Source organism: Dermochelys coriacea, chromosome 11, assembly GCF_009764565.3.
Source record: "Dermochelys coriacea isolate rDerCor1 chromosome 11, rDerCor1.pri.v4, whole genome shotgun sequence".
Taxonomy (NCBI): Eukaryota; Metazoa; Chordata; order Testudines; family Dermochelyidae; genus Dermochelys; species Dermochelys coriacea.
The window spans coordinates 48,511,774-48,641,961 of record NC_050078.2 but is presented as its reverse complement, the minus strand read 5'-3'; the positions used below and the strand labels follow the sequence as shown (position 1 = coordinate 48,641,961).

The following is a 130,188-nucleotide window of genomic DNA, read 5'->3' as shown; positions in this document are numbered from 1 at the left end:
AGAAAAAATTTACTTTAGGTTATAGCTGTAGCAATGCACTAAGATTTTAGGTACAATTAAATTTTGTGGTAAATTGCCAAAATCAGGAGACAGAGGCATTCCAAAATTCATAGAGTTGCAAATCATTTTTAGCTATTTCCTCAGCATTGTTAATTCTTTTCTTCAAACCAATTACTGCAAACTTTTTTTTATTTCTTTAGTGCACTTTGTGCTAATCTAGAGGTGTTATAAAAGAAAACCAAAGGCAAAGACAGTGCTCTATTTTGGTACCCACATTGTCTGGCAATGCAGCTTTCTTAGGGCCACTCATATAGCTAGTGATTTCTTTCCACTCCTGCAAAAAGCTGCAAGAGGATACCATCCTGGTAAATAGTAATATTGTATATCTTCAGGGTTGCCCATTAACTTTGGTCTCCCTGGAGATGGAGGAGAACAGATTAGAAAGACTTCCAGTGCACCATGTACTGAGAAGTCTCTTGACAAGCAGCCCTGTGTGGCACTTCATCACTACTGGAATTGGAGCCTCCTAAATGCAAGGACTTCCCAAAGATCAAGGACTCCTCAAGAAGTTGTCATAAACATACAGCTAAGGGTAGCATAAATCCCTCCTTTACCTGTAAAGGGTTAATCAGTTCCATTAATCTAGTTGGCACCTGATCAGAAGGACCAATGAGGAAACAAGATACTTTCAAATCTGGGGGGGGGGGGGGGGTTTGTGAGGGCTTTTGTTGTTCCCTCCAGAGACAAGAGAGAGACAAAGCAAGTAATCCAGCTCCTACTGAATGATACATCTAAAATTACAGAAATAGTAAGTAATAGCAAGGAAATGCGTTAGATTATCTTTTGTTTTAGTTTGTGAATTTTCCCTATGCTAAGAGGAAGGTTTATTCCTGGTAATTTGTAACTTTAAAGTTTTGCCTAGAGGGGAATCCTCTGTGTTTTGAATCTTATTACCATGTACAATTATCTTCCATCCTGATTTTACAGAGGTGTTTCTTTACTTTATAATAAAGTTCTGCTTTTAAGAATCTGATTGGGGTTTTTAGTTTCCTAAAAACCTACGGGTTTGGTCTGTGGTCACCTTGTTACTCTCAAGCCTCCCCAAGAAAGGGGGTGAAGGGGCTTGGGGGGATATTTTGGGGAAACAGGAACTCCAAGTGTCCTTTTCCTAGATCTTTGTCTAACTCACTTGGTGGAGGCGGCAATACCGTTCCAAGGGACAAGGAAGAATTCGTGCCTTGGGGAAGTTTTTAACCTAAGTTGGTAGAAATAAGCTTAGGGGGTCTTTCATGTAGGTCCCCATATCTGTACCCTAGAGTTCAGAGTGGGAGGGAACCCTGACAGAAATTATCTTTGGTACCATTTTCTTTACGATGGTAACCGTAGGCAACAATAATTCCATTAATAGATTCTGGAAACTGGTTCATCTCCCTCAGCTTCCAGGATGCATACTTTTCGTGTAACTATGCACCCTTTCCACAGACATTTCCTATGATTCTTATTGGCAAGAACCACTATCAGTACTATGGAAACTAACAGAAGAGGTTTCAGAGTAGCAGCCGTGTTAGTCTGTATTCGCAAAAGAAAAGGAGTACTTGTGGCACCTTAGAGACTAACAAATTTATTAGAGCATAAGCTTTCGTGAGCTACAGCTCACTTCATCGGATGCATTGGTGGAAAAAATTTTCCACCAAATGCATCCGATGAAGTGAGCTGTAGCTCACGAAAGCTTATGCTCTAATAAATTTGTTAGTCTCTAAGGTGTCACAAGTACTCCTTTTCTTTTAACAGGAAGAGGTAAACAGCAGTGGGGGGACCCCTATTTTGAGGTGAATGTCAAAGTTCTGTACTGGTGTACTTGGGAGTGCGGAGACACCCTGGCATCCTTCAGCCTTTCAGCATCCTGAGCATCTTTACAAAGGTCCTCTCAGCCATCTCAGCCCATCTTCATCAGATGGGAATAATTGTCTCCCCCTGACAATTGTCTCAAGGGTTGCTCCTTTGTTGAGATTCAATGCGAGCCAAGCATGTCTTGATGACATCTAGCAGAAGGCATAGAGGTATATAGAAGTACAGGAACACCATAGGGTCACCAAAAGAGGTCATATAAGATCCTTACTGAAAACCTATGTTACATTGGTCATCATAATTGTTGCAATAGATTAGGTTAGATAGCTTTCTGTCTTGATGACCAGTGTAAAATATATATAAACGCCTCGCATATTTCCCCATGTATTAGATATATAAAATGTTAACTGATTAACTGATAAACATCAGTCTTACCGGTAATGTATTCAGTTACCGTTTAAATGCCTAATGTGCACATTAAAAATGCCGCAGCAATACTATTTCATAGTGTATATGTGTCAAGGTTCCTTCCCCACTCTGAACTCTAGGGTACAGATGTGGGAACCTACATGAAAGACCCCCTAAACTTATTCTTACCAGCTTAGGTTAAAAACTTCCTCAAGGTACAAACTTTGCCTTGTCCTTGAACCCTATGCTGCCACCACCAAGCGTGTTAAACAAAGAACAGGGAAGGAGCCCACTTGGAGACATCTTCACCCTACACCCCCTTTCCTGGGGAAGGCTTGATAAAAATCCTCACCAATTTGCATAGGTGAAAACAGACCCAAACCCTTGGATCTTAAGAACAATGAAAAAGCAATCAGGTTCCTCAAAGAAGAATTTTAATTAAAGAAAAAGTAAAAGAATCACCTGTGTAAAATCAGGATGGTAAATACCTTACAGGGTAATCAGATTCAAAAACATAGAGAATCCCTCTAGGTAAAACCTTAAGTTACAAAAAGACACAAAAACAGGAATATACATTCCATTCAGAACAGCTATTTTATCAGCCATTAAACAAAAGGAAATCTAATGCATTTCTAGCTAGATTACTTACTAACTTAAGGAGTTATGAAGAGCATTCCTGATCTGTTTCTGGCAAAAGCATCAAGCAGACAGACAGACCCTTTGTTTCCCCCTCTCCCTCCAGCTTTGAAAGTATTTTGTCTCATCATTGGTCATTTTGATCAGGTGCCAGCAAGGTTATCTTAGCTTCCTAACCCTTTACAGGTGAAAGGGTTTTGCCTCTGGCCAGGAGGGATTTATAGTTCTGTATACAGAAGGTGGTTACCCTCCCCTTTATATTTATGACAATATGGAACTAGGTTCTACATTGTTAGGATTTGGGAAATGACATCACACTTTGGTAGCGATAAACAGCATCATGTAGGTGATCGTGATTTTTGGTAACTACTGTACCATAGTGCAGATGGAGCAATCGAAAAAGAGTAATGCCTGGAATCATTCACAAAAATAACAGAAGACACCATTAAATGTAAACTGTGTAATACAAAGCTGAGGTATACAAACAGCACTGGAGCAATGCCGAACCATTTGAAGCTGAAACATCCCTGTTTTATGTGAAAAAGAAGGCAAAAATCAAACAACGCTGACAGCGTTTTGTTTCTGGCAATTCAAGAAAATTCAACACATAACATGATGAAAAACTAATGGAGTTGTTGTACACCTTGATCACTACAGATATGCTGCCTGTAAGTATCATTGAGGGTACAGGTTTTCATGCATTGATGAGTTTTGTAGAATCTGAATACCGTGTGCCTGAGACAGACTATAACCTCGCGACTAGAGAAGCACTATGAAGACTGTGTGAAGTCTGTCCAGGAAAAATTGGAAAATGCCATTAAAGTAGCTTTCACCACTGACTGCTGGACTGCATTGTTACCCGGGGTTCTTTCAACCCAAAGCTCTTGGTAACTTTTACTCTGTGCGAGGTGGTGTCAGAAAATAAATCAAGGGAGACACGACTGTCCGACCGATAGATGGCTGGCACAAACAGGACAACACGAGTGCTTTCACTTAAAGCTAAGCTTTACTTAGTCTCAAGAACTTACACATGTCCACAACAGGTTAGTAAAACACCCCCAACCCTCGATAATTAACAAAGCTGAGTGTGGCTCTCAAGTGGCACAGCGACAGTCTTCCGTTGGCCAAACTTCCATCTGCCGGTGGGGACCACAAGATGTGTCCAGAGGGAGAGTCCAACTACCTCAAACTTTTTCCCCTTATTTATACATTAGTAATACAATACATATCACTTAAAGAAAACTTGTTGAACAAGCAATTTTAGAGGTCAAGCAAGAGGTTTCCTTCTGATCATCAATGAATCATATGTTTTTTTCAGTGTGCATGCTTTGAGGCCCTGACAGACACATTCCAGAGGGCACACATAGACAAGCTTCCTGTTTTTCTAAAATATATGTATCAGCAATTTCAACATTCTTATCAGGAAGGACTTGGAGTAAAGCTGCCCTTTCTGTGGCATCCAAAACCCCCTCCCCTCCTGCCTAGGTTAAGGTAAGGCCACTGCATGGCCAATTTACATCCTGCTGACTTGGCTACTTTTAGCAATAAGCAGTAGTGGTTTCAGGCATTTACGGGTTTGCCGAATTCTCCCCGTATAGCATTAACTACAGAAAGCTACATGACTGTCACTTGGCATTATATTGAAAATTGGGAGTGTCTATCCACAGTTCTACAAACCGAAAGTATAGTAGAATGACATAAAGTAGAAAACTTTGCTGAAAAATTAACGCTGCAGTGGAAAGATGGGGTCTGGCAGGCTGCGTCTTGGCGTGCATACAGGATAATGCAAACAACATTGTGCTCACCCAACACATCAAGGTATGTTACATAGGAAACTGTCAATTGTTTGCCCATACTTTGCAGCTAGGTATAAATGATGGGTTTTCTTCAAGTAGTGTGGATCGTACTGTTGCAGCTGCAAGTAGACTAGCTGCACGCTTCTACCTCAGCACTGTGGCTGCAAAAGCACTTGAAGAAAACAAACACAGTTTCAGGGTAAGCGACACCAGCTGATCCAGCCATGTAAACCATGCTGGAATTTGGTATATGATATCTTCGAATGACTCAAAGGGCTAACAGCTGCGCTTTCAGTTAGCTCTGTAACAAAACAATCTGATGCCTAAATGCTTCAGCTGCAAGATGAACACTGGCAATTAATAGAAGATATCTTACCACTACTTTCCACTTTAAAATGTGCCACAACTGCCATGTCCGCTGAACAATCAGTGTCAATTGCAAATATTTATACAATTTGCAACAGTCTTCTCCAAATTCACCTCAGAAGCAAAGCTCCTGTCGAAAATGGAAAAGTTGCTGATTTCAAGGCTGCTGTTCGTCACTCTCTAGAGCATTGCATGAAACTCAACGATCCTGCCCTAACTGCCAAAACTACACTTATTACCTCCTTGTCAGATCCACGCCATAAACACATGCAGTTTCTTTCACCTGCTGTCCAGATCTCTGCTAAATGAAAGCTTCTGCAACTTGCATCGATGTAAGAAATAGAAGAACCTCTGCGTGCTATGGCTGTACTGGGAAGCGCTGAATCGGATGAGCTGATAGAGCCAAAAAAAAATGTGTGAAAATGAGAGGAGTGCTGTAGTGATGCTTTTAGGTGAAGATTATACCAAACAGGAGAATGCAGTAAAAAATGAACTGGAAAAATCCTTAGGGAGCCTTGTCCTTCATTAACAAATTTATTAGAGCATAAGCTTTCGTGAGCTACAGCTCACTTCATCGGATGCATCGAAATGCATCCGATGAAGTGAGCTGTAGCTCACGAAAGCTTATGCTCTAATAAATGTGTTAGTCTCTAAGGTGCCACAAGTACTCCTTTCTTTTTGCGAATACAGATGAACACGGCTGCTACTCTGAAACTTGTCCTTCATTGGAATGCAGTCAGTTGGAATGGTGGAAGGTCCATGCACAGCGTTTTCCAAGGCTTGGAAAACTGGTAACGAGTTACTTGTGCATTCCAGGAACATCTGTGCCTGCAGAATGTGTGGGTTTTTTTTTTTCTTTTCAATGCTGGCCTTACTGTTAATTGGCTGCACACAAGACTGACACCAGAGCATGTAAATATGTTACTTTTCTTAACAAAAATCAGCAGTAGAACTGACATTCTAATCTGACTTTTTGTGTTTTTGGATGGCTCAGGGATATTATGTAAAAATAATAAACAAAAAAGTGAGTTTTACACATAAGACTGGCTGTTTTGTTGTTGTTAATAAGGGCACTTGACAAAGATAATATATGTGTGGTAGATTCATTGTGAACTCGTTAATGGTTAAACGTTTAACCGATACAATTTTAATAGTTTAAGTGGTTAACTTTTTAAACGCTATTTACATCTCTACTGTGTGTGACACACACACACACACACACACACACACACAAATATTTTCTCTAGATCTGTAGTTAAAAACAGGTCACCCAAAGATAGCATGTCTTGAGACAAACTCCTCCACGCACCTACTTCTATGGTGGATCATTGTGCATTTACTCCTGAAGGAATTCTGAACAAAAAAATTAAAAATTCTGCACACAATATTTAAAATTCTGCAGATACACCCTGGCATCCTTTACCTAGGAAGTAAACTGACAGTGGGTTTCCTTCATGAAAACAAAAAGAAAAGGAGTACTTGTGGCACCTTAGAGACTAACAAATTTATAAGTGAGCTGTAGCTCACGAAAGCTTATGCTCAAATAAATTTGTTAGTCTCTAAGGTGCCACAAGTACTCCTTTTCTTTTTTGCGAATACCTACTAACACGGCTGCTACTCTGAAACCTGTCTTCATGAAAACAGGATCTCAGCCAGACTTGGCTGAATGAACTTTGTGTGAGATAGAATTCTTTATATTGGAGGTTAGTTCAGTTCAAACTTGAGAATGTGTGTTTATGTTTTTGTTTTATATGTGACCATTTGTTCCCATCTCTCACACTGGTTTTTGTTTGAATCTTTATTCTTTCTTAAACACAGTTCCTTTTGTTTTGTAATTGATCTTAAGAGCTGAGCATAATACAGGAGTAGGGTTACAATGTTAAACTGGTAAACTGTTCCTTTGGGGGACATAGGATCTAGGATTTCTGTGGGTACCCAGTGATCAGGGACTAGATAGCAAAGGTGACACTTTATAGAGACTCAGGCTGGGGTGCATTTATTGTCAACATGCAAAGCAAAGACAAGACCAGAGGAGAGTGTTTGAATGGTTACAGGCTGGTTGTGTTAGGGAGTAACATTCAGCTCGCACAGGCAAGACTCCTTCACACTGGAGGTTGGTGATAATCAAGTGACTCACAGCCCTGAGAAGCATCACATACGGTCAGCAATCAGCAAGGCTCAATGCTTCCTCCACTTGCTGGGCCTCTGCCTCAGCGTGGAAAAGTCCACTCTGACACCTGTACAATAGGTAGACTTCATCGGAGCCACTCTAGACTCCACAGTCACCAGATCGTGTCTGTTTGTGGGGGGTCTTACTGCTGCCATGACCATCCTGGCTTTGGCAGATGGTATTGGCAAGGGCCCCTCTCTGTGTCACCAGCTCTCATGATTTGGTCACAAGCCCCATTGCATTTGATGTTTTTCTTAAAGCCCAAGCTCTTGGGTTCATGTGATTAGGTAAGAATCTCTGCTTTCATTTTCAAAAAAAGTTTCTAACCCTCATGTTGGTAGAATAAAGCATAAAACTGGTACCCAAGTACACTCTACAGGCTCAGAAACCAGAAGGCAAATAAAGTGAACCCCAAATTATGATTTTTAAGCCAATCTCATGATTTTTGAGCACTTGGAGTTGACAATACTGCAGCATCCTCTGCTAAAGTGGACAGAGGCTGAGTCCTTCCCCTGCCCAGATAGACTTTAGTCCACCTGAAGACAGGAAGTGGAGATCCAAGGAGAACAGGAGTTGTGTACCAAGGAAGAGCCGTGGTGGACATTCTGGCACCAGCCCAGCAGCTGGCTGTCAGGTGGGCCCCTTATGACCCATACGCCAAGACCCACATTCCTGTACCCATCTGAAATAGCTTGTAGCAGCCTGTACCATCAGTGGCAGCCACTATGTAAGGGTATTTTTCATGTTTCTGTTATGGTATGTTAATGCTGTTGTCAATGTCACCGTTATTATAATTAATGTGGTTACAGTTAATGTGTACTGTGATATACATTTATGGCTTGAACTCCATATTGGCCACCCTTCGCTATGGACTTTGACGCTCTTTTCCCTAAAAGGCGGCGGAAAAAGGGGAGAAGGCTCCGGAAGAATCCAGAGCCTTAGAATTTTTGCATAACCGCCGCTGTCCATCACAGAGGCAGCCAGTGAACAGTCACTTTGCGCAGGAGTCGAGGATCATCAACACCAGCACCACTTACCTGAAGAAGATTGAGGAGTGATCCTGAGCCATAGCACCTGCTCTATTCTTCCTGTCCAAGATACATTGGGACAGTAGTAGGTCAGAGCCCATTGATTGCCTGGTGATTGGTTCCAGAGGACATCAGCTGTTGTCCATCCTCTGCTTGCCTCTACCATCAGGATCTGCAAATATAAAAAGATTTAGAAAACCCATAATGTTGCCAACGATAGCTGGGAGCCAGGCTTCATCCCTGCATGGTTGAACCACTGAGGTGTTTATTTGTTTATTTTTCCCCCAGGTTTTCCCCACTTTCTATATACTTCCCTCAATAAATCGCGGTTTGTTTTGCACCTTATCCTGGGTTAAGTTTTTACTTACCTGAGGGAGTGGGGTGAGGATCTAACTTATCAGGTGATTAGATATTGGAAGCTGGGGCCGAACAGCAATCTTCTAGGTACCTGTTGCCATACCATTCTCAGTGCAACAGCTACCCCGCACTCCATGAATTATGTTGGGGGACTCTTCAAGTAGGGAATTCATGGTTCTGGCTTTCACTGACCCCAGGAGGCCAGCACCATGGGGCTGGACTAGGAAAGGGAAAGACTGCAGTGTTGCTAATTCTCATAGCTGTTTAGTGAAGCTTGCAATGGTTGGTGTGTTGGCTCTAGGTCCCAGCTCCTGGAGTCCTAGAATTATGTGAAAATCTCATCTTTTCTTCTTAAAAAAAGGGTCAGTTGCTAGCTTGGGGGAACATGGAGCCAACAGCTCTAACCTCCCCCCCTCCAACTCATGATTTTAACCCAGTCTCATACTGTAGGGGCGGAAAAGGGATGGTTTATACTTTGTGGCTACTGGGGACTTGGGCTGCTGCTGGAAGAGGAGATGAGGTGATCAGTACCGGGTTTATAATGGCGCCAGTAGCTCCATAGCACTGGACTCACACTTGGGAAGGGGTCCATCGTCTAGGGTTGCCAGGCATCCGGTTTTCAACTGGAATGCCCAATTGAAAAGGGACCCTGGCGGCTTTGGTCAGCAATCCCCTGCCCCAGCCTGGAGCCCTCTCCTGTACCCCAAACCCCTCATCTCACCTACCTCACCCCAGAGCCCTCACCCCCTCCCACACCCCACCCCCCAGCCCCAGCCTGGTGAAAATGAGCGAGTGAGTGAGGGTGGGAGAGAGCGCGCGACAGAGGGAGGGGGATGGAGTGAATGGGGGCAGGGCCTTGGAGAAGGGGTGGGGCAGGGGCGGGGTAACGGTGTTCAATTTTCAGCAAATAGAAAGTTGGCAACCCTACCATAATCCCAGGTCAGGTGTGTGTGGTGAGGGTAGCAGCTGTCTGCCCTGAGCAGAGCAGACAGAGGCAGCAAGCAGGAGGCAATGTGGTGTGTCTGGCCCTGTCTCCCACCCAGCAGCTCATATCACTTGGGGTGGCTGTGTGTGTGGGGGGACTTCGCAGGCCTTGGTCTGGCATTTCTGGCTGCTGTGCAGACAGCTGGGCTCCCCTGTGGCAACTGCACACAGATCTCGCAGCCCCCACCCCCTCCCTGTGCTCTTGGGCCCCTGCCAGGCCTGGGGCAGTGTTACTGGGAGGGGTCCCCCCACCCTGTGCACCTGTCCCGGCCCCCCATTATTTGGATGTGGAGGCTGGGGAGTGTGGGGGTCCTGGACTATGCTAGACAGGAGGCAGTCACCCCGATTAGTGGGTGCTCCTTGGTCCATGTAAGCCTCCTCAGCCCAGGCCCTGGGGAGCAGCTGGAGTCCCATCACCCCATCCCCCACCAGCACCCCTGGGGGAGACTTGAGCCTCCTGCCTCTCTGAGCTCCCCTGGCCCATCTGGGCTCCAGGCCCAGTGGGGAGCTGCACCTGGCCAAGCTGCAGCCAGGTGTGGCCCGGCCTGTTTCAGTTTGATTCGGAGGAGAACAGGGGCAAATCAGCAGGGGGATGGCTCTGGAGTTGGGGGCCTGAGAGTGGTCTGCCTGGAGATTTGGGGTCTGGGGGGTCTGGTTCAGGAACAGAGATTTTGGAGGAGCCCTGTTCTGGTAGGCAGTGGGAGATTCAGGTTGAGAGGGGTCAATTCATAGAAGAGTCTGATCCGGTTCTGGCTGGAAGGGGGTCCAGTTTGGTGGGTTCAGTCTGGGGAGGGATATGCGTCTGGTCCATTTTGGGGTGTTCAGTCTGGGGTGGGATGCGGGTCTGGTTCTATGTGGAGGTTGGCCCGGTCTTTTGGGGGCAGAGCTGGTCCTAGTTTCTGTGCCTCTCTACCTGGAGCAGGGATTTCCCTACACCGCTGAATTTCCCCAACACCACCCAAGTGATCAACTAGTTACATGCAGTGTTGCCAATTTAGTTATTGATTGGCAATCTGAATTGCAATTGAAACATTAGTACACACTTTAAAAACATATACAGTGTATGATAAAAACTTTTATCTGAAAAAATATAATAGGTTTGAAATGTATGAACAAAGGCTAGCTTCTTCACACAGCTGTTGCTTTTTCTGACAATGTTGACACATTCATTTTGTCAATGTTGGCCAACCTTATAATTTCAAATTATGATTTGTAAGCAAGGTCTGAATGAACTGTCCCCTGACAACTAGTGAGAAGCCGGGGCGGGGAGGGGAAAGGCTTCAGGACTAGACTGTATTTACATAAAGTCACCTACTTTATAACATTCAAAAACCAGTCGGAGAACACTTCAATCTCTCTGGTCACTCGATTACAGACCTAAGAGTGGCTATTTTTCAACAAAAAAACTTCAGAAACAGACTCCAATGAGAGACTGCTGAATTAGAATTAATTTGCAAACTGGATACAATTAACTTAGGCTTGAATAGAGACTGGGAGTGGATGGGTCATTACACAAAGTAAAACTATTTCCCCATGTTATTTCCTCCCCTCCCCCCGACTGTTCCTCAGATGTTCTTGTCAACTGCTGGAAATGGCCCACCTTGATTATCACCACAAAAGGTTTTCTTCCTTCCCCCAACCCTCCCTACCTGCTGGTAATAGCTTATCTTAAGTGATCACTCTCCTTACAGTGTGTATGATAAAACCCATTGTTTCATGTTCTCTGTGTGTGTATATAAATCTCACCACTGTATTTTCCACCGAATGCATCCGATGAAGTGAGCTGTAGCTCACGAAAGCTTATGCTCAAATAAATTTGTTAGTCTCTAAGGTGCCACAAGTACTCCTTTTCTTTTCACCTACTTTGCTTAGGGTATCCAGCAGACAGAGCTGTACTGCCTAAGTGATCAATTTGGCTGGTGATGGGTTACAGATCACTTTAGTATTGAATGTGAGGGTCATGAAATGTTGTTTTCCTTATTGTATGAGCAAAATGCAGAAGAACTATATTTAGCCTGTCCTAATTGAGGAGGTCACCCTCAATGCTTAATTTTTGCCAGCACTGAGTCTCGCATCTCTGTTCTTGGCAGTTCATAGCCCCAGTTCATCAGTTATGAAAGTAAAAAACTTGCTTGAGCCCTGGCACCTCTTTCATTACAAATTAAGCACTGGTCACCCTCAACTGAACTGCACTCGCTAAGCAAGGGGTTTGCATAGCAGATCCTGGCGGGTGGGTCGGGGGGGGAGATGGGGTTTTGCTTGGTGGTATGGGCTATGCCTAAGAGTCACAAGCACTATTTGACTTGCCCTCTCCTCTATTTAAAGATAGAGCTTATTAGACTCTATAGAGAGCTGAAGTCACTAATAAACAGGTCTAAGTGCTTAGACCTGTTGCAAGACAGCATTTCTGTGGAAAAGACAGCTCAGCCTGCATTTGCTGTGAGGTACCCGCACTGAGAGTTGAAATCACTGAGAGCTGAAATCACTCAGGAGACCAACTTGCAGAGGTCACAGTGGCAGGTGGCAGCAAAAGGTGACGGCGCAGGGCCATCAGCGATGGAGTGGTGGAGTGAATGGTGGCACGACAAACAACAGTGGCCAGAGTGAGCGGCTGCAGTGAGTGGCGAGCAGCTGGAGGAACGAGCAAGGTGCCTTCTTCCCCATAGCCCTCCCCAGTCCCCACCAGTGTGGGAGGTAAACTCCATGCAAAAGCAGCTCTGAACGTTGGGTCTTCACTTACCAAGAACAACAACTATGAGTGGGCTGCAATAGAGAGAGAAGGGAGCAACATTAAAGGAACATTTGTTTATTAGACTACGTTTTAGTGACTTTGCTCCAGAATGCTAGATTTGTGACTGAGAAACTTATATAAACATACATTTCCTAATAGGCCAAGATTTTTAAAACGCATTATATGCCAAGGTCATTATCTCAAATTGTTTCTATCTTGAGACGTTGTTATCATGGGGAATTTCTGTACTAAACATTTTTACTATATTATCATTAATTTTTACATAAGAACGGCCATATTGGGTCAGACCAATGCTCCATCTAGACCAGTACCCTGTCTTCTGACAGTGGCCAATGCCAGGTGGTTCAAAGGGAATTAACAGAACAGGGCAATTATCGAGTGATCCAGCCCCTGTCATTCATTCCCAGCTTCTGGCAAGCAGAGGCTCTCAGAGCATGGTGTTGCATCCCTGCCCATCCTGGCTAATAGCCACTGATGGACATATCCTCCATGAACTTATCTAGTTCTTTTTTTAACCCTGTTATAGTTTTGGCCTTCACAACATTCCCTGTCAAAAAGTTCCACAGGCTGTGTGATGAAGTACGTCCTTTTGTTTGTTTTAAACCGGCTGCCTATTAATTTTATTGGGTGACCCCTAGTTCTTGTGTTATGTGAAGAAGCTTATTCACTTTCTCCATACCAGTTAAGATTTTATAGACCTCTATCATATCCCATCTTCGTCCTCTCTTTTCCAAGCTGAAAAGTCCCAGTATTTTTAATCTCTCCTCATATGGAAGCTGTTCCATATCCCTAATCATTTTAGTTGCCCTTCTCTGTAACTTTTCCAACTCCAATATATCTTTTTTGAGATGGGGAGACCAGAACTGCATGCAGTATTCAAGATGTTAGCATGCCATGGATTTATATAGTAAAACTGGATGAGCTTGGTTTGCCACACTGATCAGCAAAGCCAATGCTGACGAACTATGTGAAACACCAGTCCTCTGGACTGCATTGACATGCAGAGAGCCATATAAGCCAGTCATCATCAAAGCCAATTTTAGAAGTACTTAACGAGGCTGTTAAAAATGCTGGAGACACAAGACAGTTTATTCAAACAAACATGGCTGTCACATTATACTTTCTCTTTAAGCAAGAGATACCACACACTACAAGCTACAAGCTGGAGGCCAATGTGAAGTGCATTGTCATTTGCAACAGTGAAAGACTCAGCAGTTGAAAAAGTGAAGAACTCTCTCACCGCATTCAGAAAATGTACACAGTTGATGAATGAATGATGCAAATGGATGTCTAGTATTAAGTCACTGCATACGTTATCTTGATGTCAGTGGTAGGCCAGTAGATGAATTTCTAGATGTTCAGTTTATAAAAGACACATTGGCTACATCTCTGACAACCTGCATTTTAGAAGAGTTTAATGCTTGTAAATTGAACTTGAAAGAGATGGCTGCTTGTGCATTTGAAGGAGCTGCAAACTTCTCTGGAAGACATAGTGGAGTATATGCTTTGCTTAGAGAAAAGTGTAACTCTGATCTCTTCTATACAACTGCAAAGGCTATCTATGCCAACTAGCACTAGTACGAGCTGCACAATCTTCAAAAGGCATTTAAAAAGCTATAAATGTATTGTCTTCATTATACTCTCTTTTCAGCAAGAGTCCAAAAGGACTGAACATCTTGTAAAATATAGAAGATACACTGGGACTGAAGTTCAAATTAGTCCAACCTGGGAAAACCCGCTAGCTTTCTCGTGAGTGATCCTTGGCTGTTGTCTTAAAATTACTGCAACCATTATTATTGGCGTTAGAAAGTATCTACTGAGATGGGATGGATCTAAGTAGTGAGGCTGTTGGACTACTTTTGCTACTAAGTTCAGAGAAGACAATCACCATTCTCTCATGTAAATCTACTGTTGAAACCACTTGGGTCACTAAACAATGCTCTCCAGGCATCTGCTACAACAGCAGTAGATCTTTGTCCAGCAATGGAATCTACACTTGGATCAATCAGAGAGATATCCACTGAAAACATACTGGAAGAAGCAAAGACTTCAGTTCAGAAGTTGATTAATTAAGGCAGTGGTTCTCAAACTAGGGCCGCTGCTTGTTCAAGGAAAGCTCCTGGTGGGCCTGGCCGGATTGTTTACCTGCCACCTTTGCAGGTTCGGCAGATTGCAGCTCCCACTGCGCGGTTCACCGCTCCAGGCCAATGGGGGCTGCAGGAAGGGCGGTCAGCACGTCCCTTGGCCCGTGCCGCTTCCCGCAGCCCCCACTGAGAATTGAGAAATTCATTAACAGCACAATTACAACAAGAGACCAAGAAAGGTGTAGATATAGTGCTTTATAGTAGGCTTCTGTAGCCAACTTTAATTTGTGTGATGATTTAAAAACATGAGTTAAATCTAATACAACGGTCGTGAAACATTTTTCAGTTTTTACTATGGTGCCATACAGCCCCCCTTCGCCCTAGTGGTCTCATCCCTCATTGGTCCTCCCTCCTCCCCCCAGTATTTTTGAACATCCTGGGGGCAACACTGGCGTGGAGGGAACGTTTAGCAATTTATTTCATGCGCACTTGAGAGTATTCTTTTCCCCTTAGGGCTACCATTGCGGGTACCCTAATGGCAGCCACCTCCGTCTGCAATTTAAACCTGTAAATCAGACCAGTGCAGCTGTGTGCTATGTAGATCCCTGTCTTTTACAGTCCTTCCCCCCGGGGCCCACAAAAAGTTAATCCGGCCCTGGAGGCGATTCAACAGATGCCCTGAAGCGGCGGGTCAGCGCCAGGCCCCTCGCCCGGAGCCCGTGGAGCGCTCGGCCGGACGGGGAGCGCGGGGCAGGACTCCGGCCAAGCGAGACCAGCCAATCCCGCCCTGCCCAGGCGGCCGCGTCTCCCAGCGGCGGCCACAGGGGGCGGCAGAGAGAGGCGCGTCATGTGATGCGGGGGCAGAGCCCGGCCTGGCTGTGGGCTGCGGGCAGAGCCGCCGCCGCCACGCCTAGCGGAGCCTGCGAGCGAGGCCGGGCGGAGGGGCGGCGCGGCGCGGCGCGGGGGCCGGCGGGCGATGGAGGCGCTGTGAGCGGGGCCGGGAGCGCGGGGCGGCGGCGCCAGCGCCAGCCGCAGCAGGAGGATGTCGCGCTCGGTGCTGCAGCCCAGTCAGCAGAAGCTGGCGGAGAAGCTGACCATCCTCAACGACCGGGGCATCGGCATGCTCACCCGGCTCTACAACATCAAGAAGGTGCGGGGGCCCCGCGGCGGGGGCGGGACGGCGCCGGGAGCCGGGCGGGACGGCGGGGGGAATCGCCGCCGCCGCCGCCGCCATCGCCGCGGCGATCGTTCCTGGGCCCTGGCGGCCTCCCTCCTGCGCCGGATCCGGCCGCCGCCGCCGCTCCTGCAGCGGGACCCTAGCGGCTCCGCCGCGGCCTAGCTGCGGGGCCCTGAGCGCAGCCGCTCCCCAGGGGAGCTCTCCGGTCCCCGCACAGGCTCGGCCCGCGGGGGCTGCGGGGTCGGGGCTTCCTGCGAGGGAAGCGGAGCCGCGATGGGAAAACTTCCCGTCTGGCGTCGGCCTCGGCGTTGGGGTGAGATCGCCGCGGGGAGGCGTCCCCGGGGCCGCCGCCCGGAGGGAGGCCGAGCAGACACAACTCTGGGGTCTAGGGGTGGGTGTTTCTCTCCCAGGAGGTGCAAAAGGGGGGGGGGGGGCAGGCTTGCGAGACCACCCACAATCCCCAGGGAAGCGGGCAGCGAGCCGCCCGCTCCATGAAACGAAATGACCGTCTCCCGTCTGACCACGGCGCTTCTTGGGAAGAGCCCGACAGGGTGTAAAGCAGGCATTTCCTCTCAGGGTTTTTTTTTTGCTTGTGAGTCATGACACCAGGGAGAGTAGGGGTCAGCTTCCCAGCCCCACCTTCCCGGCTACCTCAGAGAAAAGGTCTCATTAAAAGTAATCCACTTTAATCTCAACAAGTTTGAGGCAGATCAGGTAGTTGCTTAGAAAGATTGCGGCTGGTTTCAGTTGTAACGGATGTTTTGAGTTCTCCTTGCTGCTAAAAGGCTAGTAACAGCCTCCACTTCGGCTTTACTTTTATTAGAAAAAGAAAGAAAAGAAGGTAGTGCTTTTTTTATAAAGGAAAATGGTTCAGAGGTGCATGAAGTTTACATGCATTATGATTATTCATGTAGGGAAAAATGGCCACTCCCTTTTCAGAAAGGTTTCTCAAGTTTAGTGTACCTTGTTTAGTTTTGAAGCAAGATTTTTTGTTTATAGACTGTCTAGTGACCATTTTTAGTCAGCTATTGGACGCCTTGAGTTCTTATTGATTTATTCTCAACTATCTTAATTTCTTCAACAACGACATACTGACACTAGGTAGAACTTCAGGTTCTAATGAATCCAATTGAAAGGGTGAATTTTGGTTAATTAAGATTTTACTATGACTTCTATTTATTCTTCTTTATCTAATTAGTGTATTCTAGAAGGCATAGTTTGATTACATTTCATTTGATGATGGTTTTTTATATTAAGGGGATGTGCAGATGTGTGCAGGATTGAGGCCTTAAAGTCCCAAAGCTATTCTATGAGTTTGTAATTCTGCACACTCAGATTTTGCAGTCATTGTTTTAAAAATACGTCTGATTTGATACATGAAAAAAGAACCACAGATCACCCTGAAGGATGTAACTGGTATTGAATGACTGAACTGAGTGATTCCTGGTTAAACTATGAGCTGCAGCACACTTCTTGTCAGATAGCTTCTACATTGCAGGAAGCATTTTTACTTCAGAAGTTGTATTGAGTACATTAAAACTTAACAGTGGGCCACAGCGGCTTTCTAATAGTTTTGTAATGTGAAAATTTAAGGGCATATCTATGTGCAGACATATCAATTTTGCTGAAGCTGTTTTGTTGTTGTTGTTGTTTGTTGTTGTTTTTTAATTGATTTAGTTAGGCTGTGTTGGACATGTTTATTTAGGATTTATTTAGTTTGTCAATTTAGGAGTAGGTTTACACTGTATTAACTAAGTCAGTCTAAACAGGTGCGAAGTTCTTGTGCGGACAAGGCCTAAATATATATATTAGGTGCCCTTAGCTTGCAGTTTTGTATATTGGGAAGTGACAAGCATGTTTTCTGTTTCAATTTAATAGCAGTATAAATATAACAATATAAAGTTATCGTAAAACAGCGAAACCTTGTGTTCAGGGAAAATAACTTCAAGATACTTATTAAATCTATTTAATCTACTCTTCTATGAAGTCTAAAAGCTTGCAGGTATAGGTATACTGGCAAAAAAACCTCCTAGTGTAGACACAATTATACTGGCAATAATTTTTTGACGGTATATCTTATGCTGGTTTGGGAGTGAAATACATTAGACAGGTAACAGCACTTTTTGCTACTATAACTGCCTGTGTTATGTATATGGGCAAAAGCCTTGACTTATGTTGTCTTAAAAAAAAAAAAAATAACCTGAAACTGACACATCTATGCAGACAAAAGTGTTAGGGGTAGATCTAGCTTTAGTCACCAAAAGTGACTCACTGGAACAGGGTCTGCTTGGCCCTTTTGGGGTTATGGTGCTCGCCCTTCAGGCCTCTAAAGTTGTATCTGTTCCAGATGGCATGATGGTAAAAGTGCTTAACTTGTCCATTGTGTCCAAAATTCCCAGGGCTGATGCACTCTTAGGGAGGAGAGGACTCCAGTCATGCCTGCAGATAGCCCATGTCCAAATATTAGATGGTTTAGGAGGTGTATGTAGGTAGTTCATCTCTGTTGCATACTCCACTGCAAAGCTGGTAGAGTCCCAGATAGAAATCTGTGTGGGAGTTCATGTAGCTGCTTGTTTTGCTACTTTTTTTTTTTAAATTTGTATTTTAAACAGGATTCATCATTGTGATAACTGAATGGCAATGGCAACATGGTGTCTGAGTGAACTGTGGTGAGGAGGGGGGCTTCCGGCACAGAGCTGAAGAGTTGGGCTTCCATAGGGTTGGACCTAGAGTTTCCCATTAATCTTGGGCTTGAAGTGTGCATGCCCTGAGCTCTTTGTGACTGCAAACCTCTCCCCAAAGATGAGACTGTGTCTGAAAATTCAGCAAGTTTGAGCTTGGTTTCAGAGAACTCTGGAGGAGTAAAGAATCTTAGTGTTTTTAGTTTTGAAACTCCCTTTAAATATTCAAGAGGAGAATTGGGAACTCCAATAACTACAAGTTACTAGTCATTATGTGGTACTGCGGTTAAAGGAAATGGTTAAGATGGTTTTTATAAGAGGAAGTGATAGTAGATCAAGTGATAAGACTGAGAAATTGTTGTAATCATTGGTTAGAGAATAAGGATGTTCAAAAGATGGTTAAGAAGTTTCTTGCCTGTTTAAGTGCATGCATTAAACAAAATATTTGCTCCAAAGTAATTTTAGAAGTTTTCAGGAATGGTTAAAGATTGAGTTTGTACTTCATTTTTGCTTGTAAACATCTCAGTTTTTATGTCATTGAACTCCTTTTTTTTCCCCCTGCCTAAAATTGTTGATTGATCTTCAGTTCCTGTCTGCAGAAACTTCCTGCTGTTACATTGTTCTTTGAAATAGTAGTTTGGAATTCATTGAATTTAACTTTAGCTGATATTGTTTATCTTGAATAGCACAAACTTTAATAAATGAAGGAAGTCACAGGTTCTTCAGTGTTTTTAGAAGTAACACACAGTGTATGCTTTATGCAGAATTTGATTATCATTCATCTTTCATGCTAATGTTCTTATTTTTTTTTTAATACTGTGCATGAGTGAAAAGTTTAATGGATAACTTATCTTGAAATCTTAATGCTCTTAAATGCGTTTGCACAGAAGCACTGGTTGTGGGATCCACTACCCTATTTTTCTTCCCCTTCTCTGCTGCCAAGACACTGTGTCTGCTACTCTACTCCCTCCAATCTTGTGGCAGTGAAAGGATCCATCTTCCTCTGTTCATAGTTCTCTCCAGCAACAGAGTTAAACTAATGTGATTCTTGTTGGTTTTCCTACTGCCCACAGGATTCTGATTAGCAACAGTCATTTGGGGACAAAAATGAAATGAAGTAAGGAAGAGTACCCGGTGAATGGTTAACTTTCTCTATGGTGAGAGCACAGGGCATGGACAGTATGAAGAGTTGTTAGTAAAGTGGTGTATGTTGGAGTAAGACGCTGCTAGTGTGTTGCTAGTGGACCATCTGTTTTATGTCTAGTCTGTACCAGGAGTGGATTTCTGCAGTCGCAATTGTCTGCACAGTGGTCCCAACCCTTCTCGATATTGGAACCAATCTTAGTTCTGAATTGGATGTGCTGCCTCTACACTTTCTCTCTTCCCTTGTTCCTTCCCGTCATTTGAGCCTGGCTCTTTCCTCAGTTCCTCAAAGGATTATACTGGTGCTGCAGCTTTTCACACAGAACTTCCTTAGCTATTGTGCTTGTAGGTGAGTAACTTTTCTGTAGTACCATACACAGTTTAGTGCTCTCCCCCAAACTCTGTTCTACTGAAAAAGCACAAGTAAACACTTTCCTGCTTGTGACTTTGCTGCTCTTACCAGAGGCAAAGATAAACTGATTAGACCATAAATTTCTCTGTCAGTGCTCCTACATTTCTAGGTAGCAGTGACATGGGAACAATTCTTTTCGGTGGGGGTATTTCTTTTTAGAGACTTGAGTTGTCATTTTTTTAAGAGTGTGTGGTTGCCAAGTTGTATTTGCTACAAGATTTTATGGTGAATTTAAACACTTGGAATAGCTAACTGAACCAAGACCGGAATCTATGATGGAATCCAGTGTTGGTATTAAAGTTCTTGTGGTTTTAGAATAAATGATTTTAATGAGTGTCAGATCAACATACTATCAATAGAACAATTTAATATAAGTTAAGGTCACAGAATAATACTCCAAAAATAAGGACTCAGAAATCAGTGTTTTTAATATTTTAATTGCATTTGTTGTCATTGTGCTGTCAATATCCAATTCCAAAGTACAACGTTTGTCTGTGCACAGGATTTGCAAAATTCTTCTGAAGATGTTGTCAGAAGATGTATTTAATTAGAAGGAAAAATGGGCTCAGCATTAAAGGTCTTAACGTGACCTTGTAACTTTCCAAAATTAAACAGTTTTAAACAAGGCTTGGCATTTGGTATACAGAGACCTCATCCTGTTTGGTAACATGGCAAACCATTTAAAATCTCTTAAACCTTTTATTAAAGATACAGGAAAAGAAAAAAAAAACAGTTAAAGCATTTAAAATGTAAAGTATTAAACAGGGTTCTCATTTTAATGTCATCCTTTGTTCCCTTTACCTTAAGAGAGTTTTCAAGAAAGAAATCGCACTTGTTTGACAGCTAGATGGTATTGAAGAAGTAGTAGCTGTCCCTTTTGGGGAAAAGAGAAGTTAGTTGAGCTGAAATGGAGATGTGATTGCTGAAGTCTGATTCCACTTTCTAGGAGAAAAATGACAGAGCGACACAGAAGGGGAAAGAAAAAAGCAGCAAAGACATACAATGAAATTTCTGTCCCTGGTGTTACTTTCACTTGCAGCCTTGCTGCTGGAAAAACACAGGCACAGCACATGGTCTTCACCACCACTCTGAGACCTGGCAAAGTTTTACCAACATGGTGTGGTTAAGGCATTGCATTTAGCTGCCTTTCTGGTCACAGGCTTACATTAATGTTGCAAAATATACAGTCTTGGCTGGTATAAACACACACTCTATTAGATTGAAGAAAAAAGGAGAGAGATAGGAAAGAGATGAAATAAGGTAGGAAAGGAGAAGGACACATGGTGGGGTATACGTGACACAGACTCCCATTCCAGGTGGTGCTTGGGATTGAACTGATGGAAGTGGCAATGGGGAGACGTCATCAGGGTCCCTCTCTCTGGCCTCATCTGGTCAGGACATCTCTCAGGATCAGGGCAAAAAAGGTTTGGGGTTCCAGGAGATGGTGGAATGGCAGCCATGATGGTGAACCTTTCCTTCTTCCCCTTCTTTTGTCTTCAAGTCAGCCAGCGTTGCTGTAGCCAATTTTTCTCCAAAGTCTTTTATTTTAAGGACCCAAAAAGGGAGTGGTAGGTGAAATAGCCCAGTGGTTCTTTACCTTTACAGACTACTGTACCCCTTTCAGGAGTCTGATTTGTCTTGCGTACCCCAAGTGTCACCTCACTTAAAAACTTCTTGCATACAAAATCAGACACAAATATGCATAAGTGTCACAGCACACTATTACTGAAAGATTGTTCACGTTCTGATTGTTACCATATCATTCTAAAATAAATCAACTAGAATATAAATATTGTAATTACATTTCAATGTATAGTATATAGAGCTGTAAAAACAAGTAATTGTCTGACATTTCAGTTTGCACTGACTTTGCTAGTGCTTTTTATGTAGCCTGTTGTAAAACTAGGTAAATATCTAGATGAGTTTATGTACCCCCTGGAAGATGTATGCATACCCCTGATTGAGAAGCACTGGAATAGTCCATTCCCTCCTTGTTTTGGTCACCAATTAGACCCAATTTCCAGTACACCAATTTTGGCTCATTGAGTTCTGGTCCCACACTTCTCCTATGTACCAGGCATGATCTTAACTCAGTCCTCGAGTTAGATCAGTAGGCCTTCTTTTTTTAAGACTAATTTAGTCTTTGTCTTCGCTTTGCCCCTTTTCCCATCAACATTTGTTATAGGTTATTGTGACACTTTACAAACTTTAACCACTTTCCCAGTTAGACTCACAAGTGGAGTAAATTGTAGGCCTAATTATTACAACTGATAAATCATAGGAGTTGAAATTTTGTTATCAGCTTAACTTCTGTTAAATTTCCTTGTAGGCTGGTAGGGGCCATCTTGGAAGATAAAGTTAGATATGTAGTTTAGTGTACGAAACTAGCAGAACGGAATAGTATTAAAATTTGTTTACCTAATAGGAGTATTGAATGTGAAAAGCATAACCAAACTAAGCCTTAGGATCACCAAAGAACAAAGTGTTATACATATTAGTTCTGACTTAAGACTACTTTTAGCTTTCTAAACTGACAGCTTGGCTCCTGATCCCACAGTGAGCAGCATGCAGGTAAAGGGACATCCCATATAGAGCTTATTGTGAAATCAGAGCTTAAAGCCTTGTGTAGTAAATGACATCCTCCATTTTGAAATCTCAAAATCAGAGTTGTTAAAGCTTTGTTTTTTAATTATATGAGCAGATTTAGTACCACTTGTCAAATTTACAACACTTACTCATAAGTCAAGTGAGTGCTTTTTCACTTATTTAACTTTTGCCATAATTACAGGTACACATTCTTTCAGACGAGTAATATATGGCATATAAATGGTGCTGAAGGAAGAATAGTCTCTAAGAAGGAACACCATAGGGACAGTGGGTGAGGTTCTCATTTCTGCTCCAGCCCCTTTACACTTGATATAAGGCCAGAGTCCCTGAAATCCCCAGTTCTGGCTGGGGAAGGGTTTCAGTCGACACAGGTACTACAGAAGACAGCTGTAATACTGCCTTCAGATAATTCCTTCCCAACCCTTGGGCAGTGAGTGCCTTGTCTACAGTAAAGGGAAAAGTCTACCTAAGCTACATAGTTTGAGTTACGTGAATAGCCTAACTCAAATCGACGTAGCTTAGATCTACTTACCGCTTGGTCCACGCTACGCAACGTTGACTTCCCTTACTCTTTTTGATCAGGTGGAGTTCAGGAGTCAATGGAAGAGTGATGGGTGGCTGATTTAGTAGGTCTAAAGACCCGCTAAATCGACCACCGATGCATGATCGCCTCAGTGTTGATCCTCCGGTAAGTGTAGACAAACCCTCAGGCTGGGGGCATACCTGGGGTTGGGCCATAGCAAGCAGTGCTTTAGGATTCATTTGAGTATTCTGCATCAACTATGGGTTTTAGAAATATTGAGGAGAACTTTGAGATCCTGTTGTAACAAAACTGCAGATTGTTTGTTCATTTCCATACCCAGTTCATTATTCAGCCTGACATGTGATACTACAAAAGTGACTAATTTAAGTCACTATAAAGATAAGGTTATTTTAAAAGAATGTTCGGAGGACGATCAGGTGCAGCTGAAGAAGCTAGTGCGCCTTTTTTGATTTACACGTTAAATTGAAAATCATCCCAGAAGAGCTGGTCTGTGGTTTGCGAACGAAAGAGAAAGTTTTAACAGCCTTTTTGCTTCTCAGGCAGATCACAAGTCACTTAAATTAAGATGTTGAAATTTTGTGGCAATTTAAGCCCACTATTTTTTCTTCTCATTACCTGTCACACTGCCCTCTTACTTAATTAGTAGAATCAACCTTTTCTATTTGATCAGTTCTGATATTTACTAACATTACAACTTTTCAGAGCTAACCATATAAAATGTATTAGGTGTTGTGCTGTATTAGATTCAGAATTAAGTGTAAAGTGTCTGATTCTGTAGCCATTCTTGACACAAAAATGCCATTGATGTCAGTAGTTTTGCTTGGGAAACAAATGCTCTGTCTTGATCTAGTCCTAGAAGACATTAGGTTGGACTTCAGTTGCTGCATCAGAAATGACAGGTAGTAGATTTAATTTGTGTTCAGGAAATATTTTGACTAGTTGAACCTGTCTGCACTACAAATATGGCTGTCTGAGACTGTTAAACCATGAAAATTTGTCACATGAATGACACCTATCCTCGTTGCAAGGTCTTCAGTGACTTAAGGAAGTCCAAAGCTTTATCTTATGTACCTGATTCAGTTACAGAATGGAGGGGAGGGGTTTGGTCCATGCTAAAAATTTTAACTAGATGAAGGGGATAAAATGTATAACAGAGTCCCTTGGCATGGTTTCAGAGTAGCAGCCGTGTTAGTCTGTATTCGCAAAAAGAAAAGGAGGACTTGGGGCACCTTAGAGACTAACAAATTTAAATGCATCCGCTGAAGTGAGCTGTAGCTCACGAAAGCTTATGCTCAAATAAATTTGTTAGTCTCTAAGGTGCCACAAGTACTCCTTCCCTTGGCATGGTTGTATTTGTAGGTTAGGTGGTGGAACTTTTGATTGTACACAATTCAAATAACTCATGAAACTTCTGTGATACAGAATTAAGCATGTGCTATTGTAGGAGGAAGTTTGTCAAAACTCTTAAGAAGCATCAAAGCATTCAAAGCTTTACATGAGAAGTAATTTGTCCATATACTACAAGCTACTTTTCACAGCAACTTGTTTAGTTCTTGTATGAAAGCCCTCATTCACATCGACTTTTCAGTAAACAAGCCTGTTGATTAATAAACTGTAGACTTCCATACAGTATGGAAAATTTAACAGAATGAGTCAGCTGTGGCAGTCTTCACCAGAGATGTTAAGGCAATCACTTTTTAATCTTAAACTATTCCTTTATAGTGTAAAGAGTTTCTTTATATGTTGAACTTCCAGTATAGCTTTTCAATGGAATAGCTGTTTTTTCTCTCCTTCCTTAAGCTCTCCTGTTAAAGCCATTCCACTGTATAAATAAATTAAATATGCATTGGAGCAGGTGGACTGGATCTTGTCACCGACTTCCCAGCTGAATGCCCTACCCACTGGGCTTATAGGGTCATCACATTCTCTGATCCAGTGAATATTTATACAAAGTGGAAAAGCTTCAACAGGAGAGATTGAAACCGGCCCCAGAATACCTAGTAGTCCAGTGGGTAGAACGTCCTGAGAGGGGTGAGACACAAGTTTAAATACGTTCTTTCTATCAGGCCGAAGGGGGAATTGAACCTGGTTCTCTCATAATGGGTGAGTGCTCTAGTAGTTACCATGGGGATAAAAGTTACAGAGGGGATTCCACGACCATCTCCTCCTCTGGCATTTCTTACTAAAAATGTCTTTGGAGTCTAACTCCAGGAGAGAATTCGTGGCTGAGAATCCCAACCTGAGACAGGTGCTTCCCTCTGACCCAACCTTCAGCTCCTAACTCCCTTTGAGTAATGGGGTTTAGCCATACCCCTCTCCTTGGCATTTCCTATTGACTAGCTTAAGTGGCTTCCTGCTCAGCATGTTTGCTTTTGTGGATTTCTTTCTTAGGCACCTGTCTCTTCCCCCAGTGTTGTATTGGGAGCTTAGGAGTCTAGCTCAGGACTGCGGATTTCACTGGGTGACAGGATTCCTTTAAGTTAGGTATTGCAGCACTGAATGATGCAGCATCTAAATCTCTCTGTGGCTCTAGCCCTAAATTACTTAACTGATCAAAAGATAATTTTAGTTTTTTGGGGCTTCGTGTAATTAGGTTCAATAACAATATTTTCCTTTAAAATTGCATTCAGAAAGAAAAGCAAGAATGTTTTTTTGATGGCTTAATGTAGGAGTGAGAACATGCTATGCTTCTAAGCACGACCCTTTAGTTCAGGAACATTCACAGATGTGTAGGTTCTGTTGGAGAATAGAAGTATAACGAACATGAGTGTATACTGATGTAATTGCCAACTGTCTTCTGGCCAGCTGAAATTTGCACCTTCATTACTAATACAAAGGTTCTGTTTTGGGGATATTTCCCTTCTACATCATTTGGAGCAAGGGGAATGGGCTGGACTAACGTATCCGAAAGGAGGAGGGGGGGTAGTAGGGCAAAAAAGTGTTTCTAACGTGAAGAAACAACATAATAGTAATTTGCTATACCTTTCCTTTAATAAAAAGAAAAGGAGTACCCGTGGCACCTTAGAGACTAACAAATTTATTAGAGCATAAGCTTTCGTGAGCTACAGCTCACTTGATGAAGTGAGCTGTAGCTCACGAAAGCTTATGCTCTAATAAATTTGTTAGTCTCTAAGGTGCCACGGGTACTCCTTTTCTTTTTGCGAATACAGACTAACACGGCTGCTACTCTGAAACCTTTCCTTTAATTTATCCTCTATGCATTTATCTCCTTGTTCACTATTATGCATTTTCTCAAATTGCACTGGAATATTTCAAAACGCAGTATTTTTAATTGTAAAACGTTATTTGTTAGGGTGTCCCTAGAGCAGGAGTGGGGAAACTACGACCTGGGGGCCACATCCAGCCCTTCAGACGTTTTTCATCCGGCCTTCAAGCTCCTGCCAGGGAGCAGGGTCCGGGGCTTGCCCCGCTCTGGCGCTGTAGCCGGGCAATGGGGTTGGGAGTTGGCCCCACTCCGTGCATGCAGTGGCTCTGCCCAGCTCCCAGAAGTAGCAGCATGTCCCCCACTCTGTCTCCTACATGTAGGGGCAGCCGGGGTCTCTGCACGCTGCCCACGGCCCAAGCGCAGCCCCCACAACTCCTGTTGGCTGGGAACTGCAGGGGCAGCGCCTGTGGCCAGGGCAACGCGCAGAACAGCCTGGCCACACTTCCGCATAGGAGCTGGGGGGGACATGCTGCTGTTTCTAGGAGCTGCTTGAGGTAATCACTGGCCAGAGCCTGCCCCCCTCCTGGGCCCCAACCCCTTGCCCCAGCCATGATCATTCTCCCGCCCTCCAAACCCCTCGGTTCCAGGCTGGAGCACCATCCTACACCCCCAATCCCTCATCCCCAGCCTCACCCCCCTCCAACCCTCTGCCACAGCCCAGAGCCCTCTCCTGCACTCTGAACTCCTCATTTCTGGCCCCACTCCAGAGCCCGCACCCCTTCCCACACCTTAGCCCCCCAAATTTGTGATCATTCATGACCTGCCATACAATTTCCATACCCAGATGTGGCCCTTGGGCCAAAAAGTTTGCCCACCCCTGCCCTAAAGGCTCCAACCTAGATTGAGACTCTGTGCTAGAGACTGGACAAACATATATTAAGAATTGGGCTGTGCCCTAAGAAGCTTACATTTACAATCTAAATTAGCAAGGTGGGGAAGAGGGGGAGACAGATTCAGAGAGGGCAAGTGGCCTGCTCAGAGTAATGCAGCAGATCCAGAGATGCCAAGGATTGGCTGTCCTTAAGAGTGAGATTTACAGCCCCAAAGAGTGAGATTCAAGACCAAAGGGTGAGACTTTCCAGGTCGTGTGTTAGATGATTGCTTAAGACATGGACTCTCATCTTTGGTCACTGGTGACATCCAATAGTCCAGGTTTTCAGTCCAACCAGTATTTAATAGTTTGTTTAAAATGTACGCTGCTTAATATTGCATATGAAACACTTAAATGTACTAATTAGTATTAAATTAGGTTGGACTGTGTGGTGCGCCCACCTGCGGGGGGCTCTGGAGGAACACTGTGGGTGTGTGGCTGGGGCCTAGGTTAGCCCCATTGTGGGGTCGGGATGGAGCACCATGGAGCACGGCCCAGCTCCACTCCTGGCCCTGGCTGCCAGCCCAAGGTCCCAGCCTCAGCCCCCTTACCTTTGTCCACGTCCCCCTGCCTCCTGGAGCCGTGGCCCTGCTCCCAGCCTCGTCTCAGGAAGGGACGTGTGGACAGGGGCAAGGGGGGGCACGAGGTAAAAAGTTTGGGGACCACTTGTCTAGGGCATATGAAGATTCTATAAGTAGTGCAAACCAGTGGATTTTCATAAAAACAATTATTTGTTGAGTGGAATAAAAACCTGGATGGTTGGAGATTCCTGAGGACCAGAGTTTGGTTTAGACAGAGTCAGTGGACAGAACAAGAGAAATATTCAAAAATAAACTGTTTTTATCTAAACCTAACAAAGAAAACTTTTATCAATACAACAGTGTTTATTTTGCCTATCGCCTTGTCATCATCATCCATTTGAAAAACACTCTACAGTACAAATATTTGGTTTGTATATGATTGCTCATATTACATTTACAGCAAAACTTAAATAATCAGAATCCAAAATAAATGCAAAATAAACTAATTAAATTAAAATTAAATGACTGTCAAAATCAAATAATTAAATGGAAAAGAAATTAAAAAATCATTGCTTTTTATCCACCCTGGGACAAATTCATGGCCATTGTCCCAGCAGCAGGCAAAACTATTTTTTCCCTCAACTTCCATTTCTGTCCAGGGTTGTTTAGTATATGTATAGTGTAGTAATGTATAGCGTGTATCATCTAAAAATGAAATTTACATCTATCTCTGAGTTGTGACGAATATGTATTAAGGTTATAACAACCAACAAGAATGCGCTTTTATGTAGAAATCCATGATTAAATCGAGTTTTCTTGACTAGTGATTTAAATCAAATTGATTTAAATCAAATCCACCCTGATTTGTCCACTGTGATTTAAATTTTGAACTGTATTTTGCAGAACCTGCAAACTTTCAATCAAGTCCTGCTTGGTTTTTGGATGAACTCATATTTTTTTTTGACCATTGGGGGGGGTGTGCGCGAGTGCGCACACACACACACTTTGTAGCCTCCTGTCTCCTCTTGCAGCATATGGAACACAGGCTGGTAGTCTCCATGCTTACCACAGTACACAAGCTGCTTTCCAAGCTCCGAGGCCCCAGATGTATTCTCTCTTTCAGCACCTGGGTAAAAAATATTTTATATCTTTATATATTTACTCAAAATGAGTGAGATAATCTTAAGAGGGTGTGTGTGTGAGTTAACATGCTAATGAGCGAGTCTCCCACCCAGTGAGTGAGACTTGACATGGGTTCAGGTCAGCAGCATAAAACAGGAATAGACCATGTTTCCAATTCAGTACTCGATCCACTAGACTATGTTGCCATGTCTTAAAGACTGATGGTGTCTTGTATATGTGAGCTGCTTTGATTCTGTCTGATAATGACCTGATTGTGTGACCTGTATGGCCGCACACAGTAATTTGGTTGATCTTTTCAGTAGAGTAAAATAGGTTAGGTTTTGTTTTTTGCTGTAACTAAATTAACTCTTACTGTAATGGTGTAATTATACCAAACAAAAGAGCCTCTCTCTCTCTCTCTCTCTCTCTCTCTCTCTCTCTCTCTCCAAACATTGGAGTATTTTGCTTCACAATCAGTCGTGTTGGATTTTATTTCACCCTCTAGAAAGTACTTTTTAAAAATATAGCAGTTTCAACAACTTAAGAGTTCTAACAGACATTTCCTTGCAAATGTTGCTACCCAAATATTGCGGTATTGTCCTAGTGGATGTGAACCAGAAAGTGAAACTGCCTAGTTTGTTTTCCTTATCCAGACTGAGATATAATAATAAAAAGGAATCGAGTAGCATGGAGGTAAACTAAGTTCTTTGTTTAAAACTGTATAAGCTTTTCTTAACAAATAAGGAAACACATTTTAAAAATACTTGGCTTGCTGGTGTCTCTTTATTCACAAAATTAAACTCCATTTGACAATTTGTGCATATTTAGCACTTGTTCAGACTGTCTGACATCAAACTAAAATTATCTGCTTTTGCTTTTAAAGCACACATTAATTAGGAATGCAAATGTAACAACTGAAATCCTATGGTTCTTTGATATAATTTTTGACTATGTTCCAGAGTTGGTAGCGATGTTGTTTGATTATGGGGAAAAAACTTCATCTTAAGTGAGGACACAAACTGTGGCCAACTACCATCCTAGTATAGATTGCTGAGGAAACAAGTGCTGTAACGATGGATAAAAATCAATGATTTAAAGAAAAACTATTTTTTTATAAAATGCTTCTTGAGGAAAAAAACTGTCTAAAGATAGTTCTAATTAAGATACATTATAGCTCAAAGATACCTCAGCATGAAATAGGGATTATAAATACTAATTCTATAGTATGAGACAATATATTCATGTAATGTTTAAGAAAAGTTTTGTAAATGAGTTCCAATAGTTCATGGATTAAGGACCCAATCTTATGGGTTTCCAGGGGCTTCTGTATAGATTATTTAGGTTAATCTTTCTATCTACCCAATGGGACTTGGTGCTCAGTCTAGAAGATACCATCAGAGATGCTTAGTTTTGCAGTTCTCAAACTGGATTTGTGTCTCCAGAGATAGATAACATGCTTGTTAACAGCAAAAATGTTTTTTAATAAATAATATATTGAGGTGAGAAATAACAGACCTCAACCCTATTGTCCCTCTGCAAATTTGTGTACACAGAGTCAATCCCTTACCTCTCTAAAAGTGCAAAGTTTCAAAAAATTCTCCTCCTAATAAACCATGGCAAGTAAATCCTCCAAATATTAATGATTAGCCAGTGGAGTTGGAGATAGTTTACCTCCCAATGACTTCATAAATACCTGCTTCAATTACGTTTGGTAAATGAAATTACCAAACAATCAATCATTTTCTGATATAGCTGTAAAACTAATCTGAAAAGTTTTCAAAATAAATCACTTCAAAAATGTATAGTATGTACCTTCTAAAAATGAAATTTACATCTATCTCTGAGTTGCGAAGAATATGTATTAGGATTATAACAACCAACAAGAATGCACTTTTATGTAGAAATCCATTATTAAATCAAGTCTTCCTGGCTAGTGATTTAAATCATGATTTAAATCAAATCAACCCTTCTCTGAAACTTGATAGGAATCTAGTGTCTATATTATTTTAATGAGACTTTATTTCTAAAATAGGAATTCTATGTATTGGCCTTGATGCTTGTGTTGCATCATCTTTCCCAGTATAGTTATGTTACATCTGTCAAGTAGCATAGAAGAGAATTTGGAAATGACTTGCTTGAAGATTCCTTGAGCATAGTATTCCAGCTCTGAAGCAGCTGTAAGCCCATAGCTTCTGAATGATGTATTCAGTCGTATTATATTTTTTTCTTGATTTGATTTTTTGGAAGTGCTGAAAAGTCACCATTGCATTGCATTCTGTGGCCATAGATCAGAAATAAAAATACATAATTACATCAACCCACTTAGTTAAGAATGGGGCATCTGCATCTAGCCAGGTATCAAGCCTGAAGAGCAGTGGTTCTCAAACTTGTACTTTTGATCCCTTTCACATAGCAAGCCTCTGAGTGCAATCCCCCCCTTCATAAATTAAAAACACTTTTGAATATATTTAACACCATTATAAATGCTGGCTGCAAAGCAGGGTTTGGGGTGGAGGCTGACAGCTCGTGACTTCTCCATTGAATAACCTGATTGACCCCCTGAGGGGTCCTGACCCCCAATTTGAGAACCCTTGCTGAAGAGCATCTAAAGACACTGAATCTTTAAAAAGATCAAGTGCTTTTGATTTAATAGCAAAATGTTTAATTTTTATTGGACTCTACTCTCAGCACTATACAGTCAAATGGGTGATTGAAAAAATTTACATCCAACTTTTATTTGACTGGTATCTAAAAAATCTTCCTCTTCCTCTAAAATTGGTATTCACTTCCTCTTTACTTCAGTTGTTTTTCTCCCTCTCATAACCTTTCTTCTCTTGCTTTTGGTTTCCCTCTTTTGAGGGTTAAGGGGAGAATAGATGGCTGTGTGGTGTTTGTGGTTACCTTTAGGCAGACTAAACCTTACTCCTACTGAAATCTATTAATGTTGCTTCTTCAGTTCACCTAAGATGATTGCTAGAGCGCAAAGTGTCCTCAGACCGGGCATACGCTGTGCCATAGCGTCACTGGTTGCTGCAGTGGGGAAAAGAGGCGTTAAGTTTTTCTTAACACTGCACTTGTATTAGCCAACAAACAATACCCACCATTTACTTGGGCTTTTATTCTGAGTGCTGCTTTCATCATCCCTGTCTGTGCTCTTTTTACTACCCCATCCAGTTAATATTCCACTGTTACTTCTGCTATTGAGAGTAGCACTGGCCGGGGACATTAGCATAGGACTGCTCAGTTTCACTCTTTTTTTTTCCTGGGTAGTGGAGTGAATGTTCTGGGCACGAGCTGCATGGGTGCAGAACTTTGACAATTCTGGGAGTGTGACGAGGTCTAGTGTGGGAAGGGTACAGAAATGAAGTTGCATGTGGTGTCACACAAATGGATGGAAGATGTAGTTTGTGCAGTAGCGGCTGGCTTGGTAACCAAGCTTGGTTCCTTGCTCCATTTGCCAACAGGGGGTCTGGGAATTGTGCAGATACTTTGCTTTCACCCAGTGGAAGAGTGGTGGTCATTGTGTCGTCCTGTGAAAAACATTTCTGAATGAAAGAAGGAAGCGGCATTAGTAGATCAGTTACTGAACAATGACCATGATGCATGGGAGAAAGGAAGGAGAAGTATATAATAAAGGGAGAAAGATCCTGATGCTTTAAGCATTGACACACTCCTTTATTCTGGTGCACTGCATTTCCTTGAACGTGTGAACATTAGTCTTTGATTCGGTCTAAATAAAAGCTTCAGTTTTAGAAATATATGAATCCGAGATATTACAATATTGGTTACTTTTTATATCTTCTGGATGTATTGTTAAACAAAACTTGGCTTAATTGGTCATCTGTATCCGTATTCATCTTGCAGTTGATTCATCTCATTATCGATGAGAGTACTGGTCACCTAATCATATGGGTTAAAATAGGTAAATAAGTTCTGGAATGTTGAATTGGTGCTCTAATCTTGAAGACATTTCAGTTTTATGATAATTTGGGAAAAGTAGTCGGAAGTTTTGTGTTTTCAGGTCTCTTTCCCTGCAGGTTGAGGTCTCGCTGTAATGCTTCACATAGAACTCAGTTTTCAGTATGAAAGCTTAATGACTCAAACCTGTCTCGTATTAGAAGAAAATGGTACCTGTTCTCACTATAAGAGTAAGAAATAGTATATCTGAAAGTAGTGTTTAAATTAAAACTGACAGTAGTGAACTTGGTGCTAGTGGACGGTATTTGATGGAGCCCTATGTGTCACTTTAAGCTAATCTAGATGCATTGTGGAAGCCCACTTAAAGATTCCATATCTTTTGCCTGCTTTCATATGATCTTCTAAAATGTGGCTACTCTCCAAAAATCACTTGCTAAATCTGTGTAGTCCAATACTCTTCTAGTACAGTTTTTTTTTAATTGAAGCTTTGCATCTCTATTTTCTTTCAAGAAACTAAACTTGCTTCCTGTTCCTCCTGACTGAAACCAGGTCTTTGGGGATGCCTTAGTGGTGAGGACTTTGGAGCAAGAACCTGTGAAATGTAGAACAAGCCTTGAGTAACTTAAAGATAGCTTTACATCTTACATTACTGCTTGCTGGAACAGTGATGGGAGTAATAAGATATTCACCATGCTACCTCATCTAAGGACTCCAGCTCAGGGAGGCTGGTGAACCTGGGAATGCCCTGGTTAAGAACAATTTGTTCATGTGGACAGGAAAAGTCAGCGCTCCCTATAAGCTTCCTGAAAGCCCTAACTCTATGGGCTAGTGCATCTTCTGACTCAATACACAGTCCCCACAACTTGTGTGTGAGCTGCAGTATCAGTGGAGTTTACATACATGCTAACTTCAATGATATGTAGAGGCTGTCTAGGCTGAACTGTTGGCTGGTATCGATCCCTTCTTAGCCAATATTTCTGGCCAATGCATCTGCTGTTACTTTTCACCCAAAATAAGAGCTGCTTCCCCACCAGCCGGCCTAGAAATCTCTGATACCTCCCCTTTCCTTTCGGTGGGCTTCTGAGAAAGTGCTGCTGTTACAGCCACTAGATGGGCCCTCAGCCAGCTAAGTGTTGATGGACCTGCTGTTAGGCTGCTATGCAGCTGCCAAAGGAGTAGTCACATCAGCCAGTATCCTACCTCCAAATCAACTGCTGGGGCTCTTAGGTGGACATTCAGGTGGATCCCTGGAATATTGGAAAAGGTAGGTAAGGAATAAAAATCTTGTTACCCATAGAAGTGTTCAGCAAGCAAGTGGTTTAGTTGAAATGCTCTCAAAGCTGCTATGTTCTACCCTCTTCTGAACATCAGAGATTGTGTCTCATCCTCACCAAAGCACCCCATGTACCTCTCTTCACCCCATGAAAGTGAAGGCAAGCTTCTGGAAAGAAAATGTGGAAAACTTTTTGAAATTGAAGCCCTTTAAAAAAACTGTTGTTAGTCTTCAAAGGAATCACTCAGGTTTGAAAAGTTTTTTTTAGAGTATCTAACCACAGATTAAATATTGAAAATTCTAAACAAAATGTTTTCAAAAAATCTTACAATTCATATTTTGATGCTGAATCAACAAATAAATACTTGCTAGCAGGATTACAAAATGGTATTTACCCTCCTCTGCCTCAAGGTTCCAACAACAATTTTTTAAAGGCTAATGGTAAGATCCAAAGCCCATTGGTGTAAATGGGAGTTTTGACATTGACTTTAGGTGGGTTTTGGTTCAGGCACTAAATTATGTGATTAAGCTGCAGTGTATGCATAGGGAGAAATTTTGAGGTTACTTTCAGATTACAGCACTGAGTAAAAGGACTACATATTTTTTTCTACGGAATCTATTAAATTTAAAATTGATATTAGTATTGTGTATTTTATAACTTTGGATTGGAGATCTCAGTCGCTAGCTGAAGAAAAGGCTCTTAGCTCTGGACTGTGCTGGGGGGCGTGGGTTGACTTAAGATATGCAGCTTCAGCTATGCGAATAACGTAGCTGAAGTGGCGTATCTTAGGTCGACTTATCTGGCCGTGAGGACGGTTGCGAGTCGACCGCTGCCGCTCCCCCGTCGACTCCGCTTCCGCCTCTTGTGAGCTGGAGTTCCAGAGTCGACGGGGAGCGCGTTCGGGGATCGATCTGGTGGGTAGTGAAGACCTGCCCTTAGTCTCTGGCCCTCACTTCAGACAAAAAAAGAATATGAATGTGAAATGATTGAAAGTAGAACTCTATAAATTAAACTGAGATGGTTTTACATAGAGATGCATATGAACCCATGACAACCTCTCAGGTTTTGAATCCTAAATTTGAAAGCTTGAATTTTTTACTTTCTTGACTCTGTTGCCTACAGTAATACAATAGCTTTCATTTTTGAAAATGGAAAAATAACTTTAAAACTAAAGGATGTGTACAGTATGAACTGATTCTCTATATGCTTAAATAAATTTCAACTTGTAGTGCTTGCTTCTGAGACTATTGAAGCAAAAATTATTGTTCCTAATTAAAAATATGGGCATTCAATTTTTTAGTTTTATTGTAACTATTTTTTGAAGTATTGTAGAGAGTTAGAGGTGACAGTTTAAGAAAGGTTACTATTGTATTTGTTCTCCACAGGATAGCTAGCAGCTGTGGTGCTCAGGTGTAGATATATTGGCATAGTCTGTGGTTTTCCGGAAAGTCTGTTTGTAATATGAGCAGGAGTTTTAGAATTATACTATGACTTTTTTTTTTTTTACTCTTGGCTACCGTTTCTTTTTCAGGTATGTAAAATTCACTGACAGTCTTTCTCCTGTTTTTTATAGTTGCATGTGCGGTCTCTTGTTAATCCCACTCCCTTCCCAAACTTGGTTTGGAAAGAATATGTGGGAACTAAGGTGAAGCAACATGTATTGCACTCAGAACAATGTAATAGTTTGTGTGTATTTAGAATGGTAATCTAGTAGAAAGTATGTTAAATATAGCCATAACCTTAATTTGTTGAATATAGATAAGTGCATTAATTCATTTAAAAGTAATGATGCCAGAGTTTGAGAATATTTTGTTTATGTGTAATTTTTTCTCTCTTTGTTACAATGCTTTCCCAGCAAGGACAAGTTTGGAAGGTTTGCAAAGCTTTTCACCTTCCCTCTGCCCGCTTGCCTGCTTTCAGATCAGTCTCATACTTCATGACTTCTGCCTCTATAATCCACGACAACCATAGAAATCAATATAGAAACGTATTAAAATGAGCTATCATCCTAGGTCACTATCTTGTGTAGAAGCACATAGCATGTGATTTAGTTGCATGAGACACAGATGTTATATAAATCCCTATGGATTTATTAATATTAATATTAACTGTAAATATTTGAATGGAAGTACAGTTTGAGCACAATATTTTATCTTGTAGATAACACTCCTTTAATTACACTTCTCACACACTTAAACAGTACAGCATTACTCAGTGGTTTCTATCCAGTTTTTGTCACTGAAGTTTATAATAGTAAGTTTCTAAAGAAACATTCACTTAGGTTTGCAAGGATCACCATCATCTGATAAAGATCATTGATTAGTTGGTTGCCCAGAGAACTTTGTACTGCTGATGTGGCCAAATCAGTTACTTTAGAGTTAACATTTTTCACTTAAGAACCAGGTATTATATTTCTTACAATTGTTTGTTTGAAGTGCTGTTTTTAAAGTACAGCTGACAGCAGTACTGTAATTTTGCTTTGGGTCAAGGGAACAATTTAAAATTTAATTTACAATCAGAGTAGATTTAACATGCTCCTAACTATTAGAAATCGTCCTTTTCTTTAAATGAGGCAAATATTGGTAGATTAATTGCAGGAGGGAGAACTATCTTGCAGAATACAATGAAAGAGAAAAACTTAAATTCAGGTTTTTTCCTATTTTTCTTTACATAGGTTACACTAATCATTTAATATGCCCAGCACTCTCCTCTACAGATGATGATATGCTTGTATTTTCCAACAGTTTATTAGCTTCAGATGAATACAACCCTACCTCAAACCATGAATAGAAGTAAAATATCTTTTTCTTCTTTTAGGATTGAGCTTTTCCCCTCACTGCTGTTCTGCACTAACTGCTTTGAAACTTCCATGCATTTTTTTTCAGTAGAAGAGCATCTCTGTACTGTCTCCCATTGCATATTCCAGCTGTGACAATCCCTGTACTTTGCCTACTCATTTTATCACCTGCTCACTAAAACCCAATAAGTCTTTCTAGTTTCTGACTGCAGACTTGCTACAATTACTTAATTTTAGCAAGATGAATGAATGTATTTTTAGTTCATTTCCCCCCTTTTTTTTTGTAGGCATGTGGGGACCCCAAAGCAAAACCATCATATCTCATCGACAAAAACCTGGAATCTGCTGTCAAATTCATAGTCAGAAAGTTTCCAGCTGTAGAAACACGCAACAACAATGTAAGTAACCCAGATGACTATGTAAATATGCAATCTGCTTAAACCTTTTGCATTTGATGCATAACTCTGCTTTGTAGGGGTTTTACACATTCTTCTAAAGGACTTGTTGCTGACGACTATTGGAGACAGATTACCTCTCTAGATGGACTGTTGGTCCAGCTAGTGTGACAATGCCTTTGTTTGTCTAAGCAGGGAAAGACAAGAATATATTAACCTATATTTCTAGGTTTATTTTTTACTGCAATAGACTTGCCCTCCCTGCTTTAACTAGTGCGGCTGGCCCCAGGGACGGCCTGAGCAGTGGCCACCCCTTCCCCTCTTCCCCCCCCCCCAAAAAAAAAATTAGCCACTGATCCTTTTAGTAAAAATCATGGACAGGTCACTGGCCATGAATTTTTGTTTATTGCCTGTGAGCTGTCCGTGACTTTTACTAAAAGTACCCGGGACTAAATCAAGCCTTATTTATGAGAGAGGAGTGGCCAACAACTGAGACAACCAAGATAGAAGGGAGTTTTAACAATTTAGTTGCCCTGCACAGATACTCATGCTATATGTATATGGGGAGTCCCTGTGTGAATTAGAGATGCTTCAACAAACACAGTAGAAATCCCTATTGAGAGCAATCGCAGGAACCCCAGCTTTCTTCCAAAGGAAGTGTTCTTCCCCCTCCAAGCTTACATATAGTGAGCTTGCTGATACCAGGAAGTATATTTTAGATCCTGTACCAGCGTTGCTGAATTTAGCTTCTAATCTTTTAGAGAGACTTGTATATGATTGCTGTGATTTCTGTTAGGAGCGGAAAAATCTACACACATTGGTTGCTCTGTTATTGTTTAGAATTGTAAAGTCAAGGGGAAGATTTCTTTATATGCTTTTTTCTTTCCAAAAGTGGAAAGGAAGGTAGGTAATGGGTTTGCATGTTTCATGCATGCAACTATTTGCATGACTGCTTGAGAACTCCCATTTTCAAGACAATTATTTAGGCTCAGTTTGAGCATTCTCCTATTTCTGCAGTTTCCATTTCTTAAGCTGCATCTAGTTTTTATTTTTTATTGTTTGTACTAACAGTAGCTTCTAGTGGTCCCAAGTAATATCTCCAGCAAAGCCAATAAAAACCTATAAAAATGCATTTTCTTTTTAAATAAGGGAACTTTTATTTAAGCTCAACAATGCATTATTTTGTATTCTTGAATATGTTTGCATTATTTACAATTCTTAAGATTGCTTATCTTCATGTGTTGAATTTTTCTTTCAGTAACATAAAAACATCTTAGACTTGTGTAAAAAAAAAAAAATATACTTACGCTTTTTTAAACTAGGTTCAGTGAAACATCTATAATTGTCAACTTTTTATTACAGCTCATCTATTAAAAATAAAATGGCATATTGCTAGATATTGAGCACAAGAAATGAACTTCAGTTAAAACACTCTTGCAAATAGCCTCTGTGGATTGTCATACCTGGATATATTTGGATTAGATTTTAGATAGTGTTACATACTTAAGAAGTTGGTTCTCTGAAGATCAAATATGTAGATTAGAGCAGCTTGAAATATTTTAACAAGCACAGTTTTGTAAAAAATCTGAACTTGTTGACTTTCCATTTTGTGACAATCTCTAATGATTTTAGGGTGAGGTCATTATATCATCCTGGCTGTATATGGAGAAAATAAATTATGCATCCTTTTCTCAATATCCCTGAAAGAAAATTACATTATTTATAATATATGCTCCTCATGTCTTCTAAAGGTGAATCTGTGGTCTAGAGCTTAAGGACATTTAATTGTTGCTCTGGTAGTAGTTTGTACTTTTTCTCACCTTCAGAAGTTCTGCCTCAATGGTCAGAACACCAGGCAGTTACCGATCTACAATTAATTTTGGAGGATATGAAGTGAGTTTTTAATTGATATTTTCGCATCTGTGTGATACAGAAACTTCACAGGTGCAGAAAGGTGGTTTTTATCACAAAGACACGGACCTAAGGATGCCAAAATCAAGTCTCCATGATGGATGCAATGCATCCCTTATTTTGAAGGAGCTATTCCCCCCCCCCCACACACACACACACAAATGAAACCTCTTCAAAATTTAAGAATGTCTGACTCAGTGAGAAGCAGGAAGGGGCCAGATTTCCCTCCTTCCTCTTCCTCTCTCTCACTCCTCCCAACTCAAGGGCCAGTGGACATTACAGTCCCAGAGCACACTGACGAGGTTCTCTGCTAAGGAAGCAGATGTTCAAAGACCCGCGAGGGACAGGGAGTTCACTGGCACAGAAATATCATTAAGTAAAACGCTATTAAGCATTACTAGAAGGACAACAGTTAGGTGATCTTAATATATATAAAAGAGTTCCTACTAGTTTTTCATAGAGACTTGAAGTTTTCCAGTTTCAAGTGCAGCAATTACCACTGCTCAGAGCAATGCATCCAGACCTTTGAATTTGATACAGCTATTGTCTGTCAGCAGATGAAATTGCCAGCTAGGCAGGTTTATGTGTGGTCAGAAAATCATGAGCATTCAGTTCATGTTGGTGGTTTTGTTTTCACAATCCTGAGAAAAAGCCCACTTTTAGACTCCTAGACTTTAAGGCCAGACCGACCATCATGATCATCTAGTGTGACCTCTTACGCATTGCAGGGCACAGAACGTCACCCACCCATTCCTATAATTCAGATTAAAGACAAAATGAGAAATTGAAAAACCCACATATTTCATTAAACAAATACAATATGAATCTTGAATCATATAATTTGATTTACTGTGCAATATGTTTATTCACACTTAATTCAAAATAAATAGTATATATTTCTCAGTAAAACTTAAGAATTTGATACTCAGTCCAGTAACTAGTAAGGCTTACCACTTTTTCTGTCTGTCCTTAGATATTAATCACTTGCCAACTTGTTCTCATTTTCAGTAGCTACCATAAACTTTACCTACCATATGTAAAGTTTTAATTAAGTCCGTTGAAGTGTATTAAAAATACACAATTGATGTTGAACTAGATAAACAGCAGTATGGGGTCTTAAAACTCATGATATTGAATTCCATTTTTTTCCACCATCTTGATGCAGTAAACTGTGATACAGCCTCCTTTAGAAACATGCTTTAGGTATAGAAATCTAGATCTTCACTTTGAAATGCTTGAAATATAGGAACCCATGCTCACCTTTTGGCATTTTCTTACACAATGAAAAAGATAATCTTTCTCTTCTTTGCATGTGTTTCTTTGGCATCTTCACTATTTGGTTACAATATTCTATGCCTTTCTTTTTAGATATAGAATGAATAGCAGTAAGAGGAAACACTCTTTTCCTTGTCATTTTTCATGTTCAGCCAGTCACCTCACTTCAGTATCATTACTTCTTTTAATTCATCCTTTAGTTGTCGCTCTTTCTTCATTTGCAGCATCAAGTGGATATGAGAGTTAAAATCTTTCTAGATTAGTGGATCAAAGGTGAAATACTGTAGTGAATTCCTCACTGTGTGCTGTAAGGAAGGCAAGGCTAGAATAAGAAAGTTGCAACTCAAGTTTGTCTGCTTTTCGGTGGTTGTTAATGGCATAGTCTCTGAATTATCTTTGCCATTTTTTGGTGTCAAAGATGAACAGACAAGGTTTCTGAAGAGCTGCTGTAAGGCCTGGAATCTGACTTAAATTGTTGTCATTTCAAAGTTTTGATAAAGTTAGCAGCGCTGAAAATGTCTCACTCAATGTTCTGCTCTTGTATCTCACTAGATAGAATTTAATTTGATGGGAATGTCTTGAATATAAGACTGACAGTTTTTGAAGCCGCTGAGATGATTGTGAATCTTTATTTTTTAACTTGACTATTGACAACGTTTACATTTTTATTCAGAAACTTCTTTATTCATTTGCTGGTTTCCTACCAGTTCCTTCAACTTTTGACATGGTGTGTTAAATAATTCATACATTGTCAGGTATCTCTAAATGCTAATCACCCATGTCAGTATGGGTTAACAACTTTATATTTACTACAGTTAGAATGAGGAAAAAAACACCTAATTAATCCAGTACTATGAAGGTCAAAAAATAAAATGTGTCCGCCAGTTTTCTGTAGAACCAAATTATCAGATGCCCTGCCTATCTTTCAGAATAATTCCAGATTATAACAAACCAAACACTCCCTCAATACATAACTTAAGAATCCAGTGACATTTGTTTCTACCCTTTAGACATGCTGTCTTCAGTCACAAACATCACCACCCATTCTTTCTCATTTCAATAACTTTTTTTTATTGTTTACTACGTTGGACATAACAATCTTGATGTTCTCGTCACTTTGCTTTCTACTTTTTATAATAGTTTGATATCAGTCTGCCAATGAAAATTGAGCCTGACATATTTAGTATGAACAGCCTTTTGGCTGCATTGTCATGTAAATAACAGTGGTTGGTACAGAAATTAAAATGCTAGCCTTATAAACCCTCTGGTTGGGACTTTTCCTGAGGTGTTTCACATTCACAAAATGAGAATATGGGAAATGGCTAAAAACGATAAGCAACTTAACCCTCCATGTCCTCATCTGAAGAAGTGGTTATCTCTAACTGAGTGAGGATAATTAGGGAAAGATTTTATTCCGGTGTATCTGAAATTCTTTTTTTGATCTTTCAACTACAGCATATTTTGCAAGATTACTGGTGAGAATAGCAAGGTGGTGAGAATAGCAATACACTTCAACCCTCCCTTGCATGACATTCATTACAGCGAGATCACAGAAGGGGGATGGTGGAAGATATTTAGCAGCTGAGCATACAGTATTCATTTTTTAAACAAGCAGACACCTACTTGGAGATAGATATGAGTCAAAATCCTTGGACAGACTTGGGCAACATTTGGAAGCTATTGTTGGTTTGCTGAAAAATCAATGCTTTTTAAAAGGATTCACCAATTATAAAATTGTTCTTCTGCCTGAACATTTTTCATCTTTTTTTTATATATAACAGACTATAATAAAGATTAGTGAGAATTATTTTTTTATTCCCATGTTTTGTGGGAATTTGACAGAACCTTCAAGTAGTCTAATAGTTTTGCCTTTATGGTAAGATTCCTGTTGGCATTTTACACAGCAACAGATAAAAGAAATATGATTAAAAAACCTTAACTGGCACAGGGAGTCTGAGGTATGTGTAACATATGTTGGTCTTAACTTATTTTTTAAAAATTCATAGACCTTCTACTTGATGTCCCTTTTAAGACTGGCAGTAATGATATACTACAATCTCTAGCAGTGGGTAGTTAGGCTAACCTACATATGTGACACTACAGTTTCCTAGTGGAAATATAGGTAAGATGTTTGGGTAGTGAGAAGCTTCAAATGACTGCCCAGTTAGTGATGTGTGAGGGAGAACCTAATGCAGGAATTACTGTACCTCTCCAAAGCCATGCAAGAATGGCTGTTATACAGGACCTGATGTAGGATTGGGAACCTTACTTGTTGCATTTGACCTGAACAAGCAAATTCATACTCTTGAGTCTCTAGATGTTGGAGCCATAACCAGTCGTCATGATTTTTATCATCACATATTGGAGTATACTGTCGGGTGTCACAGTAGTCTCTTTTATAAACAAGCCTATCTTACTTACTTTAACTGCTGTTGTATATCAAGCTGATAACTAATGCCATTTTCTGATTGAATTTTATTCAGTATTTTTGTTTTCCTTAGTCTTGACTGAAGTTACAAATATTTTAAAATTCATTGGAGTAGATAGACCTTCAGGTGAAATTCTGGCTGCATTGAATTTAATAGCAAAATTCCACTGTAGTGGGGCGAGGTCTTTTTGGGCCAGATTTTCGAAAGAGCTCAGCACTCAACAACTTGGGCGTTTAAATGAGGGGACTTTTTTTTTTAAAGTTAGCCCTGTATATTTTTACAACCCTCCCCTTCTCCCCCCCACCAAAAAAAAGCATGGCGGTTTATTGCTTTATTTTTACTTGTCCTCTTTACTCCCTTAGTGCAGGTTGAAGACCTGCCACCAAACTGATGACATTGGAAAACGAACCTACTGAAGCTTAGCTTCCTTTTGATAGCTTCTCCCCAAGTTCCAGTGGAGTCAAGGTGGGATCTGAATGATCCTCCAAGGATATCCCTTTAATTCCACATCTGGTTATGTGTAATGGATCCAATCTCCATGCTGTTCTGCTAAACTGCATAGGGGAGATCCTTATAAGTACTGACATCTTTCACATTGTTTCTCAAATTGAGGAAACTGAAGCGATCTCAAAGTGGTAACCATACTCACTGGAAAGCAGTTTCCTATTGACTATATTGGAAAGTCTTTTATAGAGAGAGAGTGTCCTTATTTCAATAAGGATTGAGACTTTGAAGTGAAGTGAGCAGCTTGGTAAACTGTTACACAACTTTTATTTAATGGATGCATTAGAAATGCCAAAAATAGAAATACCTGTGTAATTTTCAATGGTTCCTATGGCTTTAAATAGCTGTGAGCATGTGTCTTTGCAGCCATCTTGTATAACCGGAAAATGAAGATATCTGTCCTACCGCGTTTGGCGTCGTTCTTGGCACACACCTAACTTCCTAGAAGGCAATTTCACAGCTTGCTACTGCTGTTCCTCTGCCTTTACCCTTCTTACATAACACAGTAGAGGGGGCGGGGCTTACCAGAATCACAGGGTTAAGTTATTTGAGATAAGCAAAAAAAGATTTACAGCCTGATTGGGATAGGGCCACTTTCTTGAAATTTGTGGAATATAACCTGATGGGATTGTGTATGTGTATTATTTCGGGGCAAGGAGTGTGTGAGTGGGTGCTAAAAATGTTGCTATATTTTCTCTTTAAAATGGTAGTTGCCATGTGTTAGATAAGCTTTAAATTTAATGTTTTAATCATTTTAATAATTTAAATTGATTCAGTAATTTAAGATAGTTGAGATGTAGTGTTCCTGAAACCTGTTAACAATATTGACCTGAATAAGTAAGCAGGATTTCAATATGCTGACTATTACTGATGTATATCATTCATATTCTTGTCATGTTCTTGTTACACTATAGTAGAGGAATAATGACCCCATGCCTTGAACAGACCCATTTCTGAAAATAGATATAAAATATTGAAAGATGTCACACTTCCTTTGTCACCATTACTGATTTTTCTTCCAGTTGTAGATCTCGTTGCACATGCTGTTGTTTGGACAGCTAGGTCAGTGGCTCTCAACCTTTCCACACTACTATACCTCTTTCAGGAGTCTGATTTGTCTTGTGTACCCCCCAAGTTTCACCTCACTTAAAAACTACTTGCTTACACAATCAGACATAAAAATACAAAAGTGTCACCACTTACTACTACTGAAAAATGGCTTAGGTTCTCATTTTTACCACATAATTATAAAATAAATCAATTGGAATATAAATATTGTGCTGACATTCAGTGAATAGTATATAGAACAGTATAAACAAGTCGTATGAAAATTTTAGTTCGTACTGACTTTGCTAGTGCTTTTTATGTAGATTGTTGCAAATATCTAGATGAGTTGATGTCCCCCCGAAGAACTCTGTGTACCCCTGATTGAGAACAACTGAGCTAGGTGATTCTCTTTTCTTCTGTTCCACTTCATGGTTTGATAACAATGATCAGTCTGAGACAGAAGGCCAAGTCCCTAGTATAAGACATCCAGAGATGTAGCTTCTGTTCCACTTCATGATCCACTGTTTGAATAACAGTGATCATCAGCCTGAGATAGGAGGTCAAAGCCCTAGCATAAGGCATCCAGAGAGCTAACTTAGTTGAAGACTTTATCACAGTGTACTGACTAGCCATTTACATGCTTCTATGTTCAATGCAATACTAAAAACAATGTTGTATAGTTGCCAAGTAGCCATTATGTTAACTGAACTCCTTGAGGTATAGATACTTTTAATAAACACACATCTTTTCTTGTACAAAGCACTTACCTGAATAATATGTATCCTTTCAGCCAACCATTTGCTTTTCAGATTTACCACTAAGATACCCTGAAGGGGATACAATGCGTAAAGGGAAATTTTGAAATTAGTGAAATTTTTCCAGTACTTTAGCATATATAGTGGTAATTCAAATATCATTTTAAAAAATTGGGTTACGGGTGAGAGGCTCAGAGTGTAACTTACCTAACTGCCTCACATACTGGCAAATTCCAAGCAGTGTTTTTTTGTTTTTAAGAAAAGTTTCCTGCTCATGAGGAAACAATACAATAATCAATATGCACATATAACATAAAGGCTGGGGCAGGCTGCTCTCTAGGAAAGAAGCAATTGCCGTTTAAAATGTCAAAAGGATTAACATTGAGTTTACCAAAAAACTTGCTTCTCTTTACCCATTTTCTGTGAAGTGTTATCTCTCACAGATATGAGAAACCCTCTTTCCCAGACTGATCAGTGCAGCCTTATAACTGCAAAGAGCTTGGCATTGTACTACATAAATTGAAACTAGATCAGGAATGGTCATGGGATAAAACTCCTTTTCTAGGATGAAGCCCTGTCTCAGGGTATATCATTCCTTCCTCAGACGTGTAACTAAATAGTCTGTTTCTTATGCTTGGATAAACTTGTGTAGATTGAAGTGCCAAATTTTTCCAGTATTGAATTGGAATTGATATTCCAAAGTTCATTGATGTAGCACTTCCCTCAGAGGGAATTTGCTGCAGATTAAAGTGACATGATTGTTATCCTACCCCCACCCATGATTTGTAATGCTCTTCCTCTGCAGTACTAAGACGACACATCAGTCTTGGATAGCTGAACTAATTTAGATTGCCTGTCACTGTTGGGAGTAGAATGTGCTTATAATGTTCATATGCCATTGCAGTTGAAACTTATGTCAGTGTAGTTAGTAAATACATTTCTTATTGTACTTAAATATTACACTAAATCATCAAAGTTTTATATTCTATTTAACTATTTGCTCAGTTAGTGGTGTTATGTTCCCATCTATCTTGACTTCACTTGCAATTGTGTTTAGCACCTGATTTACATATTGTCTGCTTTGTTTACACAAGGGTATTTAAAAAGAGATTTCATCAACTTCTGAAATGTAGTCCGTTTTTCAAGAAGTGACCTACATTTAATTTCAGTTTCTGTCCTTGTCTTGGAGTCCCCTCTTCCAATTTTTGTGGTTTTAGCATAACATTTTACCTTTCTCTCATCTGTTGTGCGGTAGACCAGCATAAATAGGGGAGAGAAGTATGAAGTGGGGAAAGGGGAGAATGACTACCAAAGAGTTATAAAAATATTTTGGACTTACGTTTTAAAAATCAATTCCTGATTTCATATGTACTGCATAAAAATATCCATTTTATTTATTTCATAGTCCAACCCTAGAGAGACAAGGTGCATGAGAGATCTTTTGCTGGACCAACTTCTGTCAGCGAGAGAGACAATTGAATGTTTTGTGATTTTTGGTGTAAGTGCCCATTTATCACTAAGTCCAGCTTGCTTGGGTGGCAAGATAGAGGAGAATCTAAAGGGACTATGATTCCATGGTATTAGTGATCCAAGAGTTCACATTTGTCACCGGCTAGGTGAAATCTAATTATGGAACATACCACCAGGGGTTGGGGTGTCTGCCCAGAGGTAAGCACTGATGGACATGAGCCACTCCAGACACTGTGGTCCAAAAAAGATATTGCCTAACCTACCTTCTCTCTAATATCCTGGGACCTACATGGCTATAACTACACTGCATAGTCCAACACTGTAATTCTAACTGTTCAGGTATCCAGAGACGTATGTCTAAAACATGAGCATATCACCTTACCCCAAATAATTTGACAGTTCCTAAACAGGTTTGATTGAATAGATGTTTTGCATCAACTAGGGAGAACTTGGGTGGTATGGGGCCTTCTGCTTACTTCCTGTATGTCCTTTACTTCATTAAATGTCTTTTGTATTTTTGACTTGAGAGCCTTAAGAAAGCTCTTGGATAAACTAAAAAGATTGCAAAGGTTAAGAGGCAACTTGAATTGTGGTGTCTAAGTCCTACTGTCACAGTTTTGGGGTAACTGCATCTTTGACTCCACAGTGGTCTCCTCAAGGGTTGCTCTCTTTAGGTCTCAAGTATCAAGGCATTGCCTGTATGAGCAAAGTCCCATGACTTTCTCCCTCCAGACTGAGGATTTAGCCTGCTCCTTCTCTTGCCATGCACGGTGTATTTCCCAACAGGTCTGACCTAACTGGGCATCTGCGTTTTCGCTGTTTCTCCAGGGACAATGATAGTGGCTTACCAACAGCTTTCAAAAAACAGAGCAAATTTATTTAAGGACCAAAGCATTACAGAAATCGTATAATAAAACAAAGTCAAAACACATATTAAACTTACAAGAGGTCACCCATCTTCCATGTTGGGGATCTGGTAGGTGTCAAAGTCCTTCAGACCCTTCAGCAGTGTGCACTCTTGGTTAAAGGTTCATGTCAGTTTTCTGATCAAAAGCCTATGCAGTCGGTTTAGGCTGGCCCTTTGTACCAAAAGCCTTTCTTACTCCCCTCAGGCTTGGTCTTACCTAATACATGCACAAATCTCCAAACGGTGGTACCTCATTAGACTTTTTTATACTGGTCCCAGGGTATGCAGTAATTGCCTCCCACTGATTATAGTTCAGCAAATCTCCTCCATGGAGTTGCAATTCCGTCTGACTCACAAAGGTGCAGATAACATTTATAAAGTTGATGCAATGGTCTTAAGTATATGCCTGTGTTGGTCATATCTGTCACACCTATGTGGGAAGGATTTCTGATAGTAGATGGCTGCTTATTCTAGCAGAAAGAGGCATAGCAAGTTACAATAGTTGGAAGCTAAAGCTAGACAAATTCAAACTAGAAAAGGCACAAACTTTTAACGTGAGGGTAATTGAACATTGGAGCAACTTATGCAGGATGTGGTGGATTCTTCATCACTTGAAGTCTTTGAATCAAGACTGATCTTTCTAAGAGATGCCTTCCTGGTGCTTTGACCTTGTCACCCTGTTCTTTGCATCCCTTCACTGGCTTCCCTTTCTCGTTCAAACCAAACATAAGCTGCTTTTATTCATTTTTCAAGACCCTTCCTGGCCTTTCATGGCCAACTTTACCAGTAATTTCTGGTTCACTCCTCCTGTCTCAAATTGGCTCATGATGTCAGCCTCAATTGCCCATGTGTTAAATCTTCAGACGAGTACCTTAATGCTTTTTCCCCCATGCTTGGAGCTCTCTGTAAACATCCACTAGGTTACCGTATTGTCATCTTTGAAATGCCTCCTTAACTCTCGTTTACCATGATGCCACTAAAAAACTAGAAAATAGTTCAATTGTTGGTGTCTTTAGACCACTGTCTGTCATGCTGACCAATATTGTCTCATTGGTTCCTTGTACTCTCTCGTCTTTGTCTCTATCAGTCTGTTGTCTTTTGTCTTGTACTCAGATTGTAAGTTCTTTGGGACAGGATCAGTCTCTTCTGGTTTTTTTACAGCATGTTGTGGACCTGGTCTGTGACTAGGGTTCTTGGGTGCTGCGGAAATGCAGATAATAAACAGAAGTTATGGTCTTCCTGCAGAAATTACTGGGAGAGGTTCTGTGGCCTGTTAAGCAGGAGGTCAGAGTAGATGGTCATAATGTTCCCTTCTGGATTTTAAATTTGTTAATTTGATCACTGAGACTTAGTAGGAGGAGTCCAGCTGATCTAGTGCCCTAAGAAAGCATTTTGGAGAGGAAGAGTGTGATTTTTGTGTCCTTGGTTAGTCACTTGCTTGAAGTGGGAGGAAAAAAGAGAGGTCAGGAAAATGTTTTCCTATGACTAGCTAGTCATTTAGCATAGGAAGATGAATCACACTGTCATGAAAAGAAGTTCCTAGTGTAGAACAAAGTTCCATAATCATGGAGCACAAATGTTCCATCAGACTTCTAAGCAGACAATCAAAATGTGAATGGCTACTAAAGAATAAGGGGTTCAGTTCCCAAAAACTTTCAGCATTGACCTTACTTTTATAGCATTGAAATCAGTGCCAGTAGCTAACTACTTCAAAGCTCTTCCTCCAACATGATTGTAGATCAGATAGATGAAGACTTTAGGTAATAGATGCAGGTGACTTTTTCTTAATTTTTTGTGTTAAAACGTCTGTACTAAAATGCTTGCGTTTTTCTTCTTACTATTGAACCCTAGTATAGTCTATTACTTTACATGCTCTGGTCTTCAAAAATTTTCTCTCCTTGTTTATATATTTTGAACTATTTTAAAATATTTTGAAATATCTTTTGTAGTGTTTCAGTCAAGAAGCCATTATGATTATCTGTAGTTGAAATTGTTCTTTCTGAAATTTTGAACTTACTCTGTTTCTGCTCTCCAAACTGTATACAACTATACTATTTATTGGAAAGCAGAAATATTCAAAGCTTCCTAAATGAGCATTATGGGTTTGTGCAAATCAACTATATTTGCAAAATACAAAACTGACACTGAAGATGGCATTAAATATGGCTCTTCAGCAGCTGCTTAGAAATTAGTAGTGGAAAAACTTCGTTGCATGGGTGTGCAAAGAACTACACCCACATTCCTGAGTGCTGAAAACCCAAGTAAATGACTAAGATGCTGCATAATATCAGCTGTGCTTTTTTAGCTGTTTTCAAGCTTCTGTTTTGAAAATTAAAGTTATTACCATTGTATTCTAAGCTATTTAGAGTACATATTTCTTGGCACCTTGTGCTTTTTAATATCTTGCTTTAAGATAGCCTAGAGCATCCCAATGGGTCCCAGGGCATATTAGTCATCTTTATTTGTTGCTGAAATGAAACAAATGCTTCCATGACAATTTAGAGCTGTTCTGAAGAAAGAATTATGTTCGCTGAATGTAACACCCATCTGCTTCTCTTCTTGTGCGAAAAAAGCACTATGGGATTTCCAATAACTCTGGAGGTTCCTAGGACCATAGTTTGTCTCATCCCCATAGCACCTCCAGCTGTACTTAATCTTATCTTCTTTACACAGTATTGGGATACTGGTTCAGTAGAGTTAGAGGGAAAAGTAATTTGCTGAATCACCAATGCCACTTGCAGTGATACCTACTGTATACCTTGGTAACTTCGAACCCTGCTTAGTTTGAGATCTGATGGAATTGCAGCAAAACGTCTCTCTCTCGACTCAGAAATGCTGTGAGAGGCTGTAATATGAGTGAACAGAGCATCTGCTAAGTAACTGACAAGAAGTTTTCTGTTATACTTGTGAAACTTATACAGTTATTTAGTTATTATGATCATTGCTAGAGTTAATTTGGAAAAGCCTGGAAATCAGTGAAAAATATTCTTTGAAAATACAACTAGCTGTCATTGTCTCAATTTAAAAAAAATAAGTTAATGTGAATTACTTTTATGGCTTTGTATTCACATTTGCCTCTTCCATTTATCCACCAGTGTCTAATGCTAGTGTTTTTTGCTGCTTTTTCATTTCTTCGTTGTTTTTGTTGCTTTCGTTTTAATGTATTGTGTTTATATAGAACTGGTCAAAGAACCGTTACTGTATTTTATGTTTGTATCTACATTTTATTTTGCATGCTTAACGTGGCTTTGCCTGGATATTCTTTTTGGTAAGTTCAGAATTTAAAAGCATATTGTTTTTTCTGTAGTAAAACTTGTAAATTCTGCCACCTTTTCTTCCACCTCAAGTAATCTGTCATTATTTTTGTCATACTGACATGTGCTCATGTACCGTTGTGCCTTTGCTAATTACACATACGATAACACTTCTTTCTTAACATTTCTCAGTTTTGTCTCTAGCTGCACTAAACAATGATTTCAGTACTAATGTGTACTAATTTGGCTTTAATCTTAAAACTAATGATGGCCAGTGGCTATTAAAGTGGTCAGTCTTTACTGTTTTCTATTACTGTATGTCTACAAAAAACCCACACAAATGCAAAAGAACCTCAGTCTTAGAAAAACATATATTTTCTTGCATAGCAAGCTTAGTGGTTCATCTGCACCTCACAGGTATTTTATTGCTGTCATTTTTTTCTAGCTAGTTTTTTTTTTAATCTGGTGAGAACAGCATACATGCATTTGTGTTTCTTTTACAGCAACAGCTTGCTCAGCTACAGAAAGAAAAATCAGAGATTCTGAAGAATCTGGCTTTGTATTACTTCACATTTGTTGATGTTATGGAATTTAAGGTAAGGCATGGCAAATACAACTCAGATGACTATTAGAATTGATTTTGCAGTAATTCATGTGTTATCAAATAAGTCTCCTATCAAATCTTTTTTTTGCAGTAGTATATTACATATAATGAAATAGCTGCTTTTCTAGTTTTGTATTTTATAGACTGATTGTGTTCTATTTCTTTGGCAGTATATATTGACATAATTGTTTAAGATCTCTAAACTAAATTAAAGGATTTTTCTTTTGTAAGGACCATGTCTGTGAGCTGCTGAATACTATTGATGTTTGCCAAGTCTTCTTTGATATTGTAAGTTTCTCATTTTTACAAAATATTTTAAATAAGCTTTCAAATACCACATTAGAAACTAAAAATGGTAACTATATGTAGGAAATGAGAAATATTTTTTGCATTCACTCAGTTTCTGCAAAATCCTTCACCGTTTTCATACAGTTACAAGTATAACTATAACTTTTCAGAATTTTAATATGCTTTAGAATAGTCACAAGCTAGAAAATTGATATACTAACAAAAAATGTTAGATATTTATAGCATGGTTTTATGACTGTAGGCTTGTGTATGATCTAGTCAGGCTAATTTTATTTTAAATCATGGATCTTTATTATGCCCACAACTTACCTGCCAAGGTATTAAGCTTACTTTTTAACAAAACCACTTTTGAACAATGGCTATGGCATTGTCAGCCACTAATGATACCCAGCTGCATATCTCTTGTCACACTGATTTTACAAGTTCCGTTGTCTGCTTGGTTAATTATTGTCAGCTGAATGCTTGGAGCTGCTTGATCCTCAGAAAGCAAGTATTTCTGGTGTTACATGGTGTTTCGTTTTTCTTTTTCTCTTTCCTTTATATACACCAGTGCAGCTATGCTAGTGGCTAAAATTCCATTGTAGAAAAAGCTAAAAAAGAAAATCCATTTCCCTTACAACTTTTCCTTTTGGCTTCTGCCTTACCAATCAGTTAGAATTATTTGAGGTTGTCAACCAGCATGAGAACAAGGGTGATCCAGTGAGTATAGTCTGCTTGGACTTTCAGAAAGTCTTTGACAAAGTCCCTCACCAAAGGCTCTTAAGCAAAGTAAGCAGTCATGGAATAAGCTGGAGCGTTCTCTCGTGGATCAGTAACTTATTAAAAGATAGGAAGCAACGGGTAGGAATATACACGATCAGAGCAGTTTTCACGGTGGTGAGCAGGAAAGGGTCTCAAGGGTCTGCAGTGGGACCTGCTCTGATCAACATATTCGTAAAAGATATGGAAGAGAGGGTGAATAGTGAGATGGCAAAATTTCCAGACGATACAACGTTACTCAAGATAATTAAATCCAAAGTTGACTGTGAAGAGTTACCAAGGGATCTCACAAAACTGGATGGATGGGGAACAGAATGGGAGATGATACTCAGTGTTGATAAGTGCAAAGTAATGCACATTGGAAAAAAGAATCCCAACTATACATACAAAATGATGGCACTAAATTAGCTGTTACCACTCAAATCTTGATGTCATCGTGGATAGTTTTCTGTAAATGTCTGCTCAATGTGCAGCAGCAGTCAAAGCTAACAATATTAGGAACCATTAAGTTAGGTAATAAGTCAAAAATATCATCATGTCACTATATCAATCCATGGTACGCCCACACCTTAAATACTACATGCTGTTCTGGTTGCCACATCTCAAAAAAGATGAATTACAATTAGAAAAAAGAAAAGGAGTACTTGTGGCACCTTAGAGACTAACAAATTTATTTGAGCATAAGCTTTCATGAGCTACACGAAAGCTTATGCTCAAATAAATTTGTTAGTCTCTAAGGTGCCACAAGTACTCCTTTTCTTTTTGCGAATACAGACTAACACGGCTGCTACTCTGAAACCTACAATTAGAAAAGGTACAGAAAAGGCCAGCAAAATTATTAGCATTATGGACAGATTAAAAACAGTGGGACTGTTCAGCTGGGAAGAGAGACAATTAAGGGTGGGGGAGCATGATAGAGGCCTATAAAATAATGAATGGTATGGAGAAAGTGAATAGGGGAGTGTTATTTACCCCTTCACATAACACAAGACCTAGGGGTCACTTGATTAAAATTAATAGGCAGCAGGTTTAAAACAAACTTAAGGAGGTACTTCTTCACACAATGCACATTCAGCCTGTGGAACTCATTGCCATGGCATGTTGTGAATGCCTGAAGTGTATAACTGGATTAAAAAAAAGAATGAGAGAAGTTAATGGAGGATTGGTCCGTTGATGGCTGTTAGGTCAGGGACACAAACCCATACTCTGGGTGTCCCTAAACTGCCAGCTGTCAGAAGCTGGGATTAGACAACAGGGATGTGTCAGGTAAAATTGCATGTTCTGTTCATTCCCTCTGAAGCATCTGGCACTGATTGCTGTCAGAAGGCAGGATACTGGGCTAGATGGACCACTGGTCTGACCCAGTATGGCTGTTCTTAATTTTGGCTTTCATTCTTGACACTTTTATAATGTTGTCATTTCACTGGTTCGATAGTCATCAGTCTTTTAGGACTGGCAAACTTGGATTTATAATGTAACGAAGCACAGAGGAATCCCTTCAGGGGATCTTTATATGTCATTAAGATTCAAAATGGTGGTAGAAGCCAAATTTTTGTCCTTCGCAGGCTATCTTTTAAAATGCAATAGAATGTAAGACAAAACACATTCACATTTTGATTGATTGCTTTGTAATTTCAGAGTAAAATTATTTTCCAGGGTTTTTTCATTCATTACACAGAAAATAACAGGTACTCACTAACACCCTGGTGCTGCAAAGATGTATATGCTTATCTTCAAGCATTTTGAGTTATCCCACTGATTTAAGTGCTTGAAGTAAGCTTGTTCATAAGTGTTGAAGAAAAATAAGACCTACACTTTTGGCATAAAAAACCCACTAAATTAATTGTTAATAATACTTGAGTATGATTTAGGTTTTTTCACCGGAGTGTGTGTATGTATAATAATATTTTTGCTATTGAAGGTCTTCAGAATGGAAAAAAACTGTACCCATTTGTACTTTATCTCTAGACTGTAAACTTTGATTTAACAAAGAACTACCTAGATTTGATTATAACCTACACAACACTAATGATACTGCTGTCTCGAATTGAGGAAAGGAAGGCAATCATTGGATTGTACAATTATGCTCATGAAATGACGCATGGAGCAAGGTAAAAATCCATTGTGTATTTTTAAAAAAAAATTGTATTTTTTTACGTGATTTTGTCTACAGCGGGGTAAATTATTTGTTGTGCTTTTTAGTGATAGAGAATATCCACGTCTTGGCCAGATGATTGTGGATTATGAGAATCCTTTAAAGAAGATGATGGAAGAATTTGTTCCTCACAGCAAGGTATGTTTGAATACTTTTCACAGGTTCATAATCTTTGCTGGTTGAAAGAAGCATGTGTGTGAAAGCAAATTTACAGGTTATAAGACTACCATTTAAAAAAAAAAATCTCTAGGGAATTAAATTGTTGATTTAGCAGATATATGAATAGAGAGAGGCAATTTATAAACTTCGCCAAACCACCCCTCTGCCTTCCAGGAAAAAAACTAAACCAAAACTGGTTAAGCTTTTTGACTATGTAACAGATATACAACTTACTGTTCATTTGTAGTATGGTAGCCTAGAGGCCCCATTCAGGTTCAGTACTCCAATGTGCTGCCTTCATACATCTACACAGTAGGACCCAGCCCAATAGAATTTATAGTTTAATTTTTAGAAGAGATGGAAAAAGTGAGCTTAATCTATAGGGGAGAATTGGCTGGCAGGACCAGAGTAACTGGCTGCATAGGTGAACTAATGAAAAACTTGATAAATCCAATTTTATTTTTGTTCACTCATGTACATCAAATAAAAATCCTCTGCCCTTGTCTTTTCATTTCATTTTAATGTCATCTACCCTAATTCCTTGTATTTTTAAAACAGTTTTCTAGTTTTCCATTATTAAAAAACCAGTACCTTGTTTCTTCTATGTGAGCAGAAACTGGCTTTAGTTTAGTTCAGGGTTTAGTATAGTGTTTAGCCTGAAATATTTTAGTAGACAATTGTGATTATTTCAAGAATGGATGTAAAATACCAAGTTGTTAGTGATTAGTTAGTTTTTATGCAAGGTTACATCAAGGCTTGAATGCCAGCATCAGTCATTATCTGTTCAAGCTGCTCAAAATAGCAACTATTTGGCTGATTGCTATTAAAACAGAATATTGTGCTAATAAGGTAGAATAGTTTCTAACAACATCTAGATATTACTGTACAAGAAAACATACAATGAAGTACATATCTTGCATATTTGCTAAATTAAACAAAGCATTTGGTCTTGCAGAGTTCTTCTAACTAAATATTGTTTTTCTTACTTCCTAGTCCCTTTCAGATGCTCTAATTTCACTCCAGATGGTCTATCCCCGAAGAAATTTGTCAGCTGACCAGTGGAGGAATGCACAACTATTGAGCCTCATCAGTGCCCCGAGTACAATGCTTAATCCAGCACAGTCGGACACAGTATGACATTTTACCTTGAGTAATACAGTGGTATTACATGAGTGTTTCTGTGAAATAATTTAATTGTATATATATTTAATATAGGATTACATATTATTGGATTAAACTGTTTAATTCGCTGTCTAGAATTCAGCTTTTCTAGGCCATTTTTGAGTTAATAATCACTTTGGTTACACTTGAGTATTTACACCTGCAGTGCAGAATGGAATTAATTACCTATTTAATTGTAAGACATCCTTTGTCTTAACACTACCTCTATCTCCAGTTCTTGGTAATTATTCTCTGAAGGAAAATAGTGTGGATTTTATTGGGTGGGGAGGGCAGGGGATAGAATTTTATATCGTGTCTAGGGTGTTGATAGGGAAACAGAAGGAACATCAGACTCAAGGTTTTTTCAAAAGTGAGCCATGACTTCAGATGCCTCCGTTTTGGGGTGCACATTTAGCACTTTTTTTTTTAAACAATCAGCCCCCTTCTAGGTGTCAAGTTGGGCACTCAGAAATAGTCACCCAAAGTTACTAGTCACTTTTGAAAATCTTAACATAGAAATATTAGTTATCCTTATAAAAGGTTCTGCATTGGTTTGTTTAATTTTCCACGTTACCTTGTGCGCTGGAAATTAAATTTCCTAAATTTTAATGACAGGTTTCAGAGTAGCATCTGTGTTAGTCTGTATTCGCAAAAAGAAAAGGAGTACTTGTGGCACCTTAGAGACTAACACATTTATTTGAGCATAAGCTTTTGTGAGCTTCATCGGATGCATCCGATGAAGTGAGCTGTAGCTCACGAAAGCTTATGCTCAAATAAATGTGTTAGTCTCTAAGGTGCCACAAGTACTCCTTTTCTTTTTGCTAAATTTTAATGTGGGGTTGGTTTTGCTTTTGTTTTTTTGTTTTTTTGTTTTTTTTGTTGAGATTATAAAAAACTGACAATTGTTTATCATTTTGCTCAAGAGACTTAAGACATAAGTGTATGTCACACTTACCAGGAATTAGAAACTGATTTTAGACTCGGTAGGCTTTTTGTACCTGAAAAGATTTGTCTCTGTAAAATATGTAAGACTTTATTGATTCTTAAGCATCAGCTAAGTTAAAAGCAATTTAGTAAACGTAAGCAATCTTCTTTGTTCTTGATATTAGGGTAATATGTCCTGACAGGCTTTGTGAGGACAAACCTTTATTAAATTGTTTCTTTTGTGTAAAAAGCTATATTCTGTAAAAATGTGTTCATTAGAAATTTTTTTTACTATGTATCATTAGTTTATTACAAATTATTCTTTCCAATAGATGCCATGTGAATACCTCTCTCTAGATGCAATGGAAAAATGGATTATTTGTAAGTACAACTTTAAGAGTGTGCTTTTTTAAAGTTGTTTTACTTCTACAAAGTGCCTGTTTTCAGAATGCTGTACTAAAGCAATTGTATTCTGTAGAATGTGGCTTGACTAGACCCTGTAGATCCTTTCATTTATACAGTAACAGTATATCATGCTTTTGTATGTTTTTTTAAAAATTAGTTTATAGCATATATTAGACTTTGTGACTGTACATTTGTGTTTGAGTTATTTTTATTAGTGATAATTTAAGCAGTGCCATTAATTAATTCATACCAAAGACATTTTGGTCATTTGTTGCTATACTAGAAAATAAGGTGCGTATACTGTCATGCTATCTAGAGTAGCTCACAACTGAGTGCCAATTTCAGGTCAGACTGTCAGAAAAGAGGGCCGACACCCCAAACTGGTGGTATATTCTATAATTAGACTTCACCAAACCAGTAACAAATGTGAACTCCTTGAGCACTATATCAGTCTTACCATGGAGACACAGACAGTCCCCTTATGCTCTCCTACCCATCTTGCCACCCAGACAAACTGGATTTAGTGAATAATGGTCACATAAATTACAAATCACATCACATTAGGTTACTCCAATCCCAGAGGATCAATCGCTTACCCAGGATCAGTTTGATACTCTGGATGTCACATCAAAGACAATGCTGGCAGCCAGTTCTCTAGTAAACTAATTCAAGATTTATTAGCTAAGAAAAGAAATGAGTTATTGATAGTTTAAAGCAGGCAAAATGCATTAACAGGTGAGACAAAATTTGTAAATCCAAAATGATATCAAAGATCTCTGAAACCCGTAATTTGCTAGTTTTCCAAAAGTCTTTCAGGGTTACCCAGAATAACTCTGGGGATCTCTTGTCCAGATGTTCTACTCTGTTGGAATCCAAGCAGTCCAGAGATGAAGAATGATTCTTCTGAATCAGTATTTGTATTTTCTTTCCTCAGATAACACTCTGACAGGTGTTTCTACTCACTGCCTGGCTCCTTGCTTTGAAATTAGCATTTGCTGTTACAGCCATTAAGTCCTTCATTAACATTTCACAAGGTTTCTTTGAGGAGTAATTTTAGTTACAGGGTTATACATAAAAGGAAATGTTAGTAATAGCAAACAATCCTTCATTAGTTTGCATGAAGTTTACACATTAAGTACATTTTCATCTTAACACTAATACATACTTGATCTAGGGTTAATTAGTTACATGAGTATACATAATGTAATACAATAGAAATCAATAGATTATAGATAAGTGAAGACAATACCGTTAACATTTCTTTTGAACTAAACTAATTACACAAGTTAATTGACCTGATTACACTACAATACCTTTTGACACTCCTTTGATTTCTTTCAGCATATCCATGAATTAGCCTGCAGCCCAATCCTGAGCTGACACCTGGGTAGACCGTGTCACATATACAACTATACATGAAATCAGAACAGGAGTACTTGTTGCACCTTAGCAAGAAGATATAGATAGATAGCTATACATACAAATATACATACACATACAGAGAACACGAAAAGGTGGAGTAAGAGGCTAATTAATTAAGATGAGCTGTTATCAGCAGGAGAAAAAAAATGAGGTCATTTTTTTCTCCTGCTGATAATAGCTCACTTAATTAATTAGCCTCTTACTCCACCTTTTCGTGTTCTCTGTATGTGTATGTATACAATCTTCTTACTATATGTTCCATTCTGTGCATCTGATGAAGTGGGCTGTAGCCCGTGAAAGCTTATGCTCAAATAAATTTGTTAGTCTCTAAGGTGCCACAAGTATTCCTGTTCTTTTTGCGGATACAGACTAACACGGCTGCTATTCTGAAACCTATACATGAAATCAGTATATTAAAAACTATTGGTTTGGCAGTTGGCCACAGGAGTCCATTCAGTAGTTCAGGTTCTCATGTTGTCTTTGTATTTCTGCTCTGTGATATTTTACATCCATCTTGAATTTTCTTTTGAAGTTGGGTTTATTTTGTGCCATGGAATCCTGAATAGTGATGTTACAGCTTTGAACCTTTGGAAACTCGCTCTTCAAAGCAGTTCTTGCCTGTCTCTATTTCGAGATGAAGTTTTCCATATTCACAAAGCTGCAGAAGACTTGTTTGTGAACATAAGAGGGTATGGTATTTTCATGAATGTATTGTGTTAGCAAACTGTCTTCATTGCTGATAATGGAGTTAGCAGAGAGCTAGAATAACAATTTGTCAGTATGAGAATTATATAACAGCTTTGATTAATGGTTTTAGAATATGGAAATACTGTTGGAGGGGAAGTAGGAGGTTAAATTCTCATGGCTGTGTTTCCATTATGGTAAAAGATTAACAATTTTTATGTCTGGATCCTGTAAGTTTTCATGACAGTTTTGCAAAGGTGAGCTGTTCCATGGTTGGAAGGTCTGAAATAGAAACATTTTCCTTTTTTTCTGAATGTATTTTTCTAATCCCTCGCTGCTTAGAATGTTACATGTATCTTAAGATCATGTTAAGTAGAACTGAAAATAAAATGAAATGTAGAGATTTTATATAAAAAATTGGCACTTACTGAAAACGTATTTTTATTTATATATATATATATATATATATATATATACACACACACACACTTAGTTTTTTTATATTATTTGATAATTTAAGTTTTTTGCCATAGATACTCATCTTTCAGAGATAGTAGAAATGCAAAAACAAAACAAGCCCCCCCCCCCACATCCCAATCCCAAACTGGGCTTTAGTTCCTAAATTGAGCACTTGTTTGTGGAATGGTTTTAGTCCTTGTGCATACATCTCTAGAGGGATGGATCAAAATTGCATAGTGTGTTCCAGGGATTTTGTTTAAATGTACCATTGCTTGAACAGTTGATTAGAAAATTATGCATCTACCTGTTAGATGAAAGTTCTGCATGCAGAGTTTCAGAATTTACAATATTTAGACTATGTACTCACTATAGATCAGGTTGGTATAAGCTATGTTGCTCAGAATTGTGAATATGCCACCCCATTAGTGGCCTCCATTAGCAACCTACGTTGTACTGACCTAAGTGCTGGTGTAGACAGTACTATGTTGGTGGTGGGAAAGCTGCAGCTGATGTAGCTACTACTGCTCATAGGAGTAATTAAGTCAACAGGAGCTCTCTCTCTCGTTGGAAGCGTCTGCAATAGCATTGGTGCTACTGTAAGCTCTGTAGTATAGCCATAGCCTTAGCTTAAACCATAGACTGCTTCTTCTCAGTACATGAACTGAAGGATTCTTATTCTGAGTATTACCTTCTTTATTTTCATGTTAGTTCAGACATGATTTGGCAGCTGATCTGTCAAGCAACAAGAGTTAATGTAACTGTTTTCTGTGGGTTTTCAAAAGGTGTCAGAGGGTCATGATCACTGTGCCCTATCCATGTTGATAAATGGGAGGGATTTTGGTGGTGTGGGGGGAAGGTATAGAGGATGAGGAATCTTAGTTATTTGCAAGCTACAGCTGTCTGCAACAGGTTTTGCAATATCAGCCACTAAAATATTGAAATTCAGTATTTCACGGTGAGGAAGGAAGCATCACAATACATTTTAATGATTTTTAAAGGTCTCTCAAATCAAGGCTAAAAATATACATATATGTAAAAACACAGAAAACTGAGATCTCGATCAAGCATGGGTATTTCCTGTTACTGTCGCGTGGCTCATCGCATTAACCAGAGCAAGGTAGTCCTTGGGCAACATGGGCTGTTGGCTAAAGGCAAATTCCCTTTGCTGTGGAACTACAGAAAGTATAGGGCCCTAGCTCTTGCTAAGGCTGTTACCAATACTTGTTGACCTTTCACTACTGTTTTTCTTGCAGCTACAACAAACGGATTAATGACATAAGAGAGTGCAAAGAAGCTGCTGTATCACATGCGTAAGTATCTTGTATAAAACCACAGCATACTGTGACTTTTCAGATTTGAGTACTGCTTACTTTTATAAAAAGCTTAAAACCAACAACAATGTTAACTGGAATTTTTTTATATCATGAGTGCATTTAAATGGAACTTTATACTGAGCTATCCTTGTCGTACTAAGCTTATTGTTCTTAGCTTTGTTTTCTTTTTCCTTCTTGAGAGAGGTATGTTCTTGTTTACTGCTGTTTTAAAAACAAACAAACCAACCCCTTACTTAGTCTTAGAATTGACATTTTTGTGCATGAAGTTTTCCTAAATTCAAAATCAGTTATGGGAATTGAGTTTTTCACCTTCATATTAAGTCAGATCAAAATATCTGTATTCAGTATTTCATCAGCTTCTTCAAGAGTAAAACTATTGTAAATAAAAAATGGAATGTGAAATTTTAATTTTTGAATAGTTGTATCTGTGTAAACACTTAACAGTGGCACAGGGGCACCACTACAGTTAAGGTTGCGTCATGACCGTGTTTGGAGATGGACCTTTCTAAGTCCTTTAAAACTGACATGTTTAGTTGGATTTTTTGAAATTTGGCGCATCTCAGGAGGTGCGAGGTAAAGTTTTGTGATCCAAATTTGGAGTCATTTGAGCCAGGAGTTCTGAAGATATAATCCCTGGAAAATATTAGCCATTTAAATTTTCATTTTATTTATTTATTTATTTATTTTATTTGTCTAGTGCTAGAGACATGATGTGGGTCAAAATAGTCTCAATCTGTAATGTTTTACCCAAGGTAGTGCATGACACCCATTCTATATTTGGGGGATCCAAATGGAAAACTGTATTTAAGAAAATGTATATTTTTTTGCAATACACATACATCAATACCAAAAAATAGCTAGATGGTTTCCATTCCCACGATTTTATACGTTTTAAACTCAACTTTTGTAAGTGCTCTAAAATCCAAATGGCTACTCAGATGGCTGTGAAATTTGATGTGCCTCATGGTGGCTCATGATAGCATTAGTGATTCAAGTTTGGGTTCCAGAGTTGCAGCTCCCCTCCATCCCTCTCGTCCCAAAAGCATCACAGACCTCTTGGTTGATGTGAAGTCGCCCTTAGTTAACACATCTAAAGATAAATTAATCACAAGCCCCCACCTAAAACAAAAGGATTTGCCTTGGAGTTACTGTAATTTGAGTTGTGGGTGGCAGTTTTGTTTTAGGAGAATATAAGCAAAGTATTTGGGGGAAAATGTTATATGTGAATGCTTTCTGAGAAAGGAGAGATGTTGGGAGATAGAGGTGTGGGAGAATATAAGGAGGGGGGTATTGAGGTCATATGGGGAGGAGAATAAATGTGGATGGATGGCAGTGGAGGTGAGAGAGGCGGGGGTGTCTGGAGACAGGTACAGCATCCTTTAGCTTGGCCAGGGTACCCCAATCTTCCTGCACCCTCCAACTGTCATTGCATCCCTACTTTCCTGCACTCCACAGCTCTGCTAGTGCACTCCTACCTTTTGCACCCCCCAGTGCACCTCAACCCTCTGCTCCCCACCTATGGCAGTGCACCCCAGCCTCCCAGTCATCTAATGCATCATAATCTTCTGGCATCCCAATCATCCTTCATCCCCCAACTCTCCAGTGCACTCCAACCTGTTTGCACTGCATACCTCTGCCTGAAGGAATTAGGGATTTTTAAGAACACTTTCGTAGATGCCCAAAAAGCCAGAATTCAGGAGGAAAGCCATATTGGTTAAAAAATGTGGGTTAGAGCAGAAGTGAAGGCAGCTATAAAACAAACTCTGTGTGTGTGTGTGTGTGTGTGTGTGTGTGTGTGTGTGTGTGTGAGAGAGAGAGAGAGGAGAGAAAGAGACGCACGCGGGTGTGCGCACGCACGCATGGAAGAAAGGTGAAGTTGATAGTAATGAATATAAATCAGAAGGTAGGAACTGTAGAAAACTGGTAAGAGAAGCAAAGCAATTATAGTTCTCTGAAATCATCCACTCAATGTGCAGTGGCTGTCAAAAAAGCAAACAGAATGTTGGGAATCATCAAGAAAAGGATAGATAATACAGAAAATATCATATTGCCTCTATATAAATCCATGGTACGCTCTCACCTTGAATACAGCATTCAGATGTGATTGCCCCATCTCAAAAAATGTATATTGGAATTGGAAAAGGTTCAGAAAAGGGCAACCAAAATTATTAGGGGTATAGAATGGCTTCCATATGAGGAGATTTATAAGACTGGGACTTTTCAGCTTAGAAAAGAGGCGACTAAGGTGGGATATGATAGAAATCTATAAAATCATGAGTGGTGTGGAGAAAGTAAATAAGGAAGTGTTGTTTATGCCTTCTCACAATATAAGAACAAGGGGCCACCAAATGAAATTAATAGATAGCAGCAGGTTTAAAACAAACACAAGAAAGTATTTTTTCACGCAACGCACTGTCAACCTCTGGAACACCTTGCCAGAGGGTGTTGTGAAGGCCAATACTATAGCGGGGTTCAAAAGGGAGCTAGATAGGTTCATGGAAGATAGGTCCATCAATGGCTGTTAGCCAGGATGGGCAGGGATGGTGTCCCTAGCCTCTGTTTGCCAGAAGCTGGGATTGGGTGACAGGTGATCATCAAGTGATCCATGCCCTGTCTGTTCTTTCCCTTTGGGTCGCCTGCCATTGCCAACTGTCAGAGGACAGGATACTGGGCTTGATGGACCTTTGATCTGACCCAGTATGGCCGTTCTTATGAACAAGGAGCAATCTGTGGCCAGTAGAGTTAAGGACAAAAAAAGTAGTTAAAGTACATTAGGAACAAAAATAATTCTAACAGTAGTATTAGTCCATTACTAGATAGAAATGGTAAAATTATTACTAATGCTACAAAAAACACAGATGTTAAATATTTGTCATATATTTGTGGGGTGGGGAAGATGAGGTAGTCTCATCATATAACTTTCTATTTCACTAGTATCTTAGGAGAAGGTTAAACAGCTACTAAAGTAGCGTCAGCTCTAGGCAACTTGCATCCAAGAGCTTTTTTTAAAAAGCTGGCTGAGAAGTTCACTGGACCGTTAATGTTGATTTTCATTAAGCCTTGGAGAACTGGGGATGTTTCAGAAGACTAGAAGAAAGCAATGTTGTGCCAAGATTTAAAAAGAGTAAACAGGATGACCTCTGTAATTGTCAGCCTGAAATTGATCCCAGGCAAGGTAATGGAATGTCTGATACAGGACCTGATTAATAAAGAATTAAGAGGGTAATATAATAAATGCCAATCAGCTTGGACATAAGGAAAATATATCCTGTCAAACTAACTAGATGGTTTTTTTTAAGAGATTTCAAGTTTGGTTGATAAGGTAATAGTGTTCCTGTAATATACTTAGACTTCTGTAAGGCAGTTGTCCTGGTACTGCTGTGACATTCCCCGGATATAATCTGGACTGTTGAACCACTGTCCCCTTTACTCTGTAGCCCTGGGTGCCTTTTACACTGCTCTGCTAGTGACGAGCAGCCTCTCCAGGCTCTGCTCACACGCAGCCATTAGCATGGAAAGTCACTCCTAGCAGAGTTGCATCGATGTTCTCCCAGCTAGTCATGAGCAAGGCAACACCTGCAAATGCCCCAGCCTCGCACATCAGGAATGTGCGTCTTGCACTGCTCAGGACCCCTTTACCTTCGAACAGAGTAAGTTCATTAAAAGTCCATCATTTCATCGAAGGCAGTGCATATGCACCAGCCTTTTTAACCTGAGTAGAGATTCTCCAAACTCTTAAATCAAAACACACTGGTTTAGATAAACGAATTAAAGAAGTTTATTAACTAGAGAGAGAGATTTTAAGTGAGAAGTAGTAAAGGAATAAAAGTCAGAACTGATTACAAAAGATAAACACGCAGGCTATTTCCTAAATGTTACTAATCTAAATAATATTTGAAAGCAAAAGAATTTCTCACCCAAAACTTTCAGCAGTCCATACTAACTGGAAAGCCTTCCAGTGAGGACCACTCCCCCCTAGTTCAATGGTGGTTCTTTGTCTTTCAAACAGTCTTGCTGCTGTGGGTAGATGGAGGAGAAGAGGTAATGTATAGGTCTTATTCTATACCCTCCTCCTCTCTTTGAGGAATCCTCCATGAAACCCTACCAAAACAACCAGGGACCCCCCTCCTAAGAACAGAGCGGATGGGGGTCTCTGTGGGTCCATGTCCAGCCACAGGTGGTCAGAGGCAGCCTGAGGACCCAAACAGTCACAGAGCAGGTGGGGTACATGGGCGGGAGGACAGAGTGCTGCCATTATCATAGCCTAGAAGAGCAACAGAAGCCAATTGAGTGAGGCAGCACCCTGAATGATTCTTTGAGCCTTCCACTCCTAGCTGTGCTTGATCTTTTCTGCCTCCCAGTCTGCTGCTAAAATCTACCTCAAAATAACACTTCTGTTTATCTGAACCCTGGGTTAGCCAAAAATTCAATGTTCCCCATGGCATTCAGATACATGGGAGCATATTGTACTTAAGACCCGTACACTGGTTACTCTAATAGCCATCTACAGGTTTGGCTTTTAAAGGCAAATTAGACTTCTAAAACTCAACTTTTTTTTTTCATTTTAAGACCCAAAATACCTGAAAATAATTTCCTTCTACTTTTCGGTTAAGGACAAAATTCAGTGGGGGTGTAAGGCTTTATAAATAATACATGATCAAGGAAACCATGTCAGGTAGTTTATGCCCCAAATTTAGGTTTATTTAACAAAATTAATATTCAAATTTCCAAGGGACAATTTTTTTAATTTACACATTCCTCCAGCATTTTTTGAAATCTCCACAATATAGCATTATGTTAATGCGTGAGAACTCAAAGTAACTGGCCAGAAACCTGAGTGAAATACAAATTGAAAAGTGAGTTGTGAAGGGTAGATTTATTAAACTTCTTAGCGATTTAAAGTGTTAGTAATGGAGGTGATATTTAGTCTGACCCTTGTTCTTTCAATTACTGAATTTTCTTTGAAGCTGGTGAAATATGAACTGTAAATATTAAGACCAAAACACTTAATTTAAAAATAAAAATCTTCCCCCAAACCCATTTTTATAGTGACTCAGAGTAGATATTGATGATTAGTGAATTTCAATCTTTGGTTTTTTTTTTAATACAGTGGATCAATGCATAGAGAAAGACGCAAGTTTTTACGGTCTGCACTGAAAGAACTAGCTACTGTCCTGTCTGATCAGCCAGGCTTGTTAGGTCCCAAGGTAATTGCAGTAGTTATTTTTGATGGGTATGTAGCCTATTTCATTTTCTTTCAAACTTCTTACAATAAGCTAATTTTTAACATGTCTTGGAAAAAATTCTACTTTAAAAAAGGTAAAATCAATACATATAAGGTGTTTGTTTTAGGAACTAATTGATATTTTTCCTTTTCCAGGCACTTTTTGTATTTATGGCGTTATCCTTTGCTCGTGATGAAATTATTTGGCTTCTTCGTCATGCAGATAACATGCCTAAAAAGAGTGCAGATGACTTCATAGATAAGTAGGTTAACAATATTTAGTGTGGTACTTTAAATCTTCATGCAGAATTAACAGGGAAGATATATTTGAATGTAAAATGATCTGTTCAGGAATCATTGTGGGCATATGTGAATTAAGGCTGTTCAGAAAAGTAGAAATTTCAACTTTTCATTGAAATACTCAAACCTGAAATTTTAGCCAAAAACTGGAACTTTTTGATGAAAACTTAAAACTTTGTGCAGAAAGCTGACACTTTTCATTAAAAATGAACCCCACTTTATCTTTGAAACAGTTCATATGGAAAAACTTTGACTAGCCTTGGTTTGTGTAAACCAGCTGCTTATACTTTTTGTTGAAGCAATGTAACAGAAAATTATATAGATATAAATTAGTTCTAAATTTATCTTGCATTGTAAAATTAGTAATACCCCAATCCTATGGAGAAGTTCAAGTGACTAGTGTTAAATCAGATAGCCCTAATCCAGTTGTACAAAGTGCCATACATAAACAAGCAAGGTGGCAGTAGGAGACCTGGATAAAGAAATGATTCTGATGGACTTTGGGGGAACATCGCCAGCTCTCTTTAGTAGCCAATCCAGGAACTTCTCTGTCTTCAAGTGGACTAGAAAAACTACATGTAAAGGCTTGGTTTATGAAAAGAAAACTCCTAACAATATTGGCTGTCAGATCTCTTCAATGCTAATACCAAGAAGGATATCCACCTTAAACTTATTACCTTACCTAGGAGAAATTACCCTGGTGTGTACAACTTAAACCTTTGCCATCTGTGGTATGCCAAAACCCTTTGCACTCAGTGTTTGAGGAGCCATCAGAGGCCCTTCTGTGAATGTTGTCCATTGTGTGTGTCACCCTTCACTATGCAGGTCTGAGGGGAGTGTTGATCTGTCATAAATCCCTTGCTGGGTAGTTCTTGGATGGAGATTAAATACAGTGCTGCATGGACTCTCATTCCTTTTCTCAAATCTTTGTATCCATTTACTTGTTTTAGGTAACCATTCATAGTGATTGTTTCCTTGGACAGGAGTGTGGGGAGTTTCCTAGTGCTCCCTCAATAAGGTGGCTGTTAGATAATCCCTTCTATCATTTATTTACAGACTGGACAGTAGTTCTCCTAGAACCAGAAAAATGACCATTAACATATGTTTTGTTTCTTATTCACAAACCTAGATTTAGTTTAGTTAAAATTCTAGACTAGGACCTTAAAATTCTAGTTACTTCGCCATCTGGCTTTTGCAGGTCAGAGTTTTTGTTCTGTTCAGTAGCTCCAAGTGTGAGGAGAGGCCTTCATATCCTATCAGAGTGGCTCTTCATATGTATTAAAGAAGTATACTGAGCTCGTGTTGGGTGTCCAGAAAAATCACTGCCACCAGAAAAATCACTACCTTTTGGTTAGAACAGAAAATCTCTGGATTAAATCTATCAAGTAACTACCTGGCAATCAGTTCACAGCTTCATTTGAAATTAAGTGGATTTTTAGCACAGTAACAGGTACGGTTTTCAGACAATACTGGGAGCCATAGTCTAAGGCCAGGTCTATGCTAAAAAATTAAGTCTACCCAGGTCCATCACTTGGGGGACGTTGAGTGTCGGATAAAATGATCTGATTTCCCCGGGGTAGACAGTGCTAGGTTGACAGAATAATTTTCCCATCGACTTACCTCTGTCTTTTGGGGAGGTGAATTAACTACGCTCATCAGAGAACCCCTCCCATTGCTGTAATGAGTTTCTACACTGAAGTGCTACAGTGGTGCATCTGCAGCGCTGCAACTGTGCCGATGTAGTGTTTCAAGTGTAGACAGGCCCTAAGATAGTGCTGCTTCCTAGTTCTTTGTATAGTATCATTTGTTGTGGGTACTGCTAGGCATAGCCTGTTTCCAGATTAGTGAGCATCCAGCAGATAAAGAAACTTTGATCTTATCTTGTAAACTGATTTATTTTTAGTAGGTAGAAATTCCAGTATGAAAGCCTCGCTATTATAATTATTTAAGTTGTATTTCATAGAATTAATCAATTTGATTAATAGATGATACAGACATTTCAATTGAGGTGCTAGTGGGAGAGGGAGGGTTTCTTTAGAGAATAGAGTTGGATCTAAAAGTGTTCCTTTGGGCCAGAGCCTTGTGTTTTTTACTCTTTGGCCTCTTGGTGTCCCTCCTTACAGAAACTCAGATCTACAAGGCGAGACCAATATTTTCTTGGTTTTTCCTTCTCACTGAAAGACTCTAGTAAATAATCTTTTTTAAAAGAAAACAGTGAAAGCTTAAAGCCAATATACTATTCTAAATCATTTGTAAACAAGTGTTTCCAGTGGAAAGGGCTCTATCTTGACCTCTTTCAAGAGGGGTATGTTTTTGTATTTGTAAACTTTTCCTTTTTTTTGCTTCCTAAGGCACATAGCTGAACTGATATTCTACATGGAAGAGCTCAGAGCTCATGTGCGAAAATATGGACCAGTGATGCAGAGATATTATGTGCAATATCTCTCAGGTTTTGATGCTGTGGTCTTAAATGAACTTGTGCAGGTGAGGGGCTGTTTGTTCATTTGTTTTTATAAACATGTGCAGGTTTGTCAGAGTTTGTTTAGCTGTTGTCTGATGTGGTATCGAGAAATGCATCTCACTTTGTATAAAACTTTGCTGCGTTTGTGCTGCTTAAATAATAACTTTTGCAAAATAAAACAAACCAAATAGCTCATGGTTCTGCTTTGTGCTATAGAGATTGAGCTTTTGGTGGGAAAAAAATCTATATTCACCTAAAGGTACAAACTGAAATAGATTAAGATTCCTGGCTGTGTTCTTTCATCAAGTGACTGGCAAGAACTCCTGTAGCTTCAGACTTGTAAAACTATTGAACCACCTCACCAGTGCATGGTACATTCCTGCTTCTATCAGTGTGAAAAAGGAATGGACAGGATCTAGACTACACAAATACCTGTAGTAGCACTAAGTTGCATTTGATAAGATTTTGATAGTCTTTTTTTTTTTTTCTTTTGTGTTATTTCTTCTTTGAGATCTCTGGGAAGCAGCACAGTGCCCTCAGCTGCTGCTCTGAGAGTAGTCATAAGATGTAGTTTATCAGTATAATGGAGACACATTAGCCCATACTACTTCACAAACATCCTGAATAGGAGGGAGAGACTGACTGACTGGAGCCCTCTGGCACCCCTTATAAGCCTGTTGTTGGGATAGATGAACCCGTTACTCAATATTAACTTCAGGATCCACTCCAGAAATACTCCATCCATCCACCGATAGGTACCATAACCACGCCAGCAACATTTCATGATCAGCAGTATCAAAGACAGTTGACAGATCTAATAAAATCTTTGTGAACTCTTGGTTCTTTCCATTATCAGCAAGAAGCTGGCAAATTATGCCGGTGGAATCTCACTCACACTCCTACCACTAGATTGGCCAATGTGAAGGAAATCTGAGGACTCTAGGTATTGTCAGAAGTTGCTTTGCCACATTCATCTTTATTTGGCTTCCGCTTCCAAAAGAGATGAGGTGATAATGATTAGTGAGAGGTGTGTGTGGTGGTTTGGGGTTTTTTTTGAGCAAGGGCCTAATGTTACGCTTTTGTATTAGCTTAAGGGTAATTTACAGCAGGGGTAACAGACTTCACAGTTGTGGTAAACGTGGAAGCACTCGTTATGGAGTGGAAAGCATGTGCAGAGGGATTCAGCGCTTATGTCACTTAGTTTCTCTAGGAATCCCTCTTCACAAAACTGTTCCCCAAAAGGATTGTGTATGTTCTTAGGACTCTCACACACCCGATATTCTAAAATGTGGTTCCAGTTCAAGTAGAGTGAAATCCTGGCCCCGTCAATATCAACAGCAAAACTCCGATTGACTTCAGTGGGTTCTGAGTGTCATACCAATGTTCTACTTCCGAGAGCAAGGAGAGACATTTTGTCTTGTGTGTTGGGAAACTTTAGGTGTGGAATTGCAAATATCTCAAAAGAAATTTCTGACTGCAAAGGAGAACATGCTTACAAAGTTCACTGATTCCTCCCCATATCAGAGGGGTGGTTGGGGCCACCTTCAGTATATGGACCTCTTTGCAATACCTCTACCTACTAAGTTGCTGTTTTGTTTTGGTTTTTTTTTACACAAGAGACAACCCCTGTACCATGGAGATGGACATTGATATCCATGGATACCTTTGCTGTTTCATAGAGAAGGACTTTTACATACACCTTGCATGATTTCATAGATAAGAAGCCTGGCCAATCTGAGGAGAGATGTGTGTTCCAAGATGCTGATAATGACACTATCTGAGAGAGGTCTGTTTCTCATCCCTATTGGATGTGATAGTGCTCAGCCCGTTAGGTTGAAGGTTTCTCCACATTTGATATCATAGGACCTGGGCACATCATCTCCCAAGTAAAGTCCCTGTCTTCACTAGCTCCTGAAAGGGTAGAAATAAAGAGGTTCAGTGCTTCAAGGCAGCTGCTTCAAGTTCTCCCATCTGCTCAACAGGAGTTTGTTGAAATATATGTAACTGACTGGTGATGAGGTTCTTCACTAGTGTCATATCTATTGCCTGTAAGGCACCTTTGCCTGCTTGGGACAGGCCACTAGGGCAGAGAATGCAGAGATATCACAAGAAAATTCCATTTATTTTGTCAGAGTAGCTATACCTAAAATATCAGCTGCCATGGCTGCAAACCAGAGTGGTAGAGCATGGATGGCTCAAAACTCTCAGATCAAGAAAACCACTAATTATATATATTTTTATTTGGAAAGTGACTTTAACTCATCATTGCCTGGGGCACGGGCAGGCTAAGCAACGGAACTCACAATCAGACTTCACTATGTGATTCCTGAAGGCTAGGACCTTTTGGATAGTATTAAATATGCTGATAATGTTCAGCAAATGATATTTCCAAAGCAACAGGCAAAGCAGACAAGTTTTGAGTTTATGTAAAATAACTTGCCAGGAATAGAATTGGTATCTTGTGAAAACTGTTTTGTTAAAGCTCAAAGCAATTGGAAATTAGTATGATTAATACAGTATTAGCCAAATTATTTTCTTCATCTAGAGGATGACCAAGGTATGGAATGGTGATCTATAGTGTATTTAGACTTTACTCTTGTGTGACCAGTAGAGGGGGCTCACATTTTGCTAATCTGTACTTCTGTACACATGAGTTCATTCATTTCTTATTTAATTAGATTGTAGATATTCAACCTAATTATTGTAAGTGGTGTAAAATTCTGTTTTAATTGAACTTAATACTGTAAAACAATAACTCTCCACAGTTGTTTACATTTTAATTCTTTTTAAGTTATTTAAAACTAAGTGAATACTTGGAGTTACTGATTTGGAATGATTTAATTGCTTCTAGCAATTAAATACTTGCTTTTTGCTGTTTATATATGTTCCACTTGTCATCAAATCATCCTTATCTGGAAAAGTTATAACTATAAAAGTTGTACTCTTATTTCTTCATATCTACATGCTCCAAAGTGATGGTATAAATTACATTTTTTCTGAATTTGACATCAGTGAACCCTGAGAGATGATTTCTAGACACAGTAAATGACATTTGAGCTCTTTGTACAAATGTACATTAAGATGAACCATGAAATGAGAAAATGATCATAATACCGGGTTGAGTCCTGGAGCTAAGTACTTTTTAGTCCTTGACCAATACCAAAAACACAGTGATAGGTTGAAGTGATTAAGTGGTGAGATCCAGTATCTTTTGAAACTCCAGGTCTGGCAGAAAACTCAAGAATATTGACCATAATCAGAATTATACAAAAATTACTATTTTGGTTAAGTAGTCTTCCATTGCAATATGATCTTAGTGTTTACAACAACTGTGAAACAATACTTTTTATATTGTCTGGAATCTTCATATCTCATCTTCCAAATGGTATAAATCAGTGGTTTTTGACCTTTTTTTTGTTTGAGGACCCCTACAAAATTTCAAACGGAGGTGTGGACCCCTTTGGAAATCTTAGATGTCTGTGGACCCCCAGGTTGAAAACAACTGGTATAAATCATATCTAACTGTAGGTTCATGAACTGTTAGATGTGGAAATCGTAGTTGAAGTGGGATTTAATGGGAAGCAAGATGAGCTAGAGTGGTCATGTGTTTAATAGTCTGTCTTGCAGCTTGCCTGGTCTAACTTTTGCATGCAGAGAGGTCAGGTGTCCATCTAGATCAGCAAAATACTAGGAACAGAAAATGTGTAGTGACTATTGCCTGAATAGTCGTGACTAGACTGGAGAGAGTGGAGGCTTTACCTAGAATGCTCATATCAGTGCACTGTTTACTAAAGTATTGCTTAAATCCATTTGCAGCTACATAGGGATTGTAATATTTTTTCTCATCACTGGCTGAGGACAGCTTGGAAAAGTGTATTCGTTCCAGAACCACTTGCACCAGTCTCCTAAATTAAGGCTTCCTCTAGAGATACTGTTTTCTTGTTCTTAAAGTTAACTTTTTAAGAAGAAGTTTTAAAAAAAAAAAGCCACTCTGGTGTGTGTTTATTAAATTTGTGGACTTGATTATTCTTGGTATTGTTTCTGTGAAGCCATTAATGTGTTTCCATTGTTTTAGAATCTTTCAGTGTGCCCTGAAGATGAATCAATCATCATGTCCTCCTTTGTAAACACTATGACTTCCCTGAGTGTGAAACAAGGTAAGTCTGTTCAGACGAAGAACTCTAGCAAAAGTGGACTGGAGCTTAGTCTCTGTTACCATAAAGCTCAGTATTTCTGGTGTTTTAGGATCAGAGATATTTTCTCTTAATCCCATTCTGTATGGTAGCTGCTACTCTCCATTCTTCTTCCTCCTGTTTGCTTCCTGTTGTCTTGTACAGCCCCATCTGCTTGATACATTAGTGCGCATTTAGTAAAAGGAAATTTATTGGAAGGAATCCTGATCTCTGATTTTCAGAAATTAGTATTCAAGTAAATTTCACATTGCTGTTGCTGGCATAGCTATAAATGGGAAAGAGTGTACCTGGAATCTTAAGCAGGAGTGAAACACTTATATCAGGCAAAATGCACTTTCATTGCAGCTGCACATACATTGTCATGGTGTTCCATTTCAGTTAACAGAATTTGGAATGCCACAACACAGCATCAAAGTGATTAAGTGAAAGAGGAGGAAGAAAAATAGTGGGATAATAGAGAGTTGAAAATATTAAAAATTGTCTTCTCTGTAAAATTTACGGTGGGCAGAACATCATCTTTATTGCGCAGTGGGCATGTCAGAGCAATGTCATGTAGTGGTATGTCAAGTTAGACTACAATAAATTAAATTTCTGGTAGGCATGTTGTTAACCTAAGGGACTCCTTATGTATAATCTTTAGTTACCATTGTCGGTGCACACAATCTAGGGTAACAGTGTATTGTATTATTGCTTTTCTTACTCTGAGGAGACCAGAGTCCATTCCTTGAGGGGCAACTTCACCTGTTAGGCTGTGAGGAAGAGGTCTGCAAAGCAGCTATGTGGTCCTTATCATACATTTACCAGGCTTAGGATAGACACACAAGCCTTTGTAGCTGCAGCTTTGACAAAACTTAGTTTTTCTGGTAGTAGTCCCACTTTTTTTCATTTAAAGTAAGTGTTATTCATAACTCATACATATAAATGCTTTATCTACTCAGTCAGTTTTATTCGCATGATCGTATATGCTGGGTTGGAATAATTTTTAGTAAATTATCGGACCAAATCTAACCTTATTCTCCTAAAGCAAGCATGGGCAAACTTTTTGTAGGGCCACATCGGGGTTGCTAAACTGTATGGTGGGCCAGGTAGGGAAGGCTGTGCCTCCCCAAACAACCTGGCCCCCGTCCCCTATCCGACCCCTCCCACTGCCTGCTCCATGACTGCCCCCCTCAGAACCCCTGATACATCCAACGCCCCCTCCACTCCTTGTCCCTTGACCGCCTCCTCTGGGGACCACCTGCCCCTAACCGCTCCCCCCAGACCTTCACCCCCTATCCAACCCTCTCTGTCCCCTGACTGCCCTGACCCCTATCCACACCCCCACCCCTTGACGGAGTCCCCTGGGACTCCCACGCCTATCCAACTGCCCCTGTTCCCAGTCTCCTGACCGTCTGTCCCCGTTTTCCCCCCCCACAACCTCCACCCCTAGCCACCCCCACTCCCTATCCCCTGACTGCCCCCTGGAACCCCCTGCTCCTTGTTCAACCCCCCCCTTACTATGCTGCTCAGAGCAGCAGGAGCTTGCAGCCCTGCTGCCCGGCTGAAGTCTGCTGCACTGTCTGGCAGGAGTGGCAGGCCAGACCACTAGCGGCGTGGCGAGCTGAGGCTGCAGGGGAGGAGGGACAGCAGGGAGGGGCCGGGGCTAACCTCCCCTGCCGGGAGCTCAGGAGCTGAGTAGGACAGTCCCGCGGGCCGTAGCGTGCCCACCTCTGTCCTAAAGAAAGTGAACATTAAGAACCTTGGTATTAAAATTGTCCTTAGAAAAAAAGATGGAATTTTTGTGTTCATATTTATTTTTTAAAGATTTTATTTTAGTCTGTGTTTTTTTCTGATGCAGTTGAAGACGGAGAGGTGTTTGACTTCAGAGGAATGAGATTAGATTGGTTTAGATTGCAGGTAAGTTTTAAATGTGTGTACTTCTGCATGTATGTTTTAAGGAATAATTTGTTTTTAAGTTATTTATAGACAGTTTAACTGTGTTTATCTTGCAAGTGAGTGACAGATATTGAAAGGACAACTTAATATACTGCTACAAAATAAAATTTATTACAGATCAGAAAGAAAATCGTAAGGTTTTTAACTGAAAATTAAAAAATAAATGCTCAAGTGTCTAAATACTTCATGCTATCATGTGGCCAGCTATATTAACAAGGTGCCAGTGTATATAACTGTATTATATTCCATTAGATTGGTCATTGATTGCATTTGAGATAATCAATATAAATGGCATATCTAGTATTGTCTTAATGGTTTTCACATCAGTAAAATGTAAGGGAAGCTTAGAGTGTGGTTGTTCTCTGAAAAGTGGCTCTAAACATGTCATCGTGTTCTGTGCTTGTTTCAAAGGTTCCTTAGCTTCAAACTCCTTACCACCCCTCCCCATAAATGTCAGCACTGGAAATTCAACCCTGGATCTGAAAGTTGTTTTTTTTTCTGGCTCTTACATTATCACCAGTAATATAGATTCCTCAAGTTACCTTCTGATCTTATTTACTCTTGTACAATTTTTCTCTTATGAGTCTGCACAGATGCAACTAATGGCAGAATTTAGTCCTACCATTAGAACTTAGTTAACAAATCTCGTGCTCAAACCAAAATAGAGTACAGCGGCCTCAGTCCCAGTAATATTGGCTCTGCAGTGCTAACAGGATTAAAAAATAATTAAAACTTATTTATGTTTGTAGAGTAAGTAGATACAATTCTGAATACACACAGTGAAACAAATCTGTTGAATGACTGCTGTTTTTACATAGTCACTTGCCAATATATGGCCGTACTTTTCATTGTCTTTTATCACACCCTTAATTGTAGTAGATCCCAAAGTACTTTTACAAATGTAAATTGAAATACAAATTTTGCATAGGTAGAGCTTTCCTTTGCCTGAAATGTGACATCCGTTTAAGCATCACATTGCCATACCACACAACCATTTAAGCAAGAAAGCGACAAATACTGTGTATTGTTGACGTGGAAGAATATTTAGATAGGTAGAATGAAATTTGGCATAGACATGGGTTTTGGGATGCTATTCTGAAACAAAATCACTGTAGGCTTCCAAATATTAAGAGGATAATATTCCAAACCTCCTGTTCTTGAGTGTTTTATTGGAAAGAAAAGCTTTCCTGAGCAAAATTCCAGATTGTCAAGTCGCAGGCCAGTCATCTTTCTGGGAAAGTATTTTTAAGATAGCATAAAGTGTCTGGTTTTCCTCAGCTGTGCAAAGAAGCTGTAAAGTCAGGATTGGAAAAACACGATCTCCCTTTTAATGTAACTGTTTTTCACAAATAAAACACATGCTCAGATCTTTTTGGATTTGGACCCAGGAAATCTTTGGCTACAGATGTAATGTGACTGAAATTCTTAAATTAACTTAGTCGCATGTAACATCTGCAACAGTAGCAGAATAACATTCTTATTGGTAGTTGCAGGGAGCTGCAGCAATATTTGTTTTTAAAAAGAACTGGAAGGTCTCTTCAGCAGAACATCAGTAGCCAAATCTGAGGTATTAGATCCTCAAATGAACTATCTTTGTTTTGATAGAAATAAGAAAACTTCTATTTAAAAAAATATTTTTCAACAAAAATTGGTTATTGGGGGGAACCCTAGATTTTGTTAGTTAAAATTAAGCATAAATCTGAATACCATTACATATTAGACTCTCCTCCTGTAGTGCATTAAATGGAAGGGTACAATTTATTTTTAAATATAAACGGAAGCTAATACAAGTCATAATAACTTGTCAGCCATTGACAACAGAGAGTTCTTGCCTTGCATTTTTTCAGCACTTTTCTGTAAATACATGAATTTCATACAGGCATACAGTAAATCCTGCTTTGTAACTCACCCTTTGCTGATATGAAAAAAAATAACTATAATATTGTCTGCTAAAGGGGGCACTGGCAACTTGAAATCTAGTAATTTTTTTTAAAAGTTAGATTGTTACTACACCTGTTCTTGAATTTCCTTGCCAATTTTTATTTAATCATTTTTCTACGTTTTACAGTGTCTGTCTCTCCAATTGCTGCGAGAAAATACACACAAACACACGGCTTATGATTCAAAAAGTGCTGTGGGCTGCACAAACCGAAAAATAAAGTTAATGTTTCTCATATCTTAGTTATAGTAATCTTTGTGTACTTTATAACAATAGCAAAAACAAAGCAGAATTTACCATTTTTATTTTACTGTGCTGAGATTAGACTACATTTATAGAGTTAAAATGGGAATGGATTTTGTTGGGCATCATGATAGGCAGATTTTTCCTAAAGCCTAATTTCCTAATATCAAATTTTCCATAAAACATCTAAGTTGAAATCCTGTCCCCACTAAACTTCATGGGAGTTCTGCCATTGTCTTCAACAGAGTTGGACTATCACTACTGGCATGTTAAAAAGGACAGTACATGACATTTGTCAAAGCATTTAAACCTTTTTTTAAAACTCTGATTATAGCTACCATTTAGAAGCACAAAACTCAAGTCTTTTTGCTACCCATTTATTTTTCATTCATCAGTCACTGATATGTTAGACTGTTCATAAGTACTATCCTGCTGATGTCTTTTTGTTTTTAAGGAGTGAATTGAAGCATGTTTAAAAAGCATTCATCAAGAATTACATACACAACAAAGAAATGCAGGAAAAATTATCGGATTAAACTTGGAGTAAACTAGCCTTGTCTTGGGTCCCTTTTAGCCCACATATGGTTTTTTAAAATGGGAAATTTATAGTAGAATCCTAATTGGGATTTAAAACTGTAAAATGTATTTAATAGCTGGAATTGCAGGAGAGGACGCTTGTCTCCCACCCTCTTGGGTCTTTGCAGAGTCAAGCTGCTTTTTTGCTTCTTCAAAGCTGTTCATGCCTTCACCCATTTCTTACATTTCTGCTTCCATCTCTTCCTACATACCCTTCAAGCTTCTTTGCTGATTTCACATTGTCTCCTCACAGTACCATTGTCTCCTCACAGTACCACATGCACCTGAAGTGACCTTGCAATAAAATGTATGGCTGGATTCTTCCTTCTGCTCTTTCAGAAACTTTGGAAAGTGTTACGCCATGAAGCATTCTGTGTTGTGTTTTGTTGTCATATTCGCTCCTGCCTTTAGATTGTAATTTCTTCAGGACTTCTATTCAGCACAGACCAATCTTGGTATTAATGCTTTGATCCACTGTTCCATTTCTAGCTCCTATCTCCACTTCTTGACTGAAGGCAGGACCTGCAGGCGATATGCTAATGACATCGGGAAAGAGCAGCATTCCCAGAATTAACCAAGCACTGTCCAAAAACTAAGCTTAGATACTGTTTTGGCTGAGATGTTCCCTCTTCTTCTACTAATAAGCAGGCTTTCACATGGACATTGTTCAGATTCTTATCACATGCAAGAGATTGGTTTTGCAGAGCCTACTAGCCAGGAAGGTGCTGGCTTATGCCCATGCATTGAGAGCAGGGAGTGAGGTTGAGCCTCTCTGTTTCTTTGAGCATCTTCAGTCAGGGACTGCTGGTAGAATTGGGTCCAGCTCTTCTTCATATCTACTCTTCTCCCTACATCTGCAAGAGAACATTTATAGTTAGTAGGAGAGAGAGGTTCTTGGTCTGTCGAAGGCTCCTAGTTGCCCATTCTCAGCGTGGCTAGATGAACCAGTCGTGTCAGTGTGGATCCCACTATAGGTGTGCATGTGCCTGATGTGTACAAAGTGGGCTTTTTTGAATTGCAGCGTCCATCAGGGCTGTGCATGCAACCTGTGTCTTTTCGTGCAAAGGCATAAAGGGCAATTTGACTGCAACTCCTCCCTTAGGAGGAGTTGGGATTTACCACCTGTGGCAATGAGACAAAACACAGCAAGCATCTGACCTGCTACTCCTATGGAGCTTTAGACTCAGACTTTAAGATCATAAGGGACCATTATGATCTTCTAGTCTGACCTCCTGCACAACACAGGCCACAGAATCCCACCCACCCACTCCTGTAACAAATCCCTAACCTATGTCTGAGCTATTGAAGTCCTCAAATCGTGGTTTAAAGACTTCAAGGTGCAGAGAATCCTCCAGCAAGTGACCCATGCCCCACACTGCAGAGGAAGGTGAAAAGACCTCTGTCAATCTGCCCTGGAGGAAAATTCTTTCCCAACCCCAAATATGGTGATCATCTAAATCCTGAGCATGTGGGCAAGACTCACCAGCCAGATACCCAGGAAAGAATTCTCTATAGTACCTCAGATCCCACCCCATCATAGGCCATTGGGCATATTTACCACTAATAGTCAAAGATCAATTAATTGCCAAAATTAGGCTATCCCATCATACCATAACCTCCACAAACTTATCAAGCTTAGTCTTGAAGCCAGATATGACTTTTGCCTTCACTTCTCCCCTTGGAAGGCTGTTCCAGAAATTCACTCCTCTGATAGATAGAAACCTTCATCTAATTTCAAGTCTAAACTTCCTGATGGCCAGTTTATAACCAGTTTCCAAACTGTTCGTTTGGTGAAGCAAATCTATCTTCACCCTCCTTATTTTTGATTTGTAAATTTCCCCGTTTTCTCCCCTCCCTCTACCCTCCCCCAAAAAAACCTCTCACCCCCTTCATTCAGTTTCCAGTATTTATAACAGGGATAGATGCCTTGGGCCTCCCACCATGGCAGACTGCAAACTATCAGGGTTTAAATCCTGCCCAGCCCGGGCCAGATTCATCCCCCTTGTTAATGGCCATAGTTGGCAATTTTTCTGATTCAGGGTGAATACAAATAGATAATGTTTAAAAAAAATTAATCTTTTTAAATTTTAAATTAAATACAGATATATTTTTAAAAATAAACCTGTATAAAATTACATTTGAAATTGACAACCTGTGTGAAGGTTTAGTAAAATAGATTTACTGTAATCTATTAAAATTATTTGAATTGAGAAAAAAATAACTATCAGGATTGTTTGCCAAATATAACCCTTTGGGAGCCACCTCACTTCATTCCATCGGGCTAGGTCCAATATCACCTCAGACAAATGGGTATTGGATGTCATCACCTGTAGTTATCCCATTCATTTGTACACCTCCTGACTACTCACTTCCCTTTCCGATCCCTCTTCAGGGACCCCTCTCACAAGCCTTTAAAAAAAATAAAAATTCAATACTTTGCAAACTTCTCTACAGCTCCTGTGTAGAGTAATACAGAAGAAGAGGGTTATTCCCAGTAATTCCTTATTCCGAAGAGAAAGGGGAATCTTTGTCCTATTCTAGACTCAGAAGACTGAACAGATATATATGCCTCCTCAGATTCAGGATAGTAACACTTGCCTTCATCATTTCATCTATGTCTACCCATACTTAGATGACTGGCTGATCAGAGGCAGATTACTGCAGGAGGCAGCAAAGAGCCTTGAATATGCTGTATCCCTGTACATCTGGCTGGGCCACCTAATAAGCTAGGAAAAAATCACATATGCAAATTGCAGATGATAGTTAACAGGACCCTGGATCAACTCCAAATCAGAAAAAAAAATAATCTGCCCAAGGATAGGTTCCAGTCATTACAAGCTCTCTGACTCCAGTTCATATCGGAATGAACTACCATCAGTGTCTTATGTCCACTAGGAATTTACTGTGAGATAGCTAATTTACATTAGTTATGCTATAACACACACACACACACACACACACACACACACACACACACACACACACACACACACACACACACACACACACACACACACACACACACACACACTTTTTTTTTGCAGTAAAGTCAAAGCCTATCTTGAACCAATTGCCCATATTATAGTCTCTCACCTACCCATGAGTGGAGATTGGGGGGACATAGAGGGGCATCCCCCCCCGTACTAGATGCATCTCAGAGCTGATGCATGGGTGGGGTCGGGGGGATGCTCAGATTTCTCCCTTAGTCCTGCTTCCTCCCCACGGAGGAATGTTGAGGAGGCAGGGCGAGCAGTGACACAAGGCATTCTGTGCCTCCTGGTCACTGTGCCCACGTGGGCTGTATAAGGGGAGGGGCAGGGAGCAGCTCCTGTTGACTCACCACACAGCCCATGTGGGGAAACTGACCAGGCGCAGAGCACCTGGAGTTGCTGCTTGCCCCCGCACCTCCTCAGCCTAGTGGGAGGCACAGAGGAATGTGGAGGGGGTCAGCCAGGCATCATTTGGTAGCAGGTCAGTTTCTCTCTCATGGGCTGTGTTGGGAAGGGCAGGAAAGCTGCGACCTAGGAGAGGCAGGCGGCTGAACTGCTTCCCAAGCGTCTGTGCAGTGTACAGCCCAGGTGAGTGACAGTGAATTACTCCTGTGGGAATTGGAATTCTGCATCTGGCTCAGATGCTGGGGCATGGATGGGAGGACAGGACTTCCTCTTCCCCAGAACAGCTGGGGCCAGGTCAGACTCACCCCCAGGAACCTCCCTGGCTGCACGAAGCACCGCACCCCTCTCCTGCTTCATGCCCTCATCACTCCTCAGCTGCAGCGGGAAGGTCACTGTATGGGGAACTTGCCCCCCCACCCCACACACACACACCTAGAACTCCCCGCACTGAGCCCCCTGCACCCAGACCCCCCCGTTGAGCCCCCTGCATTTGAGTCTCTACCCTGCCGAACCTTACCCTCCTCCCTTTGCCCCTCCAAATATAGACGTCGACTACACCTATGCACCTACCTCCAATTCACTCTTGGCTTCCATGCACATACCGCTTCTTGGCCCGTGCTCTTTTCCTGTACAGCTTGATATCTTCTACAGTCTACACTTTCCTCTCCAAAAAATCTGATTTGTTAAGGGAAGAGGCAGAGAAGTGGAAGGATACTTTTGGCTACGAGATGGTATCTTAGGAGCGGCTATGCGGGAACACTCTATGCTCTGCTGTGACAGTACTGCTTGGTCCAGAAACTTTACCCAGTGTTGCTGTCATACATGCCTTCAAACAGGAAATGATGGCTACACCTTAATATGGAAATTTGATTGTAAAGTGTTGTGGGTTCTAAGGGTTTTTTTTTTTTTAAAGGGATGTGGGATGAAGACAGGGATTTACTCCAAGCTTTGATATTTTTAAAAAGCTTGGGTCATATACGTGGTTCAGCCATTCTTTTTAAAATTACATTGGGCTGAAGAGACGTTTAACTTGTATACAACTATATATCCACATTATCTAATTGAATTAATTATAGATATAAAAATCTTAATATTATTAAACTATTGTCCTTATTCTGTTATGTCCTTACAGGCCTACACCAGTGTGTCTAAGGCTTCACTTAGTCTTGCAGACCACAGAGAACTTGGAAAGATGATGAACACAATTATTTTCCACACAAAAATGGTAGATTCCTTGGTGGAGATGCTGGTGGAAACATCAGACCTTTCTATATTTTGGTATGTCATTAATTTGACTCTAGAAGCTTTGTCTTTATAACTTTGGTTACATTAAGCCTCTTAGACATGCAGTTTTTAAACGGCATATCATCTAGGAAGATCCAGCAATGGGAGAGTAGATGATAGTTCCTGGTTTTCTGTTTACAGTGACTTTAGCCAGCAGTGATTTTTCTTATGTTCCTCATTGAAAATCCATATAGCAAACTTGTGCTTTGATTCATTAAAGGGCAACAGCAGTCCCTATGATTATCCATCATTTGCCTAGCTGATGTGGAGTTTGCCCTTCAACATGTACATTTCTCATACAAAGCTGATAAGCAGGCAATAACTCTGCTTTTTATTTACTTATTAATAGATTTGCAGTACATTTATCGTAAGGATCCTGGCTAATAAATATATTAAACTATATAAAATTTATCAATCAGTGTCAACTAAAATAAAAATACCCTCCCCTCCCAAAGTAAGCTGTATTTAACCCCATAATACTTTATAGTATTTAAAAACAAAATCCTTTGCTCAGAACAGTAGTATGGAAATTGGAAAAAGGCTTTTCACCAGCTGCAGATTGTAAATTATATTTCACCCTATTTTAATTGAGAAATAGCGCTTGCTTCTGGATTATGGGACCCAAATAGAAGACTAAATTTGTTAGTCTCTAAGGTGCCACAAGTACTCCTTTTCTTTTTGCGAATACAGACTAACGCAGCTGCTACTCTGAAATAGACTGTAAACCACTTTCATTTTTGACTTCAGGACTCAACCAGTTTCAACTTCAGGACTCAATTTTACCCTCCAGGTCCACTGGGAAAAGGGGAGCTAACTGGAGCAAATCTGGGGTGTGGGTGTACAAGAGAAGGGGAAAACAAGGCATGTTTTCTCTCTGCTATAAAATCAGTCTGGCGTCAAGTGCCTGGTAAAGAATAAATTTTATCAGGTGTCCAAAACTTAGACTTGAATTGATGCTTCAAACCTTACATGACATTCAGAAATGCTTTTATTCACAGAGTGTTAATTAGAAATAGCGAAGTTCAGTATTTATTTTTGTATCTCCCATCCCCCCATCCCCCAAAAAAGCCAAAGTGACTAGAATTAGCACTGAAGTTGAAGCAAAGCCTTGGTTCAATAGCAAAAGTTACATTAGAAATGCTTTATAGATTTTAGGACTGGAAGAAACCATAAGTCATTTTCTAGTCTGATCTGCATGACGCAGGCCATAGAACTTCTGTGAATTAATCTCTATTTCAAGACCAGTAGTTGTGCTTGAACTAGAGCATATGTTAGAAAATCTACTCCAGATTTTAAAATATCCAGCAATGGAGAATCCAGTACAACCAGTGGTAAGTTGTTCCATTGGTTAACTATCTTCCCTACTAAAAATGTGTGTCTTATTTCTAGTTTGAATTTGTCCAGCTTCAACTTTCAGCCATTGGATCTTGTACCTTTGTCTGCTAGATGAAAAAACCCTCTAATCAAATTTCCATTCCCTGTTTAAGTACTTATAGACTTTGATCAAGTCATCCTTTAATATTATCTTTGATAAACTAAATAGAGTGAGCTCCTTGAGAGTATGTCTTCACTGCAAGTGGAGGTGTGAATGTAACATGAGTAGGCATAGTTGTGTTTAGCTTAAATCTAGCTAGCATCGGTAACAGTAGTAGTGTAGGTGTAGCAGTACAGGTTAGCAACCAGCGTATGTACTCAGGCTCCCCAGCAGGCTTGTACTTGGGAAGCTTGTTCATACTGCCATGTGTACATTACGATTGTTGCCTCTTAACTTGCAGTGTAGACAGACCCTGAATGTATTGCTGTCAGACATGTTTTTCAATCCTTTTATCATTCTCATGGCTCTTCTCTGAATCCTCTCCAGTTTTTCAATATACTTCTTAAATTGTGGACATTGGAACTGGATTTAATATTATATTAGAAGTTGCACCAGTGCCAAATACAGAGGTAATATCACCTCTCTTGTCCAACTCAGTGTTACCCTGTTTATACATCTGAGGGTCATAGTACACAGCAGTCCTTCAGGCCATAGGATTGCACTGGGAGCTCTTGTTCAGCTGATTATTATGATGCCCAAGCCTTTTTCAGAGTCATTTCTCAGAATAGCGTCCTCCATCCTGTAGATATGTCCTACGTTCTTTTTTCCTAGATACATGACCTTACATTTGGCCATATTAAGGTCATATTGCTCGTTTATCCCCAGTTTACCAGGTGAGCCAGAGCTCTCTGTTTCTGTGAAGAATCATCTCATTTTTTACCAGTCCCCCAGTCTTTGTCATCTGCAAACTTTATCAGTTATGATTGCTATGTAGATCAGTGGTCTCCAGACTTTTTGGCTTGCGCACCCTCAGGGTGACCTGCCGCAGGCGCACTGCCGACGGAAGAAGATCGGAAGACCTGCCGCAGGCGTGCCGCTGAAGGAAGAAGAACCGAAGACTTACTGCAGGTGGGCCGCTGGAGGGGAACACCAGCCGTGGACATGCAGAGCTGCTGCCTAAGAAAAAAATGTCGGAGTGCCGTCCGGTGTCTCTACTGCCCTGGGATCATCTTGCGCACCCCAGTTTGGAGACCGCTGATCTAGATCATAGATAAAAATGTTAAATGGCATCAGGCCAAGAACTGATCCCTGGGAACCCCACTTGAAGTATTTGCCATTTAAAATTGCATTTTGAGACCTATCAGTTAGCCAGGTTTTAATCTATTTAACTTGTCCTGTTGATTTGGTATCAATCTGTTGTTGTTCTAAATGTTATATCAAGTCAAATACCTTACAGAAGTCTAAGCAAATTACATCAACCCTATTACCTTTTATCAACCAAATTTGTAATCTCATAAACAAAAAAATCCAGTTTGACAAGATTTGTTTTCCCTAAACCCATGTTGATTGGGGCGCGTGCGCGCGCACACGTGTGTGTGTATGTATGTCTAAATACATTTAATTCTTAATCTATACCCATATTGGCTGTTCTGTTATTTTGTGTTGTGTTGTCAACACTTTAATCTAGATAGCATTGGTAACAATAGCAGGATAGGTCCAGTGTCATGTTGGAGCATGGGCTAGCAACCAGAGTAGGTATCCAGAATCTCTTGAGGGCTTGTCGTCTGGTTGCTAGCCTGAGCTGAAGCCCATGCCACCATATCTACACCGCTGGTACCACCAGAGCTAGCCAGATTTTACCGTTCACTTGTAGTGTAGACATGACTATGGAATCCTCCCATGTTGGATGCAACACTTTTTGAGTTCTAAAATTGTCATCTATAACTTTAAGCATCCAGTCATCCTGTTCTCTGTGATATCATAGTCTGTAGCAGACACCAACTATTATCCGATCTTGTGCTTTATCTATTAGTGCATTGATCCATAAGTATTCCAGATCTTTTGCTTCTGAGTTGTCAGCGACTCAGAAACAGGTAATGCCATTTTTGACAATGCTATTCTTCTCCTCTTTCGCCCACTCAGTCCTTCCTAAATAGGTTATAACAATTGATTTTTAACGTTCTGTCTTGCAAATCTTTCTGCTAGTGTTCAGTAACGTTAGATTGACTTTATGCTCATAAATGAACAATTCCTCTAGTTTATTACCAAAACTCCTAGCATTAGTGTATAGAAGTTCTTCTTTTCATGTGCCTTGCTTAATTTTGTTCTTGACATCTAGCAATTTTGTGCTAAACTCTCTTTTCACCATTCCGTTTTGTTAGTTTAATGACTTGAGGACCAAATTAAGTTGATATTATGCACTTCTGAATCACTTTAACAAGGACATTTTATTTGATGGAACATGCCTATATTAATGGGACAATAAAAACTAAAGAATCTCTCTGGTGGAAATAAAATTACTTTTAGTCGATTCTACAAACAGTGGGGAAAATTATAGTAATTTTGATGGATGTCATTTAGGAGGGTACTATGGTTGATCACAAAATCAACATGGCACATTTAAATGGATTAAAAACTGGCTAGCTGATAGATCTCAAAATATAATTAAAACAGGGAATCATTGAACAGGATGTTTCCTAATGGGGTGACTAAGGAATCACTCCTTGGCCACAGCACTATTTAACATTTTTATCTATGACCTGGAAGAAAACATAAAATATCTACAATAAAGTTTTCAGATAACATATTGGGGAATGGTAAATGAAGAAAAGAGGTCACTGATAGTGATCTAGATTGCTTGGTAAACTGGGCCCAAGCAAGCAATATATGTTTCAGTATGGCCAAATATAGGGTTGTAGGTCTAAGAACAAAAACAAGCTGTTTGGTGCATTAAAAATCATACAGTATTTCATAGCTGAGAAATACAGACTGAATACATAGCTGTAAAGCCTTGGTGTCATTTCTGGTGTCTAAATATGTGCACGCACACTCTCACTCTTACCTGTCAGATGAACTATGTTTTGTTAGAAATCTAACTGTAATCATTAGTTAATCTGAGTAAATGAAGACAGCATTACAGCCTCTGGCAATGTTTACAATATTTGTTTGCTGAAAGGTAGCCATCAGATTACATTAATACTAAATTTTAACTTCTGTTTCTAAACAGTTTTTATAGTCGTGCTTTTGAGAAGATGTTTCAGCAGTGTTTGGAGCTGCCCTCTCAGTCGAGGTATTCAATTGCATTCCCGCTGCTTTGCACCCACTTTATGAGCTGCACCCATGAGCTGTGTCCAGAAGAGGTAATTTCCAAGTACTTCATGCAGATTTTCTTGTGTGAAATTATCTATACTGCCTTGTTTAAAATATTTTCAGCTAATTAACACTTAAATAGTACACTGTACTGATGCATCACTGAAATGATGCGTCTGTAATACCATTACTTTAGTTTACAGAAATTCAGACTGAATGGGAATAAAGCAAAATATTGTTGATGTTGATCACATGTTGGTTTATTAATAATTAGCAGTTATGTTAGCCCTTCTTTACCACGGTATATAAGCTTTATTATTACCATTTCAAAGAAAAGGAAACTAAGGTGCAGGGGTTAAATGATTTTCCTTGGGTTACTCAGTGGGTTAATGGTGGAGTGCAGAGTAATATCGAGGTCTCTTCCCTACTAGTCCATTGCCCTATCAGCTTCTGTAAAGTTCTCTTAAATAACTGAAGTTTTGGCAAAATAAAATATTGGAAGTTAAGTATTCATCTAAAAATATTTTGGTTTGTGGCAAGGGGAATGAACTGAAGTGAGTAGGTTAATCTGTTTGGTTCCTGCATTGTATATCATTTGTATCTGGTTATGGATGCTAATTGCTACCATATGGTCATTTAAAATGTAAAGACTTATAAATAGGTCTTATAAATAGTTTATAAACATTTAAAAACTTGTATCTATATAATGAAAAAGGAAACAACAAGCTGATCTTTGTGCCTTATGATATAAATTATAACAATTTATCTGAACAATATTTGTACGGTACTGACTCTGAACTATAGTATTATGCAAGCATTCATTACGCTGTGACCTTCCTTTGGATAGAATGATAAAGAAAAGCAAGGATTATTCTCACAGAATTATTTACATTTTCATGCTATAATGAAATATATCCTTCAATACACTTTGTAAAATTTCATTGACTTTGGAATTACACCAGGGATGAATCTGTCCCTCTTTGTTTGGTGCCAGTAGAAGTATTCCTTAGTACTGCTCAGAACTAATCTGAAAACACTTAAATGAATAGAAGAGATTTATTGAAATATGCATGGTTTGGATTTCCCTTATTTAAACATTAAACTCCTTCTCCCAGTATATCTATACCACTCTTTCCACTCAGCTTTAAACAGCTGCAAACTTTATTTACATTGGAGAACCACAAAAAAGTTTCCAGGAAAATTTCCATTCAAGACAAAGAAGTGTCTTTCAGAACAATTTATAGGAACAGTAAAGAGATTCAGTTGCTTTCTACTCTGTAGTAGTTATGGTAAATTTAGTAATAGCCAGAAAATGTCATTACGGCTAACACACAGCTTGAATTTAGTGCATTCATTGTGTAATTTGGTCACAATTACCAATTTGAAAAATTAATCTATATTATACTGTATAATGAATGGTACTGTTAGTGTTACAAAGTAAACATGACTAGTGAAAGAAGGGTTTTCATTGAGGCATAATACTAGAGCTGTGCTGAGCTAAAACCAAATATGCTAAATCCCAACAAGCTGCATACAGCAGAGCTGCATGGTGAATCTGTTCAGTGTCTTGAGTGAACTAAGCGTACTCCTACACAAAAAGCAGGATCCCATGGCAGTGAGGCTGAGAGCCTGGGTCTACAGACTTGGAGTTTCGCTGCAGTGCTAAAAATAGTTGTGTAGATGTTGTGGCTTGGGCTCTGAAGCCTAGGGAGAGGTGTGAATTGGTTCACTAGTTTTAAAGTTGTGAATATTGTAAGTTTCTTTAGATGTGCAGTAAGATTTTGTTTGATCTGTGGTTTAAAATATGTGTTTGGGATGTACTAGCACAATAGGTTTATCGTTCTGTTTTAAATGTTGAGGCCACTATGCAGTATTTCACTGTACTCCAAACTTGTATGGACTTCAGAAGTTCACGAGGCCTAACAAATGCTGTGGTGGTGGTTGTTCTCTCCCTACTTCCCCAACATCCCAACAGGCCCCATGACCTAACGTAACAAGCACAGGTCTGGGAACCCAGCACACTTGAGTTCTACTCGTATCTCTTCTGGCTGGCAATGTTAACTTTACAAATATTTAGTTAGGCCTCCGAACACCATTATAAAGTAGATTAATATCATAATCCACATATTACAGATGAGGGAAACAGAGCGACTTTCCCAAGCATACCCAGCTAATCTGTGCCAAAACTATAAGAACTTCTGATGTGCATATCCTTGACTAATCCACTAGACTGCAGTGCTTCTGAGACTAATCACTTAAAGGTGATCTGCAAAAAGTAATGAGAGAAGGGGGCATATGTGCTGCTTTGATGTATGAAGAAGGGGCAGGAGCATTTAAATTAAAGTTTACTCTGCACTTAAGGAATTTTGACACAAAAATACTCATTGTAAGCAATGCGGGTCCACTGGCATCGGCAACGTTGGTAGCCCCTGACTCACTCGCTGGCTTTGACAGTTTTCAGCAACTATTGAGGAATGGTGTATGTAACTGTGAAGAAATGTCAGTGGATTACATGTGTTTCTACATGCCTAAATGTTGACAGTAACTTTAAGCTTTGAACGTGTGATATCTCAGGTACGTGTTGGATCCATCATTGCCCATGCTGGAATTTCATTTGTTTTTAACAAATATTGGGCATTAGACAGTTTGTTTAAATACATTTTATAATGTTCCCTAGCCATCAGTTGACCTTCTTCAGAGGTATGTTATTGCAGGTGTTTGTCTGTAAACATGTGTGACCTAGCCCACTTTAAAGTATGGCTATATTTTAAACAAATAGTCAGAACATTTTAATGTGGGTGTCTTCTCTCCTGGCTTCAATAGCATTGATAATTCAGAGAGAATAATCTGTTTACCAGAGGAAATATCAGAATAAAGCTTGTGACATTCTTTTTTCTTCCAGCATATTTTGTCAGCTACTCCTGGTTTATTTTTCAGCTCTAGCAACCAGACATGGGTTGTTTCCCACCAGTCCGTGATTATTCTAGTGATTTGCACAGTACTCAAAATGCTTAAAATAAAATAAATAAAAAAAATCAAAAACCTCTTTGCTGTTGGATATGAACAAAAAGTAACAAAATGGAAAAGAGGAGTTGACAATTCCAGGAAGTTATTTAGTTTTTTCATGTTTTTGCATGCCCTTTGAAAATGTTCTTTGGGGATTTTTGTTTTTTGACTTGTAATAGCCAATCTTTTGGTTAAGGAGGTGCTAAAATTTAAATTAGCTGCTTAACACTTTCTTTAACTTTGTAGGGTTTTTTGTGGTGGACGAGAGAAAGAAGATATGCAGAATCTTTCTTTGACCAGTCTCCTTTATTAACCACACTCAAAATAACTGTTTTGTAGTACAGCCATATGTAGTATAGTATGTGTGCGTACATTCATGCATAGTACGTACCTGGGGGGAGTCACTGCCCTCCTAGTGGCTAGCCGGTTGAGGAGAAGATAAGGGTTGTGTTACTATTGCAGCAGCTAGGGAATATCTCCCTTAGCTCAAATGATGGAAGTTTTATTTTTGGAGCTAAAAGACCAGGAATTTAGTCCTAACTCCTCTATTTTCATAGATTTGTTGCAGGTATATTATAGGATTGGCAGAAATTTGGAAAACCATTTTTTTTCTATTTTTTTGATAGCGACATCATATTGGAGATCGCAGTCTTTCCTTGTGTAACATGTTCTTGGATGAAATGGCTAAGCAGGCTCGAAATCTTATCACAGATATTTGCACAGAACAGTGTACGCTGAGTGACCAGGTGAGAATTAATTTTTTGTTATAAATAGGTTTTATTCATTTGAGGCAGTTCTGAGAAGCTTGTAGTTCAATTCCACATACACTGTAAATGTTGGATTTAAAATAAATATTATCCACCATTAATTTTTCAGTTGTGATTATGCTTAAGTATTAAATTAAACCCTACCAAATTCATGGTCCATTTTGGTCAGTTTCACAGCCATAGGATTTTAAAAATTGTAAATTTCATGATTTCAAATATTTATATCTGAAATTTCACAGTGTTGTAACTGTAGAGGTCCTGCCCCAAAGAGGGGTGGTCGTGGTGGGGTGTTGCAGGGTTATTCGGGCGGGGGGGTTTCACTGTATTGCCACACTTATTTCTGCACTGCTGGTGGCGGCGGCACTGCATTCAGAGCTGGGTGTCCAGAGAGCAGCAGCTGCTGGCTGAGAGCCCAGCTCTGAAGACAGTGATACCACCAGCAGCAGCACAGAAGTAAGGATGGTATTGCTACCCTTCCTTCTGCACTGCTGCTTTCAGAGATGGGCCCTTGACCAGCAGCTGGCACTGTCCGGCTGCCCAGCTCTGAAGGTAGCAATGCAGAAGTAAGGGTGTCATCGCAGGGTATTGACACCCTTACTTCTGCGCTGTTGCTGGCAAGGTGCTGCCTTCAGAGCTGGGCGCCTGGCCAGCAGCCACCGCTCTCTGGCCACCCAGCTCTGAAGGCAGTGCAGAAGTAAGCGTGGCAATACCACAACCCCCTTATAATAACTTTGCGACCCCCTTTTGGGTCTGGACCCCCGGTTTGAGAAATGCTGGTCTCTCCCCAGGAATTCTTTATAGAATAGGATAAAAGTATGCAAAAGACCAGATTTCACAGTCGGTGACACATTTTTCACGGCCACGAATTTGGTAGGGCTCTCTTTATAAATTGTGATTTATGCAAAAAGAGGACTTATGCTGCCACAATAGTATTGGTGTTGCTTAAAAGGCTGTTCTGTGGTCTTTGTTCATTGTGGTGGTAGAGAAAAAGAGAAAGTGTTAATAGTAAAAATTGCAGAGAGGCTTTCCAAAGGTGGGGATCAACGGTGGAGGTCTGGGAGGTAATGAGAAGGAAGGGTTTTTTTAAAAAAAATCACCATTAAGAACAGGAAATAATAGCATAATTGACACTAAAACCATGTTATGCCTTTATTTCCAAAAACTTGACTGACAACACATCTTTAAATGGATAGCGGTTTAAGCTTTGAGTAATTCACCAGACTTGAGACCAGTATTGCAAGTTGTGTATAATGTAGACTTGGGGGTGTCAAGATCAGGGACAGGTTTAGGTATGGAAGCGTTGTTGGGTGGTTGTTGCTTTGTTGATTGGGAAAGGAAGGTACTCTAAGATTGGGGGGATCAGAATTTGGCAAGTAATTTTGATGGACTATATTTAGGAAGAGAGAAGAGATTTGGTCAAACTTGATTAGGAAGAGGTGCCTAATGTGGGAAAGGTAAGGCCAGTGCTTTGGTGAAGAGGGTTTTGGCGGTGATGGGGAAATAAATAACATGAAAAGCAAATATCTAGTCTTTGGTCAAAAAAACAGACCTGAAAGAAAGGGGAACTGGAGAGGGAGAAACCAGGAGTAGAAAGCATGAGGAAAAACAGATTGAAATCTATTAGGAATAAGATTATGCTATGTTACAGGTTGGTTGCAACCTAAAATTTTCCACAGTCCTGTGCTAAGTGTCTTGAAAATTTACTTTATTTTTTAGAGCGTACACCAGCTGCTGTTTGTTTAACATTGGTTAATAGTTCATGATACATCTGAGAAATCTACAGAGCCCGTCAAGAAACTTGCGATTGTGTTCACATCTATATACAAATAGAGCTGGGTGAAATTTTTTTGACTAATTTATTCACTGAAAAGCACTGCTTAGGTCAACACAAAACTATTCATGAATTTGATAGCCAAAACATACTTTTTCTGAGACTTAAACTCACTCTCCTGAGATGTGGGAGACCCAACTTCAGAGCCCTTCTCTACTTCAGGCAGAAGGGGTGAATAGTGGGTGCCCTAAGCACTGGGCTGTACATTATAAGGGAGGTGGCACCATCATCACCACTTCCTCTTTTGGCTGTTTTGTGATTCTAGCCCAGGTCAAACAAAATGTTTTCTTCACCAGAAATGAATTTTTTGTTGACTGATTCATTTATTTTTTTTAATTTTCATTTTGTTTGACCCTTGATTTTTTTAAATTTTTTTCAGAAATGCTAGCGACTCAAAACAAATTATTTTCCCATCTCTTTTATAAATACAGATTTTTTTTTCATATATATCAAATTACTCTATGGCATTTATCATCTTCTGTTTATTTTTCTAAGTGTTTAACCACTCTGAGATCATTTTCATAGCTGTATTCCTAATCAGTTTTTCCTTTTTGAGCATATCTTGAAAGTGAATGAGGATGAAGTGGAGAACTTTACTAAGATGGAATTGTATACTCAACTAAACAACATGCAAAGTGTGCATTTCTTTGTGATTGAAAACTCTACCTGAACCATAGCTTTATTTTTAATCTAATAATGTCTAAGATTTTTTTTTCATCCTCTTTTAGCTGCTGCCAAAGCATTGTGCCAAAACAATCAGTCAAGCAGTGAACAAAAAGTCAAAAAAACAGACTGGAAAGAAAGGGGAACCTGAGAGGGAGAAACCGGGAGTAGAAAGCATGAGGAAAAACAGATTGGTGGTGACCAAGTAAGCACTTTCTCTTTCCATTACTTTCTCCTCCTCCTGCATTCTCCCCAATCATTTTGTGTAAACATTGATATTTTCTTTGTGTAGATTTTACATGGTTAGTTTTAGGACTAGTAATTCAATTTTCACTTTTTTGAGTAAATTTACAGCCATGTAAATAAAGGGGAGGGAGTGTCTGTCTCTCTCTCTCTCTCTCCGCCCCCCACCGCCATTGGCTGTGTGGAGAAGGTGGGGCTTACACATCCTTTAGTCTACCCCTTCAGCATTCTCTCTCCTGGGCAGCACAATCCCACCTGGTAGTTCTGCCCCCCTCAGAATTTTGGCTAGCCTTTGGGGCAGGAGAGCAGTGTCAGTTGAACGATGCCACCAAACTACCATCTGATTTCCTGAAGAGCTAAATAAAGTGAGCTGAGACGCTTACCAAGCGTGTTGGTCTCCTTCCATCCTTTGAACCCCCGACCTGTCAGGTAAACTTCTCTGAATAGCAGCTGCCACGAGGGGTTGAAAACTATTAGAAAAGCAATGAGATAGGAACACAGCAGGAGAGGAGTGCATATGGTAAAGGGGACAAAAATACCAGGATGAGGGGAAACGATGGAAAGTAAGTAATAGTGCTTACCATTACAGTTGGAAGTCCTGAGGGTGTGTGCACTTTGTGAAGGAAAGTTTGCTGCCACAGTCAACAATGGGGCATCAGATGGCTGGTATGAGTGGAGGGGTTGAGGGAGAAGGCTTACTTAGAATTTGTCTAGTTAGTTTTAATCTTAAGAATTTTTTAATAACTTTCAGTGGTTACGACATATAGTCTCAAAGTGATTGTTGGGTTACAAAACGTAAGTTAAGAAACCTCCTAAAGAAATTTTTCATTTTGGTGAACTGTGCAATAATCTTTCTCTTCTGCACAGTATAGAACAACACACAACCGTAGTATCCTGCATTAGCCAGTTTTCTCCCAAAATCTGATTTTAAATTAACTAGGTGTGAAAAGCCTCCTCATATGATTACTGCACACAGGTAACTTGTTTTTAAAGGGCAGAACTAGTTGATCTTACTTGCATAAAAATTGTCGGCAACACTCCCCAATAATAATGTATGCTTGTGTTTCTTTGAAATACTTTTGTAATTTCTTATGTAATTTGTGTGTCAATTTTTTTAAGCCTGGACAAACTGCACACTGCACTTTCTGAGCTCTGCTTCTCAATCAATTACGTACCAAACATGGTTGTGTGGGAACATACATTTACCCCAAGGGAGTACTTAACATCTCACCTGGAAATCCGTTTTACCAAGTAAGTGACGGCCAAATTAAATTTTTACTTATCCAAGGAAAATGAATTATTTTTTGTTCTAACATTAAAAATATTGTGTGCATCTATTTCACAAGACTACTTTTAACAATGAACTGCAAAGCTTTAAAATAGCAAATTCTAAGAACCAAGATTCCAAATCAATTGGAATACATATGTAGGCATACAACATTTTTGAAATTTAAATTAAAACAAAATATTTGAAAATAAATTTCCTCCACTTACCTCCCAGATTCTGAGTTCTTAGTTCCGTATTCTTCATAGGAGTCCATGACTACAAATCTTAATAGTACAGAGATTCTCTTCACAGTGCCACATCCCTGCAGTGCTGAACTTTGTTTCTGGTGTTTGTTTGGAGGGGGGACTTAGAAATATGAACTCAAGACCTGGCAAGGAGCCTAAGAGGAAACTTTCTTACATTTCCTTTTTAAAATAAGTGCTGTGGGCTGGTGTAATAGTTGCTTGATGCACTACTAGGTGGGTTCTTGGCTTGGCTTTTCCCTGTAGTAAGTAGGTGCAGTAAAAGGAAAATCTCAACCTCTTGTGAGAATTTCTCATTGTAAGAGCCATCCCTGTTGATCATGCTGGCGGTCAGCTTTAGTAGAGATTCTAACTATAACTTCTGTATTTCACATAAGATTGTCTCTATTGATCAGGACATGGTCTGAGGACACTTTTGTCTAGAATGTTCTCTTGATATACTGGTGACATAAAAAGGGTAAAAATTGTTGACTTTTCAAGAAGTCCTGGGTTTAAGACCCTAAATCACAGTGCTCTCTGTAATTTTATTTTTTGCCTGTGGGTGGCTAGTAAGTCCACAAAAATGCTGACTGATGGTTTTGAGGGGGTACTCAGGGCAGCCCCAAGCTAGAAATGGGACTGCAATGTCTTCATTTTTTTTCTATTTCTGATGTTAAGTGGTATTTCTTCGAGAGGCCTGCAGTTTCTTTATTCCAAGGGTTGATTTCCTATCCTATATAAACATGTTAGTTTTTACTACTTTAAGCTTGTATATTTCTTTTTGTGACTGAATTATTGCTTAAATTGCTATGCCAGCTTTATTTTATAATGTAAAACTTCCTGAAATAAGAAAGATTGCATCAGAGGCAAACTTGTAAAAAATAAATAGTAAAACATTTCAACAATAAATGTCACTTGCTTCAAAACAATAAAATTGCATTTGGTTTTAAATAAACTTCAATTCTGCTAAAACAGTTATTTCATGTCCAGCTCTTCTTGCCTGCCTTCATAACGTGCATCACTATGAACACAAACTTGAGTGTGTAATTATAATCTTTAAGTCTACAATGACTACCAAAATAGTGAATTACTTTTCAAGCTCTCTGACTTTATTTACTGTATAAAAGCCTAATCCTTTGAAGTACTGAGCACATTTTATGCCCATTAGAGTCAATGGGAGTGGAGAACACTCAGCATCTTGCAGGATCAGGGCCTAAGCAGGCAGCTGTCCTCTAGAGGGTTCAGCATGGGACTGTGAATCAGTCTGATATATGGTTCATGACTAGTATTGTTGACTTAATGTGTAAATTTGGGCAAATCAAGTTTTACTGCAGTTTCCCTGTCTGTAAATTAGGGATAATGATTAAGGTTAAGTTTCTGTCATGGGTATTTTCAGTAAAAATCAGAGTCAGGTTGAAGGCAATAAACAAAAATTCACAAAAGCCCGTGAATTTATAGTCAGCAGTTCTGGTGTGCTGCCTTCCCCCCAGCCCTTGGCGGCTGCTCTTCTGGCAGCCCTGGGGTGACAGCTGCTGCAGACCTGCCCCAGAAGAAGTCACAGAGGTCCTAGAAAGTCACGGAATCAGAGACAGAATCGTTTCCTTCATAGAGATTACTTGGCTTATATAAAGCACTCTGAGATCTACAGACAGAAGGCACTATTTAAGTGTCGTGTGTTTTTTCAGACAATTTAGTAGGAAATAAAAATCACTTTTTGTGGCTAAAATCCTATAACCAAGAAATGCTTATGCAGAATCCATTGAGAAGTGCTTAGAACTAAAATAGTGAATGCTAACACAGTTGAAGGGAGCCCAGTAGGCTAACACTTCCTTATGTAGAAGTAGTATCTTTTAATCCATTTTAAAAAATGAATATCAGGAAAAACTTCCTAACAGTGAGCTGTGGTAATAGTTTTCCAGGAGAAATAGTAGAAGATCCATTAAATGAGACAATTAAAATTAGATTTAACAGGCTAATTATAGATATGTTCTAGTCTTGAGAACAATACTGCACTTGCACAGAATGGACTAGATTATTTGCTAGGACTCCATTTCTAACATAATACATTATGTTTTGATTCAGGAAATTAAATTGTCCATTCTTAATATGCTAGGTTGTCTTTGTTTTGCAGTGCATGTAAATTAGATCACAAGCTGATCTGAGGCCCCAGCATGAGTTAATTCTTTTACTTTGAATTTTATTGTTACTTAAATTTCCTTTTGTGCTTATTTAATGATAAATTTGATTTAAAACCCTTTAAAAATATATATAGAAATGGACATAAACTATAACAGCACCTTTGTACAAAGAATTTGTCCTAAATGGTGCTCCTGAGAATGGTTATAGATTAACTGGCTGGTGCTTCCTTTTAAGCCCAAGTATGTGTTTATGTGGTAGATAATTACAGCTAGTTTCTCTCATGCAAATATATTTTGGGAACCTTTTAAGGAGGTTTTCTTTAGCAAATTGCTTGTGGTTTAAATCTTTTAGTTCATGGGTCATTCACTTGATGATAGACCATACTTCCCTGGGTGTCTTCATAGTGTTCACTAAGTGTTTGTGTTAAGAATTCCTATGCAATTTTATCTGAGAACATGTATTACGAGTACAGTATTCCTGCTGATTTCTCTTTTTGAAAAGTGCTGCTATCATGTTTTAAATCTCATTGAGATATTCAGCTAAAAGTTTGAATCCCAATCCTTTATACAGGCAGGAAGAATTAACTATTGCTTAACTTCATTAATGTACAAAGGTAACTCTTTTCTCTTTAAAAGGTCAATTGTTGGAATGACTATGTATAATCAAGCAACACAAGAGATTGCAAAACCTTCAGAGCTGTTAACGAGTGTAAGAGCCTACATGACAGTACTCCAATCAATAGAAAATTATGTGCAGATTGACATAACAAGAGTATTTAACAATGTTCTTCTTCAGCAAACCCAGCATTTGGATAGTCATGGGGAGCCAACTATTACCAGTCTGTACACAAATTGGTAAGAACATATTAACATTTATTGTGAGCTCTTTGTTTTACGTTTAAATACACTTAAAATCTAATTAAACTGAATAGCCTGCATCAAGAAATTGGGATTGTGTATAGCATGAACATTTGCAAATTTGCAAGTTTCAAACAAGATAGATTTACTGTTTCTCCCAATAACTGTTTAAAAGACAGTCTAAAAACTCACTGAAGGTGAAATTCTTCTGGTTGCGGAGGGCAGGACAAAGTCTAGGCACAGTAAAGCCATTGAAATAGGACTTAAGGGGTGTGTAGGCTTTGTGCTGTCCTTCTGCACAAGGATGAATTTCACCCTTGCAGAACAATGAAACTTTGTAAATATTATGAGTAGCATGGTATCATTCTCATTGAACTAATATTTTACGTGACTTTTTTTTTTTTTCTGCTAAGGTATTTGGAAACCTTACTAAGGCAAGTCAGCAATGGACATATAGCATATTTCCCAGCAATGAAGGCATTTGTGAACTTGCCCACAGAAAATGAGTTGACGTTTAATGCTGAAGAATACTCTGACATATCAGGTAAACGTTTTATGATATGGTTCTAGATATTCCTTATGAGGGCTGTTTTTCATGTGCTTGAGACTAAGACTTTTAGAGAGATTGTGGAATATCTGTACTGTTTTTAGAGAAATATTCTATTATACAGAAGAATTTTGCCTTTCTCATGTTTTCTCTCCTAGCTACCCAGGGGAAAAAGTACCAAATTTTTTCTTGTTCTTGCTGAAACAATTACTGGCTATGTGATTTGACAAACATGATTTGTTGTAAGTAAATGTAGTAGGTGAATTTACTACCCCAGTGTTGTTATAACTTAAGCTTTACTCTGTATCCAGTTTTGAGATTGCTCTGATAGAATGGTATTGCGGCATGTGTTATGGTGGTTAAATCATGGCAAAATAAATGTCAACATAAAGACAATTTTTTCTTCCTTAGAAATGAGGGCCCTCTCAGAACTACTAGGACCATATGGCATGAAGTTCTTAAGTGAAAGTCTTATGTGGCACATTTCCTCACAGGTTGCTGAACTTAAGGTAATGATATTTTGAATTTTTTTTTCCCTAGGCACATTTTATTTATCGTGCCCAAGAGCTATGCTTTTTATGTTGTTCACTGAGTATTACAATACCACACTAAAACTGAAAACAGATGGGTATTTTTTTCTCATTCGTATCCATCATCTGTGAACACATAGTACACTTAGCATGTCTCTGTATCATATTCTCTCAATGGTTGGACTACGTCCAAAATACCACATTTCTAAGAGCCTTTTCCTTTCAATTAACATTATGAATTTGCTACTATATTAGGATATCTTGCTCACTTTGATTGCACTTAATTTCAAGTAGGCTTTATTTTCTGTTTTGCTATTTTTAGGTCTTTAATTTTTTGACAGAATTATCCTTTCCAGTTTGAATGGTTTTCCTTTAAAATAGATGCTGAGTTTTGTTCAAGTCGATGAAATACCTGCTCAAATGCAAGTTGTCCTCAGAAATTTGAATAGTTTGAGTGCTTTGGGACTGCATTATTACAATGTTTTCCAACTGAATGTTAAGACCCAGTAGTACAATGTTCTCAAGTACAACTTGAAAGATTCTGTTCTAAAAATATAAGACCTGTTGTTACCATTTTACTATACAAAGCCAGGGCAGCTTTAGTCAGGATTCATGGGAGTAATTGCATCCACAGAAACCCTTGCAGTGGTAGCACGTGTCCCATGGTTCTGGGCCTGGCTCCACGCTCCCGGCATTGTGACCTGGCGCACAGGCTGCCAGGCCAAACCTGAACAGCACTGCAACCCTTTGCGCCTTGTTGTTATGCCTAGAGCAGGAGCCAGGTACAACATTTTAGGACAGGAGCCAGTACTGCAGGAGTGAATGCATGGTGGGCTTTGTTCTCCAACACACTCTCCCTCCTCCGGCCCTCCCTTCCACAACTAGTGTTAGGATTGCGGTGCCAGGGCAGAGGTGCTGCTGCAGGTGGTCGGTGCTCCCACCCCACAGCAAGGCAAAGAGGAGAGAGAGGAGTATACCTATTAAAAAGGGAGGGTGTATCTGCTGCTGAGACAAAGGCAATGAATGTAGTGTGGTGCTCTGCAAAAGTTGAATGGAAATTAACACTATAAGTGAGTATTCAAGGAGTTTCCTACATATGTAATCAAAGTCACAAAAATTAACACTGATAATGGAAAGGTACATTTAATACATATTTATACTAACTCTTGTTAGGTGAACATTTAAAAATGTCTAAGATTATTCTGATATTTTTGCCAAGACAGTAGGAGGTTTATGCAACTAGACTGTGGGCTGTAAAATCTGTGCTATTCATGTTGTTAAACCCTCTAATATTGTAATTTATGGACTTAGTAGCAAGTTAGTAACCATATTGAGTCCCACTCAGGTTTTTTTTTCCCACTGCAGTTAGTGATGGGTTTGCATTTATTTGGAACATACTGCCTGATGATGGATGCTGACTTACTGTTTTTAAAAACAAACAGCTTAAACTCTTTGAGAATTTTTGATTTCCAATTACATTTGTCCTTGAAAAAATCCTTTTAAAATACCATAACCCTTTTAAAGTGTGTGCACATCTATATATATTCTCATTCATTCATTCTCTCTCCTCTCTCATGTGCGTTTTCCTTCATTATTGTGAATTTCAGTGACATTGAATTGCTAGGGTGTATGATACCCTTGGAAATATGAAGTTAGGCAGAGATATTGCAAGCTTTCCCATTTCCCTAAACTGTGTGTGTGTGTGAGAGAGAGAGAGAGAGACTGGTTGAACCCCCCTGGGGTGTCACTTGGAGTGCTGGGATGCCACTGATTCAGAGTATTCTTTGGCATGTGTGTGGGGTACTCCTCTCCTTTTCACCTCTTCATGATGCATGACTTGGGGAGGAGGGCAGGGTAGGGTATCTCATGCTGGCTCAGGGCATTGGAGCCATTGCTGTTACTAATGGTTAGTGAAGTTGGCAACATATTAGTTCCTATCTAAGGAACTGAAGTGGCTACTGCTTGTTGCCTAGCTGAGTAGCCATTTGAGGCTCCGTTTCAGACTTACCCTTCCCATCCTTGAACTGGTATACTAGATCTCTTGTGACGCCTAGAGGTAGGCTGATAACCAATTATGGGATTTTACCCAGATGGCAGAATTGGAAAACGACCTGTATGGGTTTTCACCTTCCATCTGGAAGACCTCCAGGGTGGTTTAGGTGTTTACCTTCCCATTGTTGCAACTTTGGCAGTTACAATGCAGTTGGTAGATTATAAGGGGTCCATTTGAGGTCCCTGTAACCCATTGGCTGTTTGAACATTGGTCCTGGGCACAGTATTGCATGGTTAAGGAGTATGCCTCAGTGTCTCGCAGCTTGTAGGTTTCCTTCTGTTATTTTTCCTGCCTCCAGGTGGAGGAGGGGAGCCCAGAGTCCCTAGGCAGACCTGAGGGCATAGGGGGCATGGCCTTCACAAACACCTTCAGGTTTGTAGTACCCAGTTGTTTGTGCTGAATAACAGTTGAAGTCCACAGTGGAACAGCATTGCTAGGTAGTTTGGGGATGGGTAACAATTTTGTCAAGTTGCATATAATAATACTATGGTATTTGTGTCTCATTGTTTCAGTGTACACATTATTATTTTAATCTGTTGTTGAATTTTCATGCTTACCAGTTAATGTTTCACCCTGTCTGCTACATCTGTTGAAGACTTATAAGGCCTCTTGTAAAGATGTTTGGAAAAGTCACTACTTAAGCATTATATCTCCCTTCCCCAAATGTGCTTGGTTACAACTTGCAGTCTCTTCATGAGCCTGCTTTGGTTGTAGAATCATGGAGTCCATCTTTTCTTTAGAGTGCAGATGAAAAGTCAAAAGTTTTTATAGTTCTATGTACTCCTGTTAATGAGGTATCATTTTCCCCCTCATGTTTTAGTCTGTGGCTTACTGCTGCTCAGTAGCTGATCTGTATTGGCAGAAGTCTGCGCCAATAGGACACTTGTTTTCCATGTTCGCTATTCTGAGACTACTTATTATCTTCTAATCCAGAGTGTCCCTTCTTCTGTGTTCCTGTTTTCTTCTCCCATCTTCTTCATGTATGTTCCAGCTTTGGCCATATTTTCAGGGGCATAAAGCACCAAACAGACTCTCAAAAAGTTAGTGTGGTGTCTAGGGAGAAGTAGGCATAATCTTTCCTCCACTTAGTAGTGTGCAGAGCTACATGGAGGTTGACCTCTCCGTAAGAAGCTCTATTAACGTGTAAAACAATAGTTCTGTCTCTAAAGATGGATTATCATTCATTTATTGTAGCTTCTCTTTTTATAAGAGTAAAATAACCACTTCTTGCTCGTGGTGGAGGACTTGAGATAGCATAGATGTCTTACTAGGTGGTACCAAAAATGCCTTGTTGGATCCAACAGGTTCAAATTTATAGCTATGGTTATGCAGCTTCACAATCCTTCAGCTCCCTTATAATTTATATATTTGGAGAATAATTATTACACTTACATACTTGCTACAGAGATCTCTAGCTCATATGTGTTTATTTAAGGATCAAAGAAAAACACTTCCTTTACATACTGTTTTAGCCAAAATGTGTTTGACATGCAGAAGAATTCTGGCTTTCTTTTAAAGTTGACTTACTGCTTGAGACTAAATTGCATGGATTTAAATAAACAATTTCATATTCCTTTTTCTTTAATACTCTGTTTTGTGATCAAAGTCAAATAAAATAATCTTAGGAAAGCTGCACTGATATTTAACGTTTGAATAATTTATGAGGATCAGATTATTTAAAAAAAATAAACTCTCTTGTTTTCCACTAAAACGTGAAGCAAGCAAAATTTGTGAGAAACATTTCTTTCCAGTTAAGGAGGCTTCCTAAATTGACTGCAACCCAACCGTCACCAAAGCATATGTCTCGTGAAAATAGCAAGGGAGAGGGCGGCTCTAAGAAAAAAAGCTATTGAGATGTGAATAATTAGAATATTATTGACGTTAAATATAATTAGTAGCGTGCATCTTTATACAAGGTTTATTTTGTGAAGTTTTACTCTAAGATCGTTAAACTCATGTTGTGAAATTGCACATTCTTCTTAAATATTCCTATCACAGTTTTTCTTCCTCTCTTGGTCATTCTGAGCTCTCTTTGGTGTACAATCAGGATTTACCAGAATAACCCTGTAGTTCCTTCAGAAGAAAGATAGTGGGAACATCTGGATTTCATGACCTTGATTTCCTGCTTGCCAGATTGAAATGTCCTAAAGCATGCACCTATCTTTTTAACGAACGGCTGACCTGAGGTCTTGCTTCTCTTTAGAAACTTGTGGTGGAGAATGTTGAAGTGCTAACACAAATGAGGACCAGCTTTGACAAACCAGACCAGATGGCAGCACTCTTTAAAAGATTATCATGTGGGTAACTAGCAATATTCTCTTCCTTTTCCTTTTCGTCCCTGTACTTGCCTGCATAAATAAAACATTGTGAAAAATATCCTCTCTGATTTTAATGTACATGAAAGTTAAAATGTACATTTCATTCACTAGAGTTTCCTCATAATGTATGGGAACTGATTAAATTTTAAAAATTATCCGGCTTGTTCGTGTGTAAACAAAATGAGATTTCAGTGTAAATTAGTGCATAAACACTTGGATATGACAATGAAAAGTTGGGGTGTGGGGGGGTGCAAAAATATGATTCCTTTCTGTCAAGGATGGGGGCCGTCATGCATTGAGATGAAACTGATCTTGTCGTCCAACTGTCACATCTAATAGCCATAAATATAATTCTTCAGAGTATAGGCAGGTAGAAGTACATGCATACAGAGTAGAACTTGAAAAGAGTTTTGTGGATGCACCTGTTTCAAATAGGATTCCATCATGGTATATTGCTGCATCCTTAAGAACATAAGAATGGCCATACTGGGTCAGACCAAAGGTCTGTCCAGCCCAGCATCCTGTCTGACAGTGGCCAATACCCGGTGCCCCAGAGGGAGTGAACCTACAGGTAATGATCAAATGATCTCTCTCCTGCCATCCATCTCCACCCTCTGACAAACAGAGGCTGGGGACACCATTCCTTACCCATCCTGGCTAATAGACATTAATGGACTTAACCTCCATGAATTTATCCAGTTCTCTTTTAAATCCTGTTATAGTCCTAGCCTTCACAACCTCCTCAGGCAAGGAGTTCCACAGGTTGACTGTGCGCTGAGTGAAGAAGAAGTTCCTTTTATTTATTTTAAACCTGCTGCCCATTAATTTCATTTGCTGGCCCCTAGTTCTTATATTATGGGAACAAGAAAATAACTTTTCCTTATTCACTTTCTCCACACCACTCCTTTAGAAAAACAGGGGTGTTTAAAAGTAAGTATTAAACTGAGGCATTTTAAACTATGCAGAGAAGAGTGTTCACATCCAGACATTGACATCTGTGTGTAAACAAGCTCATTCTTTTGAAGTAGTCCACAGGAGTTTATACATTTATTGCCAGATACAAATATCAGCTACATACAAAAAACAATTGAGGTATATTTTAATTCTTGTGATTTATGCCTTTGTTAGAATGTCACCTACTTTCAAGTTGTTTCTGTATTTTCCTACTGATATTAATTTGGGGTAAAATGTTTGAAAAGGCTTGTTTTGTAAATCTTGGGATATATTCTAGTTCAGGGGTTCTTAAATATTTTTTGCTGGGCCGCCCTTTGAAAATATTTCAGGAAGTGATGATCCCCTTTCCTTTTTGGTACTGGACATAGCTTTCACGGCATCAGTGTGGATCCCTACAGAGCTAAGCAACTATACTAATGCCACCCTTACTTCTGTGCTGCTGCTAGTAGTAGCTCTGCCTTCAGAGCTAGGTACCCAGCCAGCAGCCTCAACTGTCCAGCCACCCAGCTCTGAAGTCAGTGCCACCGCCAGCAGCAGTGCAGAAGTCAGGGTCACATGGTAGGGTATTGCTACCCTTACTTTTGCGCAGCATTCAGAGCTGAGTACCTGGCCAACAGCCACTGCTCTCCGGCTGCCCAGCTCTGAAAGCAAGGAAAAAGGTGATCTCACAATCCCCTTGTGACCTTCATTTTGGGTTAGAATTCCAAGTTTGGGAAATGCTGTTCTAGTTCACTATTTTTCTTCTAATTCAGCTGTTGACAGTGTTCTGAAGAGGATGACCATTATTGGCGTAATCTTGTCTTTTCGGTCATTGGCACAGGAAGCACTTAGAGATGTAAGAAATAACTAAATTTATTCTGCATGATGTTAAGACTAATGAATATTGTATTTAAATGTCTTAGCATTCAGGTGTCTTGTGTTTTAAAAATAAAACTAAAAATAAGTTGCCTTGTAGGTAAAATGGGTATGTGCAGAAACGTACTGAACCCAAGATTCCCAGTTCTGCAAGATGAAATAGGCATTTTCAGAGAATTCATTGGGTACTGTTCAAAACCATTTTGCTGCTGATGTTAGAATCTGTACGATAGTGTTGACAGTGTGTCAGCATGTGTTTTTCAACTTTAATAATGTCTAAAAGCACTTGGTAAATGCTAGACTCAATTTTGAATATATTATGCCTCCAACTGTCTCATAGATAAACTATCTGATATGCATAAAATAACTCATGACAAAGTAAAGTAAATCCAGTAATAAGTTAGTGTCTAAGATTATTTTTATTGAAAGAATTTTCTAGTTGCATATTTGTTTGTCTCTTAGGTCTTATCTTACCACATTCCTTTCCTTGTAAGTTCAATTGAAGACTTTAAGGATCACATTCCAAGGGAGACTGACATGAAGGTAATGTTTTTGGTTGAGAGAGTCATTTTTATGGCTTACTAAAAATATTGGGCAAAATCATTAACACTTGATGTGAAAAATCCAGAAACAAAGAATATACTGTGAATTTAGGCTATTGTGTTTATGTAACCTCTTAGCGTTCCAAGTTTTTGATAAGGGTCACATATAATACTTTATGGAAGTATATAACAAAGGGTTAAAAAGCAGTTTCATTAAGGATTTAAGTTGGTTAAGCAGCAGAAAAAGGACCATTCCTATTTTATTAATGATTTGTTGATGCAACTTGTTGATGACACGAAGTTCTTTCAGCTAGTAAAAGGCAAAAACTTCTTTTGGGTTTAAACACATTAGGGGATAGAAGCCAAAGGGCAAATGAATAAATACATTAATAAAATAGTCTGAATTTAGAGTTGACAGGAAGCTGTGAAGTTGTCAACAGTTTGAAGATTGCTGCCACAAACTGGGGGAATGTCAAAGCAACTAGGATGCTTGATCTATTTAAAAGGATAAAAAAGTACAAAGCCTATTGTGATATTTGGTGAATGATGGCATCATTTGGAGAACTACATTTAGCTTGGTTTCCTCACTTTAAAAATGTAGCTGTAATTGAAAAGCCCCAGAGAAGGGCTAAAAAATGGCTTGAACTTAATGGGATTATGTGTACAAGAGCAGTGCGAAAACTAGGATTATTTAGCCCTGAAAAGGGAAGAGTTAGACAGAAGATTAATTGAAATATGAGCTTATGTAGGGTATAGTGAAAACTGATAAATCCCTGCTTTTTATGCTAATTTACTAGACAAGGGGATAAGTCCAGTACTATAGCTAGCTGTAAAAAGGAGCTGGATAATATTGACCAAAGATACTTGCTTGTTTTTTCTATAACAGGCATAATTAACTCTCATACTTCAAGGCATGAGCAGGGTCAGGGTACCTCAAATTTACCACATTGCACAATTGACTGCTCATTATAGGGGATATTCTCCCATTAAGGATCTGATGGGGGCTATTGTGAGAGGCCGCATACCAGACTTGAAGTACATATGGACTGCTCTGGAATAAGAGATGCTTGTCCTTTGAGTGATTGCACATGTCCATTCCTCTGTGTGTGTGTGTGCGCGCGCTCCAGCACACACATGTGAGTTTTTCCCTTAGCTGTATCCATTGGAGTGGCACGAAGCCCTCTGCTGCCTCATGCTCTGCACATAGGCATAAAAGGCAAAGCCACTCCAACCCCCTCAGGTCCTTCCTGTTCCCTATTATGGTTTTTGGAGGTCCTGTTCATGCCTGTGCAAGTCCTGTCTTCAGCTGGTCATAGATATTGTAGTTAGAATTTGTTATAGAGTAGATTGTGTGGTTTAACTTTTATTTTAGCATCCATTTTAAAAGAAGAAAAATGATTGTTTGATACCAGCTCCCACCTGGACACTGATGTCAGTGTTATGTCAGAGAACCAGAGTTATGCCTCGTTCTCTGAGCTTCAAGTCCTAACTCTCTTGCGGCACACCAATGCCGGTTAGGTCCTGTACCCTGGCTGCCTTACGTGCTTGGGGAAGGCTCAAATTAGTGACAGGTGCAGTATCTGTAAGGGGTTTAAGCCCTGATCCAAAAAGGATAGGGCAGCTAAACTTAAGTACTTTCCATCGGAACCTTCTTCTTCAGTCTGGGTATCGAGCACTTCTGCATCAGTCAACAGTGCTCCTCCAGCTTTGGCAGAATTGAGAGATGAATCAATTTCACCAATGCCAAGAAGAGGATACCGCAAGTCATCTAAGCACTCTGTACTGGGCACCTCAAGATAGGAGGCGAAGAAGTTCAAGCTCTACCAAGTACTCGGAGGTGCACTCAAAAAGAAGGCACTTCAAGGAGCAAGCCTCAAAATGGGAGTTTGTTGATTCCAAAGCCTAGTTCAGGCCCAGTGAGACTGACTCCCGGTATGCTAGGTTCATTGTTGTCACCTCAGATTCTGGTGCCATAAAATCAGAATGCTTTCCTGGTACCATTTACAGCTGAGGAGTTTGTGGCTGTGAGAGAGAGTTGTTGAATCTCTTGGTACTAGCTTCCCTGGCACTTCAAGATTCTCTTGGCATCAGCACCAACGGTTGCAGCTTCAGAGCCACACCATTGTGGGTCAGTCAGATTCAACAATTAGCATACAAGTTTAAAATGGTACCACCCATCTAGGGAAAGCTGCAGAAGATTTTGCAGGTATTCTCTTCTCCAGAATCTGATTCTACCTCACCGGTACTGATGGGGGGCAGCTCCTCCATGGTCTGAAGAATCTGATTCTTCTTCGGATTCTGAAGTGCATTTATATGTGTCTCAGCCTGGACATGTCCAGTAACCTCTATGTGTGCCTACCCACCCTGTTTTCAGCTTCAATTCCAGCAGGGTGCATACTTCAAGGAACCCTGGTCTGTGCACAGTTGGGGGCTAAAGCCAAATCAGTAGCCTTTATGGAACTTGTGGGGATTCCCCCTCAATCAGGAGCGTCTCCTTCCCAACCTGCTTCCTCAGCTGGTTGACAAGAACATTGATGTTATAAGCAGCTCACTTTATGTACTGACCCCGGCATCAGGCAGGGACAGGACCCTTCTCAGGAGCTACCCCAAGAAGAGTTGGAAAAGGATCAACCCCGAGAGCCATTGGTATCTTCTTCCTTATCCCCTGATGAGGCTGTTTTGGTGGAACCAATTTCCCCACCACTGGATGACTACAAAGTCCAGCAAGAGTTGTTGAGAATGATGGCTTTGGCTTTGAACATCAATCCAGAGGAGGTCCAGTAAAAGTCCCTCAGGCTTGTGGACATTTTAACACCCAGTGGTTCCATTAAGGATAGCTCTGCCTGTTAACAAGTGTATTCCAGATCCTACTAAGGTTCTTTGGGAGACCCCATTGTCCCTGCTACCTATTGCAAAAGGAATGGAGAGAATGTACTGTGTACCCTCTTAGGGGTTTAAACATTTTTACAGTCATCCCCCTTCCTGGCTTCTTGGTAGTATCTTCCCTGGCACTTGCAGCAACTGAAAGGTGGGGCAGGGTCACCAGGCACTGTTCTCTTCTTCCCCCTTCCCCCCCACCAACCCCTCCTCCCCAAAACAAACAAGCAAACAAGCAAACAAAAACCCCAAGAGGCTTCTAAGAAACCAGACTTGTTCAGAAAGAGACTTTATTCCACAGGAGGTTATGGCTTCGTACTGCAAACCATCAAGCTCTGTTGGGGCGCTACAATTTTACCCTGTGGGATACAATTGTGATGTTTAAGGGCAAGTTCCCAGATTATATTAAACAATAATTTCAGGCTGTAGTGGAAGAGAGTTGTTTCTGTCAGCTGTGCAGACTGGACTCTGCAGCTCTCTACATAGTCTGACCATCACTATGCAACAGTCTTCATGGTTGCAATCCTTTGGTCTCTCCCCAGACTATTTCCACAGGTTCAGTATCCTGTTCCCCCATGACTATCGTGAATCTAGTCTTAGCGAAGTTGATGACTCCCCATCTTCGAGCCTCTAGTGACCTTCTCCCCATTGCTCTAGGAAGGTGGCATTTTTGATGGCTGTTATATTAGCCAGGAGATGGGGGAAATTGAGGGCATTAATATCAGATCATCCATATACAGTTTTCCACACAAAGTTTATCTTCATCCTCACCCAAGGTTTCTTACTAAGGTGGTTTCCAGTCTTCATATTAACCAAGTGATCATCTTACTAGCCTTTTTCTCCAAACTTGGTCATAAAGGAGAGGAGAGGCTTCATGCTCTAGAAGAACTTCATCTTTTTATCTGAACCAGGCTAAACATTTTAGGTCTTCGACACAGCTGTTCATCATGTTTGTGGACAGAATGAAAGGCTGCCAAGTATCCTGAGTCAAAGGAGCTCATCTTGGATATCCAGTTGAACTTGGATATGTTACCAGTTGACTAATGTGATGCCTCCGGATACTGTTGGGTCATTCAACTAGGTCCAAAGCAGCTTCTCCAGCCTTTCTGGCTCACGCCCCATATTAGACATTTGCAAAGTGGCAACCTGGTCATCATGCCATATGTTTGCCTCTCACTACTCAATCTCCCACCAGTCTAAAGAGGATGCCAGATTTGGACGACTGATCTTCCGATCCATATTCAGATAAATTCCAAGCCCACCTCCAGTTTGGATTGCTTGTGAATCACCTACAGTGGCATGAACGTGCAATCACTTAAAGAATAAGAAATGCTTACTAACCTTTCCATAGCTGCTGTTCTTAGAGATGCGTTGCACATGTCCATTCCATGACCTGCCCTCTGTCCCCTCTCTGTCAGTCTTTCCGGTGGGAAGGAACTGAGGAGGATCAGGGGCAGCTCTGCTCTATGCCTGCGCACATTGTGAGGCAGCAGAGGGCACTCCTGCCGCCCCAACAAATACTGCTAAGGATAAAACTCGGAAACTGCGCACTGGAGCTCACATACACCTTTGCAACACATCCTGAAGAACAACAGTTACGGAAAGGTGAGTAATTGTTTCTTCCATTTGACCCTTCAAAAAAGCGTATGTACAACATACGCCTTTCTTGAATGTAGCAAGGGGAAATCATAGAAATGGAGGGCTGGAAAGGACTCTAGAGGTCAAGTCCCAGCCCCCTCTGCTGAGGTAAGACCTCGTAAATCTAGACTGTCCCTGACAGATGTTGGTCTGACCTGCTTTTAAAAACCTCCATTTATGGCAGAGGTGCCCAAATTGTGAGGTGTGCCCCCTAAAGGGGGTGTGGAAGACCATTTACGTGGGTGGGGGGGCACTGCTGGGGCCTGGGCCAGCCCCCATGGAGAGTGGGGAGGGAGCACCACCCAGCTCCTTTCCTGGCCCTGGCCCTGCCCCTGGATGCCAGCCCTGTCCCCAGTTGTGGCCCAAGCCTCGGCTGCCTTACCCCGTCTGTGTCCGTCCTCCCCCCCCCCCCCCCTTCAACCCTGGAGCTGTGTCCCTGGTCCCACCCTGGCTGGGTGGGGGTGCGGACAGAGATATGGGGCGGGGGCGCAATCCTGAAAAGTTTGAGGACCACTGAATTATGGGGATTCCATAGTCTGCCTTGGAAGCCTATTCCAGAGCTTAAGTATCCTTTATAATTAGCAAGTTTTTCCTACTATCTAACATAAATCTCCCTTGCTGCAGATTAAGCCCATTTCTTCTTGTCCTACCTTCAGTGGAGATGGAGAACAAATTGATCGCAGTTCTCTTTATAACAACCCTTAACATATTTGAAGACTCTTATCAGATTTCCCGTCAGTCATCTTTTCTCAATACTAAACATGTCCAGTTGTAACCTTTCCTCACGGGTCAGTTTTTCTAAAAGTGCTCTCCTCCATGCTCTGTCAAGTTTGTCTACATCTTTCTTAAAGCGTGCCACCCAGAATTGGACACAGTACTTCAGCTGAGTCCTCACCAGTGCCAAGTAGAGCAGGACAGTTGCCTCCTGTGTCTTACATATGCCCTAGAATATTAGCCTTTTTTTTAAACTATCTCATGCTATTGACTCATTCAATTGGTGATAATCCCCAGATCCTTTTCAGCAGTTACCACTAACCAGTTACTTCACATTGTGTAGTTGTGGATTTGATTTTTCCTTAAGTGAAGTATTTTGCACTTACTTTTATTGACTTTCATCTTGCTAATTTAAGACCAGTTATCCAGTTTGTCAAAATTGTTTTGAATTCTAATTCTGCCCTCCAAGAGCTTGCAACTCCTTCCAGCTTGGGGTCATCTGCCCATTTTAGAAACATACTCTCCACGCCATTACCCAAGTCATTAATGAAAATGTAATTGAATAATGCTGGACCCAGGACCAACACCTGTGAAACTCCACTAGATATGCCATCCCAGTCTGAAAGCAGATCATTGATAACTACTCTGAGTTTGGTCTTTCCACCAGTTGTGCACCCACCTTATAGCGATTTCATCCAGACTGTATTTCGCTAGTTTACTTAGGGAGTGTCATGTGGGACTGTAAAAGCCTCACTAAAAATCAAATGTTATCGGCCCCCTCCAGTCCAATCCAGTAGGCCAGTAACCCTGTGAAAGAAGGAAATTAGCTTGGTTTGGCATGATTTGTTTTTGAGAAATCAAAGTTGGCTGTTCCTTATTAACCCAGTTATCCTCCAGATGCTTATAAATGATGTACTCTATTAACTGAATGTTCAGCCATAGACATTTCATCATTAGAAGAATAAACTGGGTGTGGTTTTCTCACACATCTCATTCCTATATGAATATGAGAAAGGGAAAGTTTGATTTATAGGAGTTCCCTGTAGTAGGAAACTTTACACAGAACCCTGTGTCTGTTAGCTGAAGAAGCACAAAGTATTGTTTATCTAACCAAACTAAGATCAATTAAGTGTAAAGATAAACACTTATGTGGTCAGTGAGAAGAAGCTTTACAGCTTAAGTGTGTTTAAGATTTAAGAAGCACTATAAAAGTTGGCCACTTTATAGGGTAACTTTGCCAAATCTGTGTACTTTATTAATATACCTGCTTGTAATGAAAAGTATTTGTGCCACTTTATCACCTTCCTTCAAACTGTACAAGTCCAGTAAACCATAAGTAAATCCTGTGATGTCAAACCTTACAGCACCAGATGTTTTTTTAAAAAAGTGGCTTACAACAGAAATGTCAAAAGGTATGTATACCAATAAACAACAACAAAAAGGAAGGCAAGGAAAAAATAACATGGTTTTATGGCAAGGTTCAAGAAGCTATTCAAACCAGAGGTATCTCTCAGAAAATGGAGATCCAGCCCTCCTCGTGATGCCGATAAAAGGAGCATAAACTACTATGGCAAGTAAAAAGTAAGGTTAAAAATGAGGAAGGCTAGAAGGTAATTAGAAGAGCAAATATTGAGTGACATAAAAACAATATGAAATGCATTAAACAGATATTAAAAGCAGGAAGCTCCTGAGAAAAATGTTTGACCTACTTAACCACCAGCGTAGACGGTCAATTAAAAAGATAAGGGACATTGCAATGAAGGTAAATGATTTCTTTGTATCAACCTTCACAACAGAGCATGTTAGGAAGATGCTTTCTCGTTTTAGAAAATAAAGATGAGGTACTTCCAGACACTGAAATATCAAAAGAGGTGGTGCTGGAACAGGTAGATAAATGAGAGGGGAACAAACTAATAAGAACAGGATTGTTTACTTGCAGAAGTTCTGAAAGAACCTGAAAATGAAGTGGCTGAGCTTCTAAGAAAAATATGCAATCTCTCCTGGGACACTGGATACTTTCATACTGGATCAGACCAGAAGCCCATCTCGTCCAGTAGCCTCTATAACTAGTACCAGATGCTTCAGAGTAGGATGCCAGGAACTCTGTAGTGGGCATTTATGGAGTAGCCAGCCCAAAGGGGGAGTTTCTTCCCACATTGGCTATTGTTTGGCTTAAGCCAGAAGAATGAAAATGTCTTTCTGAGGAAAAAAATACTTAAACTTTTTTTTTAACTGTGAATAGTCTTATTAAGCATATAAAAAGTCTAATCTTTTTTTAATCTTGTTAGGTTCCTAGCCTTCATGATTAAAAATTAGCTATTGTACAAGAGATGTGAAGGGTAATAATATATTTTAAAGGGGTATTAAAGAATGAGAGAGCGAATGAACAGGAAAAAAGGCAAATGTTTCAGAATATGATGTAAAAGAGTATGGAACCTGGGTGTTTACCTGTCAATCTGTCCCACACGGGACAACAAAAACAAAATTGTGAATCACTCATTTAAATATAAAATATATAGGATGTACAGCATTCTAAGACTATAAGATTTTTCAAAAGTAACTATTGAATTTTGTGTTCCTAACTTGAGACACCTTATGCAGACCTAATTTTTCAGAAAGTTCTGAATACCCATCCTCTGAAAATGAGGACCCTTAGAAGATGTCTTAGGTTGGGCACCCAAAATCCCTTGTCACTTTGAAAATGTTCACCCAATTTAACATTATTATAGGACCATTAACTTTTTCCTCACTCTTGTGCATTTAATTGGTAACACTGCATCAACATATGGTCTTAACTGGCTGTGTTTTTGTTAAAATACTTTTAAAACATTGTTTGACACGGCTGATCTGATTACTTACATCTTTGTTAGCTTTACTTTCCCTTTCTGCATCTTTCCTTTCAGTTAGAAGAGCTAACTGGTTGCTAAGATGTTTGTGCTGGAGGCAGCTGAGGAAAGTTGCAAAAGCCTTGTTTGCCTTGACAGCAAGAAATGATAACCTCCTAGTACACCAAGTACTGAACCAGCTGTTCATTGTAGGTTAGACATAATACAAATCCAAAGATTCTTTATCATATTTCAGAGACTGAAATTCCATAGTGTTCTCAAACTCTGCAGTTTAAACATTTCAGTACAGCTGTGTTCAGAAATGAGATTTTTAGAAAACATTTGGTGTTTTTCACCTTGTAATAATTACTGTTCTGTGTCTCAGGTGGCAATGAATGTATATGAGCTGTCATCTGCTGCTGGATTGCCATGTGAGATTGATCCTGCCTTGGTTGTAGCACTCTCTTCCCAAAAATCAGGTAACACGTCTTATCTTTAAAAAGTATATTTAGCAATGCACTCTGACTCTTTTTGATGTAAAAAAAAAAAAATCCAGAAAAGCGTGCAGATATATGCAGTAGTAAGCAAAGAGCTGTAGGTGGATTACTGGCTCTTCTGTATTGCCTCAGATGAGCCATGTATATTGCCAGGTGAATTTTCATTTGGAACTTAAGCATTTGCTATGCATGCTGCATAAAATGCACTGATATGTAGACTGGAGTTTTGTGAGCCACCTGCATTGGGGAAACTGCTCCAGAAATGGATAATAGGTGAAATGTGGATGAATGTAATGCCTTTGGGGAAAAAATGGATTCATTTAAGGAGAGAAAGATATTGGGTTGTGTGTTGAGAATATCAGAAGGCAAATAGTTTGTTTTATGATGCACAGTAACTATTAAATCCTTTCCTCTCTACTTTTAATGTTTAAAATGTCAGATTTTAAGAAGCAGTTAAACCAATATTATGAAATGCATGAAGGTTGTGTTTTATGCAAACATTAACATGAAGGCAGACAAAGGAAAATATTTTAAATTATGCCTGTGAAAGCATCCAAGACAAGTTGCCATAGAATCTGAAATTTACATTTGTTTTAAAGGGCCATTGCAAATCCTTCCAGTTTTCCCATTTTTTTAACTCACAATAAATATCCTTTTAGAGACCTAAAAATAAATGAAATTCTTAAAGCTGTTTGGCAGATATTCATTTTGTTCCCTATGTTTCTTATTAAACACTTTGATTATTCCATACAAAAGAAAAAGTAGATGACAGTGGTAACACAAATCTATGAATACATCTTATTTGCTTTGTTCTTGCTATTGGCTGGATGTCTATAGAGCATGGACTGTTAGAGATCATACCTATAGTTACTTTTTTCCATTTTCTTAGTTGGGGTAGCTTTGAGGTGGGCAAAAATACATTTAAGTTCCCGAAGACATTTATCACTATTATTTTAATATTAAATCACATATTGGGTTCAAACTACCTGAATGGCTTTTTAAAATGTTGTTAGTAAATATTATTTAAAGTTTGTGTGATTCTGATATCTCTTCCCTTGGTAGTTCTAGTCAACATATTCCAGTAACTGTGAAGGAGTTAAATTGTGTGAACAGGACATAGCGTTTTATTTTAGCTCATTCCTTTTGGTGTTGGGGTCTTGTATTTTAATTCCCATCTGTTTCTGCAGTTGGATGGAGTGACTTGCTATCATCAGGTTTCAGAGCAGTAGCCATGTTAGTCTGTATTCGCAAAAAGAAAAGGAGTACTTGTGGCACCTTAGAGACTAACAATGCATCGAATGCATCAGATGAAGTGAGCTGTAGCTTATGCTCAAATAAATTTTAGTCTCTAAGGTGCCACAAGTAATCCTTTTCTTTTTACTATCATCAGTTAGTCAATACTGATGCTGTCCTTTAATAGTATGCTAGATACTGCAATTCACTACTTGACTTTTTTAACTTTATAGTCTCATTAAAGGTGGTGGCAATAATATTTTAGAAAATGTGACGTGAATTATGACAGACCAAAAAGGAAACTTTCTGCTCAGTTGTCATGGGATAAATCTGAGTAGCTTTTAAATTGAAGAATTTTCTTCTCATTTTCAGAAAATATTAGTCCAGAAGAAGAATATAAAATTGCCTGCCTTCTCATGGTCTTTGTGGCAGTGTCCTTGCCAACTTTGGCCAGTAACGTGATGTCTCAATATAGCCCTGCCATTGAAGGTATTATTTATTTGATGGTGGTAAATTTTTGGTCTGAATATGTTCTTGTCGAAATATCTTGATTATTAATCTTTTAAGCGTTTTTTTCTCAAATGCTTGCTCTTTGGAGTAGCAAAATGTATTTATATTTTATTTATATGCTTTATGGTGGATGGCTCTAACAGGTTGAACTGAATCTAAATCACAACAGAAACATGATTAGAAATTTTTAAAATCATTTACCTTAATCTTGTTTTGAAACATGATATATTAGAAATGAATATAATCCACTTGAAATTTTGAAGACTAGACACAGTTCTAAAATATGCACTTTAGGAGTTAAACATTAACTCGCGCACAAAGCAGATGACCTAAAACATATTTTCCATTTTGATTAGTCTAAGAATTTATATTGATTACCATATGTGTTGTTTTAGTAACTGTTAATTTATTACTGCGACACTGGATTTGTGCCTATTCATATGACTTAATAGTTTAATATCTCAGCTACTAAAAATTTTTTTTTAAATCTAGAAGGAATGAATTATAAGTAGAATCATCTTCTAAGGAATTTTTGCTATTTTCCTTATTAAAAGATAAAGATCTTTGCCTCAAGGAAATTCTTTGTTTGTAATCCACAAAAAAAAGTTTAACTCTATCAAACAAAACTAAATTTAATGGAAAAGATTGTTAAAACTGCGCGCTCGCGCTCTCTCTCTCTCTCTCTCACACTCACACACAATAGGAATATGTGGCGTCTATGTCCATTCACTTGACCCACAGAGTTTTTTTTATTTCTTTACCAGAATCTGCTCTATATCCTGCACAGGACAAAACTTAATTAACATAGGACATCTAGCTTGTCAATCATTTCCTTCCCCAGCTTTCCCAGAATTAGTAGAAGCAGCAGGGGAAAGCCCAAAATTTCTAAAGCTTTGAATTTCAAATTAAAGAAAATATATTATGTAATAATTTAGATGTACAAGATCCCATGTTTCAGATCTTTGTGGGCATAGCTGGTCACTTGTGCAGTACAACAATTAAGTGTGCAGACTAAGATTGCAATTACCATGTATTACTGTGTGTACGCACATTTTTGTAGAAATTTATATTTCAAGCTTCTGTTTAATTCAACAATGTTAACTTCCTTGATGGGGACATATTTTCTTTCGTCGTCGTGGTGTATAGGTATGTACACTGTAACTTTTAGATAGTAAGTGTAGAGTAATAGTCTCAGCTCTGCACATAAATCCATCTTTTCTGGGATTCTCTGTAATGAACAGAAATTAAGTGTAGCTTAATGACAAACTTAAATGTGAACATTTTACTTAGATGAATAGGGGGAACAATTCATATCCTGAAGCAATAGCTCTGAGGGTTATCTGCAGATTTAGAAAGACGGAAGTGCATTGCTTTCCATTTTGGGAAGCTTTTTTGAAAACCAGTAAGGGCTAGAAACTTTTCCCAGATTAAATGTTCAGAGCACAGGCAGGAGAGAGGACCAGAAAGTGTGCTAAAAGAGAAGAGACAGATCAAGAATCAGAGAAGGGAACTGAGTCATGGTGATAGGCCTGTCTGTCTTAGCTGCAGTCTCTGTAAGTGGAGTGGCTTGTATGTAGTTTTGATCACTTCTCTTCAAGATGAACAGGATTTGTGTACATTTTGATAAATAAATTGCATTAGAAAATACCCTCTGTCACCAGTTTTTCTTCCAGTGGCAGTCTCTCTTCCATTTCGAAGCTCTGACGAGTCAGGCAAAGCTGATGGCCCGAAGAGGAACCCTTTAAAGTGGGGAAAGCTAGAAGTGCATGAACTTTCCCAGACCTTTAAGTGATCCTACCCAGCGCACAAAAAAAGTCTATATCAGGACTTGCCACTGACTGTACAAGATCAGCAAGATAAATGCATCAAATTTGCTATAGGCTCAGGTGTATGCCTCAGTCTCAAGATTGAACAAAAAAGAGGGTTGTTTTTGTCGGGGGGACAAATCTCCTTTACCTGGTGGACAAGCAATCCTTGAAGAGAGGGACTCTGCCTCCATGGCCTGCCTTGGATATACAGGGCTTCCTTTTCTTGGGTACTACATCTGAGTTAGTCAAAGCTAAAATCAGGACACAACACTTCTTAGATGGCTCTTGTCCCTTCTTTTATCACTTTTTCCCCTTCTGTGTTCTACAGTCTGGAAGTGTAGCATCTGTCTTTGGTTGTAAGCTATAGATTCAGTCTCATTCGTGCTGTGCTCCTTTTAGTGTCATTAAGCTCTGGCAAGATCCTGGATATAGCCATCTAAAAAGTTGAACTAGCTTCAGTTCCCAAGCCAAGGAAAAGAGAGGGAAAATGTTATCTCAAAAATACAGACTTCAAGATATTCTAGCCATATCTGAGTGCCTGCCATTTGTTTATCCAAGACTAAGGGCTCCTTCTATGTCTCCTGGCAGAGAGCCAGACCCAAAGTAACCTTTATATTTGCTCCTGCTAACAGAAGACTGGGATCTTGACAGTTAGCCAAATCTCAAACTAATTGCCAGAGATTAGTTTTTCCTTAAAACTTGGACCAGTCACCCACTGACAGATGAGCAGAGATCATTCATGCCAGTTTCACAGTCAGATTCTCCTTCCCTGTCTACCACACTGCCTCTTCACTTATTTCACTCAAGTCAGAGAAGAGGCAATCTTTCTTGGGTATTCAGAGTAGCAGCCGTGTTAGTCTGTATTCGCAAAAAGAAAAGGAGTACTTGTGGCATCTTAGAGACTAACATTTATTTGAGCATAAGCTTTCGTGAGCTACAGCTCACTTCGCAAACTGTTCACTCCAGAAGCTGTTACTAGTGTTCACCCAGCAGAGAATTACTGGCAAAGTTTTAGAGGACAGTCTGTTTTACACCCTATCCTGGACCAGTCTCCTCTCCAGATGTGTGTAAAATCCAGATTTAGAATGGAGGTCCTTCCCCTGCTTTATTCAAGCGATCTCTTTTTCCCCACAACCACCACATGGAAAATGAATAAATCCTGTGCTCATTGAACCTGAAAGACGCCTATGTGTACATGTCCATCTTTCATTTTTACAGAAACGCAAGTATTTTTCCAAAACATGGCTGTTCCCTTAATTCCAAGAGTCTCTAGGAGCTTTTCCTATCATAGCCCTTAGGAGAGAGGGGATTTGAATTTTTGATTACGTATATGATCTTGTGTTCAATCCATATAATATTTTAAACACTGAAATCATCTCCCCTTGTGATTTTTAATGATCCTTGCAATGGCTGCATAAGATGGGCCTCTGTTTTGATAAACCTCTGTTATTTTTAGAATGTTATATGCGGCTTACCTGCAATATGGGAGTAAAATATAATGTGTATAACAGTGTATTTCATTGTATTAATTCTAAACTTGTTTCCTTTGTAAGCTTTTTACTGAATGTGGCCCTGAGGTCCAAAGCACTCTCCGCAATTGCTAGCACATTGCAAGTTAGTTCACTGCAAAACCTTGACCCTGTTGCAGTTACGAATTATGTTCTTGTCAGCTAAAACATTCAAAGAATTATTTGGTTTTGAGAAGTGTTGCTACAGTAATAACATGTCTGTGTTTTTGTTTAGGGCACTGCAACAACATACATTGCCTGGCAAAAGCTATCAACCAGATTGCTGCAGCCTTATTTACCATCCACAAGGGAAGCATTGAAGACCGTCTTAAAGAATTTTTGGCTGTATGTACAATTTGATAACCAGGGTTGACTGCTACAAAAATCAGCCTAAAAAACCAAAACAAAACCCTAAACCTCTGTTGCAACTCAGACTTAGCTTTTAGATGTACAGTGGTCACCATTAAAATCCTCAACATTTTGCCTTTGCAAACTGATATTACTGTGGTATTCCCCGTGCATAGTATAGAGTGCTACAGTAATCTTCATTGCAATAACATTTATAAAGATTTTAATAGAAATGACTTCAATTGATCTGCAATATCCATTTGCTTCTTACGTAACAGTATTATATGTACTTTGTCTAGTATTGGTAGTTTATTTTCCCTTTGGTCTTAAGCTAAAGAGAAGACAGCTAAATTTATCCACAGTAGTGTTTTCACATTTTTCATTTTCATTTGGAGAAAATCAGATATGGGGACACAATCAGTTGGTTAATGATTGGAGCTGGGTGAAATTTTTTGGGTGAATGGTTTACTCACCAAAAAATAGCATTTTGGTGGATCTGAAACCATTTGCTAATTCAACCCAATAGTTCTGGCTGGAAAAAAGTTTTTCAGAGTCAGCAGAGTGAGTGTGTGCGTGCGCCCTGCCCCCCTTAACTTTTGTCAAGTGCATAGGGCACTGGGATGCAGGAGACCCAGGTTTGAATCTCCACTTTGGAGCAGCAGCATTAAATCAGATTTCCCGCCTCCCAGGTGAGTGCCTTAATAACTAGGCAATAGACTCATCATCACTCTCTTTGGCCAGTGACTATTTAAAAAATTGTACAAAGTGGAACAGTTTCAACAGGGGAGATGGAGAGCAACCTGCTGTAGAATAGCCTATAGTTTGAGGGAAAGACCTGACTTCAAGTCCCTGCTCTAGAGTGGGGGATTCAAACCTTGGAGTTCTACATCCTGGTCAAAGACTGTAACCTCTGGGCCAAAGGTTATAAAGGTACTCAGGCATATATGGGTGTATGTTTGCTGACCCAATTTGCTGACATTTTTAGAACTAAACCTAGTTATCTTCCTGACTTTTTCAGTTTGCTGGCCAAACCAAAAAATCAGTTATTTGCCTGGCTTTGTTAGTCCATAAGGATTTCCTGAAGATCTATCCTTTTTTATTAAACTTTGTGTCAAGAGTGGATAGTTGTACTTTATTCTTAAGAAGTTAATCTCTGATTTAGTTGTCTACAGATGCTTTCAAAATTCAGATTGAAAATGTAATTTTAAGGAACTACCTATTTTACTCTCATTTATATTTAAACTTGTTATAAATTGTCTTAATTTTGATACACAGAATGCAAATGAATAGTACAAAGACTTAGATGTGTATAGATTAAATGTGTGATATTACAAGAGGTGGTTAACATCGGTCAGTTGATATGCTATTACATGAAAGTTAAACTTGAGCCTGAAACTCAGGTAGCATTTTTGTAGTGTGTGTGTGTGTGTGTATACTGTAATTACACACGTGTGTGTGTATATATATTAAAAATAGAGTACATGATCTTCTAGATTGTAATGCAAGATTGGAAACAGAGTTAAGTATAGTGTATGTGAAATCAATGTTTATATCCTTATGAAGCTCCAAGAGATTTTCCACAAGATGTGTTGTGTTGTACTTTCAGTTTATTATATGTTAGTCTGTCATAACAAGTAACCTAAGCTGACTTGGTGTATCTCTTGGATTGTACTTTTGACATTGAAGTTCTGTTTGTGCAGTAACCATTAGGTGGAGTATAGGGCTCTAGACAGCCAAGAAAACTTGTGTAAGAGAATTAGTGGTGCCTTCAGTGTGAATTGGAGATCAAGGCATATCTGTGATGTGTAATGTTTTGGCTTAGTATATCTAGATTAATCCAGAATGACCTGACTCACCATCATGCTCAAAAATCTGTCCCCAACACTTATCTGCTTTAGGATCAGATCTTTGTAACTTGTCAAATACATAAATCTGTGGTTTATGGTTTTGGGTTTTAGCATACTTCATTGTGTTTTTAAAATAGAAATTCAACTTAAAAATTGGCTCTCAGTACTTCAGAGGTACATACGGTTAAAATAACAGACGGCCAAGTAGATAGTCTGGTCTACATTTTCAAAAATAGCCAGTGATTTTGAATGCCTTTGTTTTTGGGTGGCCAGCTTTAAGAAATGTGGACAGAAATGACAACCTTACTTGGGCATATTAAACATATTTTTGTGTGAATGTGGGGACGCGGGAATCCGTCTTTATCTTTAACAGTTAGAGCAGTGTAGTAGGCAGTACTACAAGTTATTTTATGGAAGGGAAAAAAAGCATCTTAACCCATTGACCTCATGAGCTGATACTGTCTGCCGCAGCTGCTTGTAGCAAAACATGAAAAGAAAAATGGTCATGTCAAATTGTATGTGCTTGACAAGCAAAGAAAAACAGTGCAGTTTCATGTGATATAAAAACATTTTTCCTGCAAGAATTTCATTTTTGATCATGTGATCTAGATGGTACATGTGTTTTCTTTGACTGCTCAGACTGTAATTAAAGTAGTGTAGTCACTGACCTTACTTTATTCAACTTGGTGTCTTCCAATTTCTTATCTTTAAAGATTTTTTTTTCCACAGTTAGCCTGAGAAGGCCTGGAGCTCAAGAAAATATTCTGTTGGAAATAATTATCTTCTGATAAAGGAATGTACTAGATAACCTAATTGCTCTTGCCCATTGAAATTAAATATGGGAATGTTCTAAAAAAAAATTTTGAAATGTGAATACTATCACCTTAGATTAAAAATACTTATTTTTTTTTCTTTTGGCAAATTATTAAACTCTTTTTTGTGAGGGTCAATGATTGTCTTCAAGAATATTTTAAAGTGAAAATTCCCAAATCGGAAATTTCGATTTGTGAGCAGATATTAGACGTGGAGCTGCTTCTTTATTGGCATGTACTAATCTTGAAAATTCTCCTTCTGGAAGTTGAACAAATTTATTTATTTGTGTATTCTACAGTTCATGACAATAAAGTTGTTTCTGATCAAAATATTTTATTGAAGTCTGTGACCCTGATCCTGCAAAGACTTAAACGGGGGCTTTGATTTTTGTTGTATCTGGGCCTTTATCGCAGAAACAAGTAGTTTGGTTTGCCTAAACTTTAACCCGCAATTGTCATAAAATAATAATGTATGCATTTCTTTAATTATATGTAGTATTAGAATTTGGGCATTTGATACTTCTTTTTTTCTCTCTCTCCACCACATCAGGACTAGGATATGGAATGATAAATTTTAAAAAAATTATTTGTATTGATCATGCAAGAAGAGTAAGTAAACATGCATACGTATTGGAAGGAAAAAATTGGTCAGTGACAAAGCTGCTGACTTCATGAAAGCCAGGATTTCACCTGGAAATTCTGTGCAATAATCTTGTTTTTTCTCCCCTCAAATATACATGTCAAGCACTGCTAATCAGATTTGATTTCTACAAAAAAGGCACATGCCTAGCAGAGCAAAACACAATATGCAGAAAGCATGCTTGTAATGTAGTCATGGTACTTCCTTTCCATTGTGTATTATGTTGTACTAAAAACTACACTGGTTAGGAAGATTAGTTAAAAGAAACTTAACAAAAGTAGCAAAACTTGATCATCTTAAAGTAGAGCACAAAAATGATATGATATATTTTAAAATGTTTATCATTTTTCAATTTTTTTTGTAGCTTGCATCATCTAGTCTACTGAAAATTGGTCAGGAGACGGACAAAACTACTACTAGGAACAGAGAATCTGTTTATTTACTGCTAGACATGGTAAGTTCTCATGCTCGTTGTTATTCCTAACAACAAAGGCCTTTTTGACAGACACCCTTGCTGTTGTAACTCATCAACCAATAGAAATACTTTTTGACATCATGACAATAGAATGACATTAAGAACTGAAGTTCTTTTGATTTTTTTTCTCCCGTCCCTCTGCACAATTATTTTACTATTGAGTATTATCTTTCTCTGTGTTGTCTACAAATGCCAGAAAAAGTTATAGCAGTATTCAAGTAACTTTCACAATTGATTAGGGATACAGCTCTATATTGATGTCGCATTAAATTAGTGCAAATTTAAACTGTGAGGATAACCCATGAGACAGTGTGCTCTGAGCATTTATTTTAGTGTCACAAGCCTGTTTGAAATATTTGCAACTAGCTTTAAAAAGCTTTGTATGTTTGCTTAAACTTTGTACTTGAAAGGACTTTGTGGAATGAACACGCTGCAGTATTTACCTTTACCCTTTTCAGCCTAAGAAATATAAATGCTGTTGTGGTGCAGGCTGATATTAATCAAATGATGTAGATGATGCTCATCAACTGATAGTTTATTTTTGAACATTAGAGAATCTTGATACATTTTTGGTATTTTTCAGATTGTGCAGGAGTCTCCGTTCCTGACAATGGATCTTTTGGAGTCTTGTTTCCCTTACGTCTTGCTGAGAAACGCATACCATGCTGTCTACAAACAAAGTGTCACAGCCTCTGCATAAATATCTACTTACTGAAGACTTAGCACGCATCTATGTTGCCTCAGTTTTACCTGTAAACTGTGGAGCTATTTTATTTTTATGGCCTGACAAACAGTTTTGTGGATTATAAACTTTCTTCCATAAGGTTGTATTTCTGATCAGTGGTTTCTTAATATGGTTGTACTACAATATGAGCTTGGTTGATTTTAGGTTGCACATTCATGGAAAATACTACTTTTTTATTTTTAGAATATCGGTTATCTTTAAAAGAAAAACACTACTTCTGCTATATGTTTTTGATATTTGATCATGCAAAACCATAATTGCTTGTTTATTTCCAAGAAGAAAAATGTATTTAGTGATTATTTTAGATAGTGTTCTAGTTTTCATCTGTGTGTAAATTATTTCATATAGGGAAAGTTATAATCTGTACCTATTGTTCTTATTGAAAACAAGAATTGGATGTGCATTTCTGTGAAGTAATTACAACATTTCTACTTTCCTTTATTTGAAACATTCACTAATCTAAGTACTATGACACTATGTAACATTAAAAATGTTATAGGACTGCTTATCCTTAGACAGCAGTCCTCTCCCGATATTCTTAAACAGCAGCAAGTGATGTTTGTATAAAGCAAAGTGGGAAAAATTTTTAGACTAACTTCTGTTGGCATTAACACTACCATTGTACCCTGCTGTATAATAAACGTTCTTACACATTTATCAGGTGTTGATAAAAAATGTTAGCCCTTAACCACTTTTTATATGTTTTAAATTTTTGAAATTCAAGTGTACCTTCCATAACATACAATAAACACTAGACTGTATTATATGTTGGTGAATTATTTTTAATGTAAAATTACAATTAAAATCTTAATTTATCCTAGCTCATTAAGTTTTAACACTGATCTTGTGCATTGCTTTGCCATTCTCAATGGATTAAATATCATCCCTTCACTTGGAAGGATTAAGACTTTTTAATATTCAGCTTTGTGTAGAGCTCTACGGTAGAGTAGATAACTTATAAAAACTTCAGAGGAAGGAATTTTTAAAAACACATGAAACCTCAGTTGAATGCCACTGACCTTCAGCCTTTTACAAAGTACAACAAGAAAAGTGTATCTCTGGTGCATACCAACACCAGTTGCACCTATAGAGGGAAAGAGTGCCCTTCTAAAGAGTAAAAATTAAAATTGTAGAATCTGAGAGATTGCTGCTAAAACCATGACATCAAACATTACTGAACAAGACAGATATATAATAGATCTGTTTTTGTCAGTCTTGCAAATTGGCATGCAGGATAGAGTTGGCTCATTTAGTCGGAAAGCTAACCAGATGGTTTGCTCTTTGATCAGCACCATAAAGATTGTGGTTCTCAACAGCTCTGACTCTGGACATTGTATAGGGCCCCTGTTCTTGGACACAACTTATGTACACACTGGTAACTTTTTCTGTGATCAAAGAGCTGTTGTGTGCTCATCAGTTATAATGGTTTCTTCTGTCCAAAGGAAAACAAGCCAATGGGATGAAATAGAAATAATGAGGTCTCTCATTACATCCATATTGATTACTTATTCAATCTATTTTTAAAAGTAGGGAAATAAAAATGTTGCTTTTTATATTGCTTATACAGTATCATAATGTTAGATGGTTTATGAAGTTAGATGGGGAGATCTGATGCAGCTTATTAGTTCAATACACTAGTTTTAAGATGTCAAAATTCTGTCTTCTATTATTAATTTAAATAGCTCTTGGTTGAAGTACAGTGTGTTTGTGGTAAAAGGGCTCTCATCTTCCAGTTGACAACAGGTCCTGTGTGTCTCAAGCTTTGCTGTCAAAATCTGCTAAGGAAGTAGCCTAGCTATGTATGGGGCGGTGAGGGAGGGGAATTTTATATGTTTAATGGTTGCTTTGATAATTAGCCAATTCTCTACTGGTCTTTTGGCAACTTATCTGCGTCAATGGTATTTTAAATCCTAACATTCACTAGTCCTGACTACTGCACATGTCCCTTCTCCAGTGTAACCAGAGGTAGCTGAATTTTACTGACAAGAAGTCATACCTGGTTTGGCCACACCCTTTCTAGCAGCTCTCCTACACACCTGCCAGCTGCAAATGTTCAGACATAAAATTACTGAAAATTTTAATTTTTTTTGGCAGGTAACAAGCTTGCTTTCTGTGCTAGACTTGCCAACATCTGACCCTCGGGGTAGTATTCTGGTGTTTACAGCTTGTCTGTGACTCTTAATGGAGCACTCTCTTATCGGCACACCTCCCTCACCACACTGCCTCAGTACCTCACAAACCCAGCAAGGCAGCATTATTAGTCCAAGACTGGAAGGCTCGCCACATGTGAGACCTCTCTCCCAACCACTGCTGAGAACAAGTAAACACTGAAAGCATGCTCCCCTGCCCACTGAACTTCACAGTGTGAAGGAAAGGGGACTCGGGCGTGAAGGAGCATCATCCCATCACCGCACCCTGAATATTTCAACAGATTACAAGGAATGTGCTGAACAGACATCAAGTGGGACAGAGTACCACAAAGGAACAAAGCAAAAACCTCTTCCTACCAAAAAAAATATGTTCAAAAGACCTTCCCATATTAGTTAATTGACCATAACATTAGGGAGGATGATTCTGAAAATAAGGAAGGAAACTTAATCAATTGTCATCATTACATCACAATGGACCAACCACCAAAGAAATTCTAGATAGCAATGGCAATAAAAACGTCATTATTTCCACCACTCAGACATGAACATAGCCAAAGATGATTCCTGCTTCAAGAAATAGAATGGTTCAACTTGATAGTTTGGAAATTGAAAGGAAAGTGTTGGCTGAAAGAGATGATTTAGGCAGTTGCAGTAAAAGTGATTTCATCCAAATGCCAGTCATCTAAAAAAATATTTTTGCCACAGGTTAGACCTTTGATGTAAGGAAAGAGGCTTCAACCTCAGGAGACCAAGTATTCAGCACTCCTAGAATTACTCTAGGATGGTCTAGCGCTCTAGTCCTTGAGCCAACCAGATGTGTCTCCTACAACAAATACTCTCTGCAAGAACTACATAAATTCTAATCAATTATTCCCCCAGCCAGATTTCTAAAAACAGAATAGGCACATGGAAGGTTGATAAATGAATTCTGGTGCTTCAAGCTGTTACAATCACATTTGAGTCCATAACTGCAACTTTTGTTTTAAAGCATGTGTGACAATCATGTGTGCAACATAAGCTGTCTATACACAAACTGTCGTGGATGGCTCACAAGACTGACTCCAAACTCCACGGCCTTTTATAAACTGCTCTTTCAATGCAAAAACCTTCTTTGACAAATTGTGGCACAAAGTCAGCAATGTTAATGCAGCTGAATTGCTCAGCAGCTATGAGATTCTCTTCATGTTTTTACTCAATGCAAAAGGGCTAAACCTCCAAAGTATTCTCTGGCAAGGGGGATTAAATGCTGCATCAGAGACTCTTACATGGCCTGTAACCAGATTGTTCCAGAAGGCACACTCAAGAACCGCAGGTGCATCCTGGGTGGAAACATTACTGGCTGTGTCTAAGGAGAGAGAGGTCTGTAAAGCCCCAACAATATTTCTTTGCTAGAATTCATGTCTATTACACTTAATAAATGATCTGCCATGGTGATTCCTTTGGCAGGCTTTTTAAAGCAGTAAGATTTTGTTGTAATTACCCTTGTGCTTTATCCGTCCCTATGGGTCTTTACTGCTTGTTGTTTCTGAATAGGCAGGACTAAGGGAGCAGTTATGATTTTGAATAGGAAATATATTCCCTAATCACTCCTCTATAAAATCTATTGTCACTCTTCTATCCCAACCACTTGGCTTTTGCTTACTGAACCACATTTAAGGAAGTGGAGGATGGTGAGACTCGTACAGATAAATGAATCGTGGCCAATGCTGAAACTGTTTTAACCTAGTCTCTATGGCCTAATATAGTGCACTTGAACCCAGGAGAATTGGATTCCATTTCCTGCTCTGCCACTGGTTTGCTGGATGACCTTGGGTGAGTCACTTTCTTTTCTGTGCCTCAGATTCCCCAATTGTAAAAGGGGGATCATTTTATTCCCTCTGAGATCTATGGCTGAAAAGTGCTCCAGAAGTTAGGTATTACACAAGTTCTTATACTGCCCTCAACCACATAGTATCTAAGTGCTTTCCAGTAATTTTTAAGCGATATTAGGAGCATCTGCCTCATGTGGTTAGTTCATTCTTTCTTCTCTCCAAGGAAGAGAATTGTGCGTGCAATGTAGTGTTTTGCTTTGGTGGGGTATTTTATATATGTACATGTTGCTACGTGTTTGTTAGAGAAGGCAGTTCAGAGTACCACAGGCTAGCTTTACCCTTGTGTTAGTCTACATCTACTCTACACACCACTTTTGGCAGCATGTACGGTATGTGTAGCTGGATGCCACACTGAAAAGCAGGCTTCATCCATGCTTCAGTGTGTAGCTACATGCATCAGTGAAGGGCACTGACAGGAGGCGAGGCAGCGGGGAAAGGCTTCACAGCAATTCCCTGCTGATGGAGCCTTTCGCTGTGGCAATGAAAGGCTAAGTCTTTCCCCTTGCCAGGATTGTTACCTACAGTGGGGAATGGCTCCAGTGGTGGAGAGCTGCTGGAGTCTTTTCCTCATTGGGGAAAGGCTCTAGCTTCAGGGAGCTTGCAGAGCCTTTCCACGCTGCCAGGGCTGGAACCATCCCCTGATGCTAGTCTTTTCCTGCAGAGGGGGAAGGGTCCAGCAGCTAGGAGGCAGCAGGACACCACACTGCTAAAAATAGTGCAGACTTGAAGTCATGGCTTGGGCAAGTGGAGAACCTTGTAGGATATGTACTCAGGTACTGAGACTTTGAATTTGAGCCAATAATCCATGGGAAGCCAGTGTAGAGAACAGGGTAGCCTGTTTAGCTCTGCTGGGGTATAACAATGTTACTTTAAAATATAAATTTAATTTCTTCAACAGAAGTAAAGTAACACATAATGTTTATAAAACCATGGAAAAGCGAGAAGAGGAAAGACAGGAATGTCTGTATTTCAAAGGCGTGCCTGCCATCTTGCAGCATGTACTGTAAATATACCTTATGCTAGTTTGACATGAGAATTACGAGAAACATAAGAAAACTTTTGTGTGAGGAGTAGTGTGTGTTTGAAAGTTGAGATCATGGAAGGCTTAGTGGTAGAAGAGAAGAATAGCTAGGAGGGATCCAGATGTCCACAAGGTTTGAACCCATCTCATTATGGTGCTCCCTAGGTAGGCACCACTTTGGTGTGAAGAAGTCTTACAGTACTTTTTGGAGAATTAGTCTACCTTGCCTCTTCGTGACTTAGCAATTGCATCTCCAGTCCTAATGGAGAATATTTATGGTTTTCATGCCATAGTGGGAAAGAGATTTTTTTCCAGTGTGTTTAGGTTTATATAGGAGAAATGAGCTGAGAACACACATTTCTGAAGTATAATGGTTGGGAGCTGTGCTTGTCAAGACCAAGTAGGCAACTCCGTGGGATGTTAATATGGATCTAGTTATGGTCATCGCCCAGAAACATGAAGATGGCTTATTCTGTTTGGAACACAATTCCATTTCTCTCCTTGAAATGCAAAAAGTTGTCAGCCATGTTTAGTGATACCCTCCACACAACCATCTGCCCTTATTAATCAGCATTAATTAAAGAGTATTTGGCATCATATCAAATGTTTTTAACTTAATTCATCGTTTCCCCAAATT

The 130,188-nt window shown here is 39.4% G+C and overlaps 1 protein-coding gene across 4 annotated transcripts; it reads left to right on the top strand.

Annotated features, from left to right (window-relative positions):
- Window positions 1-15,296: 15,296 nt before the first annotated feature.
- NCKAP1 (NCK associated protein 1) lies at window positions 15,297-125,270 on the top strand. Of its 4 annotated transcripts, none has more exons than XM_038421448.2 (32): window positions 15,316-15,579; window positions 35,781-35,798; window positions 37,010-37,120; window positions 51,179-51,265; window positions 51,505-51,561; window positions 54,310-54,452; window positions 54,544-54,634; window positions 55,649-55,786; window positions 57,073-57,121; window positions 59,100-59,256; window positions 60,964-61,020; window positions 66,155-66,251; window positions 66,425-66,531; window positions 68,920-69,052; window positions 73,105-73,186; window positions 75,060-75,118; window positions 82,443-82,588; window positions 87,136-87,268; window positions 90,851-90,970; window positions 93,551-93,690; window positions 94,848-94,979; window positions 98,012-98,230; window positions 98,647-98,777; window positions 99,192-99,289; window positions 103,567-103,660; window positions 105,388-105,470; window positions 105,953-106,033; window positions 114,472-114,565; window positions 116,189-116,305; window positions 119,878-119,987; window positions 123,654-123,743; window positions 124,348-125,270. In XM_038421448.2, the coding sequence occupies exons 1-32, from the start codon at window positions 15,472-15,474 to the stop codon at window positions 124,462-124,464; spliced, it is 3,399 nt and encodes a 1,132-aa protein (XP_038277376.1). In that variant the 5' UTR covers window positions 15,316-15,471; the 3' UTR covers window positions 124,465-125,270. The 4 variants fall into 4 exon arrangements, with proteins under 4 accessions (XP_038277377.1, XP_038277376.1, XP_038277375.1 ...); XM_038421447.2 differs by having other exon boundaries at window positions 51,173-51,265; XM_038421449.2 differs by lacking the exon at window positions 35,781-35,798 and having other exon boundaries at window positions 15,297-15,579; window positions 51,173-51,265.
- The last annotated feature ends 4,918 nt before the right edge of the window (window positions 125,271-130,188 follow it).

What these genes read in the sequence shown, in the direction of transcription:
- NCKAP1 (XM_038421447.2), top strand. Translation starts at nt 15,472, where the DNA reads ATGTCGCGCTCGGTGCTGCAGCCCAGTCAGCAGAAGCTGGCGGAGAAG. An exon ending in TAGAAACACGCAACAACAAT is followed by an intron (nt 37,121 to 51,172) that starts GTAAGTAACCCA and finishes TTTCTTTTACAG; the next exon opens with CAACAGCTTGCTCAGCTACA. An exon ending in CACAGGAAGCACTTAGAGAT is followed by an intron (nt 105,471 to 105,952) that starts GTAAGAAATAAC and finishes TTTGTCTCTTAG; the next exon opens with GTCTTATCTTACCACATTCC.